This window comes from Macrobrachium rosenbergii, chromosome 52 (assembly GCF_040412425.1).
Source record: "Macrobrachium rosenbergii isolate ZJJX-2024 chromosome 52, ASM4041242v1, whole genome shotgun sequence".
NCBI classification, from domain to species: Eukaryota; Metazoa; Arthropoda; class Malacostraca; order Decapoda; family Palaemonidae; genus Macrobrachium; species Macrobrachium rosenbergii.
This window is the reverse complement of record NC_089792.1, coordinates 28,248,013-28,392,191: the sequence shown is the minus strand read 5'-3', so window position 1 is coordinate 28,392,191 and position 144,179 is coordinate 28,248,013. Positions and strand designations below refer to the sequence as shown.

The 144,179-nt window shown below is 38.5% G+C and overlaps 3 protein-coding genes across 3 annotated transcripts; all 3 read right to left on the bottom strand.

Moving 5' to 3' along the window:
- Positions 1-26,024: 26,024 nt before the first annotated feature.
- LOC136833778 (bridge-like lipid transfer protein family member 1) lies at positions 26,025-58,112 on the bottom strand. Its single transcript, XM_067096030.1, has 7 exons — positions 57,963-58,112; positions 57,516-57,696; positions 49,484-49,819; positions 48,547-48,676; positions 33,534-33,623; positions 29,454-29,767; positions 26,025-26,341 (listed from the first exon to the last, which is right to left on the bottom strand). Exons 3-7 carry the CDS (start codon positions 49,539-49,541, stop codon positions 26,040-26,042), a joined length of 894 nt encoding a protein of 297 aa, XP_066952131.1. The 5' UTR covers positions 49,542-49,819; positions 57,516-57,696; positions 57,963-58,112; the 3' UTR covers positions 26,025-26,039.
- LOC136833946 (bridge-like lipid transfer protein family member 1) lies at positions 58,021-124,338 on the bottom strand. Its single transcript, XM_067096227.1, has 19 exons — positions 124,328-124,338; positions 123,935-124,082; positions 123,546-123,782; positions 122,983-123,147; positions 120,880-121,032; positions 119,182-119,287; positions 112,448-112,575; positions 112,124-112,249; positions 105,921-106,073; positions 97,417-97,516; positions 88,107-88,291; positions 82,500-82,646; positions 75,870-76,131; positions 71,581-71,780; positions 70,919-71,292; positions 67,497-67,616; positions 62,484-62,642; positions 60,131-60,318; positions 58,021-58,112 (listed from the first exon to the last, which is right to left on the bottom strand). Exons 1-19 carry the CDS (start codon positions 124,336-124,338, stop codon positions 58,021-58,023), a joined length of 3,054 nt encoding a protein of 1,017 aa, XP_066952328.1.
- A 3,922-nt stretch (positions 124,339-128,260) lies between these two features.
- Positions 128,261-142,416, bottom strand: LOC136833914 (bridge-like lipid transfer protein family member 1). Its single transcript, XM_067096201.1, has 4 exons — positions 142,207-142,416; positions 140,133-140,370; positions 132,289-132,434; positions 128,261-128,403 (listed from the first exon to the last, which is right to left on the bottom strand). The coding sequence occupies exons 1-4, from the start codon at positions 142,214-142,216 to the stop codon at positions 128,261-128,263; spliced, it is 537 nt and encodes a 178-aa protein (XP_066952302.1). The 5' UTR covers positions 142,217-142,416.
- Between the last annotated feature and the right edge of the window lie 1,763 nt (positions 142,417-144,179).

Sequence of the window (144,179 nt, the reverse complement as noted above, 5' to 3'; positions counted from 1 at the left end):
TGCACGTCACGGAGAAAAAGCCCCAAAAATCTTAAAATTATTAAAAGCAAAGTGAAACATGAAAAGAAACAAAATAACTTTAAATATAACCTTAATACTATATACATAAACTTATTCTAAACACGAAAGAAAAAATTGTTGAGCATTAGATATATACACCATCTGGGGGGGTGGGAGCCAAATAAAACGGGTCCAGTACCCCACAAGAAAACAATCATGGCATGTCAGATTACACTTTTTCCATCAACAGGTACAAGAAACATCAATATGAGGGCCAGGCAGTGAGGTATAATCAACCAGGAGAATAAGCAGAAAAAGTAAATGAGGCAGGCGGAATGGGGGAAAGGAAGGACAAGGATATGATTAATTAAGGTGGGAGTGTTCCCACAGCTATGGTAGAAAATTTCAAGGGAGGGGCTGGATTTTAAACAGTGGCGTTTAAACACTAGATTGATTTCAATAAATTTAGATAACTCCTGAAAAGTCCATACTAAAGTAATTAATGAAGTAGCAAATGGACAGTAATATCATGAACCTTGGGGACTGAATCTGGGTTGGCCTGTTTAATGAAATATAGAATTTGTTGTCTTATAGCATTTAGTGAAGATGACCACCTTTCTCCTGATAAAAAGAGGACCCGAGTTACACTGTGGAGTTCTTAAAGCTGCAAAGATTTAAGTGTATAAACTGGACATAAAGACTGGTCTTGAGGAAGGGGCACCACCTTCCAAGGAGACCACCTGTCCTGTGGGTAGAGGGTTCTTAGCTAAAAATCTAGGGTCAGGGAAAGGAGGACCTCTCCAGACGGGAGGAAGTTCACATAATTATCATTCTAGAGAGCCGACAGCCTGAGATTCTAGCACCTAGTATACTAATCAAAAATAAAGTCTTCCTTAACAGATCCTGATAAGAGTAATGAAAGTTATCCATCTCTGATGCTAACTTGAGGATCGCCATTGAGAAACCACGTATATAGACTGTATATGATACTGGACTCAGTATAGCGCATGCTCTGGGGATAGATGAAAGGGAATCTGTAAGGTCGATTTCATTACTAAAGAAATACTTTCTTTAATGCTGACTTGATTGTGGAATAGTGGCCGGAGCAGGCCTTTCTCAAACAATGATCTAAAGAAGGAAACTGCTAAATTAGCTGTCATGATTTTGGCTTCGATGCTTTTAGGAAGGAGGCTAATTTTTTGACTGCTGAGTCATACTGTCTAATAGTAGAATCTTTTTATCTGATCTAAACAGAGTGTTGACGGGTCAATGTTCGCTCCTTTTGATATATTCAAATTTTATAAAGTCCATAAAACTAGGGCATTCTGAATTCTTTGAGGAAGCTGACACAGTCTTAGTTTGTACTGTCTGAGTCAGAATGGGCTTGGGAATACAAGACCCGTGAATCCCAGTTCCTGAAGAAGAGGGAACCAATTGCTCTTTTATAGCAGTTCTATTCTTTGAATGTCCTGAGTTTTGTAAAACTTTCAGCAATAAATTTATTGGGGGAAAAAGATAAATCTTCCCAATTGTTCCTCGTTGGACTGTCATAGAGTTCTATGGCTGGCACGCCTGAGGGTCCAGGTTGGGGGCCAATAACAGGGAGCTTAGAAGTTGCTCTCCGTATAACAGATCCGCTGGAGGCCCGGAACCGGCAAATCCATTTGAAAGCTTACGCCCGTTGACCACCCGTCTAACCAACGGAGTAGTCCTGGACAGGGAATCCGTCCACCACGGGCGCACCCTAGGTGGGTGGCTGACAGGTGCCAGCTCAGTGCTTGTTCGCCAGGGAGAAGATAGCAACCATTACTTGGTTTATCGGCCTGATTGGAGCCGATTTGATGCAATGAACTACCACTCATGCTGTCCAATACCAACCTGATATGAATATGGGGGGCGATTTTATTTATAGTTATAATATAAATAGTCCGCCATAGCTTAGGGCATTATATGGAACTGCTTGAAACATTGTGGACTGTATTCCTTGTACTTTTGTTTTGGTGAATTATCCCCCAGCCGCTTAGGGGAAGCGTCTGTGTATATATAGTATAGTGCCGGAAATTGAGCGGAACTGTGGATGGACAGGCCCTATGACCGAGGCCAAAGTCGCAATCTTGTCTTTAAGATTTGAGGAATGGAGGAGACCTTGTCTCTGAGCAGTTACATTGGCTCTCGACTTGACACACTGCTTTTATGTCTTTTAATTTCTATTAATAGCAGGTCTGTCACTGAGGCAAACAAGAGATCCAAGGACCTTACAATGGACCGGGATGCTGATGGAATTTTTGATGACGTCTCCTGGTGAGAGATGCTATCTCTTTCCTCTTCAAAGGCGGAAGGGACAGCGTGTGAGATGACAGATCCTGGAGACCCAACCACTGAAACGGGACTCGTGGAGTCAGACAAGGACTTCTCTCTGTTCAGTTGAAAACCGGACGACTCCAGGAAATTCCTGACTATAACCTTTCTGACACCGAACTGTTGGTGCCCAAATTATCAATCGCCCAAATATGCTGCTAGGGATATCCCTTGAGACCGGGTTGTTGTACTACAACGTATTCCGCCAGCTTTGGTGAATATCCTGGCGCAATGTTCAGACCAACGGGCATTGAATGAAGGAGTAGGCTTGATTAACAAATTGAAAAACGAGAACTGAGAGAAGTTCCATCTCAATGGGACGTGATAATAAGCGCCTGAAAGATCGATTAGAGGTGGTGACGGCTCCACGCGAATTAGAGTCCATTTGAGCTACTAATAAAGCATGCGTAAATTTGTCGATTTTTATGTAGAGATTTAGACGCGACAGATTGGGATCACTTTGCTGATCGGAGTCTTTTGGGAACAGTTGAATAACCTGCCTTGAAACTTTAGGTGCCTTACTTTATTATTGCTCGCTTGTTGAGCAATTCTGTCACGTAATTTTTGCGGATTGATGTGTGGCTTGCAAAACAGGGTTAGAGGAGGAGGTTTTTGATCCAGCTCCATCCTAGTCCTTTGGACACAATGCTGTGTGCCCAAGGGCTGAAGGTCCTTTCCCTGAATCAAAACAGGACTCGCCTACCTGTGTTCTCTCAGATGGGGAGGGAGCGGTTATTTCACCACGTCCAGGTCTTCCCCTTGGGGTGGTGTTGGGCTTCCCTCTATGAGGGGATTTGGTTTCCTCCCCTTGCAACCCCTATTAAGGCCGTGAAATAACCACGGCCCTTACATGTGGGTTTAGCGCCGTGTGGCAACAAAGGAGGGTGCAGCTGGTTGACCAGCACATACTGTTGGGGGTGAGACTACAAGTAGAAGGCTGGATCTGCTGTGACCGGGACGGCTTGGACTACCGCCCTGATGGTGGGGCCTCTAACAATGCCTCCTAAGCGTATGCCTCAAGGGGTGGGGCGGCCGATTCTGGGTCTTACGCATACATGAAATGCCCCAGCGTGAACGAAGACAATGGTTGGCCCGTGTAGCCTCGGCCATACATTTTCGGACCTCCTCTTCAGGGAAGAGGTTAGGTCCCCAGATCGAGCTTTTCACGAGCTTGTTAGGCTCGTGGCGGATAGTCTTCGGCAAAGATGAACTTCCTCCCTCCAGTCTGGCCATGATAAATTCAAATAAGTCAGACTGGAGCCTGCCAGCAAGGATTTTAGCCAAAACCAGTATGAAAGAAAGGTTCGTGAGCAGGGACGGCAGTGTAGCTTCAGTAGGAAATAGGAGTTGAACGAATGGCTAACTTAACCCGAGGATCAAACTTCACTTTCAAAGAGTTCCGGCAGCTTGGAGCTGCTCAGGAGACTGGCGTGGAAGCACAAAGGGGTCCAGCTTCCCGAATGTGAAAGTGGGACGGGGCTTCCAACCAGAACTCATTACTTCCTGGGAAATACCAGGAAGTAGGGTCTGTCTCCCTTCCAGCTGTGGTAACGGATTACCATTCAAATTCGCCGGGTCCGTAGCCAGAGCGACTTTGTCCAAGCAAGGGGTGGGTTGTCTCCCCAGGCAAACATAGTAAAGTTGCCCTTTGAAAGGAGTCGGTGATAAATCTGCCTGCCACTTATCAAGTGCGCAGAAGAGCGACAATGAGCTTGGTCCTTGAATGGCGACAGTCCCTGGCCCTTGTCACTGACCCAATCCAAGCTTCCTTCAAGCCTCACGAAGCCTGGGTAAGGGGTTCGGGGAGATGGATTAAAGGAAGAACCCAATTCCTCCAACCTCTCGTGCCAAGACCATCAAAGTGTCAGCTTGCCATCATGTTGATGGCCCGGAGTGCAAAACGCCAAGGGGTTACCGACATCGAATTGCGGTTAGGTCCGAAGTGTCGGGGATAACATACCATTTGGTTCGCTGTGGTGGGGTGAGCCATTCTGTTCAGTATGTTATTAGACTGGCCAATTTTAGTGAGATTTTGTTAAATCTCGAATCCAAGTCTGAGAAATCTTGGAAAGCTGATTTCTTAGCAAATTTTTTCAGGATATAGTTAGGTTGGCGGAGGGCTTGGTTTTGCAGCCCTCTTACTGAGCTTTGCTGGAGGAACCAGACTTTCCCCGGAGGCTGGGCAGGTCCTGAGACCTTAGCCTTGACTGGGAAGGGCGTGCCTTCTTGGACAGAGGACTCCTGCCCTTCTCCCATGAAGTCTTCCAACTCAACTTGGGAAATCGGAGCCTATCACCCAAGGAGGAAGACTTACAAACCCAAAAGAAGAAATGATGAAGCAGGGGAGTCAAATAAATGGGGTGCTTCTTCAACCTCACTTACCTCACCACTTACCACCTGGTCCTCTCCATAACTGGTTCCAGGTTACAGATCAATGGCGGCTACATCCTCCGAGACCTCAGCGAAGAGGATATGCTTGGGGTGGCTGGGTCTCATCGGATTTGCTGGATGATAGGTGGCACAGTCTTGAGGAAGAGGCACACCCAAACACTGGGTGTCCACAGAGCAAGTCCCTCAACCTCGGACCGAGGACAGGAGGGCTCCCGACCAACCCGAGCTCCTTCCAAACCCAGCCACCCAGGCCCAAAGGGAAACAAAGGCAGACTTGGAAGCTGTACTGCCCTCATTGACGACAATGATGGGAGCTAAGGAATTTAAAACCATTCTCGGGAACCTCATAAACAATATACTACTCCTTGTGTGCATAAAGCAGGAGTACATGTAAATCTTTCACTATACCCTCATCCTGGACAGTTGTGCAGAGAGCAAGCAAACCTCACAACCATCAGGGTGCCAAACCCCAGTCATCCAGGTTGAGACCAACACACCTTTCAAGCGTGGGTTTCCGGCATGGTTTACATTTGCAAAAACTGCTGTAAGGTTGTTGGAGGAGGCACTGCAATTTTCCTACAGTGAACAGTCTGTAAGTAGAACAATACATGAACCTCCCACCTAAACCAACATACTGTCGACGCAGGCCGGGAAACTGCCAGCTGCAACCGAATAGACCTTGGCGGAGAAGAAAGAGGATCAAGTAAACTGGGCCAATAAGCTCCTAAATTCATCAGAGTGGAAGGTAATTTTTTTTCTTAGAGCCCGGAGTGCCCGGGGAATGAAGGGAAGAGAGATTAGGAACTACAATTTGCAGGGCTGCCAGTAAAATAACTCAAGGAGCCCTGGTATAGGACCGACTCACTTATATCTTATATATAATGAATTAAAGGAGCGGTCACTCCTGTAGATAACAGACTTATCTAAACAAAACAGTAAAACAAAAACAGTAACAAAGTGATGGTAGACACCAAGAGGACGGAAGGATCCGCTCCTCATAAAATGAAAAACCTTCCGCCCAGGCTTTCTTGTGGAGGTAACAAGACAGGTAAAATGCTCGTATGTTATAAATAGGCTGAAGCAATATTTATGATCAGATCAACATGTGGGGACGGAGGATGGAGTGACTCGAACACGTTCGAGTAAAACAAAAACCACCAACCCCAATACAGCGATGCTAGGGACGATATGGGAGGAGCAAATCCCTCAACCAACAGGAGAAGTCCCGGAACTCGGAGAAAACGCCATCTAGCGTCACCACGAGTAGAGCAAGGCTGGAGGAGGAGGGGGGGAGGAAGGAGGAGTAGGCTACCAGGAAGGAACAGGAGACGGGAGAAGCTCACCCGCTCAACTGCACCATACCTCCCAGACCATGAATCTTGGAGGGTAATATGACTGGAAGCAACCAACCCAAAACCCGACTCTACCTAGGCAAAGCCCTAATATGGACCTAACCTAGTATAGGCTAGGAAAAAGGGAGGGCAAAGGGAGGAGAAGCAACAGGGAGAGAAATTTTGTGCCGAGAACCAGCCGGGATCGAGAATGGCGGGCAAGGGGGCGACTAGCCTAGAGGAAACACATCCTAAGAACTGATTCCAAAAATGGAGGAAGAGAACTAAGGGCTCACTCTGCCCACCGAAAAACGATCCCGGAAAACAGCAACAAAACTCCCTCAACCTGAACTCCCCACCCAGGGCAAGGGGATGGATGCAAAACAAGCCTACTCCACAAATAACCATCACATATAAAACTAAAATGTGCTCAACAGAGAGCGAGCCTACCCGGGAAGCGGTAAGATCTGAGGGCTGCCACAGCACCGAGTAAACCACCCAACAAAATAATAAAACAATAAAAACAAAAATAAAACAAAGAGAGCACCATCTTCAGCAAAAAATTAATTAGCCTAAGTAAGACCAAAAATAATAGGAACCCAACCTGGGGGGTACCTAGACGGGCATCACTCCACAAGGCCAGTAGGCCAATGATCGTAATTCATAAGGGGGAGCCACGCGCAAAGAACCACGGGGAAGGAACCAAGGGGCAAAATATATCTATAACGAGGAGACAACTCCAACTGAAAAAGAAGAAGGAGCCTGCATGATCGACATGGCTGGCGGGGACGCCGTGGACATAATAAGATCTCAATATTTATGAAAATACGAGACCATAACAGCCAAAAAATAGAACAAAAACCCACAAGAAGATGGTACTTAACTTGGAAATGGTAAAACATGTTCGACGCCATCGTCAGAAAAGAAAATCCAAAATAATGAAGATGAGCACACAAAGAAACAGAGATTTCACGTGCTAGAAAATGGAATGAGGTAGGTGGGCTGGTGTCGCCGTCCTGGTGGTGTTAGGTGTGGGGCTGTAACGGCTCACCGCTCTGTTCGGGATTTTGATAGGGAGAGATCTTTGAGTAGGTTTCCGTGGTAGTGGTAATTCACTCACCTTCTTATGCAGCCTTCCTGAAGGTCACTGGGGTAGTAACTCAGCTTTTTCCTGAAAGCTCTTTTTCTGGTATATCTAGCAAGGTTATACCTAGAAATTCGTGCTGTAATGGAGTTTCGTTGACACGTGGACTGACTCTGAAATACAGTAATTAGTGAATAAACAGTGCTGCTCTAAGAAAAAGTGAATTAGTGATAATTCTAATTGTTTTTGCCAATATACATATAAAGAAAATGGGACAACTTCAATACTATGAGAGAAAACAACTAAACTTGTATGCAGGGGTAACTTGAATAGTTGTCATTCGTTCTAGGACAAATTTATTTAATTTGTATTAAACATTTTATACATATTTTGCTGTGTTTACATTATTAATATTTTAAAATTAGTAAATCATTGTTATAAGCATTTTAGGGGGCATATATACACTTAAGAGTAACAATTGTAAAAGGGTACTAATCTAAGATGACTTAGGATGCTTTGGGATGATGGTTTGGGGTGTATTTTTGTTTTAAATAATATTAAATTGATTTAGTTTCAGGTATAGTTTTGTTTGAACCAGTGAACTTTTAAAATAGACAGTAATATGCATTTTAGTTTAAGGGGTACAGGGTATTTGGCAGTTATAAGCGTTTTCAGAGGAGATTTTGCATTTTCGCAGTGGGTTCTGGAACCTATCCCCATGAAAAAGAGGGGAGCACTATACTACAATTTTAAATTATTCAAGATATTTGAAAGCAATACTGTATATTTTTATCTAAATGGTATGTTATGATTACCCCAAGCAAAACATGTTAGACTCCTAGGATTGGCAATTGTAACAAACCAAACATCTGTGAGCCTAAAATCACCCTGTCATTCTCTCTGATGCTATATTTTAAATAAACTAAATATATTTTACAATGCTACTACAAATATATTCAAATACTAAGTATGGTACAGTATTAGGGTATGTTCACTTAAATGCAGACAACGAAAGCTAATTCTAAGTAGAAACAATGCCATGAATAATTGTTACTTTACATTTTACAAATGTTCAAGTTTTTTGCTTATTACATAGCACATATAAAGCCTAAATATAACATATAAAGCCCTTGTTGATTAAATATTTGTATGAAGCACAGATGACTAGTATGTTCTGTCACCCTCAGATAATATTTACAAATATTTGACCTAAAAAGATATATAAGAAAATGTAAAACTGTTCAACAAAAGTCAACTGGCCTTTAAGTGTGGAGGTAATCAAACCACAGTTCCCATACTGACTGGTATGTCGGATAGATTAACTCCTTAGATTTTGCACCAGGTACCTAGCAATGTTAGGTAAATAATTTTCACAGCAGACTAGATTTAAGACACCCAAGAGTGAAACTTGAAGCTCAGAAAGGAGGATGCATAGACGGCTTTCCCTCCTCCTGTCTGGTATAGAACAGTGGACAGTAATGGAATCTTTTTTCTCACCTGTTGTTGAAGCGAAAGGAACCAATGACATTTGGCCAATTTGGGGCCACTAGGTAAGCGGTTCCATTAAAAGCTAGTACTGTAGTTTGTTCAAAGCCTTCAAAATGTGGGACAATGGAGGAATGCATCTCTTGCTATTACCTGGATGACCAGGTTAGGGGAGACATACACTGGAGGTTGATAGTACTCACGTGTTAAACCAGTCCACTTCTGGATGTGGAAGTATGTTGGTAATTGCTGACAAGTACCACTTCCTTACTTGAGCAATCCATAAGATAGCATTACTGAACTGAGAGGGGCTGAGTGTGAGCCCAACCTCTTGATACAAGACACTGCAGTCATATTGTCTACGACCAATAAAATGTGGGTCCCTTTTGGAGGTTTCAGTTTTCTGAGATGGAAAGACAGCCAGCAGCTCCAGGAAGGTGATATGGTACTTCCTCAGAAAAGGTGATCATCTTCCCACTACCTGATGATCCTCCCAATGGTCTCCCCAACCTGTAAAGGAGGCATCCATGCGTATTATCACTCGTACGGACAGTTTTGCCCGAGACCCCTTCCAAGTCCATGGATGGACCAATCTCAGATAAAGGTGACTGCCCAGCCTTTTCCTGGCATGGAAAGCCAGACTCTGTTTTCATCCTATAGTCACAATCAGAGGATTTGTTCTACCACAGACAAAAACTGTAACAGGCCCAGATTTTGTTCCAACTGTCATCTGGAAAAGCTAGGCTGCGGAAGGAACCTTCTCAGGTCCTTTCTTATTCTGGTCTAAATGCTGATGGGAAGAAACAGCCAGCTGTGAAGAGTATCCCAACAAAGTCCTAGCCACAGAAAACATCTGCTGGGTGTAAGACAAGGCTTGTTTCTCCTTTCCTGAGCTCTCAGACAAATATTGCTGCTAATTTTGTGAAGATTCTTCAGGCAATGTTTAACCCAAAAGGCATGCCTTTGAATCTATACATTTCCTTCCCTATCTGAAACACTAGGAAGGGGCGGAAGGGAACTGCAATAGGGACTTGCCAGTAATTGTCTTTCAGATCCACAGAGACAGTCTAGGTCCCTTGCGGAATGGATGAACATAATTGGGCAACAGTAGTCATCTGAAACTTGTATAGACAATGTATTTGTTAAAACTTGACAAGTTGAAGATCACCCTTCATTCACAGGAATCCTTCTTGGGAGCACTGAAGAGATGTGCTTGGTGACAAATACGGACATCTTTCTCTATGGCTCCCTTGAAGAGAGGTCTGCTTTTTGGAAAAAAAAAAAAAAAAAACTCCTTTAGAAGAGGGGGAGCATAAGACCATCTCCACCCTAGCCAGCTGAAAATAATACTGTCTCCCCAAAGGAGAGGACTTCTGCTGCATGTGATGCTCTAGAAGATGACCTCAACCATGCAAGTTTTATTGGACTCTACCTCTTCCCTTGCCTTTAATTTGCAGTCCAGTAGTCGACTTTCCTTTTCCCTGGTAGGAGTGTCTTTGTCCACTTCAAAAAGGGTGCTGCTGCTTGTCCATTCTTCTGTTGTTGGAGGGATCCTCTAGTAGTGGATGGAGGCTTATAAGGCTCAGATTCATAAGGAGCTTAGGAAGAGGAAACTCTGGAGAATATTGTTTCCCAGATTTCTTTTTTTCAAGAACAACATATATTGTGCAATTCTGTTGCAGGGCTCGTTCAATGAATTGTGTAACCACAAACTCTTCAAAAAGGTCCTTACAGAAGGGACAAGAATATATTACAGAGGTTACATTGGGGAGCAACATGGAGCCTGCCAATGCTTCCTTTCGAGCCTTAATGCAACACCCCAGAAAGTCACAGAAACTTCCCATAGGATCAACATAAATGTTTTGGCTACTGCAGCAAACATTGTTTTGGAAGATTCGGAAGCTCTCCAACAGCTACTTCCAGCATAGTAGCAGGCTAGAAGTCCCGGATAAATCACTGTACTAGGTACAGACACTTCAGACAGGGTTGGGTGGACCCTATCAGAGTCCCCTTCGATATCTGATTCTTGCATGGGAGAGCCAACATTCTCATCTGAGGTATCTTGAAATTAGGGTTCTCAGGAAGAGGACCTAAGCCTTTGAGTTGTTAGATTAGTGGATGTCTAACACCCAGTCCACTGGGTTAAAATACAATGCAGCATGTTAGATTCATTGCATATATGGAAGTCAACGAGAACTGTGTCTGTTCAAGCAAAAAACCATGTCAGCCACATGTATGGTTTGACTTCTACGTTGGGTTTGTCACCACTTCTCAACTCCCCTTGCCAGAGAGTTAAGAAAGGACAGAAATTCATTTCGCTATAAGCAAAGATTTTTTATGTTGTATGGAACATAAATAAAAAATAGGAGGCTGTTAAAGCTCAGTGACATGGCTGCAACTTAACCTTGTCACCACTTCTCACTCCCCTTGCCAGAGAGAAGTAAAGGCTACGAAGCAAATTTTTATGTATTTGTATGGAACATAAAATGCTGCCTGCAGCCTGCATCAAGCCAGTTCCAGCGTTATGATGCGTATTATTATTCTTCAAAACTGCCCACAGGTAGAGATGAAAGAAAAATGGGAAAAAAGGGCCAGTCATCTCACTCATTCTCTCTTCACAATATCATCTTAGGGCAAGATACAAACAATCCCACCAGGGGCACTTGATGAGCTACACAACTTGTTGAGTAGCCACCAAGGTAAAAGTGAAAAAGGAAAGGCAATGTCCTTCAGGTAGAAGGAAGTGAAAGTGGTCTGGTGAAGCTTAAGAACCAGCATTCAAAATCCCATGAACAGATAAGTTCTTCTTAAATTCCAGAGAGGAACTTATTTCTCTGATATCATGTGCCTTAGCATGCATGGTATTGGAGACAGAACCTGATGATGAGGCATAGGTTTGCCTAATTACCTCACGTAGCCAAAACGAAATGGTTTCTTGGACACTTCTTTCTTGGCTTGGCCAGTGCTAACAAAAAGTCTATGGCACCCAGGTCTTAGGCGATGAGTCCTTTTCAGATAGCCATGCAATGCTCTGATGAGGCAAAGCAGTAACTCCTGAGGACCATTGTTAACAAAACTGCTGAGGGAAGGAATGGAAAACAGGCAAAGCTGTCATTGTGACCAGAGGGATTTTGAGTCTTGGCCACAAATTCCGGGACAAATTCGAAAGCCACAAACCCCCAACCCCTGGTGTGCTTAACATCATAATCTAGACCATGGAGCTCACTAATTCTCTTCAAGGAAGCCAAGGCCAGGAGAAAAATTGTTTTAAAAGTCAGATCCCTGTCTGACGATTGATGCAGTGGTTCGAATGGAGTTCGAGTGAGACTACCCAGCACCAGAGTTAGGTCCCATGTGGGAGGCTTGTGTTCCCTAGGAGATACAAGACTACTCAAAGCTCTTGAACACCACAGAGATTTCCCAGGAAGAAGAGATGTCCACGCCTTTCAGATGGAGAACTAATCCTAAAGCAGCCCTGTAGCCCTTGACAGCAGAAACAGACAGGCCCTTCTCTGTTCTGAGATAGATTAGGAAATCACTATCTGTTGAACAGAAGTTCCGAGTGGAGAGAAACCCCGTCGACGACAGCAATCACAGTAGACAGCCCACTTGCCTTGATACATGGCTGATGAAGATCTGAGGTAGCCGGACATCTGAGATGCTGCTCTGCAAGAAAAAACTCTTGCTCGTATGAGATACTGGATAACCTCCGGCCGTGAAGAGACAGGGACCCTATCGACTGGTGGTACCTCTCTACATGAGGTTGGCATAGAAGATTGTGCCAAGGGGGAATCTCTCTTAGCACTGCTGAGAGCAGAGACAGATGATCCAGACACCACTCTGCTTGGGGCCACAAAGAAGCTACTAGGGTCACCCTGAGATTCTTGGAACTCATCACTCTGTTCAGGACATGACGGATCAGGCAGAATGGAGGGAAGGCATAAACTTCCAGGTTGTCCCAAGGATGTTGAAGGGCGTCCTCCACCACAGCGAATGGATCCAGGACCACTGAACAATAGACCTCTAGCTTTCTGTTGAACCTTGTAGCAAAGAGGTCTAACATGGGTCTTCCCCACAGAGGAAACAGCCTGTCCACTATGTCCTGATGCAGAGACCACTCCATACCTAGAACTTGTCCCTGATGACTTAGCTTGTCGGCCACTAAATTCCTTTTGCCTGGAATATACCTGGCCATGAGCTCCACCGAGTTGTCGATCACTCACTGGTCCGATTCGACCATCAGTGAGTGTAGTTGATGTGACACCAAGTGCGGCCCACCCGGTTTGTTCACATATGCTACCATCGCAGTGTTGTCTGACATCAGAACAACAGAAGTGACCTACCACCCTCTCCCAAAACTCCTGGAGAGCCAGGAAGGCAGCTTTCAACTCCAACACGCTGATGTGGAGCTGCTTGTCATGAGAGCTCCACAACCCTGAAGTCAGGAGCTCTTCCAGATGAGCACCCCAACCTTCGGAGGATGCGTCCGAGAACAGAAGATCTGGAAGGGGCAAATGAGGAGGAATCCCCTCCGTCAGGTTCTGGTCATCCAACCACAACAGGAGGTCACTTCTCACCTCTGTTGACAGAGGGACCTGGAGCTGAGGGGTCTCCTGCTGGGGACCAAAACTCCTTTAGTCTCCATTGCAGAGATTGAATATGAAGACGCCCATGAGGGACCAGCTTCTCCAGAGAAGTCAAGAGGCCCAGAACTACTTGCCACTAGTGAACTGGTTGCTCCTCCTTCGAAAGGAAGGAGTGAGCTACTACCCTGAAACTCTCTATCCTCTGGTTCGACAGGAAAACTCTTGACAAGGCTGTGTCTATTACCATTCCCAGGTACAGAATCCTCTGGCTAGGAAGAAGATTGGACTTTTCCAGATTTATCACGATACCTAGGTTGTGACAAAATTGCAGAAGATGGTCCCTGTCCCTAATCAGCCCTTCCCGGGGAACTTGCTAAGACCAACCAATTGTTGAGATATCTTGACAGGCGAATCCCCTGAGCATGAACCCATGTCAACACTAGGGTAAAGACTCTTGTGAACACTTGTGGAGTTGTTGTCAGTCCAAAGCAAAGGACCTTGACCTGGAACACTTGCTCCCCAGGACAAGCAGAGGAACTTCCTGGACAAAGGGTAGATAGGAATCTGAAAGTAGGCATCCTGCAAGTCTACAGTCAACACGTAGTCGTCGTCCCTTATGGCTGCTAAGACTGTCTGGGACGTCTCCATTCTGAACTTCGTCTTCCTGATGAAAAGGTTCAGAGTTGAGAGATCTACCACTGGGTTCCAATCGCCAGTGGCTTTTGGTACCAGGAAAACTCAACTGTAGAACTCCAGAGAAGGATGAACTACCTTTTCCATTGCCCCTTTGTCCATCATCTTCCTCAATTCCTCTTGGAAAGATAAGTGCTTTGGAGAGCCTTGGGTGTAAGTCAGGTGTAGGAGAGGTCAATCAGAGAGAGGAAGAGGGAAGTCGAAAGGAAGTAGATACACTACTCAAAGGACATCTACTACCCACAGTTCCACTCCGTGCATCTGCAACATAGCCCAGTGGTTCGCCAGGCATCCCCCCACTGGTGGTAACGGGTGGGGAGTGGTGCCCTATCTATCAATGTCCTCCCCTTTCTTTGCCCCTACTCCCCCTCCCTGGTTTTGAAGGGCGAGATTGAAAGGGATGTTGCTGAGGCTGCTTCCTTGGTGCTGGAGTCGGCTGGGAAACCTAGTTGAAGCTGCAGATCTTGAAGACTTCCTGGGAGAAGACTGGCTATTCTGTCTTGGAGCGGAAGGGCGAGACTGGGATGAAGACTTTGCCACTGCCTGATGGACAAGGCGATCATCAGTGTCGGCCTGACGATTGCAGCTTCCAGCTGTTCCGTAGACAGGAGAAGCTGAGATCCTAACGACAATGGGCTAACTATCCTAAACACTTCACCTGAGGTGCCAAAAACCACCTGACACTTTTAGTGGTGGATGGGGATAATATCACCTGCAGTTCTTCTCTGGTGAAAAACTAAAACCAAACCTTATGCTGTTTAGTACTTTCAACAGAAAGACAACGCAACTGTCAGGGAAAATAATCTGCCAATGAAGCACAATAAAATATGAGTTATAATAACTTGATTAGGAAAATTACAATGAAGTAATTATCAAATGCATTTCATGGATGATGAAAAAAATTGTGTATGTGTGTGAGCACAGAAAAACAAAGCATGAGCCAGGTTGATTGATATGACCTATGATCTACCCAAGCATGTGGAGAGTCATTTTTTGCTTGTGATAAAACCAGCAGTTTTCTATTTCTATCTAATAATTGCACCCTAATATGCCCAAATAAGTGGTGAATATGGAATGTAGTGTCTAAGACTATGAATACCTGTATGTGCCATTAATGCAAATGATGAGTTTGTTGCACAAAAAATCAACAGAGGGCAATTAATACAGATGAAAATGATCAAAAACCAAGTATACATTAAGCATAACTGAACTGAAAGAGAAAGTGCATAAAACATAACAATGAACAATAATTTACCCAATATACTTACACTACATTTCCCATAACATTTCCCATGTTCATCTGTACATTCAAACGTGTAAAATTGACAGCAAAAAGCACCAATGTTTCCCAGGAGCCTGATTTGCTTGTTGCTTGTGTTATTCCTCCAGAATCTCCACCATCCTTTTTCCTCTTGGTTGAATTAATGTCAGATGACATACATGCTCCTGTACCTTCTATGTCTTCTTCACATAGCCCATCTGTCTTTCCTGGAAGTTACAAAAAATTATGTAAACAGGAAACTGTCAACATTCATTTAATAATTAATTTTATGACAAGCATACTCCATTATTTTCAATACCTTTTATCCTACTATAATATCAAAGAAATATTCTCAAGTACGTGCAGAACTCCATAGAATAAACCACAGAGATCCTTAACCTCTTATTTCTATGGAGATTGCTGTTCAGTGTTCTACCAGATATATACAGTAACCATTTACATGGTCCTTTACATAAAAACTGGCCTAACAATGGGAAACAAAAAGCAGTGGAATTTTTGGGCATAAAATCAATCATTCAGGAGAGAAAGCATTTACAGATAATCCAACTTTTTGGGTCATATCTGATACTTCGGGCCAGCCCCTAGGAGGCTGTTAATCAGCTCCACTAAGGTATACCTTTACTAACTACATCCGACCTTCCTCCTCTGATGCTTTAAGGACAAGAGGGCCATGGGAAGATCACAATGATTCAAAGAGTATGGACTAGTAGTGGCCCATGTAGGCTACGAGAAAAATTATGAAAACTGAGAGTCAAGGGAATCGGGTTAAGAAGGTCTCCCCTTGAAGCTTATTGTAAATTTCTTCTAAAAATACTTCACTGCTAAAAAGAGTCAAGTGCACCATAAAAGTACAGCGACATCTTGCTTTCTCTTCTGTCTTTGTCTGCACTGTGCAAAAGGGTATGCACTTTAAACATACAAATTATTTCAGTGTGTGATCAATCTGGTGAGGGGAGCAAATATCATTAACCATTGCTCAGCCATGTAAGTTGAGTACAGTATGTATGGGTCAGAATGCTTTGAACTGATCAGCTGAATTTAATACTGTATGCTGGTTGTGTACATGATGTCCAGGAGGTTGAGGGGAAGGAAAAGGGAGGATATTAACTCATGCTAACTTTGGTACTGAGGGAAGAGGTATGGTAAGTTGTTTAAAACATCATTGCAAGTATAGAAGAACATATATTTATTATATTCCTAGTTACAGTTAAATACTCAATTTGATATAGAGTTCAAAGTAGTGTCAATACACTATGCAGCATTTTTAAGTAATGAAGCAAATATGCCCAAAAGTTACCTCCAACACACCATCTGCCTCATAATCATAATCTATACTATTTCTATACAATCATACACAAATTTTTACAATCATTTCCTCATAATCATAATCTATACTATTTCTATACAATCATACACAAATTTTTACAATCATTTATTGAATTTTTTATCTTGACATATTTTAACAAAAACACAACCCTCATAAAAAATCTGAGCTCACATACGGTTACATGGACATAGGTGTCTCTAAGATTTACTTGTCTATTTCAAGGAGATACCTTAAAAAAAAAATCACAGGTGTGCCATTCATTTTGTCTAATTAATTCTTGAACTAGCCAGTGGTGGTACTACTGAATTCATGTCACCTGGTAGTCTTTCCAAAATAAGGCTATCTTACATGTCAAGTAATTCCACACACTGGCTGGTGTTGGACCTTTTAACTTCCATTTTCCATTTATTGGATCTAGATTGGTTACTAAAATGTTTCTATTATGACCTCTGTTCTAGGGTAAAAACTAAGGCATTCTTACCTATCAGGTATGCAAAATGTATAATTTGATTAAATTGCTTTAATTTTTATATGGTGTAGTGATCAGATTATACTGAACTCATTAACAGGATCTAAAGCCAGTTTATAAAACAGTCCTCATTCTTCAGTATATCATATTAGTATTGTCCCGTTATTGTATTTTCTCCTCCTTATTGTATTATGTCTCCTCTGGTATTAGTACTGTCTCCTCCTTTGGTAGTAAATCAACATTCCAGGTACCCTAGTATTTTCCATTCTTTCTTTCATTGTAAACAAACTTAGAACTTAATTTACTAGTGATAATGATTCCTACAGCTTTCTCTTATGAAACTCTGTCTCCTTGCCAAATGGGTTACGGTTAGCATTTTTCTTTTTATAACCTATGTGCATGATTTTAGGGTTCAACTGAATAACATCTGCCATTCTACTGCCTATTCACTTGCTTTCTAATTCCTTGCAAAGTTTTATTATTGTGTCCATTATCTCACACTGATCTATATTTTATAACAACATTAGCAATTTGCCAATTCAGCCTCCCAGGTTAACCCTGTGAAGGAAAGTTAGTTAAGAGAGATTGGCAGCGACTTTCTTACAGAGAGAAGAGAAGATGAGATTGAGAGAGAGAGAGAGAGAGAGAGACCTTGAGAGACAGAGAGAGAGAGAGAGAATCAGGGACTCATATACTAGATTACAAATATATACTTTTAACCAAGACATTTCAAAACATCACTTTAGTACTTTGATTCATAAAATAGGACAATTCACAAATCACTATCCAAAAACTATTGGCTAATGATGGCTGACAAGTTGTTAGAAGCCTTGTAAACTTCAATACCTCATTTTTATCTGTATTAATAGACCAGGACCAAGATGAGATAAAGGCCACTTTACTGCAGTTACCATACAAGCTGCCTTGAAAGGGTTCCCCTACCAACTCGTGACTCACCAAAAATAGTTCTGTGAGTCAACACAACTCCATTGAGTCTTGATCACTTAAAATTTAATCAGATGCATTGACCATGTTTTTTTACAGTAGATTTACTGTTTTATACATGAATGAAAATAAATTCTTTATAATTAGGATCATTATATAGCTTACTGAGGAGGATAATACTCCAGAATTATTTTCATTACCTGTTACTGTGAAATAGTAATTCACACCGATAAATTTTTTATTTTTAAGACAATCAACAATAACAAGTTGAGTTAGTGTTGTCACAATTAATTTTATAAAATACAAAGGAATATTTAGTAACTGTTGAACATACCAGTTTTTATAGGAATGTTAATTAATTACATACACAGACAACCATAAATTTAGTGGCATACTTTCATAACACTTTCCTCTGAAGATGAATAAAGATTTATTTTATTCTTATTTATGAAAGTCACCATTGAAAATTAGCAATTCTTTATGCTGTAGTCCAGTCACTTGTTTCGTCACCAAGGAGTTACCCTTCCATGGTGTGCCAGAGCTCCATGGTGACCAGACTAATATCAAAGCAGTATCTTTTAGCATGGTCAGAACGGGTATTGTGTTTATAAAATTATAAATAATTTTAAAACACGTGATGGAATATAATGGACTCAGAAAAATATTTCTTTCCTTATCATCAGACAAAGCTTGAACCCAGTTTTACAACATCAAAACCTGCCAAGAAGGAGAAGTGACTTCTTCAAGTAATGAAGTAAACTGTCTTAAATGAACTAGGCCAGTAAAAGACCTGCAGTCCAGGTTTCATCTTACTGAACACAAGTGCATACATTCCAGTGCAACTCATAAAATCAGGATATTTAAAAATTTTTTACATATCTATATTAAAACACAATCAATTCGTCATTGTTTTTAAGCTCCAGTTAAAACTGTTAGTTTAACCAATGGAACAGGTGTTTAGTCTTGTCAATAGCCAGACACCAGCCTTGTTTTGAAGCACATGGTCAGTGAATTTATAATCTCTGTTTGAATTTGTGAAAAGTGCAAAATTTAAAGAATTTCCATTCTATTTAGAAGTTTTAACTAAAGAAATGTAAGAAAAATTTATTATTAATTTAGATAATCCTTTCAGATAATGTCTGTATATGAGATGCAATTTTCTAACAAATTCACTGAGAATAAAAATTCTACCTAAGTAAATGTTGTCTGTAGCCTATAACCTAGTTACATAAAGTCAGGTGATTTAAATAACCTGAATTATGTAACCTAAATTAAGGTAAGTAAGAACTTCGTTTTAAGACAGGTATCATTTTATGGGTTTAAGCAGCCTCAGTTTATAACAAGGACCCATTAGATAAAAAGGCTGATTTTTTCCCATTATGGAAGCCTGTACTTTAAGCATGGTTAAACAGATCAGGGCTGGCAGCATTTATATCAACTTCAGTGAGGCACATGAATAAACATAAAATGGACTAAAGCTGGTTACAATAACAAACGGATCAGATGGTACTGAAAGGCTTACTAAGGATATTGTGTTTTAGTATCATAGCCTTTTCAGTGTCAATTAAATAATGGCTAGGCAGTATCCTGATTATTCAAATAGCCTCTATAAGATTCACATTAGTGGGTTACTGTTTTAAGTTAGACAGAAAGCCAAGGACTGGATATAAGTTACAACCTGGGTTAAACAAAATTTAGTAGCCTAATAAAAATTACATTTTCTCAAAGTTTCTGTTAGTATAGCATATACATTTCTCTAGTGATCATTATAATCTTGTTAACAAAATTAGTCTGTAACTAGGCTTTAGAACAAATACCCTAGGATTATATATAAACAGTATTTAGGCTCAATAAAAATAATCTAGCTTTTTATGACTTTACAGCCTTCACCTGTCAGGCTATATATTTAGGGTCTTAAGTAGCCTATATCACTGTAAAAGTTATATAAACTTAGAAAGGCAGTAGACTAACCAGATTAAGTGGGAATCATTTTAAAACAAATTGTCACCTGTCAGGTTAGTAACAGTATAGCTGTATCAGACAAAAGGGTAGTCAACTCCACATAAAACAGAAAACCAGATTATAATAGGATTATTTTCTGTTGTCTTATATTTATTTTTAAATAATTCTAGAATATTTTGCTTTGTGCAGAAAGTGTTCATCTAGAACCTCTAAGAAACCCTCTTTGCTTTTCTTATTACATTAGATTATACTAGAGAAGCATTCTAAGCCATATCTTTTAGTTAAACAAAATTGTCTAGGTGGTTTTCTGAATGACATGACAATTTATTTTCCTGAATTTTCTCCATGCTTTTTTGTATGGGGTATTATCTGATATGTACTTCCTCCATAAATGATTCTTTTAAATTACTTCTTTTTAAATTATGTACAGACATTTTGTTTATAAAAGGGTTTTAATTAACTCAATTTCTAAGTTTAATAATATAGTCAGTTTTGTAAATTTCCTGCCTAATATCGGTAATGTTTTATTCATTTGTTGAATTTTTTTATCTTTAACTTATCAGAGTCGTCCCCTTTCTCAGTGTTTTATATTTATTAATTCTGTTAACATCAGACGACCATGGAACTTTGTGTTTTGTTGGATGAAGTTTTTCTTTTTGGTATTACTTTATCTGCAGCATTTTTAATGAAATCAATAAGAAATTTATTAGTTTCGTTATAGTCTTTAAGATTTATTTAATGTTGGGATATTCTAGCTGTCATTCCCAAAGCTGAGACACCAATCTGCTTTATAAATGTTATAGTGAGGCTGACATGTTGTTAGGATTGTTCTGCAATGAAATTAATGCTGAAATGATCACTGGTGCCCAGGTTACAGATGTACTGCAAGGCCAAAATCAGTGTCACTATCACTTGATGTACCACAAATTTCCATGTGTTTTTGAATAAAACTAGTTTGTCATCATATATACAGCACAAGTCATTTGAATCCATCCAGATTCTTCTGACCATACTTCTTGCTCTATTTAGTTGGTACAATTATGGAAGTCCCATATTGGGTTATAATTAAAATCATCATTAATGTAGGTTCCTTGATGTTAAGTAATTCTTTAAGTTTACCAATAATAATTCTTATTAGGTTTTTTTATTTTTAAATTACATAATTTTTGTTTTCATCGGATTTTAAAACCTGATAATTTCATAAAGTCAGCAATGTTTACTGGTAATTTGTCTTTTATAAACCAATTTATGTACATATATGGCTGTACCTGATAATTTGGGCTCTTGTGATGTAGATGCAGGTTACTACTGTTGACACAGCTTGTTGGCGTGCTTAACCATAATATCATTGGTTCATATTCTTTTTAGTAATCGTTGTATTCACTAGGCATAATCTGGTCTTAAACTACCATTATCACGACGTTCCATTTTATAATACAGTACTGAGCTAAATAAAATGTTCTTTTCATAAATAATTTTGATTTCTTTTTTCCATTATCAAATGGATTTTTCTAATAATTTCCTCACGACGACATTCATTTGTTTTTTCTTTATAATATTTTAAGTGCTCAATGCACAAGCAACCTTTTTCATGTGCACTCAAATCTCTGCAGTTTCTTTATTTCTATATTTCATGAAATTTCTTAACAACTTAAACCATCTTTAATGTTTTAATATTACATATCACAATTAGTAAACAATCATTACATCCACATGTGTCTTCTGTACATTTTCTTGTTTCATTTTTCTTGTCTGTACCAGTTATTGGTGACACAGTAATCTTTTCCCCTTGTCAACATAATCATTCTTATTTATGGTATGGTTCTCTTCCACTTCTTAGTGTTTTGAATATCTGCCTTCAGAGTTTTACTATTATTTTAGGAGAAAAGGTATATTTTTAGCTTTGTTTTTGTTTTCTTCATATCCTTTATCTTAGTGCAATTTTTAACTATGTTTTCTAATAATAGTTGGTTTCTTTGTTTTGGGTAGTGTTCCCTCTCCAAAGGTCTTTTTATCTTTGTCATTCCAGTCCATTGTCGACCTTCCTCTGTTACTTCCAGTTGGTAGCATCCTCCTGTGTTCCTGGGTTTGCATTAATATTTCAGATAAATTGGATAAAATTTTATCCAACTCCATTTACAATACCTGTTTCTTTATTCTTTACCATTTTAATTTTTATTTCTAAAGCATTAATTTTTTCTTGAGATATATGTTGACATAAAAACCTATAGAATCTGCTACTCTTGGTTAAGCAGATTTTCGGCACCAATAAGTGGTTTATCAGCATTGGTAGGTGGTTAATCAGCATCAGTAAGCGATTTTTCAGTGTCAAAAAATGGCGGTTTATTGGCATCCGAAGGCTGTTTTTTGGCACTTACGATGTTGTAAACTCCATTTATTACCATAATTACTGTGATGTTTGGGTTATCAGTGCTCAGCCGAGAACAGAACCCCCACCATTACCAGGGGACTGCCTGTATACTGATTGACAGATATGTCCATCTTAATGGTGTAATGATTGCATAAGTGCCTTTTCAAGACCTTAGACTTTACACTGCTGGAACATCTATGAGTATCAGGTCTAATCTATTACCAGTAAGCTTTAGTCAGTTCCTCAATTAACTGACAAAATCGGAGTGATATACAAGAACTCAAAGCATGACCAGCCATGGTGATCTGTGGAATTTTCAAAACAAATATTGTCACTTGCTGTGCTTTTGCATTACAGTCTCCACAAATAATCCAACATTTGAATCCTGAGACTGGGCCATATATAATTCTTTCAAGTCAGTCATATATAGAATCATCTACAGTATTTTCTTTTTGTAGAAGCATCAAATACAAACACATGAGTAGAACTTACTTACAAATTTAACCCTTTCATATCTATTCTTATCCCATCACTGAGGGCATGGCTTGATGTGTAGGTGGTTTAACAGTGCGAAAAAATAATTATTTCGAAAATTTTAAAAATAGAATTTTTTATGCCAACAACGTTCATTTTACTTGTCCATGAAATTTTCTAAAATGTTTATATTTTATGGTGGAATAGTCAGAATAAGTCCCAGTGTCTCAAATACAAAAAATGTAGTTATTTCTAAAAAAAAAAATCTTTAATGTTTTATATTTTTTCGTTGTGTGGCTTAAAAAATATGAATGTCAGGCTAGATGAATGATTTTTATGGAGAATTAATAAAATTCTCTAAAATATCGACATATAAATGGAATGGAAAACGAATAAGTTTCCAGCTGGTGAAAAAATTGATCTGAAAAATTTTAAAAATCAACAGGCGCTCTGCCGTATGGTGAAATTATCGCTAGAAAGAGATTTTTTGGGATAGCCCTATCTCGGTTATTTTTTTTTCCCCAATCTGCTTTATAAATATACGAAAATGTAGGGAAATGTTGAAGAATAATTGTTCTGCAAGAAAAATGGCTTTGGTAATGCAACAGTTTCATTTTGACGTTATAAATTGATTGAAACTGAAAAAAAATGTTACCGTTGTCCAACATTATCGTTATTGTAGCTCAAATTAATATTATAACAGTTGGCGAATGGATTATTTTTACTGAAAGCCAACAAAATTCTCTAAATATTGATATATAAAACAATGAAAATTGAATAATGTCAGTTGGTGAAAAAATTTATAGAAAAGGGTAAACCAATCGATCTTGCACGTATGGTGAAATTATCTGCTAGAAAAAGTTTTTGAGAGCCCTATCTTGGTTATTTTCATAGAACTTACTTTTGTAAATATACTTAAAATGTAAGAGGAAAAGATGTAGAATAAAGTGAGAGTCATTGGTGAAAGTTGTCAACTGGTAACTCCAACAGTTTCATTTTGACGTTATAAATTGCAATGAAATTAAAAAAATGTTACCGTAGTCAGGTTATCAACTGTAGCTCAAAGCTATAACAGTTCGACTATGGATTATTTTTATGAAGAAAGCCAACAAAATTCTCTAAATATTGATTGGTAAAACAATGAAAAACTGAATAACTCCAGTTGGTGAAACAATTTACATAGAAAAGAGGGTAAGAATGTTCCATGTGTTTTTGTATATGTGCTGATTTTTATCGCTAGAAAAAGTTTTTGAAGAGCCCTATCTCCGGTTACTTCTTTTCATAGAGTTTTACTTTTAAATATACGAAAATGTGAGGAAAAGATGTAGAATAAAGTGAGAGTCAGAAAATGTAATTCTGGTACCGGCAACAGTTTCATTTTCGTTATAAATTGATTGAAACGTTAAAAAAAATGTTACGTTTCAACATTAGTTTAGCTAAAGCTATAACAGTAAGGCGAATGAATAATTTTTATGAAAACCAATAAAATTCCTAAATATTGACATATAAAAAATTTCGAGTTCTTCCAGTTGGTGAAAAATTGATAGAAAAGAGGGTGAAAACAGTTGCGCTCTTATTGATATGCTGTAAACATTATCATTAGCTGAAAATTTTTTTAGCCCTATCGGTTATTTTTTCATAAGTACTTTGTAAATATACGAAAAATTTAGGGAAAAGTTGAATAATACAGGAGGAGTCTAAATAAAATATTTGTTACGGCAGCAGTTTTTTTCTTTTGACGTTATAAATTGATTTTTCTAATAACGAAAAAAATTTACCGTTTTCAACATTATTAAATTAGCTCAAAAAAGCATAACTTTTTAGGCAATCTGAATTTTTTTTTGAAAAGCCAAGAAAATTCTTAAATATCGACATATAAAATCAATGTGTTTGTTAATCAGCCCAGTTGGTGAAAAATTGTACATCCAATGTGTCTTCATGAAACAGTTTCTTGTTGTACCAGTTGAAATTGGTGCTGGTAATCTCTTTTTTGAATAGCTCATTCTTATTTCCGGATTTTTCTTAGAAATCAGTGTTTTGTAAATCTACAAAAATGTAGAGGAAAGGTTGAGGAATAAAGAGTATATTTTTAGAAAAATGGTTTTGGTAAGAGCAACAGTTTCATTTTGACGTTATAAGCTGTTCGAAACGAAAAAAAATAGTTACCGTTTCTTATCGTTTTAGCTCAAGCTATAACAGTTTTTTTGAATCTTTATTTTTTATGAAAGCCTCCAAAATTCTCTAAGCATATCGATATATATGATAATGAAAAATGAGATTCAGAGCCCTGCCTAAAATCATTACGTCTCTTATACCTGATTACTAACAAATTTCCGCTAGTTTTATTTCAAAAAACTTTGCTTGAGAAGCATGTTGGAAACTGTTCTGCTATTGGATTAAAGTAGCTTTATAGTAAGCGCAATAAACGTGTTTGCAGCCTTGGTAGGTGGTTAATGGTCTCCTGACAGCGATTTTGCCTGCCAGGCCTGCGTGGGTCATCTGTTGATGTCATTGTGTTATAAACTTTTATTACCGCCACTGGATTTGCGGTTATCAATTGCTCAGAGAGAACAAAAATTTACCAGGAAACTGAGGATGCTGAAACAGTGTTTCCATCTTAATGTAATCAAGTACCTTTATAAAAAAATTAGATACGAGACTGGAAAAACGTGGGTAGGATCAGCTGATTTCATTGTGGAAATTTCAATTATGCCACAAAATCGGAGGATACACAAGAACTAGGGACTGACCCACCTGGCGATCTGATGCCTAAGTTACGGTCCAAGGTATGCTTTAGCCTATTAAAACCACCAACTGTACGAAATAAAAAAATTTACCCCTACCACACGTACGAAAAATGTCAAGAGTGTATAATTACCGTCAGTCAAGACAGGGATTTGGTTGGGGTTATTAGCAAATAAACGTCAGGTGGGCAGGAAAGGGTTAAAACAAAATTTCATGGAAAATACACTCCCAAATTACAGCCATATCTTGCGCATGTGGGATATTGCGACAGTAAGTAAAATCAGGGCCCTATGATTCAAAACTCAACCTCTGACTTGTTGCTACTTATGACAGTCTCAGGATAAAACCATCATATCATAGTTATAGGCAAACTCTTGAGATGAAGAAAATTTGACCTTAAGCCTTGAATATTTGAGTAAAGTACAGTACTTTGCAATTTTTCTTACTGTAATAAGTAACAGGCCCAGGGTCAAAATCAAGAATTTTACTATCTTCGTTAAAAAATATCTAAAAATGTATGGTTCTTGAAATTAATGCTAAGCTACACTGTGTAACACAATATTCTGTGTCCGAAGTCTACCTTGTAACATATGTACAGTAAAAAATAAATACCTTGATGACTGCCTTTTCAAAGGAGCACTATGGTTTGGTGGTGATTCACTTGCAGAAGGGGCAGGACTTGTTTCATCCCAATCACTGGCAACTGTTCCCCCTGTAAAGTCTCCCAAAAACAACCGTCTTACTATTGATCTTCTGTACCATGCTCGAGGAAAAGCTAAGATTTCTGTTAATCGCCGCATGTCATACTTGAAATGAGCAGCACCAACGTCAACTATGGCTGTAAATGGAATAAAAGGCTTTAAAAGAAATATTTCAATACTATTTCTTAACTTGTGAGTCTTCCAATTCAAAATGAAAAATAGAGTATTGATGCTATATTATTTATACTACTGCATTAATTCTAATTTGTAGTACTGTATACTCTCTGAATTACAACAAACTAAATGTAAAATAAAACAATGATTCTAAATAATTTATACTGCATTAATTTTAATTTGCAGCATTGTATATTCTTTGAATTATGCCAAATTGGTATGCACATGGTTAGTAATTCAGCAGCAAATGCATAATCACATGAATAAACACAGTACTGTACTTTGTTAAAGTACTCACTTTTCTACTGTCTAGTACCAAAAAAAAAAAAACAGTCATATTTTTCTTCTTGAGATGAGGATCTAACTGACACTTTCATAACAACATTGAGTTCCAGTTCATAACAACACTGAGTTCCAGTATCTCCTGCAGCTCTTGGCTCAGCAAGAGGGCTTTTGATGGCATGGATAATGAAGGGAAATTACTGAGTTCAGTATCTCCTGCAGCTCTTGGCTCAGCAAGAGGGCTTTTGATGGCATGGATAATGAAGGGAAATTACATTTAACCAACTTTGAGAGACTGGAATTCTCACTTACAACAAAAGTGGATGCAAGCAACTCTTCTTGTAAAAACTGGAGAGGGACCAGTCTTCAATTTCAGCAGTTACATTGGTGTTCTTGTCAATCATCCTGTCTGTTACAGCTTCTCCACATGGTGGGTCAACAAGACATACTTTTGTTCTTGTACACATTACCTGCATGTTTACCCTTTTTGGGTTAAGTGTATATCTTTCTGTATTTTACCATCAGGCATTTTATACTCATTATGTTTCATTGCAGTGCATCATCATCAACATTTGTAGATTGCATCATCATCAACATAAGTCAGGTTTTCCTTTTACTTGATTGGACTGTGAAGTGAATTTCTATGGACCTGACTATTTTTCCAGCTATTTTCATATGTGTTACTTATCTACATAGCTAATTTCTTCACATGCCTATGTCATCAAGTCTCTGGGGACCTTACCCCTAAGCAACTTTCTAGTTTGCAATATGATCTTCTCAGCATACTTCAGCTGTGAATTTTGGCATTTTGTAAACAAACTTCAACATTTATATTTTCTTTGTAAATATCAACTTGTCTGCTGCTTATAAAATTGCAAGCAATACATGCATCATAGATTTGTGTTCAATCTTCCCAATGTACAGACACTCCTCTATTTATGAACTTTCAGAGATATGAACATCTGTGCTCGTAAATTCAATTTTTGTTTGAAGCACACCAGACTGCAACCAGCAAGTGCAAATTCTGTTGTGAGGGCCTGCCTCAACTTAGTTACAACTTCTGCCGCTACCAACACTGAACAGCCATGTAGCTGATGCCACTAAGCATCCCAGATTCTTTGTACCTACGTTAGTGCTGGGACTTCATCTCCTGTGCAGCAATTCATTCGTCTGATTTTATTATTAAATGTTACACGCATCAGTGACTATCATGGCTAATGGCAAGTGCAAGGCCAGTGATGAAGGTGGCAGTGTTAAAGTGGCAAGTCATCATCCTGCTACTTCCACAAAACTTTTCTAACTGTTCCACATCCATTTTCAACACATGTCCAAACCACCTCCATCTTTGAAATATTAGTCTATTTTCCACACTCAGCACAAAACCTTTCTGAAATATCCTCATAAATAACACAATCTTCCTACCTCTCTATGGCAGAGAATCTTGCCATTATGTAGTCATACCTTTGCAAAATGTCTCCCATTTTCTTTGTCAGAACCTAAGCCACTGCTGCACGGAGTGCATGCATCAATTTTTGCTTTGTTTACTAATAAGATACTTTATTTACCAGAATCTAGCAATCTCTTTCCACATCCTCCATGCTGTTGTTACTTTTTTTATTGTCTTTTCATTACCTGGTCCACCATCCAGTGTGTCTCTACGATAAAGAGATGTTATATCCCTTCTAAGGCATGCCATTCCACCAAAATAAGCTGTCCAACCTCCCTTGCCATATCTCATGTCATACAAACTGAACACATAAAATGTCTTGTTTCATGTATATGTTGGACTCCTGAACATCACTTGTGAATCATATGTTGCAATTTAAACAACGTGCTAAGTTCATTCTCACACCTCTTTCACAGACCTAGATAGCCACTTTCCTGACAATACTTTTTAATTGACTTACTTTATAATTACCATAAACTTTGCTTCATTAAAAATACTTATATTTCTCTCCTCTCTATTCCACTCTTCCATTTTTTACGAACATTTTTACTGCATTTTCCTCAGTTTCAGTTATTAACAAAAGATTACCAGCACATCGTAACTCTTAACCTCCCTATCTACCCTCCTTTGCAGTTTCCTCAATTGCTATGATAAACAGCAATGGACTTAGGGCTAATCCTTGACAGACAAAAACATTATCTCAAATTCTTCTGATACATGCCATTGTGTTTATTGGTGTAAAGATACAGTAACATAACTGCTCTGTGAGTCTCCCCTGTATATTCTCATCATCTCACTGCTTGTCTTGGTATTTTGCCAAATTCCTCCTCAAGATCCAAAAGTACTCCGTGTAGGGTATTTTTCCTCAAGTTAAGTGATTATAAGAACTGTTCATTTTACTGGCAAGAAGCTGAACTGACAATTGTCAATTTTCAAAATTTTTCTCAGCCCTTCTCTATCGCCTGCAACAATTTCCTAGCATGCAAAAAAGTAATCTTATTCCTTTCTAGTTCCAAACTTTAATGCATCACTTTTTCCTTTACATATAATTAATAACATGCTTTTACCTACCTCTTCTAGTCCTATCCCTTCCTTTATCAGGTTTTCATATATTCTGGTTAGCTCATCAATGACTGGCTACCAACTGCATTTAGATCATTGCTTGTTGTCACTGATGCCTGGGAATTTTCTACATTTCATCTACTGAAGAACACTAATAACCTCTTCTAATGTTATAATAATGATAATACAACGACCTGAAGATATGCTTTTCCTAAATAAAAAATATTTAAACAATATGAAAACATCAAGAAGCAAATTTTAAAGCAAATGGTTAGGATACATACTTGAAAACCTAACATTAGCCTTTGCTGAGTCAGTGAAGCTGGCTGCCTTCATTTTGGTGCTGCTTTCAAAATTTATTTTGCGAGATCTAGAAATGTGGAATTTTACAAATTCCACCATGACACTGAGGGAATCTTTTCGTTCACTATCAGTTAGAGCTGATAAAGGAGATGCACCCAAGTAAGGTGCCCCTGAAGTTCCACGCTGTTTGCCACCATATGGATGGAAGACAAAAAGAGAAAAGTCCTCAAGAACACCTGTTACACTCAGTCCTCCAATGGTTTCTTGGATTTTACTGCTCAGCTCCGGAACTGTGCTGTTGACAGAAGAAGATACAGTAGCTATTAGTAACAACTTTGTATATACAATGAATTGTAATATTCTTTAAGTTTTTAACCCTCTCGCGCTTACAAAGGTTCCTATAGCGCTACCCAGTACACAACTTATGCCGTGGAGGGAAATGTGGGGCTTGCGCGGAAAAGTTTCTTTGTAAAAATAGATACATTCAAACTATAACTGATATACGCTTCTAGTTTGTTTTATGATGTCAGCAAATTGTTGAATTTTTTCCTAAAGCAATCAGAAAATCTTTGCAAGCTTAGAAATAATAAAAAAGACGTGATGAATGTGAAATTTTTATGGGAAATCGTAGATACTTTTTTGAAATAATCATGAAACATATAATAATTAGGTTTGGGGAGTTTATTTCATACATAAATTGTGTGGAAATGTTTGAACTTTCACTTGGAAGCAATCATTTTGCTATAAATGTGTTTGCTAATTAGCTGTTACCGATTAAAAAATGCTAATTTTTTGCGAAGTGCAATTTTCAGATTTTCCAACCTACTTATGTTGACGTTTCATATCATATCTAAGTAAGGAATAAAGATAGAAAAAAAATAAAGGTGGCATTAAAAGCTGAATAAATGTCCTATAAAATGCACAAAAGAAAAATATATGTATTGTTAGAATAAAATTGAGCAATTGTCGTTAGATTACGGACAATCTTTTTTTTTTCTAAGAAAATATACGGCAACGATCATTACTGTATATGGAAACATCGATATTTTTACATTTTGCTGTTCAGCACAATAAAGTACAAAGAATGGCCATTTGAATGATATATAATACATGCACATTGAAGTTATTTACAGATGCAAAAGCAGGCATACAAAAAATTATGTACGCATGCATAAATTCTGGCTGAACTACGGCGTTCAATGCATATATATATAAGCCGACATTTTTTGTAATTACTCAGTGATAAATAATGCTAGAAAAAAAAGTGAAAACTGCAATGGAAAGCTGAATAAATTTCCTATATACTGTACATATTACCTAAACTCAATAGGTGTTCCCAGTAAATAATTGAGCAATTGAAGCTCAAAGACGTAAGTTTTGTTTCTTTCTTGTAAAGTCAATTGTTCGCTAAAGATTTTTATAAAGAAACGTCGATATTTTTACATTTTGTCATTCAGCAAGATAAAGTACAAAGAATGGCTGTTCGAATGATATATAACATGCACATTGAAGTTATTTACAGATGCACAAACAGGTGTACTCGGTGTTACAATTTCCACCTTCTTGGGCATGGCTTTTTTCTGGTCAGCCATTGTTCTTCACTATTTATCTTATCGAAAAACACCTGAAATATTACTCAAAATACTCAACAATCACTTGCAATCACTATTATAACAATAACAAAAGCGAAAGCACTTCACAAACGCAGACAAATGATGACAAAACAAAAACGTGAGAGCGCTAAAAAGATGTGCTGAACTCGGTCAAAACAGGAGGTGAACTGCTTGAGTTGGGGGAGGACTGCGGCGCATGTGCAATACCTATCGGTTTCCTGTTTACGTTTTCTTGCATGGGCAGATCTGCCCGTGCAATGACGCAGTCCTCGTGCTCTTCGGATGACTGTTTTTCTGGTGAATTTCCCCCGAAAATAACTTATGGATGATCATCGGAGCACTTACAAGAAAAATTTATTGACACGGTTTCGCGTCATCGGATCACCAGAGGGTTAAACACAGTTTACAGATCACTGCATTACATCACAAGTGTGTATATTACTTGAAGATCAAAACTATACTATATTACCATTTACTGTAAACTTCCGATCATGATTATATTTAAAGTATGTAGGTGGATTATTTCTCACTTCTAACAATGGTACAGGATTAACAATTATACTGATGAACCATCCATTGCTCCTTACATAAATCACTAATAAGTAATAAGGAATCAGAAGTGATACCAAGAACATGGTTCAATACTACAGTCAGCTTCAACTCATCTGTCCAACCACAGGTGACAATGTGGCACATGTGCATGTCTAGCTCAGGAGTGCTCAAAAACCAAAGTTTCTGATATCGTTGGCTTATTATGAAAAATATTCCGACTATTTCTTCAGTAACATATTTGAAAGTTTATATTACAAGAACCCTCACAGCTTCTTATATAAATCATAAACATGCCAATTTGTATAGATAATACAGTATACCTATTCCAACACAAGAAAGATGAGCTTGCATCAAATAGCCTGCTCATATGAAACACAAATAAATGTTGGGCTTTCAATTATTATGTTTTATAGCCCAGGCTACAATTAGACCTATGCCCACAAGCTGTTCAGATCACAAGATTTCCCTATTCAACTTTATTCTATGTACAATTTCATTGTATGGATATAAAAATAAATTCATCATGATATCAAAGTTATATCCATTTCCATAAACTTAAGAAAATACCTTTAATGATGATGACTGTTACAACACAAAGCACTGACAAGCAAATGATAAGTCTTTGCTACTGAAATGCCAGATAGTTCATTTTACATGATTTCTTTTAAGCACAATTTCATTTCATATCAGTTAAAATTACTGTCTCATTGTAATCACTGTCCACTTATTCTCTCTAAGCATTGTTCCCATGCCTTACACAAAAACGTCTAAGCTGGCCTTTTATGCTTAACACACAAAGGATGATGGGAACTCAAAGAGACTTCAAACTTTTGCTTTATAAGTTATTTCACAAAATACTACTGAAATTGCCCAGCCACTGAGCTATTATAATGACTTGTATGATCAAGAAAAAATTATGTAAATATGCAAAGTATTCTAAAAAGAAACTGCAATACCATTGCAATGCACTAACTGAAACTTCCTGTATTCCAGCCATTGTTGCAGTGGCTGTTCCTTTCACTTAACCCACACAGCCTCATAGATAATATTTTATGCTATTTGCATATTACCCTACTCATGTAATTTACATGCAGGAAATGACTAGAATACCTTTTATTTGTACTTGCATAGTAAGATGTCTTGTTATTTACCTATAATGTGATATCAAGCACCATGTTTATGATCTATATAAGATGGTATGAAGGTTTTTGCTACAGGCAGTCTCTGGTCATCAGCGGGGTTTCCATTCCCGACAGCATGACAATAACTGAAAATCGCTGAATGGCAGCACCAATAAGCAGGAAACATCACCTCTGTTAGGTGGATATCGGCACCGATAAGCGGGTATCGGTGCATATCGGCACCGAAAATCCAGTTATTGTCGTTGCTAGATGACAATAACTGGATTTTTGGCACCAATATGTGCCGATCTCTGCTTATCGGAGCTGGTCCCCACTTAACAGCAGTGCCGGTATCCCGGTTATCGGCGCTGATAACTGGGAACTGCCTATATACAGTATAAGCATTCAGACATATCACTAAAGGAATACTTTCCATCTTCATCACAGTAAGCCTACAATCTAAGAAACATTAATTTCAGGCAATAACGATCTTTCTATGTGTATTGCCAAATCTACCTAAAACCTACATTTGTGAGTGGACAGATGGAATGAAATAGACTATGCATATTATATCAATAAGAGCAACCTACATCACTGCTGTAAAAATAAAAATAAATCCACCCAAAATAACCACAGTGACAGAGGCAGTTAAATTCATAAAAATGTGACAAAAGCATGACAATATTGCAAATAGAAAAGTGTACTAATTTCATCTTGAAAGAGTATACAGAAGCATATCAAGATTCAGTTCAATGATCAAACTAAAGCAAATTACCCATCTTGTGCTCTTTTTGATGAGAAGACTAAATTAAGGGATGGCAGCTGCAACAAACACTCAACTCGAGATACTGGCTGGCATGAAAACCTGAAAATAGAAAATACAAAATTATCTACACAAACACAAAAATAAATCTAAATATATAGTACAAGCCCAATTTCCCAGCATCTTTTAGTCCAAAAAACTTATTGATACAGCAGGCTGCAGTCTTGGTTCTTTCTGTCAAATTGCTGCATTCTAAAAATAGTTGAACTTGAGTTTTGCACTACCACATGGCATCATGACTAAAGCTTCCCACTCATTCAGTCAGTAAAAGGGACTTTGACAAGGAAAAATCTATTCTGAGGAAGGTCCCGTGTCACCCGGTGAAATTCCATTACAGCACGAATTTCTAGGTATAAAATGCTAGATATACCAGAAAAAGAGCTTTCAGGAAAGCTGGGGTTACTACCCAGTCGGCGTCTTCAGGAAGACGTCAAGGATAGGAAAATTGAGTGAAATACCACCACCACGAAACATACCGAAAGATCTCTCCTTATCAAAACCCCGAACAGAAATGGTGAGCCGGTGCAGCCCCCACACTCAACACCGCCAGGGCTTACACACCAGCGCCACCTACCTCATTCCATTTTCTACACGTGATAATTATCTTTCGTTTTTGTGTGCTCGTGCATTTTGTGGAATTTTCCCACTATTTTCATCATGTCATCTAGCAGCTTTACTATCTCCAAGTTAAGTACTATGTTATAGGGGTTTTTCGTTTGTTATTTGGCTGTTTGGTCTCATTTTATATATATATTTTGAGATCTTAATGATGGCCTTCTCACGAAGCGTCCCACGCCAACCATGTCGACCACAGGGCGGCCCATCAGTTTCTGCTGTTTGGGTTGTCTCATTGTCGTTATAGTTATATATTTTTTGCCCCTGGTTCTCCTCCTGGCGGGTTTCCTGCGGTGGCATCCCCTTTGGATAATTTACACTCTAAACATATAGGCAAAATATGTACCGTATTTTGCTCTATTCTCTTAATATACAAAATCACAGTATTATGCTAAAGAGTCTGAAAAATCTCAAATTATGCAGTGTCTGCCAACCTGCCTCTGAAAATGAGGCAAAAACTACGATAATGAAATACGTGAGATTCTATTGATAAAATTGGCCATCTGAAACTGCAGATAACACTGACTTTCAAATAAATACAGAGATGCATACAGGCATAATGAAAAAAACTATTTATGATGTGTATGTGCTGATTTTATCTAACCATATGCTATGTTTTAATATTGTACCGGTTATCCACCTACTCTACCCAGTCTTGTTCAAACAAAAGCGCATAGAGAGAAAAACAGACATTATTCATTCATTTCACTCTTCTGATGGTGATTCTATATAGTACTATGTTCGATAAGAAACAATCAATTTTACAAAAGTATTAATCATTTTACAGAAATCTTTATGCAAGTAGTGTGTGTGTGTGTGTGTGTGTATGTGCATCAGTATGTACACTTTGTAGCTGATAAGTGACTACGCTAGTAATTTTGATTAAAAAAAAATACTGCCCCTAATGGCAATTAAAAAAATACCTAAATGCAACAACACATACTGGCATAATGAAATGTGAAAATATTTACGAAGCATGTCGACACCTGTACAATTGTTTCTTTGTACATTATGTACTTCAAAAAAGTACACTATGGTCTGTTAACATCTGAGACAGGCACATGCTAAGAGCACTTAAGTATATGTTGATATACTCTGAATAGTAATGTACATACTGACTTGTATGGACATATCAAAAATTACTTAAGTATACACTATATCAAAACAATTTTTCATTCGCCCTCCAACATATTTCTCAGTCTCTCAAATTTTTTATTTCAAGTTCCGTTCAGTGCTAATATGCTAAGAAAAAAACAGAACTAAAACAAAATATTAGAACATACACTTGATGCATTACATTATGCATCAAATTCTGATTATGTGTGTAGCGAGCAAGATACAGTGCACGACAATGTTTCTTTTTGGTTAGTGGTGATTTTCAGTTATCATCACACCCTCAGAACGGAACCCCCACCAATAACGGGGACTGCCTGTATTAATACAGTATTAATGAAAGCATAGCAAAATATCAATAAAATGTATTTTTTTTATGCATATTAAATATTTAGGTACTGCACAATACTTCAACTTTCCAGTGTTTCCCCTATATACAGCAAAGAAAATGGACTGTTTCAGTACCTGAGAGAAAATGATGTTCCTGAATATTGGGGTATGTGAATAGCTTTCACACTTAGCTGTAAGCCATACATTTAAGGTAATATTTGCTGTAAGATAACTTTTTGAAAATGATATTAAAGTATTTTAAATGATAGTTCAAGGCATACAAGCAGGCAGTCCCCAGTTATTGGCGCGGGGGTTCCTGGCTCTGATGGCATGATGACAACTCAACATCCCCTTCGTACAGCAACCCTGTTTGAAATGTATTGAAGAAACCAAACATCGGCGCTGAGCAGAGAACTTGCAATTTTTCAGTCCAAAACCAAGAAGTCATCCTCCAAACAGGTTTCGTAAGTGAGGTTGTTGATAACCGGTGTCCCCGTAACCAGGGACTGCTCCAATTTTGGGTGATGATAGTTTGCACGTAGACATTTGGGTTTGAATGTCCTACAATAGGTTGTATAAACTTTAGAAGGGAAAAAAACTGTCTGAGACATTAAAATGAGTCAGTTAACAGCCTTTTTAGAAGGGGATGTTTTTTCCCGGATTTTAGCCAATGCTCAGGTGGTTGTGGTCCCTATCCCCAAGACGTAGGCACAGAGGGTTTAATACATACAGACATAAAATTTATGCATAATTTTGCAAGCTACTGACTAGCAGTGCATCAACATACAATGTCATTACTAGCATCAACTTGAATATGAGTCAACTTTGATAAAAAAAACCACTTCTCACCTGGGCACATTTGGTCAATCAGAATTAATGTTTAGCATGATGTGTCTCTGAGGCTCATTATCTAGCAGTGAAATAAAATTTCTCTGCTTTGTGTACATCAACTATGGAGTAACAAACTGACTAATCACTCTACAATAGAATCTTCACTTAGGTCAAGGCTATTTCCCTAGTCTCACATGTGTGTAGACTGAGTTCAAAAGCAACCAGTAGTGCAGAGCCTTTTTTTTACAGAATTTCTCACAATTTTTAATCCCTAACTTGAATTATGGCTTCAGCTTCTTAAGATTCTATCAGACCAATAAACAAGAAACACCTGACTGGCCATTGAAGAAGGTAAGAAATTTTATATGCTCGCCCAGCTTGCACAGCCAACAATTGACGAATATGCTAGCATTCCTCGTCCACGAGAAGTCCGCGTTTCTAGGAAGGTTACACTAAGAGTCCTGCAATTCTTCCTAAAGGCTACACAGCAGAAGGAGTCTCCAACACAGCAAGTCCAGAGAAAAACTGAAAAGGACAAGTTAGCTTGGCTAGATGAAGTTTTGTATAAGTGATCTCATATCCAGCAATCAAGAGATTCAGGGATGGTTTGATATTAGTAGTGAAAAACAACAGGGTGATTTGGATGCTCCAGGAGCATTTGGTTCAGTAGCATAAATTACACCCATGTTAGATTATACATATTTACAAAGCAGATGAGACTAGACTGTTTTACCAAAGGACGCAAAGAAAATCTCTGGCAGGAGCTGGTGAAAAGGCTCCATGAATGATTAAGTATAGAGAAACGGTGTCAATATGTCCAAATACCTCACAAAGCAAAAATTTAAGTTTTTCATGATAAACACATGTTCCATGGCCACTTATGAATGTGCATCTCTTGTCTCTTGCTTGTAACTTATGATGCCAATTGAAACTCACAGATGAATGTATACTGCTTTGTGTATTGGTTTCACCATCACTTTGATCTTTCAGCCAAGGAAAATTTGAGAAAGAAAGGTCTTCCTGAGAATTCCAGGATAATTTTTATCCTTGACAATTGTCAACCTCCAAGTAGCAGCAAAAGAATAGGTGAATGGCTTAAATTTTTGCAATGTATTTGCCTCTAATTCTGTCAATGGACCATGGAATATATCAAAATCTGAACACTAATTATTGTACATCCTTCACTAAGAAGCTATCAATCTTCAGTTGGCAAATAATAAATTTACAGAGGAAGTTGAACCTACAGGATGTTCAGTTTATGGCTACATCAGCATAGAAGGATATTTATATATCAAAGTTACAGAAAGTGTGGCATAAGATATGGCTAAGGGCTGTTTCAAGATGATAATGTAGAAGAATTCTTTTGGGTTTAATGATAAACACACAACAGAATATAAAAAAAAGTGATGTCACTGACTGAATGTTCACTCAAGTATAATCTATCTCATACACTAACTAAGAAAGAAGGGGATTAGTGAATGGATGCAGATAACTGTGTGTTCAGACCATAGAGGTCCTGATTTTCAATCAAGATATGTTTATCTAATTAAATCCCTAGACATCTGGAAGAAAAGCTTTACGAGGAAGTCAACCTAAATCTTAGAAATGTCCTCAATGGCTCTCTACCTTCCTTAATTTTATTTGAACTGATATTATTTAGGAAGTTCTAAACGCAGTATGCTTTAAAAACAGCTTCATCAAAGTGTGTTGCCTCAGTAAAACAATTTAGGCAATATAATTTATTTAAATGTGCATCTAAGTATACTTCAAAATCATTTGCAGTTCTACCAAGACACATCAAAGTAAGGTTCAGAGTCATCATCCATGACTTTGGATTGGAACCTAGGTTTACTGTATCAAGAGTTACGTTAGTGTGATTTTGCAGACATAGAGAGAAGTTTTACAGGTTCATTAAAAATTGTTGACTGAACTTTGAACCTCAGTAAAAAATTTTAGTTTTATTTTTAGAAAGAGGTTTTTTCTGAGTCAATGCGTATAACTTCAAGAAGACAGTCTCTTTTCAAGTAATACATTTTGTAATTAGAGTTACAATTTTCATCTGACTTTTTAATCACACTTATCAACAACATCCTCCAGTCTAACAAACACTGGACATTAAATCATTTGTTTTTCATATGTACTGTATATTTCAATTTCTGTTAAAAACTCATGTTAAACATTAAGGTCTTTTTTAGCTGGCATCCAATATTGGGATAAAATAAATACTCTGACTAATCCCCTTCTATCTGATTAACCTTGTTAAAGGATGCTGAGTTTTGGGATGTCTTACAAAGGAGTACCCAATTGTGGTCGTGGGTTTTTTAATGGTTGGGTGAAGGTTTTAATACTGTGTGGTAAAAAAATTTCTGATTGCAAAAAATCACTGCACCCAGTTTTAAGCATTTAGTTTTTTTGTCTTATCCTTCGGGTACTCATTGCCTGAAGTTTAGTATGGAACCATCAGAGACGACACTGGCTTTATTATCATGTCATAAATATTGAGATGATGACAACCAAGAGGCAAAATTTCATATGCAGCTACAACCAGGTAATGTTACAACAGGCATTACACTAATGAGTTATTTTTTCTTTGTATTGTACAAAGAGTGTTTTTTGGTATATAACAAATTGTAAAACGATCCCACAAAAATAGTGTCACAAAATGATGCATGAATTCAGTTACTTGGGCGTAAAAGTTTTCAAAATTCATTACACGCAGTCCCGGTTTCTGGCCAGTTAAACTGACGTTCGAAGTTCGGCGCTTTTAAATATATTCATCACTAAATTATTTCTGGCTCTCCCATGTTCCGGGGTTCATGGACATAGGGTACAAACAAATTGCCCTTCAACGGAAGAAATATGGCCCCAAAATTCAGAATTGGTAATTTGAAGAGTTTTTATGTAAAACTAAAATAATGCAGTTACATCGTTTTCAATTTAGAACTGCTGCATTAAAGTAAGGTTTTCTTAGTATTGGTAGCGATTTAAAACTTTGTTCATCAAAAAATTTCATTTCCAATACAAATTATACATGCTAGCCTTTTACTGTTTGACCCATCTTACTGTCAGACCCACAGTTTTGAGACTGTTATTATGCTAGACTTCAGAAGATTTGTTTTGAAAATGAAGATGGTGATTGAACAACTAAACGTTAAGTTTTATGGTTGATTGCGTTTTTGAAAGACCATTTAAGTTATCAAAGATTTTTATGAGTTGTGTTTGGCACATGCGTGATTATATATATATATATATCAATACTATATAAAGCTACAACCATGAGTTAAAGGATTTTGACAAGGAAAATCTATTTCTGGAGAGGCCCGTGTCACCGGGTGAAATAGTCCATTCAGCACTTATTTCTAGTATTCCGTTGCTAGATACCAGAGAAAGCTAAATGAAATGCTGGAGTTACTACCTCTAGAGCGAGCTCCACTAGATGGAGTCGTGTATGAAAAGGGTGAACTACAAAACACGGGAACCTTATCCTATAGAGATTCCTCTCTTAATGTCAAAAGGGTCCCACGAGAGGTGCCGACAAGCTCATGCACTACTCATGGATCTGTATACAAGGGCAACACTAGCGCATTCCATGTAGCACCCCTCACCAGAATGAAGTTTTATCAGGGGGAGATGAAAAAAACAGGGTGGGTCACCGGGTGAGATCAGGCCCCTTCTCCAGAAATAGATTTTTCCTTTGTCAAATCCTTTTTCTGGATCGGGTCCCTGTCACCCGTGAAATAGGGTAACAGAGAAATAAACATCCATTCTTATGCTATTAAAGACTTAAATAGAAACGTTGAAAACTAGGAGAATTCTACCTGAACATAAGTAAAGTCCTCTAAGTTCATGTAATGAAAATAATGTAAGTGGTCACCGTCTAAGATCATGAGCTTAGAATAGCACCTGAATAGCTTGTATTAAGAAAAATACTCCTGCCTAATAGTAGACCCAATGACAGTGCCCCCTTTTTTTAAAGGAGAGGACCTGACAAAATTGCTATGGTCCTGTCTAAAAGCCTGCAAAGAGAAAAACTGGACACAGAACAGACCTTGTAAAAGGGGGAGTACTTTCCAAGGTGACCACCGAAAATGAGGACCTTCAATGTAGATAGAAAGTTAGGTGAGGAATTCACAACACTACCTCCCTGAAGAGGGAAACCAAACTGATTGGTTCCTGAACAAACCAAACTGATTGATTTCCACCAGACAGGGCAGACAGTACAGGAAAACTAACACTAAATAAGCTGATTAAAAATTTTTGGGACTTCATAACAAGGAAAGATAAGAACAAGATGATTGTTGATTTAAAGCTAACTCCCGATACATTACTCAAAGACCAGGAAACCGAATGGACGGAGTGCTGTTCTTAGACGAACACACCTTAGGGATGAGCAGGCCTGTGAGTCTGTCTCCAACAAAACACTTTTCCTCGAGGCCACGTGGTCGCATCAGTACTGTAACCAAACTATGTGAAGAGTGCTAGTTACTTAACTGCAGAACCATACTGCAGTAAGTAGGATCCCTTTAACTGATTTCAGGAAAACAGAAATAACAGGACCAATATCGATTTCCTCTCAACTGTAAGATTCACAAAGACCACAAAGCCAGGACATCAGAGTTTGAGTGGGGCTGGCGCAGGCTGAGTTTATACCAGACGGGACAGCTTGATAGGTTGTGGCTGAATTGGGTTGCAAACAGACCTACTTCCAGGCTCCAGGAAAGGTCACAAGACTACTGAATGATGCTCCGCCTAAGGACTATTCCGACACCATGGGGAGGCCTGGATAGGGAAAAAGCAGTGACCTTTTGGACCCCTACGGAAGGGTGGTAGACAGAAACACCTCGTCTGGTTGGTTATGGAGAAGAATGAACCATAACCTGAATCGGAGCAAGTCAGTCCAAAACCACTTGTTTACGCACGCACTAATTGCTGTTTTGTTGGAGAACCAGCCTAAAGGAAACCTCTTGGGGGAGTTTCAAGGAACAGGAAGACTGTCACACGCCCTCCAGCGTTGATATGGAACTGTCGAACGTGACGACTAAGTACCATGTACTTCATTGGGCCAAAAAATATCCACCTCACCCGCCAGAGAGGTGACGGGTGTGAATACTGAGGCGGAGGGGAAAGCTGAGAGGAACTGACCGGTAAGCACTGGCGGTATGCGAGGCGAGGCCACTATTCCAAGTAGGGGAATCAAGGAGACACGTCCTGACTCCACCATACCCCAGTCATAAACTCCAGCTTTGACTTCCAGAAGGAGAACCGTCACTAAAGCAAACTGAGAAAACCAGGAACCTTTTCTTGCAACGGGAGAGGTATGCTTGAGATGATGAAATGATAAGATGCCCTTGTTATCTCTTTCCACTTCCACTGGATTCATAACTACGGAAGGTTACCTCCTGAATCAGGTGGGATTCCTTCCTGGTTACTTAGAAGCCCAAAGACTAGAAACCAGATTATAATGACCGGCGCCCTCAGGCAATTCCCCTGACGCTGGGTGCCCAAATGAGCCAGGCAACTAGATACAGCTAGCATAGCCTCCTAATACCGGAGCTGTTGAACTACGTATTGTTCAAACTGGCAAAGACTCTGGAGCCGTATTGAGGGCATGAACCTGAAGGGGCACGCCTGCTCCTCGAGTCTGAATCCCAAGAAGGATAGGACCTTTCTGCAACCAAGATGTGAAAGGAAGCATCGGAAAGGTCTATAGAGGTGAATTCGCCCACCGCGCAGTAGGATCCGAACCCACAAGACTGTAAGCAACCGAGACTTACCGCATGAATAAGGAAAACAAACGGGACACGCCCCGAAATTTACCAGTGGAAGGGAACTTCTTGGCAGACTGGGAAAAGCCTGACAGGCCATTCATAAAGACCCCAGAACTCTGGCCGGGGCTGATTGAACCTGGGATTGGGAGACAACAGTCAAGCTCCCCGGGCCTGATAATTATACTCTGGGCCCAGGAACCGAAGTTCCAGTGGCCTCGAAAATGGCACAGCCTCCCACCCATATGAGAAATACTACAGGAGGAGGCTTGATTGCTCCCGTGAAGCGAATGCCTTCCCAATTCTCGGAGAGGAGTAGGATGCATCCTGCTCCTATGATAACCCTGAGGGTCAGAGCCTCTGGCCAAAAGTCTAGTGGAAAATTTTTCCCTCAGGGTTTTCGCATGAAGCAAAGAAACCCCGAGCGGCATTGCTATCTCGTGGGAGGCAGAGACACACGGGGGGCGTTACAAGGCTGATGGTTGGCTGAACCAGACACATCGAGGTGGGAGGGCTGGAGTGAGAGCTGACGGCTGTCTAGGGGCAGAGACCTGAAGCGCCTGCACCACCGCCTGAGCAGGGGGCTCTTGAACTATGATGAACTTCTTGCGGACTTGGCAGGTCCCGGCAAGATCAGACCGTTTCTGCTCGTAGGGCAGACACCCATGAGAACGGAGGCTCTGGGTAACAATAGTAGCCCCAGATGGGCCGTAACAACGCCCACCTGGGAAAAAGATTACATTCTCAGGTGAAACTGTTCATAAGATTCTTCAGCTCAGGCGGAACAGGCAAGCCTGACTTACACCCTGTTTCCAGCTTTGGTGACTCGGAAGCTTAGGGCTGTACAGCTGAATACCAGAACGTAGTCAGGTTAGAAGATTCACTGTGAATGTGTCTGTGATATCTGTCTCCGGAAATGCCTCAGCGATACATTTTCAAAAACAAGCCTGTTGACAAGAGGGGCTGCATTCGGAGCACAAGGGGGTAAGAAACAGGGCTCCCAAGAGAGCATGGTAAGACCCCACAGCTGGCGTGAACTTCTTGGAATTTTCCCTGCCACCACTCCGTTAAGTCCTCAGGAGACGATGTGTCCAGCCCAGCTGAGGGCTCACTTATGGATCCTGCCAGACAGATGCTATGCTCGTTCTGGACAGTCTCAGCTAAAACCGGATAAGAGGATACCAGACCGGAAGGGAAGAAATGCCCTTCCACCAACCTCCGGTGCCTTACACCCCGACAGAGGGTGCCTTCATGCTGGGAAGCATAAAGGGAAGGCAACCAAGATCCCCAGACTGGAGGGAAAGAGGTGGAGATGTCGAACGACAGAATTCCAGAACGGAGCAGGACTTAACAGGTGATCCATTGACAATGAGTCTTGGAGATTGATCTCTTGGGATTTAAGCTCCTGGGAAAGGGGGAAGGCATGGACCATGACGTAGATAGTTAGTTTAATAGGTTGACAATGACCCTCATAATGAGCTCCTTATAAGGAGCACCCGAAAAAGTTTTTTCCAACAAAGGAAGGAGGGGGTAACCGCCTTGCTTTGCTTGGGCCGTGTCCCTTTCAGAAGACGAGGCCAAACTCGTAGATGGCACTGGATTAGAGATCCGAGACGATCTTGAGGGGCCCCTGAGCGGGTCTTCTTGGTTAAAAAGGGTGGTCTTTTTATTTTACTGACTTCACCTTAGGGACGCAGTAGACCAGGAACCGTCGAAAAGGATGAGAAGGTAACGAATCCCTAAAGGAAAAGTTTGCCTCACCTAATAATTCGAGCTAAGCGGAAAAGGCTTGTCTCAATTATTCCGCACCTACTTATCGCTCCGGGACGATGTTGGCAGGTCCGAGAACGGAGACAGAAGGCGCAACGTCTTCAGAAAACTCTCCGTAAACAATTAACTTGAGGCGGCGAAGTTCTGAGACTTGGTTGGCCTCCGGGGGAAATTAGGACCCTGGTGACACCGGAGGAACAACGCTATCAATAAGTTATATAAGACGGGTTTGGCGAAGGAAAACTGATAGGTGAGGCGAAACACCAATTTATCGAGAATCTGGCCGGAAACGGAGTTTGGCATGGAGGAAATCGATAGGCGTATATGAAACCTACCGAACCACCAAGAAGTCTTGCCGGAGAGCCCCAAACACAGAAAGATTAACTATTAAAAGTACAAGAGGCGGAGAACGATAGGTTTATATGAAACCTACCGAAGATTAAAATCCCGCCGGAGGCGGGTTGAAGGCGACTATTAATAAGCCACATAAGGTGGAGCTTGTGGAGTAAAACCAACAGGTGTATATGAAACCTCTGGATTCATCAGGTAGCCTGCTTTCGGGAAGCATGGCGTACCGCGCCACCTGCGGTGTAAGCGACTAATAATAAGCCAAGGAGCGTTTGGCGATAAAACCCTCTGATTCATCAAGTAGCCTTAACAAGAGCATAGCGTGTAACAGCCTTCAGTCAAGAATAAGTCACATGAGGCGGAGTTTGTACTTAAACTATAAATCCAAAACAGACTACGCGCGGAATGGCCAAACTATAAATCCAAAACAGACTGCGCACCGGAATGGGAGCGTGACCGCTGGTTTGTTTGCAGGATAGCGGAGCATTCCTGCACTTGACAAAACCAGCCGAAAACGTATGAGAAAAGGGCATGCTGGAACGGATGCGGAGCAGAGTACCCGTAGCAGCTATAGCCTAGTCAGACCAGGAAAACCCCGGAGAAAACCGGAGAGAAAACCGGGCTAACAGGACAAAACTCATAGACATAAAAACAGAGTCAACGGAACATTCCGAAGCGATCATGTTTGAACAAAATGTGGGAAGGTTATAAACTGTTCGGAAGTGGGCGCACTCCGAGCCAAGAGAGGAAAACCCCCGGAGGAGGATATCCTGAACGAAGTGATAGCGGTGGGGGGGGAATAAACGCCGACCGCTAAACACTAAAACCGCCGTAGCAGTAAGCAAGGAGAGCGCCCAACAAGATAACGAAACACCGAACAGGTAGTAGCAAAAAGGAGGGGGAACGCCGAAAGTAAATAAAGCAGAAGACAGTTAGGTGGAGAACGCTAACTGGCCTCGTATGAGATCCCAACAGTGAGGTGCGAACATGTAGGAAGCACCACGAAGGGAAATAGTCGACGTAAAAGGAAGGGGGAAGGATAGGCCAGGAGGTTGATAACCCAAAGCAGCGACCAGGGTGGGACAGCACTCCCGGGCGCCCAGAGATTCTCATAGATCCCCTCGCTATGTAAGCTGTGTTGCACGACAAGAGCGAGAGAAAAAAGAGAGGAAGGGCAAAAACCTCTGGCCAGGAGAGCAAAGAAAGATAAAAGGAGTGTGAACAGGAGTGGGGAGAGCACTCCTGGTCACCTCCAGGTCCAGGTGGAGTGCCAACTCAGACACACCGAAGGACAATCAATCAATGCAGAGGGGAGGGGATTTAGGCTACAACATAAAATAAGGATAATTGCTCTCAAGCCTTGGAAAGTTAACAAACTTTGAAAACAAACCAAGGGAGAGAGAGAGCAAAGGATAAAAGGGAGAGAAGGGGACTCTCGAAACCACAAAATAACATATATATAGTCGGTAAAAGAAGTGTGAACAGGAGTGGGGAGAGCACTCCCGGTCACCATTGGTAACAACCCAAAGAAGGATTGAACTAAGATAGGCTACGCAGGTAAACCCTCGCTATTCCAGCTTAACTTATTAGGAACATTAGCCTAAGTGAAAGCCCGAAACAGGAGAGAGGGTGGACGTAGGCAATATATCCAAGTCAAAACCAAACAAAGGAAGCACCAGACATAAAACACACATGTACAGAACGAGATCACCGACATGAAACTCATACGTACAGATCGAGATCGTCCCCTCCCTTAATTAATTTTTCCCCGAAGGGAAAAGTGTTACAGCCAACCCCTAGGCTAACCTAACTGAGGTGATGTAAAGGAAGGAAGCCTAGGAGAGGGTAAAAGGCTAACCAATAACTCAAAAAAAAAAAAAAAAATCATAATAAAACAAAAATTGTCTATAAGGTACATGTAGGAGGATAGGCAGGCCCAACACAACATGCACGTGAAGGGACATGACCGATCTCCAGTTAAATGAAAGTATCCAGCCAAAATTAACAAAATTCAAAAGCATCCAAGCACAAGGTCAAAAATTAAATGTAACAATGAAAATCATGTTCCCATACATTTTAGAGAAGTGAGTCTAAAACAAGACAAAATAAAGCCAAAATAAAAAGCGAATAGGCCCAGGGGAACCACGTAGCCTAAACAACAAGACAGCACTTGACCAGGAAGGGAACACAAAATTCACAAAATAAACAAAATTATAAAAACAAAGTAAAAAAAAACCATAACAGTACCAATGAAAATAAGATCCCCAAAGGCTAAAGAAGTGAGTGACAAAAATAAAGCATAATAAGGCCATGATAATAAGCGAATGGGCTCGAGGGGAAGCTCGTAGCCTAAGCGCTCAACAACATTTTTCGTAATGAAGCCCACGATAAAAAGCGAATGGGCCCGAGGGGGTAGCTCGTAGCCTAAACGCTAAACATCACTCCCGTAATGAAGCCATGATAAAAGGCGAATGGGCCCAAGTGGGTAGCTCGTAGCCTAAACGCTAAACATCACTTCCGTAATAAAAATCACTCTCGTAATGAAGCCAACATAAAAAGCGAATGGGCCCGGGGGTAGCTAAGTAACCTAAACGCTAAACAGCACTTCTCGTAGTAAATGGGTACAGAACAAACAAAAATTAATCAAACCCACTAAAGTTAGGGATCATTACTGGTAAAACATCCCAAATAAAAAGGGATACAAATAAAAAACACAAAACAAAAATGCCGATCCAAGACCAAGAGAGGTCAAGAGATGACGTGAGAGGAGATCGAGACGGGCGTTATAAATTCCTTTAATTATTAAACTAAAGGAAAATAAGAAGCCTCAATCGCCTAAAAAACAACAAAACACTGGTACTCAAGTAATTGAAGAAGAACCTTGCGAGGATGCCATAAAAAAAAAAAACCAAAATAGAGCACAAAATAAGGATCACAACGAAATTACGTGTGAACGAAAAAACGTGCTAAAATGGAATGAGGCTAGTGTTGCCTTGTATACAGTCCGCGAGTAGTGCATGGGCTTGTATCGGCACCTCTCTCGTTGGGACTTTTGACATTGGGAATCTCTATAGGATAAGGTTCCGTGTTTTTGTAGTTCACCCTTTTCCATACACGACTCCATCTAGTGGAGCTCGCTCTGGGGGTAGTAACTCCAGCATTTCATTTAGCTTTCTCTGGTATCTAGCAACGGAATTACCTAGAAATAAGTGCTGAATGGACTATTTCACCGGGTGACACGGGACCCCGATCCAGAAATTTTTTGTTGTATGAGTGTACATACATGAAATTGTGCACATTTTCATATATAAAACTTTATGTAACGACTAATATAAAATGGTGCAAACATTACGACAAAGTGATAAAAATTTCTGAGATTTTAATGGGTTGGAGTTACAATAAGCTGGACATAAGGAAAAGTTTTTTTTTAAAATTCACCATAAATCGATATTGTGCTAGAGACTTCCAATTTGTTGCAAAATGAAGCCAAAACTAAAATAAATGATTGAATATTACTAGAATGTAGGAGTTTTAGCTTACAATTGCGTTTTTTCAACCATTTCAGTCGAGTCAAAATTGAGTTCATTTTTGGCTCCTTTTTCCAGGTTGAAATTTTTTGCATTTATCAGAAATGATTTATATCATAAAATATTTCCAAAATGATAAAGCTACAGCCATGGGTTATTTTGTTGTATTTTACGTAAATTGCACATTTTCATACATAAAACTTTATATAACAGCTAATATAAAACGGTGCAAAATTGACAAAATGACGAAAGAATTTCTGAAATTTTGATCGAGGTTACGTGGCGTGGAAAAGTTTTTTTTTTTTCAAATTTTACCATAAATCGAAAGTATTGTGCTAGAGACTTCCAATTTGTTGCAAAATGAATTAAATAATGAATATTACTAGAATGTAAGAGTTGTACAATTGCGTTTTGACCATTTGGTTGATCAAAGTTGACGAAGGTTGAAATTTTTGTAGTCGATATCACGGTACATCCACTCAGCACCTGACAGACAATTTTAGTCAGCATACGTCGTCCACACTGCAATATATATGATGTTTGTCCATGTTCAAGTTCCATAGTGTTCCACTGCCCAAACTGTATGCCTCATATTCAGCAGTGCCTGTCTGACTGTGTATGTAATTGCTAGCACAAACATTAAATATTACTTATATGTTTACATACCTAATTGTTGATGGCTGCATGTGAAAGTATACAACAACATCAACAGGAAATGATGCATACACATAAGGCACTCCACCTCCACCTACTGCAGCAGCTGCATCAACTTCAACATTAAACATAGGTTCAGGTTCTGTAAATAGGCAAAAGATTATATGATAATTATGTGTGTTTTTGTCCAGTATGAATGTTGAGGATATCTGAAGTGAATGACCAATCAATTACTATATCTGTTATCAAATGTTTTCCAACACATGCCTTACTTCCATTTTGACTTGATTCTCTGTCACCCTGAAAACTAATTTGGTTCCATGACAACCCCATTAATTATAGTGGTCATTTGCTTAAAACAATACCCTCCCAGACAAAACTGCAAAGGTTCTGTCAAATCACACCATTCTTTGAATATCTGTTTGCAAGCACTTTACACCTTAGACCCAAGAGGTTTGCTTAATATTTTGCCTCATATCACCTTTGTTGCTGACTTATACAGTACTTTTCAATTCCTGCTTTTTTGTTGCTACTATAATTTTCATTGTTTGGTGAGTTTTTAAAAATTATATTACTGAGACTGAGATAATTTCAGTCAGTAATACTGTCATCTTTGGTTGGGGTCAATAGAACAACTTAACCTGTTAGGTGTCACCAACGGCATATCTCAGTCGCCCACATCTCATATCACACCGCCTCCAACTGTGTTATATGTTCTCCCTCTTTCAAGGCTGGTGCTGCATTGATCAAGCTCAGAATTACACCTTACTCATATACAAATTGTGGGAACATCATTTGATAACACCATGAGCTAAATTGGAGGTAAATGCATAACTACAGTATGGACTAATACATGGCATGACTACCTTAAAAAAAAATACCAATTAATTACATATTTTGTTTTGGTTAAAATACAAACAAAAATACAAATAATCATGATATACAGTACCTTGAGATACAGATGACTTCTGCTGTGGTTCAGGTAATGGTAGCGGTTCTAGTGCCATTTCTAAGAACTCTAAAATATTAGGAGTAACTGTTGTCTCTTTCTGAATACTCTGTAAGGTAAGCCAGGTAAACAGTGAAGCTCTCTTGATTCCACTACCAATGCCACCTTTACGAGAAGTGGCCCCTAACTTCCACTTCCACTTCCACCAGTTGCACCAGCCGGTGACCAACCTGCACTGTCAGACTGAGCACTACTTCCACCTCCACCAACCCCTCCAAACATTCCTCCACTTCCAACTGGAGTTTCTTCATGAATATTATGAGATTCATAATGAACCTGAAAAATTTATACACTTCTTATTACACAAAATCAAATCTAAATCTAAAGCATGATAAAACAGCTTACAGCTTTAAATTTATACATACATATTTATCCAAACGGCCAAAGGAAAAAAAAAAAGTTTCATAGAAAAAACATACCAAAATCAAAGTAATTTGTATTTTGTTCATATGAGCCTAAAACATAGATTGGGGCAAAGCACACTGCAGCTGTCTGCTGATTTAAATAAAAAATAAATGCCTAACAGGTAGACCTTGGAGTCACCTGTTATCTGACCTTGGTTAGCTTGTCCATTTTGTGAATCTGCCCTTTGTTTGGGCCATTTCAGCTAAACTCAGTGGCTGGAGGCACCATGAGGATAAAACCCTATGAAAGCATGGGTTCTCGTATCTAGAAAAAGGAAAATCACTTGAATTTGGTATTTGTTTCAATGGGAATAAAAACCTACGCTTTCATAGATAGAGCCTCACCAGTAGGTGGGAGGCCAATCTATCTGGAGTGGAAGGTGGGCATGGCCTGGATTGCCAGAACTGCTCTGCAGTATTCAGAAAGCTACTGTTCCAGGGTCAGGTCCTGAAGAAAAACCAAACTGGGGTAGTGCCTGTACTCAGTGCACGCCTTTTTGGCGGGCAGTGAGGATGGTGTAAACAAATTCTGTTTGGCGGAAACCTATCGCTGGGAGGTTTGCTGCCATATGACTCACCATGCTGCTGCCACCAATGGGCCCATTGTGAATTCAGGCAGTCCCCAGGTTACATCAGGTTCAGATGTACACTGATTTTCTGGACTTAGAAGCTTCTTCACCTGGTTTTAACCCCAATTTTTCAGTGGTGCAAGCAGATTTACAGCACCATTACCCACTTTATGGTGCTGTTAACCCAGACTTATGGCACTTTTTACCAGGGCTGTAAGTGCTTCTAAATGTGGTGACATTTAGAAGTTTGGTTTTATATGATGAGATTTGTTTTTTTTTCTTCGTATGCTTTGTTTGAAAATGCTTGAAGGGTTCAAGTTCATGTTGTTTTTTTCTTTATTTTTACTTGCAGTTTGCTGAGTGTGTCAGGATAGAGTGACTTGCTCCCCTTCAACCCAATGTGTAAGCAGCTTGAGAGGTTAGGATACTTCCTTAGCAGAAGTTGTTTAAGAGTAGTTATCTATTGATGGGAACTGTGGTGAAAAGGCTGTGTTGGAGTGTTGTTGGACCTACCTCGTGGCTGTAGCATCTGATGAAACAATAAAATGTGCAGAAATTAATAGATGATTTACTTCAGAGGACAAGGGATGAGATAATTATATAAGAGAGGACAATTATTGTAGAAAAACTGTTGCAAATAGAGGAAGGGATAAGGCAGAGAAGTGATAAAGAGCATAGAAGCTGCCAGATTGCAGAAAACAAAAACACTTGGTTAGGCTGCCCTTCTTCCCTTCTTCCATATACAACACTAAATCACAAAAGTTGCCAATCTCAACACACCTGCAGCAAATAAAGTTCAACAGCAGTTGGAAAGAAACAAAACTAGGTGCTGATCTCTCCAACAGGAAAAAGGATATTGGTGGATGTTGAGCCAGCAGACTTCTGAGCAATCTGACTTCCAATCTAAAGTCTCAAAGACCATAGTTTGGGGAAACCTGAAGTACAGTATACCTGCATATTCGAGGGGGATGCATATCTACCAAACCACCCGCCTCCCTGAATAGCTAAAACCCACAAATGCTTAGAACCCTTCCAAAAACACTTAGAACTGCCTATCTTGATGGTTCAAACCACAAAAAAAACTAAAAATGATTATACAGGTATTATCCTACTTACGTTGGTGTTTAGGGTTCCAAAAGACCCATCGTTTTGTTGGAAAAACTATCTTGAATATAGCCTAGCCTACAATAGGGTATTCCTTTCATGGTAGCCTAGCCTACTCTTTACATTCTATGCATCAATAGTATAGTAATTATTATAAGCTAATTCTGGGGTTCATACAGAGTGACTTATGATAATTCAATACAAAAGAAATTGAATATCAAACAAAACTACTTAGCTGTCACTATTGTAATCATATACATATTCAGCACTAGTCAGATTTTATTACTCAATATTTTCACATATATTATACAACATCAACATAACGAATATCGTCTTTCCTAAGTCTTTTAAAATGTTATTCCTTAATTCACTATATCAATAATATTGTGTATATATTCTTATATTGCTTTTGTATTATAAATGCGATCTTAGCAATCAATGTTTTAGTTTGGAAATCTTTTTGCTTGTTTATTTCACTGCATTTAACTCGGTTTTAGATAACTTTCTCTTGCTTCTAGTTATGTAAATCAATCTCTAGATACTTTATTTATAATGGGGGCAAGGTTATTTTCTGTTATATGAAGTGTTTTAAGTCGAAATATAACTTTAAATACGTCTTGCTGTGAAATTAATTTAGCTATTTTTTTGCTATTAATGATGTTCACCTTGGCGGGCATAAATTGCATTTTAAAAATCTTAAACTACAGATGAGATAGGTTTATGAACAAATTTGCCAGGCTAGTTTTACCTCCAGAATCTTATCTAATTGCATCTTATACATGAAATGCGGTCTGCTGCAATTTCTTTGTAACTGATTCAAAGGGAGAGACATGCTGATTGCTGACTTCTATGAATAAGCTAAATCTATAAATTCAGTTAAAACAACTTGGGAGAACACAGAGGAACTTTGTAATACGGCCACTAAATCCTGCACAGATGCTTTCTCAAGAGACTCAAAAGCCAAACTTGCAAAACTGTAGAATACTGTACAAGGGATATTCATTCTTGAAAAAATGTAATGGCACCCATCTCCAGTTCATTACAATGAAAAGGAACCCTAGTCTTATGGAGTAATGATGGAAGCTATAGGGAAAAGGATATTTTGGAAAAATTGAGACCGGTCAGGTTCCTTTACTGAGACACTATGATAAACTGCAAGAATCTAAAAACTTAGATCTGAGAAATTTAAAAATCAATTAGCTTGATTTTGGAAAAGAGAGAAGTCTTGACAAATGCAACTAATCTTTTTAAAAACAAAAACATTTATAAGCTGAATGGAAGCAAAAGAAAAGCGATCCATTGTGATAAATTTTTTTATGCCAAAAATCATCGAGATTTAGATGTACACTACAAACTCTTTAATTATTGGTTTAAAGATGTCCTGTAATTTGCTGGAAAATTATATATGAAACATTTTTTGATTAGTAAGTGAATTTATTAACAAGTGATATTTTTTTTCATTTCTGATGGAATAGGCTTCTTTTTCAATCTGACAAAAAAGGAGCCATTTTTGAGAACTCTTAACTCTTAAATACGTGCTGTGACTCTTTGGGAAAAGACTTTTAGTTAACTCTACACAGTGGCGGTAATTATACGTTTTGTACACTTTCGGCATTCGTTCGTTTAACCACAAAGTGAAAGAAAAGTTAATAACAGTCTGTCAATTATTAGCTGGATAAGTGGCCTAAAATGGAAATTACTGTTTCAGCCTGCCATAAACCTAAGACCTTGATGCAGTTTTCTCAGATTTTTTAATAAGGGATAAATATTTACCAGGACATTGATGAGACAGAAAAATAAGCTTCAAGAAGATATTTTTATATTGTCATATTTTTTAAATCTATATTTTGAAATGTAAAACACAGTATCTGCTGCAACAGTCAAATAAAGAGAGAATGGAGCTCTAATTTCACAAAGGTGTGCATGTACAGTCACCTTCATTTTCTATCAGGACAGAACAAGGATGTACCAGGAAGTCTCAGATAAGGTTCACCAAATGTTATTGGTCAGTTATTCATTAATAAAATGCAGTTGTGTTGGAACTGTCCTGTCTGTATGGATCAAAAGGTATGGGAAGAAAATTCTCTAGCTGGAACTATAGCAAATGGTGTGTGACCATTTCAATGGTATGCTCCCTGTGGGCTTTACCGAGGGGTTATTCATTTCAGTTATTTGACAACACTGTTCATCTCTTAGAATGCATTTATCAATAGCTGGTTATTTGCATTTAATAATAATAATGCCTCTTTTCTTCTTTTCTTGAAATGTTGCAGGAGACAATTACCATCCCAATGGAGGACATCTTTTCTGTGATGGTATAGATCATGTTCTCAACAGTTCCTCTACTCTCTCTAAGCCTCAGTAGTGCTTGCTCCCAGGAGATATGTCTTCAATATGAAAGCCAGGACAAATGAATTTAATTTACAGTATTTATGAAAGCCACCTCCAGGTATGTAAAGCATCCAGATTTTCCCACATCAATGGTCAGGGTGTTTTTATCTATAATTTTTATAGCCTCAATCATTTTTGCCACCTTCATTGGTGGAGTTTTCAATGGCCTGCCATCTATTTATTGTAGTTCTGGCTTGCTGTTCAACCATTTTGTTTAAGCAGCTGTTATTAATGAGCACCTGGAGTGCTTTTGTGTCAGTTCAGTTTACTTTTGTAACGTCCTTTGGAACCGTGATAATAATGAAGCACTTATAAAGATGAAAGGCAATGCAGGTCTTTAAATAATCAAATAAAATGTATTCAAAATCAGATACATTACAAAACTGTGATGATGGATTATTGCTGCACCCTTTTATGCATTTCCAAATGTTACTAATGGAGTAATTTCTTGGTCCAGTCAACCAAGTATGTTCTATACTAGTACATATCTAAGGTTTGGCAACATGTTGATGCACTGTCTCTGTCTCTTAATTCAACTTAAATGGTATAAATCATGGTTGAAGAATCCTGAAGAAGGGGTCCAGGTACATGGTGAATGGGTCCTTTTGAACCCTATAACCCTGATGGCAAATTCAAATTAATCAATAGCTACTTTTGTTAATGGGTTTCATATAAAAGTCTGTTTTAAAGGTTAGGGTTCTTCTTTACTTAAGTCCTTCTTATAACCAAGTAGCTTAGGCCTTGGTCCAAAGGATCTCAGGAGAGAGCTTAAAAAACTTACTAAATGTTTGGAGGACTTTTATATCTACGTGTTTTAACTCTTTTCTAGGAAATTGTTCAAGACTGTATCAAATGGGATTTGGGAGGCAGCCACTCCCTGGACAGAGTTACTCATCAGTGCCCATAGTCTTTCAAAAAATTTACTTGTGACCACTTTTCCTAGTAATGCTGCCATTCCCATTCAATCTCCTCAATTTTGGCGGCCTTTTTTTCACTAAATGTGTGTGAATGCTTCTAACAATATGTAAACTCTTCATAACATTTCTTTTGTGAATATTATGTTTAACTTCATCTAAAATTAATTCTGAAATTGGGGCTATGGCTGCAAGATCCCATAATCTCATTCATCAATCCATTGTATCTGGCTAATGGTTCACGTTCACAATTATCGTCTCCTCTGCATGGACTTCCATGGTTTCTGTGGTTTTGACAAAGTGTCTATGGCCATCTCTGCCCTCTAACTCGTAATTTTGCTCTAACTTTAAATTAAGAGTGTATGTCTTCAATACCCTTTTTGTGTCATTTGCATGTGTAACTCAGCATGGGGTTCAGTGCCCAGATACTAATGAGTCCCTCCTCCAGAACCTGTGAGGCAAACGTATCCTGAACTTTCAAAGCAAATTTTACACATCCCACAAACCTACAGTTATTACTATCAAGATTTGTTCAAACACTCCAGCTTGCGCCCTCGCTCAACTTCTGACATATCTAGTTGTCCTGCATCTTGCCCTTCAACCAGCCTCTCCTGCGTGATTGCATCAGCAGCCTACTGTCTTCTAACTTGCTTCTTAAAGTGATTCAATGCTTCGCCCTCAATATTACTAATGGTATTGATTGTCATGATCATCTGCTCACCTTTAATTATTTGCTAGCCCCTGCCCCCTAAGTTTCAGCTTTTGCTCTCTGAGCCCCAAGAGGGTTAGATTCAATTCTGCTCATGATTTTATTCTGCTGATCAAAGATGGGGACAGGGTGGATAATGCCACAGACCTTCCTGTCATTACATGTAGTACTCTGTCAAGAGTACCATGGGTGTGCAATATCTAGTTTTAATACTGAATAATTTACTAGACTACTGTGCTGCAAACAACAATGAGCTTTAAAGTTTAGTGGCTGCCCTCTGAAATGAAGAAATGGTGGATTTGGCACATGGTGCAATCAAACTCTCTTCTGACTCAGATCCATGGGCCAATCCATTACTGACATCATGCTGTGAGATGGTTCAAATTCCAGTCATGGTTACAGCCCATAAGCGTTGGCTAAGTAACCATATACAGGCAGTCCCAGTTCACACCCAGAGGGGTTCCGTTCCAAGAGCATGATGATAACCAGTCGAAATTGGCCGATAACCAAAATCAGCATAATACCGCCAATCCTGGTTATCAGCATTGGTATAAGGTTATGAAGCACCACCATAAAGATGGATCAGTGGCTGGCCAATAACGGGGAATCAGTGCGATAACTGGGAGATTGGTAATATTAGTGCCGAAATCCAGTTATCGTCAATCACCTCATTAAGCGCATTCGTTGGAACCGGAATACTAATAACCGAGGCTGCCGATAACTGGGGAGTCCTTGTACAGGCAGCTCCTAATTAACGGCGGGCTAACAAGACATTAACGGCAATCTGGTTTAGCGGAACTTGTACAGCAATGAGAAATCGCTAATTTTCAGCACCAGAATCACCGATTTCACTTCTATTACGCCGATAATTAGAGTACAGGCGCCAATTCATACTTAAAAGAGGCTCCTGATAACTGAAAATTGACACTTTTCAGAGCCAATAAGCCCTCAAAATTTATAAAGTGCAAAATAGTGAATTTTGGTTAGCCGTGGTTTTCGGTATCAAACATTTTTGGTTATCATCACACTCAGAATGGAACCCCGATATCCGAGTCTCTGCTGACCTCTTCTGAATCAGAAGTTCTGATGTTTTGACAAGACTGATGTCACTCTTGTCAGGATCACTTTGGTCCCTTTGTTGGTAATGAAATCAACTGAAACAAAGCAGTTCTTCACATCCAGCTCCCTCAGTATGGCCAGCTTCAGAAACAGACTCCTGCAAGCAGTTGTGTAGGGAAAGTCTTGCACTACTTTACTGGCTAGAGTGGGTCTTCATTGCTGTCTTTGGGGTCTCCTGCACAGATATGGTTAAGTGTTTGTTGCTCTTTCTTTCCTTTGGTTGTGCATCAGTGCTGAATGCACACCATGTATTGGCTGCTCACAAATGTCATGATGAAGTTAGGTGGTTGTGGCCTCATCTCTCCAAGTTGCTGTTCTTGAAAAAATTAAACTAGCAGCACGCCTCAGCTCCATGGTTCCCAACCTCTTTCCAGAGAAATTAGCCAAGGCATTGGGAAAATTGGTTGTTCAGTCTTCTTGTCGTTGCATTTTCCAAGTGCTTTCTCCTTAAAGACCAATTCAGAAAATATAAGACATTGGGGGAGAGATTGAACAACCCATTTTTTCCTTTCAGTGGCTATTATTTTCCTACAATAGAATATTCATTAAATTGCCATTCAACAGTCTAGTCTTACAATTATATCACTGGATAGTAGGCCCCAGCCTAATAAATTAGAGGCTAGCCTATCTTAAAGACCTTGTGCTTTTAACCCAACTGTTAAAGTAATAAATTTAGGCTTTATATTTTACCATTAATACATTAATATACCTTATTTTACTTAAAGCTTCAATGGAAGATAGGTGTTATATTCGTCATATTACCTTGACATCTAGACCTGGAATGTAAAACACAGTATCTGCTGAAACAGAAAGCGATGGAGGTGGTGGAGCTCTTAACTTTCCTGAAGATATGTTTGGCCGACCTTCATTTTTCTTACGGACAGATCCAGGACTACCAGGAGTATCAGATATGCCACCAGAGAAGCTCCTTTCCTTCTTCATCCTATTCATTAAAAATTGCAATTATCATTTTCAAAAACTGTTAATTCTATAAACAAAGATAAAATGTATTAAGAAGAAAATGTAACTCTTGGACAAGCTATAGCAAATCATAGTGTAATCATATCAATATATACAGTCTACTGATACTTCCTTTGCCTACAGCATTACTACTAATTTAACAACACTGAAAACAAGAATACTTAGAATGGCATCCCTATCAAAAAAGTGTGGAATACTACGAAATGCACTGTCACCTCTAAAACATACTTTTTCTTCATCTCAGTTGAAAATGCATATTAGTACAAATTACATTCCAGAATATGCATTAAATGACATCTAGTTCTAAATCTATGCTAGGATCATGTTGCTTAACAGTTCCTGAACTACTAGAACCTAATCCTCCTGGAGTAATGGCACCTGTGAAGAATGAATAATATTTAAGAGACTACATACAAATGAAACCATGGTTACAATAATCCAAGTGTACACCTTTGAGGACTCACAGCAACTACCATAAATAGATTTTTCCCGCATCAAAACCTGTTTTTATCTAAAATTTTAGAGCGCTGCTCTCTCAGCATCTTCGTAGGTTTGTTGAAGATAAGAACCGACTATTAACATTTCAATTTGGGTTTTGCAAAGGCCTTGGTACTTGTGACGTACTTCTGTCAATACCGACAGCCTTGCAGAGTGCTTTTGATAACAGTTCAGAAGCATGCATAGTCAGTTTAGATTTTAGTGCAGCCTTTGACTTTGTAAAATAATGAAGCACTTATCTAAAAGCTAAGATTATTAGGGATTTGCAGGTCTTTTATTAATATTTTAAATGAATTTTCAATAGGCAGAAACAAAAGAGTCTGTGATGATGGCCTGTAAAGTAGCTTTAGTAATGTCATTTCAGGTGTTTGCCATGGTAATGTTCTTGCATCCTGATTTACATATAAATAGTATGGTTTTAAATGTCAGTGGTTCTTCTAATATTTTAAGTGAACCTTCTGATAAGCAACTGACTTGAGAAGCAAATACATATTCTCTTGTTCTAGTCGAGGTCAATTGTTAGTATCTCGCCAAAACCATCTACTGAATGTTTCGTGATGAAGCTTTTTATGTCAATGTGTTTTAATTCTTCTTTCCCTTCCTTTGTTTACGATGTACTGTATTCTATGGTGGGGCCTTCCGTAGGTGCAATGACTCATCAAAAACTCTTGGACAGGAGTTATGTCATCAGTCAAGTTTATTTTGCCAACTCTTCAAGTTAACTTGTGGCACAGACATAAAGCAACTTATTTAAGTCTGCTGCATAAAATGTACTACAACAGCAAATATCCTCTGCACTCTTCTTTACCTAACTGAGCTGTTTCTGCTCGCAACACTTGGCAGGCAGCTGCTGCATAATCGTGTCATATTCTAGCATCAGGTTTAATACTACTCAGCTTGCATAAGCAACCAACTTGCTTTTTAAGTCAAAGCCCACATTGTGAGTATATAATGCAACAGTAGTGGATACAGTACACCACCAAGAGGAATGCCTGAGATTACATTACTTTAGCATCATAGTGCCCATCAACTAATGCTTCTCTACAATGTTAGTTAAAAACGCAGTTATAAAACTAATGCCCTCCGACCCATCTGTCTGAGTGAAGAAAACTTTCCCAAGTACAGGTATAACATGCACTAGTTATTAACTGATTTTGTGGTCCAAAACTGTCCCCATCTTTACTTTACTCCTACTTGTTTGATTATATTTAAAACCTGCTACAGTTGTTGTGGCTGCACTTGGTGGGAAGGTTAAGCATTCGGCAAATCTTATATACATTACCTGGTCTTAGTCAAGGCCTACTTCCATTCATAATTTTTTTAATGGAACCGCTTTCTTGTGTAAATTTTTACCTACGATAAGTCTGATTACTTTTAATTTATTTAACATTTTATATTTTATTTAACTTCTTTATAATTCTACTTTTTCTGTTCTTTGTATATTTCTAAAATATTCATATTTTTCTAAATAAGTTACACTAGACTACTTTTTGTCTGATGTGATTATCAATTTCGTATCTAGGCTATGTTATTCTAATAAACATTAAAAACTACCAAACATATAACAGTACAGGAAAGTGAGAGAAAAGCAGTCACAGGTTAATCACAAAGAAACATGAGACAAGGAAAAGGAAGAGGTCAAAAACAACTCAGAATGAAATTTATGTTGGTTAACACTATACAAAAGCTTAATATTGAATAAAGGTGAAGGAAATATTTCACGGTCTTGCCTCATCTGAGGAGATCTCCTAATACTAGAGGAACATGGCTATCTCCCTGGTAAATAATGAATTAGTTGCCCTCGTGTGAAAAATTGCTCCAGTAAAGCAATGGTTTGAACTCTATATGTATATGAATTCATATTTTGCCTATTATGATAACTAAAACTGTGAACGTACCTGAGCTGTGGCTACTTGAGTGCCCTGATAGTGGTCCTGTTGCTGTTCCTGGGGTGCTTCCATCATATCCCCCTTCATCCCTGCTACTAACAGCAGTGCGTCTGCAGTCACTCTCATTAACTGGTACAGAGCCACTAGAGTATTTATCACTACCACTTCTGCTGTCAACACCACCAACATTGTCACTGCTAAAAAAATTCTTTTTGTTAGTATACATGCAGAACTTTATAATTCTGTTTTTCTGAACTAAAACAAAAATTCCTTTGGAACTTGCTTTCATCTATTAAGTAAAATATTGACTGACAGTGCAATGAGTACCTCTATAATTTCAGGTCTGGCAACTCATGAACCATGACAAAAATACACTTCAGAATGGGTTCATAAAAAGAAAACTTAGCAACCTCTTTATTCTGAATGTTTACTAGACTCATTATACTTATTTTACAGAAAATATTAAGTTAAATGAAATGAATTGTTATTTCAAATTAGAATAGAACAAAAAAGACAATAGCAGGCAGTCCCTAGTTAATGGCGGGGGTTCCGTTCCCAGCCAAGCGCCAATAACCAAAAATCATCATTAACCAGACCATCATGATAATTACAGTAACAAATGGTGTTTACAATGCCATAAGCACCGATAAACCACTTAATGGGCCTGTTAACAGATTATCGGTGGTGATAAACAGCTTACAGACGCCGTTAAACTGCTTACCGATGCCAATAAACTGCTTACCAAAGACAATAAACCGCTTACTGACACCGATAAACTGCTTGCAAGTGCCGAAAATCTGGTTAACTGTGTTGTTAGCCAAGTGCCGTAAAACCGGAATTCTGTTAACTGATGCTCCAGGTAACATTTTAAAGCTCTGACCGAACAGAGAATTCTCTCCTGGTCTGTAGGTCCCAGGATATCTGTAAGGTTCTTGACAGAGGACGAATGCGGCCAAATTGACTGGGGTTTCATTCTTCACAAGAAACCCAAGGGGTAAATGCAGACTGTAATACCTTGTGAAAAGCCAACCTGGTTTGTCCAAGGCCTGTAATCCACTAACTCTTTTGGCTGTTGCTAGAGCTACCAAAAAGAGAGTATTCCTCATAAGTCTCTCAAGGAAGATGTATGAAGAGGCTCGAAGGGAGGCCCTGAGAGTCAACGAAGCATGACATCTAGGTTCCATGGAACAGACGGTGGTCTGTGTTCCCTTGAAGTATCGAAAGATTTAATCAAGTCACTAAGATCCTGACTTGTTGCAAGATCCAAACCTCTGTGCCTAAAGACAGAACTGAGCATGGTTCTGTAGCCTTTAATAGCCGAAATTGCTAGTCCCCAAGAAGACTTCAGAATGATTAAAAAATCGGCTATTTGAGATAAAGTGGTCTCAGAAGACGAGATACTGAGACTTCAATACCAGTCAAGAAAAAACTGACCACTTAGCCTGGTAGATGGGATGACGACATCACTACAGTTGGCAACATCCCAGCTGCTTTGAAAATCCTTTTTCGCCCTGACAGCTACTTGACAGTCTGAAGCCTGTCAGAGTGAGAGTGGACAACCCTTGATGATACGGAGAAATGAGGTTGTTTGAGAAGACTGACGCTATTAATAATACTTTGATAATTCCCTTTTATTTTTCAACTAGAAGATAGGATAAAGAGATGGAGGAAAAGAAGTTTGGTCTATTATGTTGGTCTTCATTGCCTGATTGCACGCTGCTGCTCGTGCCTGCTAAAATTTAAAAATGTTTTCTAAATATTGTTGTATTGGTATTAATTGCTTACCCAATTGCAAAATCGAATTATCGAAGGGGTGAATTATTGTAACTCGGAAATAATTACCTGGGTACCTGAGTATTTTAATACTTTATCACAAAAAGCGATTAGTCATGAAAATGATATGAAAACACAGTAATTAGTAAATATTTCTCAGTGAAAAATACCGTGAATGAGCGAATTTTCCGCGAATAATGTGTATAGAGAAATCTGCAAATAGGTGAGTCCACGAATCATGAGAACGCGAATACGGGGGGTTTTCTGTACTATGAACACTCAAATTTGACATATCCATTCACAATTAAGGAAACTGATTAGCGCTACCAAAAACTACAATGTGCGTCACCAAATTCGGCAATGCCCGCATACAACCGGTGAAAACAAAAGCTACCCAGCGACCAATGTTAAGGTTGACGAGCGGCAGGAACGAACTGAATACCTGTGGTGGGGTCTGTTACCTACACCAAAACAATGTGAGTGCTACCGCAAAATTTTTAAAACTTCAGCTGCTGTGAAAAGTAGAAACTAATAGCAATGAAATTACTCGGTAAGTTACTTATATAAAAATAAAATATTAAACACTTACCTCTGATTTGTTATAGTCATTGTTTCTGTTTCTGTATCTGATACATTAGTTGGCGTTGGCGTTCGGGGACGACCAGGGGAAGAGAGAAAAACATCACTGTTATCCGCATCATCTATTGGATACGAATCTGAGGAGCCACTGGTGTACGATAAGTGACGCCTTAAAGGAAAATTGTAATATATTAGAAATGCTCTTACACCAAGATGCTAAAGTAAGATTTTGTGTTTGAGAAAAGGTTACTTTTGGCAAGGTATAGGATATTCCTTATGGTAAAAAAAAAAATGTCAAGTCTTCTGATATATAGTATAATACTTTTTCCAATAAACTTCCATCAACAGCCTATCTTGATACAAAAGCATGTATGAATCTAGCCAACTGCACAATTCAGCTACACTACTTCATAATTTGTAACTACAGTACTATGTAGAGGTAATATGACGTCATAGTACCTAATGGACTCTCTGACAATTCACATTCCCAAGTTGATAAGCAAATCAACTAGCGCCCTAGATAAGGCAACAGTACAAAAAATAAATTTTAAGAATACCGTAAACGTCCAAATAAACGCGCCGTTCGTGGTACAAAATCTGCTTTCCAAGTCCGACAGTGACGACTGCCAGGACAGACAAGATGATGACTACGATAGTGGCAGCCATTAGATCTATGATGATCATTGCATGTATGCAGTGATGAAAAGATACCATTATCCTTTTATAACATTTTGCAAACATCATTATTTATAAAAAATAATCCAAACAAATACTGTAACATTTATACAAAAATATACTTCGGAGTTGAGCTGCTACAACACCAAAATAGACTTGCAAATACATAAACTACAATAGGAGACCTTAACAACTATGACATTTATCAAGTAAACTGTTTGTAAATAGAAATAATATTCCATAAAATTCAGATGACTATATTTACTGTATTAAGTTTACATGCTTTTCCCTCATCATCATGCTTGTGTGGTTTCACAATATATATATATATATATATATATATATATATACACATATATATAAAATATATATATATATATAATATATTTATATACATATTAATAAAACTTTGATAAATTTTGTATTTCCAATATATTTTCTCCGAGTTTATTTTGTGAATGAAAATGATAATCTACATGTAATTAACTCTCTGTCTGCACTTGCTGTTAACCAGTCCAGGGCCAGCCTCTCTCACCACTGGCTCCTTGCATTTCCCATGAGAATGAAACCGTGTCACATCATACTCAGGACTTCCACTGCTTAGACATCTGTTGGGTTCTACAAAACATCCACCTCCTGTTTTCTTTTCTTTCCATAACAGTGTCAGTGTAGTGGAAACTTATTTCTTCTAACTGGTATCTTATTTCTATCTATCTCTGTTGTAGAATATTTGTTTTGACTTGAACAATGTTTGAGAAATATAGTTTGGTTGAGAGCTGGAGAAAAACAAAGTGTTTTAAAATATACACCATTGTTATAGGTCTTGCTAATTTTATGACAGCTTTGGTTTGTTTAATACTGGTTCTGTGTTGATCTCTATCTTGTAGGGCAAGTATAAGCACCCTTGCCATCATTTTGTGCAAGTTGCATGCAGTCTAACCATGGTCATCTCTTGTTTTTGTTAAGCTGACTTATTACATCATCTACGTGTTACCTTCTGGTAAAACAACATTGGCGTTGTTAAAGTACTATGGTTTCAAAGTTATCTAAGGCACTCAGTTGGTGAGGTATGGTAAGCACATTCAGTGAGTCTCTTCACACCATTTATGCTTAATTTTTCATTTACATGCATCCTGGCAAATAAGAAGTTATTCCTCCACTGATGTAAACATTTTTGTGTGAACTGCACAGGTTGGTGAGTTCTCTTTTCATTTCTTTGAACTTTAGACTGATGGCAAAGCTTAAGTGCATTCAGGATCCTCAACTACAGTAAACCCCAAGCATTCGCCTAATGAAAACACAGCAAAATATCAATAAAATTTATTTTTTTTCAATGTATACTTAAATATTTCTTAACTCAGAGAGAGAGAGAGAGACTTAAGTAAATCAGTTTTTCCCCTTCCATATAGGAAGAAATTCCTTATATATAATGAACCCTCCCAGTTGCTACAGCTCCCTAAACTGGTTTTCTCACCTCGTACAGCTACGCCACTCAGAAATGATATTGAAATATTAAAATATTAAAGTGATATTGAACTGATATTAAAATGATATTAAAGTGATACTGAACTGATATTAAAATGATATTGCTGTAAAGTGTTTTAGGATGATAGTTCAAGGTATATTTGGTGTTTAAACTACTGTATTAAAATAGGCAGTCATAAGCATTTTTGGAGGGGGTCTTTGATGTTTGAACTATTAAAATAGGCAATTATAAGCATTTTTACAGGGGGTGTCAAGTACTCGCGGATTTTAGCTATTCGCAGGTGGCTGTTGTTCCTATCGCCCGTGAATACTGTAAAATTGTGATTTCGTCAGTACCGGGTGTTACTTTTGTCTATTCCAAAAAGATTTCATCATTAATTTTTTCTTAGCCAGAGCTTAAATTGAGTGCCATACTATCTTAAGACCTTCTCCACTGTGTGAAAGATTAATAAAAATCACTTTAATTTTAGTAATAGAAGTCACCACTGATAATTAGCAAATTTTTAATATGTCAGTGTGACACAACTTAATAAAAGTACTATGGTTACAGTAACTAACACCAGCACACATGCAATGTGACAGGCACAGTAAACCTAGCCTAGCATATTCTATCGAAAATGGAACTCACCCTGGAGCCATGATGTACTGTATGCACACAAATGCAAAAACCCACAAGAAAAGTTAGAATGGACTGAGATGAATTCTGCACTGATTGAAGGCTACTCTGTGACTAACGCTTAACTCTTCATCCGGTGTGAAAGAGGCAACATGCCACGGAATCTTGAGGCAAACATGTATAAGCTTGCACATCATGTGCCAGGAAAAGAACAAGCACCAAGACAATTTTTTCTCGTCAAAATGTGTCGAGTACCAAAGTCGACAAGTTCTGAAGCTGACGAGTACTGGGGTATCACTGTACATATACCATATATCTTTGGGGTTTTGGTCCCTGGTCCAGGAGTGTCAGATAATGTTGAGTTCTGAATAATGACAATCCAGACTGAAGGATTACTGTATGTATGTATGTATATGTATTTATATATATACAGGCAGTCCCCGGTTATCGGCGGGGTTCCGTTTCTAAGGGTGTGATGATAACTGAAATCGGCGATTTCAGTGCTTTTTGGGGGTTATCGGCGCCAAACAGCGTCCCGTTTATGAGGTTCGTTTTTCGGTTATCAGCACCGAAAATCTGTTGGTATGTATCAGCGCCAATACCCATTTATCGGTCAAAGATCCTAAGAAAATCTTACTTTTAATACTTTGCGTATTGAAAAAATTGCTGATCTTTTTGAGGCACTAGAAAAGCGCCATAAAACCAGACCATTTTGCCATATTTCCTCCATGAGATGAGCCGCGTTAACCCTGGGACATGCCTGGGAAACAGGTGGTATATTGGTTAAAGCATTGGCTCGGGTTTACAGGCAGTCCCCATTGTAAACTGGGGGCTGCCGGTTAACAGCGACACACACACGGTTTTATGGGCTCATCTATATATATATAAAATCGATATATATTTCTGCTATATCGGCGCCCGATAATTGGGTATTGGCGCTGATAATTCAAAAAAATCGCTGCAAACCAAGATTTGACGCCTATAACTTGAAGCCAAAAGTTAATCAAAGAAAGCGTTAATTGGCAATTTTAAGGGTTATCAACCTTAACAAAGAAACAGAATTTGATTTTGATAACCGGTTCTTCCAAACACTGCCTGTAAATATATATATATATATATATATATATATATATATATATATATATAATATATATATCTAGATATATATATATATACCCTACTGGTGGCTGAAGGAAGAAAATAAATACAAAAATTATATACTGAAAAGTACTATCAATATATAAGGCAAGTCGGACCGGTTTATGACGAGGAGGGTTCGTTTTACGCAGTCATCCCAAACCTAATTAAAAGTCATTGTAAACTGAAAATTGTTGAAAATCGTCAAAAATCCTAAGAAAACCTTGGTTTTTCATGCTTTGGGTGTATTGCCAAAATGATGTAAACTGCATTTTTATTGAGTTTTTCATCAATAAAGCCTCCAAATTTTGATTATTCTGCCATAACTTTTGAGCGAAACTTCTTCTGAGGAGGTCCCTAATGCCCTAGCATATTTTGTTTGTAACTTCGAACATGCATGGGGTTAAATGGGAAATGATTTCTGATGAATTTATTTGAAAAGCGCTTCAGAACAAAGAATTTCCCGTCTCATAGGCCAGACCCACTGTAAACTGGGGACTGCCTGTATACACACACACACAAACACATATATATATACACATACATACATACACAGGCAGTCCCCGCTTATCGGTGGCATTGGTTAATGGCGTTTTGGTTTTACAACACTTGGCTAACGACGTCATTAACCAGATTTTTGGTATACCAGCATCAGTAGGTGGTTTACCGGCACTGGTAGGCAGTTCATCAGTGTCAGTAAGCAATTTTCGGTGCCAATAAGCGGTTTATCAGCATTGGTAAGGAATTCATCTGCACCAATCAGTGCTTACAGCATTGTAAATGCCATTTATTACTGTATTATTGTGATGTTCCGGTTAACAACAATTTTCAGTTATCGATGCTTGGCAGGGAACGGAACTCCTTTGTTAACTGGGGACTGCCTGTGTATATATATAACAAGAGAATGTTCAGTATTTAAGAATGACACTTTTCACTGAATATGTCTTTGTATGAAATCTAATGAACTGTTCAGTGATCTCATTATAAGGAATCTATAAGAATAATAACGTAAACTTTGATGAATTTAAAAAGCAAAACAAAAATACTGAGTTTATGGTCTGCTTCATCATATACAGCTGGAAAAAAATGTTAGTTTAACTATTTTCATACCCTTGACTAGTTGCATCCACAAACTTCACTTTCTGTCCTGTAGGATCATTAGCTGTGTGGCATGGAGAGCTGTCTACACTAATGGATGCTTGATCAATGCTTCCATGACTGCCACGATTCCTGAAATAAAATTAGTATGGTCTATTCCTACATATACTAAATATCAAACCTATAAAAATTACAGATTAACTAAATTGGGGTTAATAAATTCATTAATAATTTTATAGTAACCATGGTACAAATGGTACAGATTAATTAAATTATGATTAGTAAATTCAGCAATAACAGTATGATAGCCATTGTGCACAAGGTACAGATTTAGTGGCTACAAGAGTATTGTCAACAGTACCAGAAAATGTTACACTTACTTATCAAATGGCCTTCACACTAAAGCAACCTTTGTTAAAAGAACAAGTCACTTCAATTGCAAAAAATCATTTTTATTCTAAGTAATCAATTAAACACTACCACCGGAAATAAGAAGAATGCTACAATAAAGAGTAACTGTAAGGGGAATACAATAATTCAATTATTATAATGACTTAAAATTTATGAAACATAAAATATGGCTTTTCATGAACTCTATTTTCAAAAAAATAATAAAGTATGGGGCAGATATTTCCTTAGAAAATCTTGCAAAAGACATGATATAATTTGGATATAATGTACCCTTAAAAGATGTGATTCTGATTTAAATTGTCAGTCACTACACCCACAAAAAAAATGTTAGATACATAATGAAGTCTTGCTTTAATAAAATTTTGATAGGAATATGAGTATCAACCTACGAATGCATAGCCTGATCTATTTTGCAAAATAAATATGCAAAATACTCTGTGATATATTTAAGGCTATTAAAATATGACAGTACAAATGAAGTTCTGTGTGTTACCATAAAGTCTGTTTTGCTGCTCTCAATGCATCACCTACTACAATACACTGATATTTTAATTTCTTACCTGTATTCCCAATAACACTTATGTCATCAATATACTCAGGGCTGCATACAAGTGTTGCTCCTAAAAATTATTAATATGAGTAGTGAATTCTCAACTTTATCGCATACTTACAAAGTGTAGTTGAAACTGGTCCAAAGTACCACAAAATAATATGCTTGTTATTTTCCACTTAAAAATTATCCAGACTGGGTGTTTTGCAAAAACAAGAATTATGAATAGCATTAGTATAAACTATACCTTCTGCCTAGCATATATATCATACAGATTTCTTCTACTGTACTTTAGAAAATTTAATAACTGACAAAACCAATCAGGACCATATCCTCTGTTTCATGTTTCCTGAAGATATTTTGCTCTTAAACCTCACATGTTCTGGTGAATTATATGTATATGTGCATAAATACTTACACCTATACATAAACACACAAACATATATATACTGTACTGTAACCCATCAAGACTCACAAATTTAATGCCTGCAACCTTTGCTCACTTGCAGCTTTTGTACAAATTTCAGGCAAAATTCAATGAAACATGCATGTAAACAAGCAATGCACAATACTTTGCATGGGTTGCAGCATCTCCATCTTGTGGATGCCTGCTCAGCATTAGTTTGGCATAGTAACTCACCAAGGTACTTTTAATCATCATCCTCTTCTTCACTCTGTCCTTACATACCTTGTAGTAAATATCATCATCCTCATTGTCACTGAATGTCATAGATCATCTTGGGTCACAGGTAAATATGATTTAATAATGAATTTGTGTTCATCTACATAAGGAATGATTCCTTTATTAGCAAGACATGCAGGAATTTACATAGATATGAGCAAAGGGTTAAGTATACCTTAGTTTTACCAGACCACTGAGCTGATTAACAGCTCTCCTAGGGCTGGCCCGAAGGATTAGACTTATTTTACGTGGCTAAGAACCAACTGGTTACTTAGCAACGGGACCTACAGCTTATTGTGGAATCTGAACCACATATAGCGAGAAATGAATTTCTATCACCAGAAATAAATAAAACAGCTGAGTTAGAATTACCATAATTTTGAACTATAGTTATGTAGTTATTATCTAACAATGAAAATTTTCTGCATTAAATGTTTGGTGTGTATCAATATAATATAAATATGAAATTTTTATATTTCATATATATACTCTTATATCCCACATCTTTCATGTATTACGGTACATGACATTATTAGTCAGATATTAAACCATCAAGTTATAAATCTTCTAAGTTTTTGGACAGTGTTACTTTACCTCAAGCTTCAGTAACTGAGACTGCCGGACATATGTCGCATACTTTACACATACTACTGGACTTGTGAGTAGCACAGGTAGAAGGTTGAGGAAATTTTAGTGGCTTACATGATTGTCATCGTGAACCCATGTGAGCATATGGTCAGCTTATTCTACACACACAAACACTCACAGGAACAGTAGTAGAAACTGGCTGATTGGGAATTAGAGCCAACAGTAAGTCTCTTTGTTAATTTAAAGTGAGAAAAAAGCTGCCCACAAAAGGCCAAAGAAATATTGCTATTTATATGGCATGGAATACAAAAATTTGAGACATCCTTCCACCACTCAGACATATCCCTTACTTGAGCTTTGGCAATGTATAACATAGGTTGCAACCTTTAAATATCTAATGCAATGTGCTTACTGATAAATACAATTACAGTATACTAATCACATTTTGTTAAGTGATTTTAACTTCATCAGAACTTTGAATACAATACTGTAACCATATACATCTAAGAGACAAAGAGAGGTAAACAGACAGACAGACAGACATGAGTACTTACAGAACCCGCAGTTTACCTGTACTGTACATCTCTCATACTGTGTACAATACCAACTGACAGGAAAGGTGGTCCTAATTCCAAGTGTTGTTACACATTTGTCATAAAGCGAAAGGGTATACATTTACCAAGTTTTTATACCTTAGTTGGAATTGGAATACAAAATTTAGGCCAAAGGCCAAGCGTTAGTGGACTTTTATAAAAGAAATAAAATATTGTAAAAAAAATGCAAATTACATCCAATAAAATAATTAAATAAACAATGTACTAGTACAAATTATGCAAGCTCATTTGGATGTTGGCAACAACTACAGCCACCTATGTCGACTGTCATGTAAACAAACTAACCAAATATGGTTATTTCAAGTTTGTTCCCTTAATTTTGTCCAGATTAAGTGATCTTGATCATCTATTTTTGGAAGATTTTTTGTGTATCTAGTTTATTTAAAAAAGCTTGGTAGTAAAAAATTTCACTGTAACTAGTTTTTCTTCATATTACAGTACATATATCTAACTGCTAAAATATGTGAAATGCCAATCATAACTTTATCCATGACAGTTAGTGCTTCTAACTGAAGTTATCAGACAGTTACAGCTGTAGAGATTTTAAGAAATTATATGAGAAAATACAGGTAAAATAATCTATACTTACACTGGAGGTTCTTTAACTTCAATTGTGGGTGAAGGAACTTTGAAGCTCTTTGATCTTAATTGAGTCTTAGGTCCCAAACCAAGACGATCTTTCATAGACGTTGCTTTGACACTTTGCCGTCTCAATTTTTTCATCACATCTCGTCTAAAGTCATGGAAAACTAATGCCTCTAGCTCCTGAAGTCGTCGCATTTCCTGTTCTATGGTTGATGCGGATGCACCAAGCATTTTCAGATCATTAACAGTTTTTGCTTGTTCATTCATCTCAATTTCAAGTAATTTGGCTCTCTGACGTGCATCCAGGTTAGGATCAAATATAAATGCTGGAAGACTCTCATTGAAGCTTGTCTGACGGCGTCCCATACCCGAGTCTTGCTGTTTTGCACAAATGAAAAAATTAGAAAACATGCCACATCTTTCTTTTCAGTTATACAATAAAGTATCCAACGCGGTGCATTATGATGAAATTACCTAATACTGTGCTGTATTTCTTCACATTTCTTCCAAAGCAGCAATTAATAACCAAATTTTATATTCACAGAAAAATGACAAATTTTGAAAGTAATTTATATTTTTCAAAAATCAAATACATAAAACATAATATAAAACTTACTCAAACTTCACTAAAATTTTGGATAAACAGTTTCTTAAAAATTCACTTGCCTGGGAGGTAGAATGGTCAGCCCGATCATCATCATCATCTGAATTGTAATTTGTTTGGGTTATGGCTGTGTCAGGTGCACCTGTCAACATTGTCAAGGTTCGTGCAAGAGCACTAAGGTGTTTCCCAATATTAACGTCTAAATGTAAGTCCACACCTTCCATCTGCCACTGCACATTCAGGAGCCATTTGGCATTTTCAGCTGTGTAAGACAATATGAAAAAATTTTTAAATCGTTCTAAATAACACAAAAATGTATGGCTTTGGCAGCATTTGCATATACCACAGGTATTTACAGTAAAAGACGTAATACTGACACTAGCATCAACAAAGATGATGATTATGATGATATCTAAAGAAATATTTCATCACCATTAATCAACACCTAGGAAACTTCTTTTTCTATGAATTAGTACAGTGCATGAAAAACTTCAAAATGTTCATGGCTCCACAATTTTCCCTGAAATTCCATAACTATAAAGGATATTACATGTAACATCAACGGATTTTGTACATTTTTACTATCTTTGCTCAAACCAATACTTAATGGCAACATTTTTTTGCTCTATTCATTATTTAATGACAAAATTAATTCCTTTGTTATAAAATAGTTGCAAATATGAAACCAAGCATCAGCATTTCAAAGTATTTAAACACTGTACCTTTCTCCATGAATACAAATTTATGCTAACCAAAGTACTTCATTTTCAGGTTATTACTTTTTCCTTTAACACCTTGTGGTTTGGGAGCCAAGGGCATGCAAAGAATATACTTTTAGTTCAAATATTTATTCTATTACTCTTGCAGATGCATTTCATGTAACAACAATCATCCCACATGCATCACTTTCATTACAGACATTTAAATATTACCTTCCTTTTACACAAACTTACTATGTAAATACAATACTGGTGAAGAGAGGTTGTGGTAACTGAAGATGAAAGGTTTGTTAAATGGCATAAGTTATGTGCACAACATGAGTATTAATGACTGATGGAGCCAGAGTAGTAGTAATAGCTGTATACAAGAAAAGATCATTGCCTAACTTATGATTTGGTGTGAAGTGGTCCCTAAAACAAGGTGTGAATGCCACTATTTTTACTCCCTCTTTCGTTACTTCCCTTTAAAACTGACTAAGTACATGCATATAACCTCATTCTCTGTCAGTCACTAATATTTTTTTCTGGATTGTCTGCCACCTTCCTCAAGTGTGGACATTTTCAACACTGATGGTCCTGTCACAGCAGTAAAATTTGAAAAATATGATGCCCATTTTGGGAACAGGGGAAATAGCTACAAGGTTCGGGCCATAAAAAGGAATTATTTGAGCAAAGAATTTTTTATCACAATGACAGAATATAAAGGACTCAACAAGAGGGCTCTATCTCTTTTGTCTACAGTGACTTTCTTCATCCTTCACAGATCAAAGTGGCAACAGCACATATATGGGCCATTTTCCCCATTAATTTCTTGGTCTCTGCAGAGTGAACAACCTCAAGGGCTTTGCTCCCAAATTACTTTCCCCGAGATCTTATTTCAGTCACCATGGAAGGACTAAACTAAGAAGCAAGTTAGGTGCATAGGTTTAAGTCCCAGTGAAAAGTTTTAGATCATTAAAACTGATAGGTTTATATTTGTTGAAGTTGGGAGCTGGTGGGTCTCCCACAAGGTTAGGAGTTAGGATTGGATTGCTAGGCTACGCTATAGTACCGTACTTTTTTTTTTATCCAACAAAGCAATATTTAACAATAATGCAATAATATTAAGCATTTTGGTTACTGAAACTCATTAGTTAATGACTTTTTAACATTGGTAGATAATTTTAGGCTACCCAAAAATAGGAATCATGGTAGCCAAACTTCTTATTTACAAAAGGTAGCCATGATAGTAGTTCCAAATCGCGCTTGACTCCCAAGCCTTGTTGTATAGTAAAAGCTGGTTTTTCATTTACAGCGTAGTATTTATTTATCAAACAAAATGGATTTTATAATATAGAAAGTTCCCCATTTACCCTTAATATCATGGAAATTTTATCAAGTGTAAATGGAAATTCATTTTGCGGATCTACTGTTGCAGTTCTTATAACAGATATTACGCCACAGTAATGTCACATTCAGATAATTCCCGTGATGGTTGCTTTTTTGAACGAGAATATTAAAATGACAAATTTTGAATCAATTTGTATTTTTCATAACTGACAAACCTGTGGTCTTAACATAAGGAAAATACTCTAGTGCCTGCTGGAGTCCAGTTAAAAAAAGTTACAAGGAATTGGTGGTACACTTTCATAACTGAGCTTTGGCAAGTGAAATCAAGTCTTATATATACCTAGTTTATATAAAATTTGGCACAATAATTCCAATAACTAATACTGTACTTCAAATGTGTAGCCTATAGGATTTGCCTGCTGCTTGGGAATAAACCAGGTAAATTAAATTATAAAAATTTACAGAAATAGGATTTATGATACCCAGTTAGTTTTGCCTTAACTGAATTAAGTAACATTTGCGAGAAAATACTTGTCAGGCAAGGTTATAGTAGTTATTGTCAATTATTATTTTAATGTACATTACTACTGTCTTGTGGATATAACCAACCGATTATGATGCCTAACAGTATACTATGGCTACATATTTGTGACCAAGTAAGCCTGTTTTATGTTGTGTGCTGACTATAAATATAGTGATTATAGGCAGTCAGCACTAGGTAGTTTCTAATGAACACTTGTTCCTTTTATTACTACAGGGCTGCTATTATGCAGGACACACAGATCACATGCACCACAACCAACACAGTACTTGCAGGAATAAAAGAGAATCTGCACATGTTAGACGATGTAGTGGAATGCAACTTGCTCCTGGTAGCAAGCTTAAATGCTGAAAGAGCTTACTTTAAGCTGTCTCTATGGGTCAGAGGTTTCAGATAGGGGCAGAGAAGGAGGAAACTAGATCTTTCCGATGGAACTCCGGCAGTGTGTGTTTCCTTTGCTCTCCAAGCAGAATCCATGTTTGGCCCAATACTCCAAAGCATTGGTTCCTAGAACCACCCATGTCTACTCCTCTGATGGAGATGAAGTGTCCTTCCTTGGGAGAGATGTCACTAATAACGGAGAGGAAGTGGGCTTAGCCAATGAAACTGCCCTTCTGAATCCGGAATGTCCAGACACAGTCTTCTGCTTTACATGAGAGGATCTTCCCTCTCCCATGCAGCAATTAGATATTGAAGGGGATCCTGACAGGGTCCACCCAGCCCCATCTGAAGTGTCTGTATCTTCTAGGGGGTATAGTGGTTTAACCAGGACTTCTATCCTGCCAGGCAGCAGTGATACGACTACCTTGGCTCAATCAGTTCATGCAGGAAATTCCACTTGTAGTACTTTCAGAATTTTCGAAAGAAATCTTGAACAGTATCAAGGATGCACTTGCTGCTGAGCCTCAGTATATCAGAGATGCTACGCATGATTCCCAAGAGAATATCAAGTTAGTCCCATCATTCTTGCAACCTGTCAGTTGTGCTTACACAAATTCTCGAAAAGCATTATATTTGTTTGTTAGGTAAAGTTGCCATGTAGAACATACTAAGCACATGTAGGTTAGATTGCTTAGGTTAACTATGAGACTAGGTTAGTTAGACTTCACTGTGATCCATGCCCCCCCTCACTCTTGGTGAATACTTAACATAAGAATCTTGAGCAACCTATTTTAAAATTCTTTCTGCATTCTTTTTATTATTAGATAAAAAGTGTAAAAAAAAGACTGTGTCCTTTCTCCCTTAAGCTTGAGTGAACAAGAGAAAGGGTACACAAATTTTCTATCATAATGTGAGACTGAGAATCTTGTGGTGTACAAGGTAGGTTAAACCAATCTTCCAAATTGTCAACCTCACCCTTTTAGAGCATTTCCTGTGTATCAAATCAAGGCTTAAAAAGGATCTCAGAATTGTATATGTTATTATATGTAAAGATCTAGGTACAGTAAGCATATAAACTTAATCATACTCTTTCTTCCTTCTGTCTTCTGTTTCCTTTCAATTCTCAGTTCCTTTTCCTAATAGTTGGCATCACAAAGAATCTTTCTAGACATATTTCTCTGATGCTGCACTTGTGAAAGGTTAACCAGAACTGAAAAGCTACAAATTTAGAAGGATAAGAGGATGCTTTACTTTACTGTGAATTTCCTTCGTTCAGTAAAACTATCAAACAACACTTTTATTTATGAACAATCACTGCAAAAGAAAGAGTATGCTTATACTGCAATAAGATGAGCAAGTAACTGTAAAAAAAGTACCATACCTTTGTCTGAGTGACCAGCAACCGTACGGCTGCAAACCTCATAAGTTCCTTCTGACACAGTACACAAATTGATAGTAGCATCCTTGAAATCTGGCTTCCAGTCATCTAAACTAGTTTCAAATTCAGGGGCAAAGCGCATGCAGAATCCCTTGAATCTGGCCTTGCATACAAGTGATCCAGAATTGCAAGCCGATATGATGGTGCTTTCTAGGGTAACTACCAAGGCATCTCGAGTTTCAGTAGAATCAACTTGATGACTTACCTGAAAAGCAAATTTAGGTCAATTCTCTTCCATGAATTTACACCTCTCATCTTACCTTCAGTACCCGAGAAAAAACTGCAGGGGTGAATGCTGAATTCCAGCTACCCAACATATGAAATTGAGTCTATGTCTAAGCTGATACATCTCTCACCATTACTCAGCCTTGTCTCACCTGTAGCCTATATTATCATTTGCTGAATCACTGAGGTTGTGTGGCAAACTGAAAATATATCAATAGCTCACGGACAGATTTCCATATTTTTTATAGAACAAAGAAATATTCTCAATTTTTTAAGGGACAAGACAAGAAACATACTCCTTACTTTTATCAAATTGTTACTCTGGATGCAGGACATGATTGCTCTTTTTCAGCTCAATTTAATTCAACTGGACATCACTAGCCTTGATAATGTGTTTCCAAAAACTGTAGGTATAGCACTCTCAAATGAACTCATCTTGATTTGGTGTTGTAAACCTATATTGTATTTTTGTAAAATGGTGTTCTTATGTTACCTATTAATAAAATTCTTCTGTATAAACTATATAGACCACTAATTAGCAAAATTTAATAATAAATGTAATAAAAACATTGGTGGGAAATGATGAGGCTAGTTAATTATGTGCCTGCATGCAACAATTATAAATTATAACTTGTGCACCTTATACATAAGCTACATATAAGAAATATTTCTTGTACAATGAAGCTATTAGTTCTGTATATCACTGCTGCTATTACCCAGAACAAGCACAAAGGAATAGCTTATAAAATGGAAGAAAAAAAAAAAAGGATGATTTAACAGAAAGAAAGGTTATAAGAATCAAGGAGAACATGGAAAACATTCCTACCTCCTCTGTGAGTAAAGGAAAGAAAGAGTTAGCAAATCCAGTAATCCAGATATAACAGAACTCCCCTACAATGAATGTGCAATGCAAAGCAGCATTGGAAAAAAAATTATTCCTTCAACTAAACACAAAAATGGCCAAAGAATTTATGAGTATATCTTGTGAAGGATTTGACAAAGGAAAATCTATTTCTGGAGAGGCCCGTGGTTACCCGGTGAAATAGTCCATTCAGCACTCCTATTTCTAGGTAAATTCTGCCGTTGATACCAGAGAAAGCTTAAATGAAATGCTGGAGTTATTACTCCTGCAGAGCGAGCCTCCACTAGATGGAGTCGTAAAGTGGAAAAGGTGAACTACAAAACACGGAACCTTATCTATAGAGATTCCCAATGTCAAAAGTCCCAACAAGAGAGGTGCGATACAAGCCCATGCACTACTCATGGACTGTATACAAGGCAACACTAGCCGCATTCCATGTTAGCACCCACCTCACTAGAATGAAGTTTATCAAGGGAGGAGAGAATGAAAAAAACAGGGGTGGGTCACCGGGTGACACGGGCCCCTCTCCAGAAATAGATTTTCCTTTGTCAAAATCCTTTTTCTGGATCGGAGTCCCCTGTCACCCAGTGAAATAATAACAGAGAAATAAACATCATTCTAATGCTATTAAAGACTTAAATAGAAACGTTGAAAACTAGGAGAATTCTACCTGAACATTAGTAAGGTCCTCTAAGTTCATGTAATGAAAATAATGTAAGTGGTCACCGTCTAAGATCATGAGCTTAGAATAGCACCTGAATAGGCTTGTATTTTAAGAAAATACTTTAGGTGAGGCAAACTTTTCCTTTAGGGGATTCGTTAGCTTCTCATCCCTTTTCGACAGTTCCTGGTCTACCGTCCCTAAGGTGAAGTCAGTAAAATAAAAAAAAAAAAAGACAAAAAAGAAGACCCTTTTTTAAACCAAGAAGACCCGCTCCGGGGCCCCCTCGAGGACGTCTCGGATCTCTAATCCGGTGCCATCTACGAGTTTGGCCTCGTCTTCTGGAAAGGGACATTTCCGCCCAAGCAAAGCAAGGTGGTTACCCCCTCCTTCCTTTGTTGAAAACTCTTTACGGGTCTCCTTATAAGGAGCTCGATTTGAGGGTCATTGTCAACCTATTAAACTAACTATCTACCTCATGGTCCATGCCTTCCCTTTCCCAGGAGCTTAAATCCCAAGAGATTAATCTCAAGACTCATTGTCAATGGATCACCTGTTAAGTCCTGCTCCGTTTCGAATTCTATCGTTCCAGACACCTCCACCTCTTTTCCCCTCCAGTCTGGGGAATCTTGGCGCCTTCCCTTTATGCTTCCCAGCATGAAGGCACCCTCCTGTCGGGGTGTGGGAACACGGAGGTTGGTGGAAGGGCATTTCTTCCCTTCCGGTCTGGTATCCTCTTATCCGGGTTTTACCAGACTGTCAGAAACGAGCATGGCATCTGTATGGCAGGATCCATAAGTGAGCCTTCAGCTAGGGGCTGGACACATCGTCTCCCTGAGAACTCTAATGGAGTGGCAGGCGGAGAATTCCAAGTTCACGCCAGCTGTGGGGTCTTACCGTGCTCTCTTTGAGAGCCCTGTTTCTTACCCCTTGTGCTCCGAATGTAGCCCCTCTTATCAACAGGCTTGTTTTGAAAATGTATCGCTGAGGCTTTTCCGTGAGACAGATATCACAGATACATTCACAGTGAATCTTCTAACCCCGGACTACGCTTCTAATTTATTCAGCGTACAGCTCCTAAAGCTTCTGAGTCAATTTTCGGAAGCTGAAACAGGGTGTAAGTCAGGCTTGCCCGTTCCGCCTTGAGCTGAAAAAATCTTATGAACAGTTTCACCTGGAGAATTAATCTTTTCCCAGGTGGCGTTGTTACGGCCCGTCTGGGGCTACTAATGTTACCCAGAGCCTCCGTTCTCATGGGTGTCTACCCCACGAGCAGAAACGGTCTGATCTTGCTGGGACCTGTCCCAAGTCTGGCAAGAAGTTCATGTAGTTCAAGAGCCCCCCTGCTCAGGCAGTGGTGCAGGCTCTTCAGGTCTCTGCCCTAGACAGCCGTCAGCTCTCACTCCCAGCCTCCACCTCGATGTGTGCGGGTTCAGCCAACACATCAGCCCCTTGTAACACCCCGTGTGTCTCTGCCTCCCACGTGCCTCCGCCGGAGTTTTCTTTGCTTCATCACGAAAAACCTAAGGAAAGAATTTTCACTAGACATTTGGCCAGAGGCTCTGACCCTCGGGGTTATCATAGAGCACGGAAGCATCCTACTCCTCTCCGAGAAATTGGGAAGGCATTCGCTTATCTGGGGGCAATCAAGCCTCCTCCCCTGTAGTATTTCTCATATGGGTGGGAGGCTGTACCATTTTCGGGGCCACTGGAACTTCAGTTCCTGGGCCCAGAGTATAGTTATCAGGGCCCGGGGTGGAGCTGGACCATTGTTCCCCCAATTAGGTTCAATCAGCCTCCGGCCAGAGTTCTGGGGTCTTTGTGAATGGCCTGTCAGGCTTTTTCAGTCTGCCAGGAAGTTCCCTTCCACTGGAAAAATTTTCCGGCGTGTCCCGTTTGTTTTCCTTATTAATCGGCAAGTCTCGGTTGCTTACAGTCTTGTGGGTTCGGATCCTACTGCGCATTCGTGGAGCCGTAACCACCTCTATAGACCTTTCCGTCGCTTCCTTTCACATCTTGGTTGCAGAAAGGTCCTATCCCTTCTTGGGATTCAGACTCGGGAGCAGGCGTGTACCCCTTCAGGTTCATGCCCTCCTCAATGCGGCTCCAGAGTCTTTGCCAGTTTGAACAATACCGTAGTTCAACAGCTCCGATATTAAGAGGCTATGCTAGCTGCATATCTAGTTGCCTGGCTCATTTGGGCACCCAGCGTCGGGAATTGCCTGAGGGCGCCGGTCATTATAATCGGTTTCTAGAGTCTTTGGGCTTCTAAGTAACCAGGAAGGAATCCCACCTGCTTCAGGAGGGTAGCCTTCCGTAGTTGTGAATCCAGTGGAAGTCGAAAGAGATAGCAAGGACGTCCTATCATTTCATCAACTCAAGCATACCTCTGCCCGTGCCCAAGAAAAGGTCTTGGGTTTTCTCCAGTTTGCTTCAGTGACGGTTCTCCTTTTGAAGTCAAAGCTGGAGTTTATGACCGGGTATGGCGGAGTCAGGACGTGTCTCCCTGATTCCTCCTGCTTGAATAGTGGCCTCCGGCCTTGCACAACTATCAGTGCTTACGAAGTCAGTTCCTCTCCAGCTTTCCCCTCCGGCCTCAGTATTCCACACCGTCACCTCTCTGGGCGGGTGAGGTGGATATTTTTGGCCCAATGAAGTACATGGTACTTAGTCGGTCACGTTCGGCAGTTCCATATCAACGCTTTGGAGGGCGGTGACAGTCTTCCTGTCCTTGGGAAACTTCTTCCCCCAAGAGGTTTCCTTTTAGGCTGGTTCTGAACAAAACAGCAATAGTGCGCTGCGTAAACAAGTGGTTTTGGACTCGAATTTGCTGCCGTTCAGGTTATGGTTCATTCTTCTCCATAACCAACAGACACAGGCGCCTCTGTCTACCACCCTTCTCGTAGGGGTCCAAAAGGTCACTGCTTTTTCCCTATCCAGGGCCTCCCCTGGTGTCGGAATGGTCCTTAGGCGGAGCGTCATTCAGGTAGTCTTGTGACCTTTTCCTGGGCCTGGAAGTAGGTCTGTTTGCAACCCAATTCAGCCACAAACTATCAAGCTGTCCCGTCTGGTATAAACTCAGCCTCGTCAGCCCCCTCAAACTCTGATGTCCTGGCTTTGTGGTCTTTGTGAATCTTACAGTTTAGGAGGAAACTGATATTGGTCCTGTTATTACTGTTTTCCTGAAATCAGTTAAGGGATCCTACTCTACTGCAGTATGGTTCTGCAGTTAAGTAACTAGCACTCTTCACATAGTTTTGAAGCTACAGTACTGATGCGCCGCATTGGCCTCGAGGAAAGTGTTTTGTTGTAACCAGACTCACAGGCTCTTAACTTTCATCCCTAAGGTCTGTGTTCGTCTAAGAACAGTACTCCGTCCACATTCGGTTTCCTGGTCTTTGAGTAATGTATCGGAGTTAGCTTCAGTAACCAGCAATCATCTTGTTCTTACCTTTCCTTGTTAAGGAAGTCCCATAAATTTTTAATCAGCTTAGCCTCTAGTGTTAGTTTTCCTGTACTGTCTGCCCTGTCTGGTAGAACCAATCATTTTGGTTTCCCCTCATCAGGGGGTAGTGTTGTGAATTCCTCACCTAACTTTCTATCTACAACAATTGCAGGTCCTCATTTTCGGTGGTCACCTTGGAAAGTACTCCCCTTTACAAGGTCTGTTTCTGTGTCCAGTTTCTCCTTGCAGGCTTTTGTGACAGGACTGCAATTTTGTTTCAGGTCCTCTTAAAAAAGGGGGTACTGTCATTGACTGCTATTAGCAGGAAGTATTTTCACTACTGCCTATTCAGGTGCCATTCTAAGCTCAAGATCTTAGACGGTGACACTTATATTATTTTCTATTATATGAACTTAGAGGACCTACAATGCCTGTGTAGAATTCTCCTAGTTTCAATGTGTTTATTTAAGTCTTTAATAGCATTGAATGATGTTTATTTCTCTCAAAGAGTTATTATCTTCGGGTGACATTGGACCCGATCCAGAAAGGATTTATCAAATGAAAATCTATTTTCTGGAGAGGGGCCTGTGGCCACCCGGGGTGACCCACCCTGTTTTTCATTCTCTCCCTCCTTTGATAAACTTCATTCTAGTGAGGTGGGTGCTAACATGGAATGCGGCTAGTGTTGTTTTTGTATACAGTTTTGAGCAGTGTATGGGCTTGCATCGCACCTCTCGGTTGGGACTTTTGACATTGGGAATCTTCTATAGGATAAGGTTCCGTTTTTGTAGTTCACCCTTCCACACGACTCCATCTAGTGGAGCCACTTGGGGGTAGTAACTCCAGCATTTCATTTAGCTTTCTGCATCTAGCAACGGGAATTACCTAGAAATAAGTGATGAATGGACTATTTCATTACAGCAAGCAAAAATGAACAAAGGAAGCAGCAATTCAATTATGAGAATAACTGTTCAAGATGGAGAGGATGAAAACAATAAAAAGCTTTAAAAAAAGGACAAGTTTTAGAACTCTCAAAACCACATGAAAACTATCATATACAGTATCCAAGTAATCCAATGTCTTCCAAGTTGAAAGAGGAGCAAATCTGGATTTCACAAAACTAACTATAAAACTTGCATGTACTTTAAAGACACCATACACACTATAAGTAGTTAATGCAACAGCTGCAGAAATCAGCACAGTAAAAATCCTACAAAATAAAATAACAAATACAAAACCATATACTTCAAACTGATAAATTGCAAAGTAATTTGGAATGAAATACAAACTGTAAAATCATACTTATTCTTTCATTATACTATTTCCTAAAACAAAGGCAGGTGTCTAGAAATTGTAAAATAACATCATTTGAACACTTACTGTACGGCATGGATTCAGGGGCAGACATATGCCAATGTCATCAACTGTGAGCTGCAGGTAAACATTGCTCTTGATATGCGCAGCTGAAGATAATGAAGAAAACTGAGGAACCTTTTCAAACACTTGCTGTGTTGCTGTTAGGACTTCCTGAAAATATATTTGAGATATAAAAATGTTTCCTTTTAGGACTTCCTGAAAATATATTTGAGATAAAAAAATGTTTCCTGTTAGGACTTCCTGAAAATATATTTGAGATATAAAAATGTTTCCTAAACACAAAACAACATAACCAAACCTTATACAAAGTTACCTTGTAAATTACCAGAGATTCATTACCATTTGTCACAATGTAGATAAGATAAATGAAATCATGATTTTAAAATAAAACAAGTTTTTGTATAAATCATAAAATAGCCTTTCACTATATGAAACATATTTGAGTGTACCATGCAAATTGATCAAGTAGTGAAACAAAAGCCACTGCACTTGTTCAGCCATTTGCCCCATCTCAACAGGAAGCTATCATTCTCCCATTCAGGAGTTCCAGACTCCAACAGAGAAAGGGGGGAAGGGAGGGCACTAGTGTTATTGATGACTGGGTTTGTACAAAAGCTTGTGTTATTGTAAAAACAGTTAGTTAACTCAACCATTCCACCATAAAATAGCCAAAATCACTATTTAGAAAAGAGGATGAAGCACATGGTCTAGGAAGGTGAGCTGCTAGAATCAAACCCAGGGAGTAGATACAGTTACCAAAGGAGAGTTTCCATGAAGAGAGGTCATAATGGAAGGGTCTCTAGCCAGTGGATGCTTTCATAAGTTATGGGTCTCTCATGGAAACAAACCTCCAATGACAGGCATTCAACGAACACCAAAGAGAAAGATATGGTTACTCAGGGTAAAATACTTCTACATATGCAAGACAATGAAATTATGAGGGTGATAATAAATGATACAACTCTTTACCCAGAAAAAATAGTCTGTTAACACAACCCTTTCACCATAAAATAGCCTAAAAAGTATTATAAAAGGAAGATAATGCAAATGGTCGAAGAGGGTCAGGTGCCAAATTCCAACCCATGGAATAGGTACAGTTATGTCCAAAGGAGAGTTTCCATGAAAAGAAGTCATAATGGAAAAATATCAAGCCAATCGGTGCTTCCAGTAGTAATGAGTCGTCATTATTATTATTATTATTATTATTATTATTATTATTATTTAGGAGATAAACCCTATTCATGTGGAACATGCTTACAGGAACCATTGACTTGAAATTCCAGCTTCCAAAGAATATGGTGTTCATTTAAAATAAATTCTACAAGATAACAGGAAATACAGAAAGAAGAGATTAAATATAACAAATAAAGATAAATGAATAAATTAAAAAATAAATAGGTGAAAATATAAATAAATGATTAAAGTACAAGGTTGATTGTTGTAGGGTAGTAATGCATTGCATCTTTGCTTGAAATATGACATTTTCATAATAAAATTATGTTTTATATATACTTACCAAGTAATTACTTAGCTAACGATTATGCTTGCATGGCATCGTAAATTCAAAATTCGCGGTAACGCATCAGTTGTAGAAGGGGGGGGGGACAGGTCCCTCCCACTGCAACAGCATTTTACTGCCGCACGGTCGATGAAAAAAGGGGAGGAGGGAGGGCTCTATCTCAGTAATTACTTGGTAAATATATATAAAATTTAATTTTATTATAAAAATGTAATTTTTATATAAGTAACTTACCAAGTAATTACTTAGCTGAATCCCACATTGCAAGGGAAGTGGGATGAATGGACTGATCATTAGAAACACAATAAAGAAATAATGACTTGAACTAGAAAAGAATGGCTGAAACAATCCTTGTCACTTCCTTACCTGGTAAGAAAACTGCAACAGAAGAATACTGCCTCTGGTTGGTGTTCATCTTAACCTGTAGTGGCACGGCTAGAAGCCAAGAGTTGCTTCTACATCAGTGGCAGTCTTGCAACGGAGGATGTGCCTTACAGCTGACAAGATGTATGGAGGAAAAAAGTTGCCCTTGCCCTGGGCGCAGTACCACAAGTCAACAACCAGAATTCACTGTCACCCACCCTGACACAAACCACTGGTGGGTATTCCAGGTACAAAGTACCCCCAGGCACCCCAAAAAACTCGACACCCTATATCAAGGCGAAGAGTCAGAAGTTAGACAGGATCTCTCCTATGCTTCTTCTTCCAACATCATGCCAGCCACTGCTAAAGGTCCAAGGCTATTGCAATTTTCAAAAACTGTCTCCACTTCTTTCAAATAATGAGATGTGAAGATAGACTTGCACCTCCAAAAGGTTGACAGAAGAATAGACGAGAGGGATAAATTGTGCTTGAAGGCTGAGAGAGGTAGCCACGCTCTAACTTCATGAGCTTTAACTTTAATCAAGGGAAAAGTCTTCCTGAATCTGGGAATGTGCTTTGGAGATCAGGTCTCTAATAAAGAACGAAAGAGCATTCTTTGAAAGGGGACGAGAAGGGTTCTTCACAGAACACCACAGGTTGCTAGTAGGTCCTCTGATCTTATCAGTCCTATGCAGATAGTACCTCAGGGCTATGACTGGGCAAAGAACCCTCTCTTCTTCATCCGGGCCTGGGATATCCATTAAATTTGATCGTGTGCAGCTCACTAACAAGTTTGGCCGTATCCAGGGCTACTAACAAGAGGGTCTTCTGCATAAGGTTCTTGAGGGAAGCAGAACTGAGTGGCTTGAAAGGGGGGCTTGTAAGCCACTTAAGGACAACATCCAAGTCCCAAGAACTAAATCAGACTTCTTCTGCTTGAAAGTGTCAAAAGACTTAATGAGGTCATTAAGATCTTGGTTAGAGGAAAGATCCATACCTCTGTGTTTAAACACCAAGGTAAGCATTGCTCAGTATCCTTTGATGGTGGCCAAGGAAAGACTTCTAGAGGTCCTCAGGTAAAGGAGAAAGTCTGCAAATTGGGTTAAAGATTTCTCAGAAGATGAAATGTGATGCCTGTTGCACCATTGATGAAACACTGTCCACTCTGACTGGTAGATGTTGCAAGTAGATTGTCGTCTACACTTTGCAATAGCTTCCGCAGCTGCTCTTGAAAAACCTTTTGTTCTGACGAGTTTCCTGACAGTCTGAAGCCTGTCAGAGCACGAGTGGACAACCCTTGGGGTATCTCTTGAAGTGAGGTTGTTTCAGCCATGGTCTTTGGAGAAGCAGCCTCGGGAAGTCTACCAGAAGATGTAGAAGGTCCGGGAACCACTCCTTCATGGGCCAGAATGGTGCTACGAGTCACAGAAGCATTGCGATGTGACACGAACTTGTTGAGGACTTCCCTCACCAAGCTGAAGGGTGGGAAGGCGTAAAGATCCAGACCCAACCAGTTTATGAGCATGGCATCCATTGCCCATGCCATGGGATCTGGGGCTGGAGAACAGAAGAGAGGAAGGCGATTGTTTCTTGAAGTAGCAAACAGGTCTATGGACTGTTTGCCCAACAATCTTCAAGACAGATCCTGTGATTCAGGATCCACTCGGTAGGGAGGACCTGTTTCCGATGGCTCAACTCATTTGCCAGGACGTTTAGTTTTCCCTGAATGAAAAGAGTGACTAGCGTCACTTGATTCTGGTGCGCCCATAGTAGAAGGTCCTTTGCAGTCTGACAGAGGGAAAAAGAAGTGCCTCCCTGTTCTTGATATGTGACAAAGCAGTGGTGTTGTCCGTGTGAACAACCAGTCTTATTGCAAATTGAAGTTGCAAAATGATGGAGACCTAGATGAATGGCCTTCAGCTCTGTGCTGATATGAAGACTGATTTCCTCCGGGCACCACGTCCCAGAAACTTCTTGACTTCCTAGAAGGGCTCCCCAGCCTCGATCTGAAGCGTCTGAGTAGAAGTCTAGGTCAGGGCTCGGAGGGTGGAGAGATTTTCCCTGCGCAAGTCTTCCTCTGGACAGCCACCATTGGAGGTCAAATTTTATCTCCTGAGTGATGGGAAAGACGACAGAGTCCGGTTGAGTTTTCCTGTCCCAGTTGGCTTTGAGGTAGAACTGGAGAACTCCCGTGTGCAATCTGCCTAACTTGACGAAAGTCTCGATAGACGACAGAGTCCCTAGAAGACTCATCCACTGATGGACTGAACATGACGATAGGGCAAGGAAACTGTGAATGGTCTTGAGGCAGTTTGCGATTCTCTTGGGGATGGAAAAACCTGAAAAGCCCAAGAGCTGAGAATCGTCCCCAAATAAAGAATCTCCTGTGCAGGGGCTTTGTAGCTTTTTTTAACAATAAGACCATGCTACCAGCATTACAGTTTGGATTTTGTTAAAGGCCATGGCTCTTAGGATGGACTCTTGTCAACATATACCATCTTGCAAAGTGCTCTTGATGAGGGTGCAGAGGCAGGCATGGTTGGTTTAGATTTTAGTGCAGTCTTTGACTGTGTGAATCACAAAGTACTTATCTACAGGCTAAGATTACTGGGAATTGGTAGATATTTTCTTAATATTTAAATGAGTTTTTACTATACTGTATCTGGAATAATAAATTTAATAAAACTCAACTTGCCATCTAGCACTTTAAGATGTGAGTCAGCTGCTGAAGACCAAACCTGGAAACAATACTCAAAACATGGTAGAATAAAAGAAGAAAAGTATTTTCTCAGGATGGACAGGACTCCAAAAATCCCCAAAGACTCTTTTAGTAAAGTAATTGTTCATGCTTTGGAAGAAGAGATGGACCAAATATGTTTCTCAAAAGTGAATTGCAATAAAGAATGAAACCCACAATTTTAAGAGTTGAATGTTGTCAAAGAACCACTGTAAATCAAAAGATCTGGGTAAGGGAGAGCCAGTACTTATGAGTTTTATTGGGGTTTAACTTCATTCACCATACTTGGCTCCAAGCAATGATTTTTGCTAAATCTCTGTCAAGAGAATCGGCAGCCACAGGCCTACAATCTGATGAGAACAATGCAAACAGAGTAGCATCATTTGCAAATGGTAAAACTTGTTTTCTAGGCCAAACCACATATTGTACTGATATTATATAAACAGGATAGGCCAAGAACATTGCCATTAGGAACACCAAAGATTACATTCCCATCTTCACTACAGTGCCTATCAACATCTATTCTGCAATCTGTACCTTAAAATTTTGATTAATAGATGCCCTCCAAACTTGCATTTCAGTTTGAAAAATGAGGACTCATCATTAACAAAAGTCAATATCGGTACATAAGGCAAAATAAATCATGCACTACAGTATGGATTCTGTAGAATATTGGAATCTGAAGAAGAGTATCGCAAAAACCAAGGCACTTGCGAGTGGTTAACTGTAGACTAAGGAATAGATGATCATATTTGATAATAGCATCCAGTCATTTTGCCAGTGGTATGCCCAAAACCTTTAAACAATATTGAACTTTTATAAAATGGTTGATAATCTGTATAGCATGGGATACCACTGGCTGCCACCTACTGGCATCAGAAGCATTATCATAATTAGAACATCATAATCAGAAGTAAAAAATAATAAAACATTATCATTAGATCTTGTAAATAATACATTAAAAAATAATTGCATCACAAGCCGTTACTACCTTATTGAGTGAAGCTCGTTGCTCAGTCCAATATTCATATGCATTTTTGTAGTTTAACCAAACCAGCACAGCTCGATCTACAGCAACAGGCTGAACACAGACTAATGGCCTTGTTAAAGTAATAAGTACCACTTCTCCATCATCTCCAACAGTCATCATCTCATTGTATAAAGCATTTCGAAGACCTGCAAAATGAATGAAGAAATAAAAATATGAGCAAAACATTCTGAAAATGCAGCAATCTAAAAATGACTAAACATTCTTAAAAATCACCACAAAACTAAATGATGAAATGTGATCATTACTTTCAACTAGTAATCCTTCAATTATCCGGATGAATAGAGCCAAGGGTACATCAGATAATGGTAAAATCCAGATAAAGGTAAGTAAAATAATCTATGGGTGTTCAAGGGAAACTACATACCAATCCTAACCTAACCTAGCCAATGCCACATAACTGTATACATTCCATATGCTTATAAACTACAACCATCAAAATTTATGCAAAATGCAATCATCTACCTTTTTCCCCATATTTATAACAAAATATCTTGCATAAATACACTTTGAAAAAATGTAACCCCTTCTTTTACTCTCTTGTTAATAACACAATTCAGTAGGCAGGTAGCTTATGTGTTTTTACCCACAGCCTACCTTGGTTTTATGTCCATTAATGTACTTTCATACATCAACATTCTTTTCAGTTGTTACCCTATTATATTACCATACATGATACAAAATGTGTATGTTTGAACTTTTGACCTGGCTAGGTATTATACTCACAGTATCCATTTGCATAAGTCAAATAGGATATTACAGCTGTATTCAAGATAAAGGTAATGGTACTTTACTGAATAAATACACTTTGAAAAAAATACAAACCTCTTTTCCTCTCTCTCTAGTAAATGACATGGTTCAATAGGCAGGTAGCATACCTGTCTTTACCTACCCACGGCCTACCATGGTTTTATCACCATTACTGTATTTTTATACAGCAACTTCCTTATCAGTTGTTAATATATTGTACTGCCATGCATGAGATAAAAATGTGTATGTGTGAACTTTTGACCTGGCTTGGTACTATACTCACAGTATCCATTTGCTTAAGTCAAATACAATATTACAGCTGTATTTAAGATAAAGTAATGGTAATGAAACTGATATTTTGCTTACAGAATCCATTTATACTGTATCTTTATAGTGATGTATCATCATCATAATATGTATAAAAAAAATCATCCAGCCATTTGTAATGTTTACATTCTCAGAATCAACTGATTGAGCCTACTACTGAAAGAATTAGGGAAATAATTTTTTACTTACTAAAAGAAACAAATGTATTAATGGAATTATTTTTATTTTTGTACATAAATGTAAAATGGGTATAAAAAGGTAAACTAACACACTTTATGTTAAAGTAAAATCCCTCCAAATCGCAAAACAGCCTCTCTCTCTCTCTCTCTCTCTCTCTCCTCTCTCTCCTCTCTCTCTCTCTCTCTCTCTCCTCTCTCTCTCTCTCTCTCTCTCTCTCTCTCTCTCTCTCTCTCTCTCTCTCTCTCTCTCTCTCTCTCTCTCTCCAAGACAGCAAAAAATTTGATCCCCTGTTGGTATTTCATCTTTATTCACCATAAAAATATTAAAACATAAATTTCATATGTAAGCAAGACAAAACCATAAAGGCTGTACCAAGTTCACTGTCAGCATGGAATGAGTGTGTGCATACGTACATATCTTACACACACAATTGCGTTTATCTTTAGGTTTGTAAAAAAAAAAAATAAAAAAAGTTTTTATAATAAAATTAATTACTGTTAAAGTTAGCTTATATCTTTGCAACATTAGGTGTGATCAGCACTCAAAATAAAACAAAATAATGCTTGGTTAACCCACTATGACTGTCGCTGTAATCACCTGTTTCCCACAAGGTGGCATTGGAATGTTTACGTTGTCAGAATTCTTTATGACCACCCACTATGATGTGGGGAAGCTGGGTGGGTTTCCACTTTAACGACAGGCAATCATCCAAATAATTTTATCATAAAAATTTTCATTATTTGGAATTGATCTTACCTACTGTTAAAGTTACCTTACTACACATTAAATAAGAATGGTGGGTTAGTGCAGCCAAAAACCAACTTCAGCCAAGCGAACTAAAAACTTTAATGAGGGGAAAAAAGCTTCTCAACATTGCTGCCTGTTGTGTGATCCTTAATGGCAAGTACTGTCTCTAGATGTTGAACCACAACAGGGTGTAAGGCCCTCGTAGTGAGACTTGTCAGAGGATCCATACAAGGAAAAAGGCTTCTCTCTTGTGGAGTACTGGTGATTCCTGTGCCTCAGTCGAAAGCCCAAAACTGACAGTCCAAAACTAAAGACAACTACTGTACCACCTTCATATACAAAGGTGTGCTCCTATACATCAATATGCACCTTCATGCTCCCAAAATTCAATAGCGGAAGTTCCTAATAACTAATGATAAGATAGAAAGTTAGGTTACTAACTAAGGGCTTTACACCTCATACTTAATTTGAACATTTTGCAAATAATGAGGCAAAAGTTACATCTCCCCTGAGCTGCAAGAAAACCTTCTCTAGTGAAAGGTTTTAATGGAAATAAAGATGAGCTAAAGGTACGAAAGCCATGAATATTATTTTCACAAATGGTAAAAGGTCATGAATCAACTGTGTGTGTGTGTGCACTGACTTAAGCATTCTTGGACATAGGAATGTTCGGCCTCCTAATACCACAGATAAATTCTTAACTCCTCCTCTTAAAGGCTTATGTCTGTCCAGTAAACCCTTAAGAGATCTAACTGGACATAAGAAAGCCACTCCTTTATTGTCTACCAAACCAGTTACATTAGGAGCTGTCATAAATCTGGGAAGGGTTTTCAATTCTACATCTTTCCTCTAAGCAATGAAAGTAAAGAGAGAGGTTGCCACTAGAACAAAGCCCACATACAAGAAAGGGCTTGAAGCTCACTAATAAACTTTGCTGCATCATGAGCTAAACGAAAGGTGTCTTCAAAGTTCTTAAGCGATGCTTTATCAAAAGGCTCAAACTGAGGTTAGGTTGAAATCTTACAGACTATGTCTAAATTTCAATGTAAACCAGCAGAAAAGATTGAAAACCTCTTCAAATTTAAATTGTGAATGATATTTCAGTCTGCATGATGCAGAACTTTGATTGCTGTGACATGAAACTGCTTTGCGTACCTGAGATACTGGCAGAACTTAAATCAGGATATCTAGTGGAACAGGTGCTGGATATCACTCTGGATAAGCACCAAGATCAATAAACTGACCACTGTTACTGATACAATATGTGGTCACATCCAGCATGTGGAGGTTTGATGGAATCTTCTCAAATAAGACTGTCTGAAAAGATCTTTCCTGAACAGAAGGAGGCAAGGAACATCTACCACCATGAAAGGAAGTTAGGGAAACCATTCCCTTTGGGGCCACCAACGAGCTATTAAAATCAGCCTTGTGTTCTGCAAAGCTCGTAACTTGAGTATTTCCTCAAAACAGCAAACAGAGAAAAATCATAAAGGTCTAGAGTCGATCATACATGAAGGAAGGCATCAACTGTCCATGCCTGAGGATCCTGGCATGGAGGACAGTAGACTGGGAGTGCAGTGTTTTGGGCAGCTGCAAAAGATTGGTATTTGGGTCTCTCCAACTGTTCCACAATTTCTGGCAAGCCTGAGGAAGAGGAGACTATCTGACCAAAGACCTTGCCCTTTTCTGCTGAGTTGGTCTTCAATAAAAATGTTTCTCCGTAAGACAAAATGAGGTAAAGGAATGATGTTGCTGGACTCTGTCTACAGAAGGAATTTCCTTTGCTAGCCTGAACAAATCTCTTGATCTGTGTCTCTTTGTCATCTTATGTACGAATCGAGAGGTTGAATTGTCAGAAAAGACTGCAATCAGATTTTCTCTGGCTAGATGTTCTGCTTATGTAAAACCATTCTAACTGCCAAAAGCGGCAGGTTGTTTACCTTCCAACTCCCTGTCATCAAATCTGCCCCCGAGACATCTGAGGACAGTGCAAAGGTTCTTGAGGTCTGCAGGCCAACCCAATAAAGTTCTCAACAGTGGTAGAAAATTGTCTGTCCATCCTTCTGTCAGTAAACCCCAAAAACAGAGAGCTGATCTTCAAACCCAGATAAACAATTGACTGAATCAGAAAAGCATAGATTAGTCAACATTAAACGAAATGCCCATCCCTGAGGCTAGACATAAAATGTAATTCTTCACCTTCAATGTTGTCAGAAACAAATTGATGAGAACAAATCAGTCGTCCAAATATGAGAGCACTCTGATACCAAGCAGATGAATCCATCCTGCTAAAAACTCTTACACACAGGAATATCTTCCCTTAGATGAAAAAGCATCGATACCTCCTTGACTGAAGGTGTACCGGGATGTGGAAGTGCGTGTCCTACATGTCAACAGAAAACATCCTTTACCCTTCCAAAAGGCTGCCAGGACCAAACTGAATAACTCATCCAAAAGGGAGTGATACGAATAAACATGCTGAGACTGGAAATGTCCAAAACTGGCCTCCAGCTCCCTCCCTGAGGCCTTGGGAACAAGAACAAACAATGGTAAAACCTTGGTGCCTCGAATAACAATGGTTTGATGGCCTCACTGCATAACAACTGTCCAATCTACCCCACCCAACTCAGAACTTCTGTGTGTGAAGAGAGTGGAGAGAAGGATATCAGGAAGTTCATAAGGGTAAAAATATAACAAAAAGTACAAAGTATTCTTCCCTGACAACCATCACTAACAAAGGTTATTCTTGAAGCTTTACCAGACACTTCAGAAACTCTGTATGTGGCCTTTTGAGGATCCACACACCCTACTTGAATGTAACCTAGATCACTACTGAAGCAGAACTTGAGAGTGGTTTGGGAAATTCTACGACACTTACATGCAAAAATGGTTGTACAGTATGGGCAAGATCCTACAGGGAAGACTTCAAAGGTAGTTCTAAGAATTTTCTAATCTGATTCAAGACATCTTAGATGATTGCCTTAAACCTTTAGGGGTTAAGGAGATAATGATGGGAGGCTGTCAAAAATAGCTACTAATGGTTGAGCAGGGTACTTTATAAGATATGTACTCAACTCTTTCCATTACTTTACAACTGAATTGTAAAAGGCATAAGACATTCCTCCCATTAGCCTCAGAAGTACATCTATCTAGGAGAGGTTAAAGCTCTGACGCCTTATCAAGAAACGCTGCCCCATCAGGACTAATGTTTATAACTATTATTATCATCAATAGCTCTTATATGTATCTACATATGTACATACATAGTATACATACATATCTACATATGCATGCATAAACATTACATGTATATTTATACATATATATATATATATATATATATATATATATATATATACATATACATCACACATATATATTAGTCTTCCAGTAATCGAGCTGTCATGTTAAAAATGAAATGCCAATTCAAAGGTACTTCTGCCTCATAATTAAGCCAAAGTGCCTTATCAATTAGAGGAGTTTCTGCTTCTTTGGTCAAAGAACTTGAAACCTGCATGTTAAACAGAGGAAGGTGAAAAACTGATATTGTATCTAAGTCCTAACCCAGCTCTAAGTAGCTTCAAAAACAGGAAATAGATGTAATGGCATTCCGAGATCCAGCATTAAAGGATACACTTCCAATATCGCCTCTACTGTTTTAGATTAAGCCACCAACATGCCGGCACATTAACTAGGTTGGTTTGTTCCTAGGAGCTCACTTTACAAACACAGTTACGAGTGTACTACATCGTTTATGTTAGGTCCAGAGCTATATAACACTACTATAAACAGTTTCCTAGCTTTCTTTTTCAACTGTTCATCCATTTCCCAAAAGCTCTACTTCCTTGATAATGCACCTTACCATAATTAGAGTTTACTACTTACTCATTTTAACAGGAGCTGGGGGAGTGAAAGCGGAACAATGCGAGCTATGCACAGCTTAAATACTAAAGGAAAATCAACCAAATCACGGTTGAAACCTCTCAAGTCTAAAGGAAAAGCTGAGACGGAAGAAAACCGCAATCTAAGGACGATGGAGGCTAAACGAAAAACTCCAGAGAAGGTGACATACCAGGGAACATCAGAAATAATGTTACAGAATGCTGATATGCAGTACCAGATGGCTGGGAGAGAGACGGTTGGGTGGAACCATGGAACCATGACAACAGCCAGAGCCATCTGCACAACACTTAAAAGGTGATTGCCGAGAAGCTCCCTCTAGTTAAATGAGCAGCAGAAGAGGAAGAGCCGGTATTACAAATAGGAACAATTGTCACAATATGAATACGATATAATAAGAAGGGAAAACTGTGTAAGAAGGGGAGGGTTGTTGTCTGTTTGGAGGACGATACAGGGTGAATGAATGATAACAGAAGCATTAACATGCAGCTCAGAAACTACTAAAGTTAACAGTAATGTCTGTGAAACTACTGAAGTAAAGGTAATACAATAAATCCCTCATATTCGTGTTCTCACTATTCACGGACTCAAGTATTCGCGGATTTCTCTGTGGAATGTATCTACCCATTATTTGCAGAAAAATTGGCCCATTCACGGTATTTTTCACTGAGAAATATTCACTAATTACTGTACTTTCATATCATTTTCATGACTAAATGCACTTTTTGTGATAAAACTATTAAAATACTCAGGTATATGCATTTTTTGAGGGTTTTTGTGTTTAAACTATCAAAATAGGCAGTTCTAAGTGTATTTAGAAGGGTTTAAGTATTCGTGATTTTAGCTATTCACTGGGGGTACGATCCTCGTGAATATTCGCGATGCGCCCCAGATGCCCCCATTTAACAGTTAAAACTACGAATTTTTAGAAACCCCGTATAAAAACGTTTATAACTAAAAAATCCGCAAATGGGTGAGTTCTCCCATGAGTAATTTATTGATGGGTTCCACAGAAAATTCCGTGAATCTCTGAGTCCACGAACTGCCGAGTCTGTGAAATGTGAGAACGCAAATCCAGGGGTTTTACTGTACAAACAACACAAGATGCACAGTGAAAGGGACACTCAGGAGGCATAACAAAAAAACCACAGTTTACTATGAAAAAACAGGAATATTAACCCTTAAAACGCCTACTGATGTATCATACGTCACTAAAATTGTCTGTTATGCCAAGTGGACGCACTGCATCGGACTACAAAACTTCAACCTTCGGTCAACTTTGACTCGACCGAAATGGTCGAAAACGCAATTGTAAGCTACAAAACTCTTATATTCTAGTAATATTCAATCATGTACCTTTCATTTTGAAACAAATTGGAAATCTCTAGCACAATATTTCGATTTACGGTGAATTTTTGAAAAACTTTTTCTATGCACGGCGTAACTCAGCCTAAAATTTCATAAATTCTTTTTTCGCTATTTTGTCGTAATTTTGCACTGTTCTATATTAGCCGTTACATAAAGTTTTATATATGAAAATGTGCACAATTTCATGTACAATACAGCAAAATACAACCCATGGTTGTAGCTTTATCAGTTTGGAAATATTTTCATATAAACCACAATAACTGCTAAAATTTCAACCTTCGGTCAACTTTGACTCGATCGTAAATGGTAAAAACACAATTATAAGCTAAAACTCTTACATTCTAGTAATATTCAATCATTTACCTTCATTTTGCAACCAATTGGAAGTCTCTAGCACAATATTTCGATTTATGGTGAATTTTTTTGAAAAAACTTTTCCTTACGCCCACGCCCAGAAATTCTTTCACACGCTTGTCGTAATGTTTGCACTGTTTATATTAGTCGTTACACAAAGTTTATATATGGAAATGCACAATTCTCATGTAGAATACAACAGAAAATAACTCATGGTTGTAGTTTTTATCAGTTTTGAAATATTTTACATAAATCATGATAACTGCCAAAATTTCAAGCTTCGTCAACTTTAACTCAACTGAAATGGTCAAAAACGCAATTGTAAGCTAAAACCTTACATTCTAGTATTATTCAATCATGTCCCTTCATTTGCAACAAACTCAAGTCTCTAGTACAACATTTCGATTTATGGTGAATTTCTGAAAAAAAATTTTTTCCCTTACGCTCATGCCTGTAACTTTAATCACCGAAATGGTCGAAAACTGCAATTGTAAGCTAAAACACTTACAGTCTAGTAATATTCAATCAATTAGCTTTCATTTTTCAACAAACGGGAAGTCTCTAGCACAATATTTCGATTTATGGTGAATTTTTTGAAAAAACATTTTTTTACATCCGAGCTGTTATTTTAATTCATGCATCATTTTGTGATAATATTTTCTCTGTGTTCCTTTGATCGTTTTAAAATTTGTTATATACCAAAATCATCAATTTAGCGTAAAATACAGCTAAAAAAAAAAATTTAACTCATTAGCTTTAACTGTTTTGCTTACAGCGATTTGTATACAATTATATATTGAGTTTTTTTTTTGCTGTCATATATTCCAATATTTATATATGATAATGATATTTTTTCATTTCTGATGGTTGCATACTAAACCTCAGGCAATGACAAAAAAATGAGCCAAAATGAACTCTTAATCTTAAAACTAAGCTGCATGTGATTTTTAAAAACTTTTTCCGCTTCGCGCTTAACTCACTGAACGCCTGCATACGGGAGACGTTTTTGTAAATAGGGCTTCGGCGTTAAAGGGTTAATAAGAAATACCATTCTGTAGGAAACGTTAAAACTATGTACTTCACTTTCCTCAGCTGATAGTTGCAACATCTTGGTGATAAAGCACTGTACAATGAAAAAATACTCAAGAAAACTGTGATACACAGACCATGACGACAAAGAAGGGCAATGGTGTTATGGGTTTGACCTTCCCCTGCCATCATAGGAACATGGGCAGAGGAGCGGGTGAATGGTGATCATCTGGGAATAGCTACTGCAGATGGGATGAAGAACCTTCCTGCCTTGAATCCATTCATTATACCAACAATGGCACTATACCACCCTAGACCATCTATGAGAGAATTCTTGATATTTACTGGTTTGTCTTACAGAGCCCTGTTGGGCCCATAGAGCTAATTCCTTTGAGAATGAGCAGCAGCTACACTATCAAAACAAGGTCTTTACTGCTGATTGTATAAGATGTTCCACCCAAAGAGCATTAAAATAATTTCCAACACACATATGATGATGAAAACTTACATCTTTTTAAACAAAACAATATCCATATAAAACAGGCACATCTCATAAACAGACAAATATGGTAATTATTATAGGTTTACAGTACCTTACATATTCTAGTTCGGAAGAAAGCAAGTTGCTGAAACTCTGGTTTTGCTTCCACAAAAACATCATTTCTCAAAAGCTGACCTAGGTCCAGGTTAATATCCACCTACATTGAAAATGAGAAAAAGTTTAACTTTAGACCAATTTTATAATAAAATAAGGCTACTGTCTTACTTGTAACTGTAAATCAAACTATTTAACTTGATGACTCAAGTAATAATTCTTTTTCTCTTTTACACTTGAGGAAATTTATATGCCCCAATGATAATACCTTTTCCATGATGTACCTTTCATAATGCACTCTGACTTACACACCTTGGCAAATCTTACATATTAATTGTACTTTTTTTCTAAAAAATTATTAATATGATCATATATTCATATTGTATTGTTTATCAAAACAATAACCAAATTTATAATTTTCTATAAAAACTACCTGCCCCATAAAAAAAATTTCTTTTGGTCTGTTACTGTATAGTGAAATACATATAAAATTGTTATTCTGAGTCCAGTCCTGTGTCAGCCGGGTGAAATCCATTACAGCACGAATTCTAGGGGTATAACCTTTGCTAGATATACTAGAGAAAAAGAGCTTCAGGAAAGCTGGGTTACTTACCTCAGCGAGCGCCTTCTAGGAAGGCGTCTGCATAAGAAGGGTGAGTGAATTACCACTACCACGGAAACCTACTGAAAGATCTCCTTTCAAAATCCCCTGAACAGAGCGTGTTTTTACAGCCCCTACACCAAACACTGGGCCAGGACGGCGCGACACCAGCGCCATTTTACCTCATTCCATTTTCTAGCACGTGAATCTACGGATTATTTTGTGTGCTCTTCCCATCATTTTGGATTTTTTCTGCTTTATTTACGGCACTGAGCAGCTTTACCATTTGTTAAGTACCATCTTCTTGTGGGTTTCACCAATTTTTGGCTGTTATAGTCTCGTATTTTCATAAATATCGAGATCTTATTATGTTGCCACGCAAGGCCCCCAGCCATTATAAATGATCATGAGGCCTCTTCTGTTATTTTCAGTTGAGTCGTCTCCTCGTCGTGGCAGATATTTTGCCCTGGTTCCCTTCCTGGTGGTTCCCGCGGTGGCTCCCCAGAATTACATCATTGGCCTACTGGCCTTGTGAGTGATGCCCTGCCTAGGTACTTCAGGTTGGGTTCCTATTGTTTTGGTCTTTACTAGGCTAATTAATTTTGATTGAAGATGGTGCTCTCTTTGTAGTTTTATTTTTATTTTTATTGTTTTATTATTTTATTGGAGTGGTTTACTCGGGTGTTGGCGGTAGCCTTCAGATCTAACCGCTTCGTGGTAGGCTACGCTCTGTTGAGCATTTTAGTTTTTATGAGTGTTGGTTATCTTGTGGAGTAGGCTTGTTAGCTTCCCTTCCTTTGCTCCCTGGGTGGGGAGTTCAGGGTTGAGGGAGTTTTGTTGCTGTTTTCTCCGATCGTTTTTCTGGCGGGCAGAGTGAGCCCTTGGTTCTCTCTTCCCTCCAATTGGGGGGAATCGAGTTCCTAGGATGTGTGTTCCTCAGGCTAGTCGCCCCCTTGCCTGCCATTCTCGATCCCTTTGCTGGTTCTCGGCTCAAAATTTCTCTCCAGTTGCTCCTTCCTTTACACTCCTCGTCCTAGCCTATACTTAGGTTAGGTCTCATATTAGCTTCGCCTAAGTAGGAGTCGGGCTTCGGTTGGTTGTTTAGTCATTTTGGTTCTCCAAGATTCATGGTCTGGGAGGTATGGTGCAGTTGAGTGGTGAGCTTCTCCCCTCTCCTGTTCCTTTCAGCCTACCCTCCTCCTTACCTCCCCCTCCCCCCTCCTCCTCCTTTCCAGCCTTGCTCTACTGCAAGGGGGTGACGCTAGATGGCGTTTTCTCCAGTTCCGGGACTTTTGTTGGTTGAGGGATTCGCCCTCTCCCATATTGTCCCTAGCATCGCTTGCATTGGGGTTGGTGGAGTTTGTTTACTTAACGCGCTCGAAGTCACTGGTCCGCCTCCCCGCCGGTTTACGCTGATACGTATATTAATTAATTGCTTCACCCTATGTTATGAACATATGAGCATTTTTTTTACCCGCCTCGCCTCCGGCGGGAAGTAAGAAGGAAGGTTTTTCATTATAGGGGAACGGATCCTCCGCCCTCTTGAGTTCTTACCATCACTTGTTACTGTTTTTATTTTTAGATAAGTCTGTTATCTACAGGAGTACTCTCCTTCTTTTTATTCATTATATATAAATACGTGAGTCCGTCCTATACCAGGGTCTCCGCTATTTTACTGGCAGCCCTTATGGTTGGTTCCTGGTCTCTCTCCCATTCATTCCCTCGGAGTACCGTCTGAAATCCTACCTTCCACTCTCTGTAATTTAGAGCTTATTGGCCCAGTTTATGATAGGAGTTCTTTCTCCGCTGGATATTCCGGTTGCAGTTGAATTTCCCCGGCCCTCGCCAGCTTTAGTTTGCTTAGTGGGAGGTTCATGTACTTTTCTACTTACAGACTGTTCTGTGAGGAGCCGGGTGCACCGCCTCTCCAACAACCCCACGGTCACGAGTTTGTCGGACCCACGCTGGTTGTGCGGCCGTCCGCCTGGATGACCTGATTGTTTGGCACCCTGATGGTTGTGAGGTTTGCTTTGCTCTCTGCACAACTGTCCAGGATGAGTTGGTAAGTGACAGTCTCTACATTATTCTTGCTTTATGCCTTAATATTGTATATTATACATTGTTTATGAGGTTCCCTGAATGGTTTTTTCGTCCTTGAATAATTGTTGGTTTTCTTACAGGCGGATAAACTTCCAAGAAGTCTGCCTTGGAATCCCTCCGGCCTGGGTGGCTGGGTTTGGAAGGAACGCCCGCTGGGAAGCCCTACGCCCCGACGCTTAGGGTTGAGGGATTCCTTTACCTCGCGCACGGGTGGCGTCGCAGTGCCTGGAAGATCTGGCCACCCCTATCATCCAGCAGATCCGGGATGAGCACCCAGCCACCCCAAGCAGATATCCCCTACGCTGGAGGTGTCTCGGAGGATGTTGCCGCTATTAACTTCGACCTGAACCGATGAATGTAGAGCAGGACCAGGTGGTAAGTGGTGAGGTAGGGTGAGGTTGTTGGGGGGCCTTCATTATTTGACTCCCCTGCTTCATCTGTTTCTTCTTTTTCAGGCTTTGTGAAGTCTTTCCTCCTTGGGTGATAGAGCTCCATCTGCTATCCTGGGGTTGAAGTTGAAGACTTGGGCGAAGAAGCAGGCTTCAAGTCCTCGCTCTAAGAAGGCATTGCCCTTCTCTCGCCGGCTGCCAAGGTCCAGGACCTGTAGCTCCGGGAGCAAGTCTGGTTCTCCAGCAAAGGCGCGAGTAAGAGGGCTGCAAAACCAAGCCCTCCTCGCCAACCTGCAAGCTGGCGCAGAGGCCTTTGCCAACCAGCTTTATAAGCCGCGACGGAGGACCTGATCTGAGATTTAGCAAAATCTCCGGAGAAGCTGGGCCAGTCATGATAACATACTGGCGGGAATGGCTCACCCACCCCAGCCGAACCACAGCATGTTATCCCCACACTGCGGACCTCCCGCCGCTTGATGTCGGTAACTTTGGCGGTTCGGCTTCCTCCGGGGCCATCCAACATGATGGCAAGCTGACTTGATGGTCTGGCACGAGACGGTTGGAGGGAATGGAGTTCTTTCCCCGATCTCCTGCTCCCTTACCCAGGCCGTGAGGCTCACGGAGGAAGCCTGGATTCGGTCGTGACAAGGTTCCTAGGGGAGACTGTCATCCCTCAGGACCAAGCTCAGTCAGGCTCTCCCGCGCACTCTGACGGAGTGGCAGGCAGATAACACGGTTGACTCCTTTCAAGGGAACTTACCATGTTCGCTCTGGGAGACAACCTTCCCAATTTCTTGCTTGACAAAGTCGCCTGGCTACGGCCCGAGCGTGCTTTGAGGGTATTCCGCACCAGCTAAGGAGATAGACCCTACTTCCCGGTATTCCCAGGAAGTAATGAGTTTCGACAGACGCCCGCCCACTTTCACGGTCGAAGCTTGACCCTTCGCGCTTCCACGCATTCTAGCTGGCAGCTCCCTGCCGCCGGAAGCTCTTTGAAAGCCGGAGTTTGATGCTCGTTGTTAGCCCGTCGCTGAACTCGTATGCCTTACTGAAGTTACTGTCGCCTCCTGCTCGGACGAGCCCTTCTTTCCAGGCCGGCAGTCCTTGTTGGCAGGTTTCAGTCTGACTTATCTGAGTTTATCTTGGCCAGACTGAAATGTAGGAAGTTCATTCGCCGATGTAATTATCCATCACGCAGCCTAACAAGCTCGTGAAAAGCTCGATTTGGGGACCTAACCTCTTCCTGAAGAGGAGGTCACAAGTGTTGGTGGCTGAGGCCACGGGCTAAACCAAAGTCTTCGCTCGCTGGGGTATTTCAGCCATGTTTAAGACCCCAGAATCGGCCGCCCTCAATCGAGAGAGGAGGTAAACGCCCAGGAGGCATAAGAGGCCTCACCACCAGGCGCAGTCCAAGCCGGCCCCGGTCTCGGCAGTGGCACAGCCTTCCACTTCTAAGGCTCACCCTAACAGTACGTGCTGGTCCAACCAGCTGCACCCTCATATGTGGCTCACCGGCATACAAATCTCACACATGAAGCTGCCGTGGTTATTTTCACGGCCTTAATAGGGCTGCAAGGGGAGGAAGAGGCAACCCCTCAGAGAGCTCCAACACACCCCAAGGGGAAGACTCTGATGGGTAGGGGAATAAACAAGCCCCTCCCACTGAGAGAACACAGTAGCGGTCGCCTGTTTTGGTTCAGGGACCAATGGACCTTCAGCCCTTGGGCACACAGCATTGTGTCCAAAGGCCTAGGATGGAGCGGGACTGCAAACCTCCTCCTCTAACCAGGTTTTACCAGCCATCACAGCAATCCTAAAGGATTATGACAGAATTGCTCAACAAACGAGCAATAAAGAAAGTAAGGCACCTAAAGTTTCAAGGCAGGTTATTCACTGTTCCCAAAAAAGACCATCAGCAAAGAGTGATCCTGATCTGTCGCTTTTAAATCGCCATAAAATGCGCAAACCCCCATGCTTACGGTAGCCTTGTGCGGACTCTACTTCCGCGTGGAGCCGCCACCACTTCTATCATCTTTCAGACGCTTATTATCACGCCCCTGGCTAAAGCGAACTTCTCTCAGTTCCTCGGTTTCAGACTCCGAATCGCCTACTCTTCAGGGTCATGCTCTTCGGGTCTGAACATTGCGCCCCAGGATATTCACCAGCTGGCGGACACGTAGTACAGCAACTCCGGGTTCAAGGGATATCCTAGCAGCATATTTGGACGATTGATAATTTGGGCACCAACAGTCTGGAGTGTCAGAAAGCCACGCCCATAGTCATAGCTCTGAGTCGCAGGGTTTCCAACTGAACAGAGAAAGTCCCGCCTGACCTCGGAGTCCCGGGTTTTCAGTGGTTGGGTCTCCAACGGGATCTAATCATCTCACACGCTGTCCTTCCGCTCCAAGAGGAAAGAGATAGCATCTCTCACCAGGAGATTCTCAAAAATCCATCAGCATCCTGCCGGTCCTATGAGAGTGTCCTTTGGTCTCTTTCCAGTTTGCCTCCAGTGACAAAACTGCTATTAAAAGTGAAGTTAAAAGACATAAACAGAGTGTGGCGGAGTCGAGCTAATGTCAAGCCTGCAGAGACAAGGTCTCTCTATCCTCAAATCTTAAAGACAAGGCATCGCGGCAACAGGGCCTCGGTCAAAGGCTTGTCCAATACAGTTCCGCTTCAATTTCTTCTCCGCACTAGTAGTTCACACAGACGCCTTGCCGGCTGGGGGATATTCAACAAACAAAAAGTACAAGGAACGTGGTCCACAATGTTTCAGCAGTTCCATATAAACACCCTGGAAGCTATGGCGTATTTCTAACTCTGAAGAAAATCCGCCCCAACCGGATTCATATCAGGCTGGTGGGCTTGACAGCGCAGTGGTAGTTCATTGCATCAACAGGGGCGTGCCCAAATCAGGCCGAGTAAAACCAAGTAATGGTTGCTATCTTCTCCCTAGCTTAACAAGCACGGTTGGCACCTGTCAGCCACCCACCAGCGGGGGCACGGAACGTGGTGGCGGATTCCCCTGTCCAGGAATGCCCGCTGGAGACGGAGGGTCCCTGACGCGGAATCTTCAGTGGATTTGCCGGCGGGTTCCGGCCCCGTGGATCTTGTTCGCAACGGAGAGCAACTTCCAAGCTCCCCTGTTATGTGTGGCCCCCAACCTGACCCTCAGGATGCTCGCCAGACGCAATGACAGTAGATTGAAACAGTTGGGAGAAGATTTATCTTTTCCCCAATAAACTTACTGCTGAAAGTTTTACACAAACTCGTGACATTCAAAGGTCAATTAGCCCTAGTAGCTCCTTTATTGGCCGAAGAGCAATTGGTTCCTCTTCAGGAACTGGGATTACGGAGTCTTCGATCCTCCCTGCTCTTCTGACTCAGACAGTACAAACTAAGACTGTGCCAGCTTCTCAAGAATCTCAGAATGCCCAGTTTTATGGACTTTATAAAACGAGTTCAAAAGGAGTTTAACATTGACCCTTGTCACTCTGTTTTTAGAATCAGATAAAAGAGATTCTACTATTAGACAGTATGACCCAGCAGTCAAAAATTAGCCTCCTTCCTAAAAGCATCTGAAGCCAAAATCATGACAGCTAATTTAGGAGTTCTTCTTAGATCATTGTTTGGAGAAAGGCCTAGCTCCGGCCACCATTACCACAATCAAGTCAGCATTAAAGAAAGTATTTCTTTACAGCTTTAAAATCGACCTCACAGATTCCTACTTTTCATCTATCCCCAGAGCATGCGCCTGCCCACCAGTATCACGCCCACAGTCTGTTACGTGTTTCAATGACGTCCTTAAGTTAGCATCAGAGATGGATAACTTTATTGCTCTTATCAGGATCTAAGAAGACTTTATTTTTGATTAGCTTGGCTTCAGGTGTGAATCTCAGAGCTGTCGGCTCACTAGAGGTATAATTATGTGAACTTCCTCCCGCCTGGAGGTCCTTTCCCTGACCCCTAGATTTTTAGCTAAGAACGAAGACCCACAGGACAGGTGGTCTCCTTGGAAGGTGGTGCCCTTCCTCAAGACCAGTCTTTATGTCCAGTTTATACACTTAAATCTTTACCTTTTAAGAACTCCACAGAGTAAGTCGGGTCCTCTTTATCAGGGAGAAAGGTACTCTTCACTAAATGCTATAAGACAACAAATTTTTATATTTCATTAAACAGGCCAACCGCAGATTCAATCCCCAAGGTTCATGATATTCGAGCAGCTGCTACTTCCATTAATTACTTACAATATGGACTTTTCGAGTTATCTAAACCACGGGTTGGAAATCACTTAGTGTTTAAACGCCACTATTTAAAACGCCAAGCCCTGAAATTTTCTTAACAACATAGCTGTGGGAAGTGTCATCTCCCACCTTAATTAATCATATCCTTGTCCTTTCCTTTTCCGCCCGCCCGCCTGCCTCATTTATTTTTCTGCTTATTCTCCTGCTGATTATACCACTGCCTGGCTCTCATATTGTTGTTTCTTGTACCTGTTGATGGAAAAAGCGAATTTGGAAATGCTATGATTGTTTTCTTGTGGGGTACTGGACAGTTTTTATTTGGCCTCCATGTACCCAGATGAATGTATATATTAATGTTAATTGATTTTGTCTCTTACGTGTTTAGCCTAAGTTTATTTGTATAGTATTAAGGTTATATTTGCAGTTATTTTGTGCGCTTTTCATGTTTCACCTTGCTTTAAGTAATTTTATAGGTTTTTGGGTTTTTTCCGTCGTGCTGGGACCTGCCCATGTTTCATAGTGCATGTTTTTTAATGTGCCTTTAGATTTAATATGCCTTAGTCTTAGTGTTCTTGCTACACGGAAGAGATTGCTTAATTAAAATTATTTTGCAAACTTTTGCCTTTCTTCAGATTACCCCTCCATTTCTTTTTCCTGTGGTAGTTGCAGCCTTGGCATGATTCTTATCACGCATTTCACCGGCTGACATCGGGACTGACTCAGAAAAGGGATTTTGACAGAGGAAAAATCTATTTCTGAGGAAGGTCCCGTCACCCGGTGACCTCCCTGAATCACCTAGTACTCTCCCTCTTGCACATGCCAAGTCTGGGGTTAGTGCTAGCATGGAATGAGGTAGGTGGCGCTTGGTGTCGCTGGTCCTGGCGGGTGTTTGGGTAGGGGCTGTAACGGCTCACCGCTCTGTTCCGGGGATTTTGATATGAGAGATCTTTCGAGCAGGTTCGTGGTAGTGGTAATTCATCACCCCTTCTTATACCGACGCTTCCTAGAAGCGCCACTGGGGTAGTAACCCCAGCTTTCCTGAAAGCTCTTTTCTCTGGTATATTCAGCAAGGTTATAATGAAATTGTGCTGTAATGGAATTTCACCGGTGACACGGACCTTCTCAGAAATAGATTTTTCCTCTGTCAAAATCCCTTTTTCACAATATTCTCACTTGTGCTTTTCCAAATATCTTCATGGGTAAAGCTGAATCACCATCACTTGGACGGCTAATGTTCTCCACTCGGTTGCTGAGCTGCAATTCGACAACACCAGTTTCCAAACGTACTGCTGACTGAGTGGGGGTGGTGGCTGTGATTATGATGCCCTGAAATTGAAGATAACTTATTTTAAATTGCATATAAACAAGAATACTTCAAAAACTGAATTTCTATACAAGAAAATTAGTTTTTTAATATAAACTCATCACTCATATACACCTACATTCATGGCCTTTGAATGTCCTCTGATATCAGAAGAACTACAGTGAATGCAAAACCTAGATCTTTGGTATGCATAAATCACCTACTCCACTTTTCCTGTGGTCTAAATATGAGGTTGTGAAAGCAAATGGACCTGATGAGGGAACTTATTACAGATATGGAAGATGAATTTCAAGAAATATTACCACTTTAAAAACAATTAAGTTTGCTTCATCACAATCCACTCATAACTGTCCACATCACAATTTAGATGGGAGGCCTGGGCTGCTGAATCCCTTTGTTTATAATCACAAAAAGTAAAACACTTATATATGTGTGAGAAGTTTATAACTAAAGGATGCCCAAAAGTTAATTGATTTGAAAATATTGGATTTAGAAGATGATGAAGGTAATTTCCACAAAATCTTCAACAAGGGTAAAAATAACTCCCTGCTACTGCTGTTCCCAGAGAATATGTATTCATCCACTTTAGTATTCAAATCCCAGGAGTAGGTGGAATATTAAATTTCAAATAAAAACAAAATAAAGTCTTCAAAAAGTGAAGAGAGCTGTAAATAATACTATTCTTTTTTCTTTCTAATATTGTGCTCTGAGTGGCCAAATGTTCTATTAAATCCAAAATTAGTAAACTGCTTTGTTTTCTTACTGTCATACCTCCATCAGTAGTACTATGCAACACCTCCTCCTCCTCCATTTTTGGTGGCAATCAGCCTCCCGCTCTTTCCCGTCTCCGGATGGGTGGGGGTTGTGCCCTCTGAGGTGGAAGGGGGTAGGGGTGAGCTACTCAGGCACAGTTGTCGCTCTCTACCCACCTCCGGATGGGTTGAAGGTGGGGGTTGCTTCCCTCTGGGGTCTACTATTCCGATAAGCACCGAATATCACAGATTTTCGGTTATCAATGATTTTCGCTTATCATCATGCCATGGGAATGGATCCCCCACCAATAACCGGGGACTGCCTGTACTTAGCTTTAAAAGTACTGTGTGATAAGGTCAGTGGTGCCGTCAATGACAGCGCGCTCGACATGCTCCTTGGACTGGTCAACATAACTACCTGTACATCATTATAACAGTAGACATAAAAAGCTCAACAGTCATAACAAAATTTTCAAAATAGGAATATGAATTACAATTTTCCTTGAATGTTGAAGTTTTAGGCTATGTTCAAACTGCTTGTATGTTGCAAAATGATTTACAGGCAATCCACGGTTATCTTGCAACGAAAATCAGCAATTTTGGGTGCTGATATGCGCTGATTTCCACTTATCAGCACTGATAATCGCGTATTGGAGCGATATACATACCTAACAGAGGCGCCGATAACTGATATCATTATTGGCACCAGCACCAAAAATTGCCAAAAACAAAAATTGTTGATTTTTGGTTATTGGCAATTTTCATTTGTCGTTTAGCTGTCGGAATGGAGCCTCCTTCGACAACCAGGGACTGCCTGTAGAGGCCTAATAAAATAATCTAAGCCTTTTGAGATGTAACCTCTGTTACTAAAGAATTTATTTGTAGACATTACCTGTTCTTTGAGGAATAAAAGATAATGATGATTTAAATTATATGGAGAACTATTATCTATTAGTACTTAATATCAAAGCATATGGAACACTTGTTTTTAACTGGCTGAAAATATTATTTTCTTAAAAGTCCTTCTGCTCGCTTTTTGGTGCATAATTTATTCTTTTATGTGGTAACCTGAAATACTTTAAGAATGTGTAGATAATTTCACATGCTCTCTGGCCAGATGTGAATGCTAAGTATAATGTATTTATAGTAAGTAAAGAAATCTAACACACCCAGGCCTTGGAACAAAATCTTGGCTTAAACAAAAGAATAACTGCATAGGTGAATATTTGCTAGTAAGCCATAATTTTTGAAATGGTTAAGAAATATAACAAAAAATAATTTTATTTTTAAGAAAATCCAAATATTCCTCTAACAAATATAAAATACAGACAGTCCCCAATTTACAACGGGTCCGGCTTATGACGTTCCGAGGTTACAACACTTTTCAAATATATTCATCATAAATTATTTCCCGGTTTACGAAACATGTTCCAAGGTTACGACACGTTGTACGCTCATCCAACGAAAGAAATATGGCTCCAAAACAGCAGAATAATCAAAATTTGGAGGCTTTTTTTATGAAAAACTCAATAAAAATGCAGTTTACATCGTTGTCAATACACTCAAAGCATTCAAAGTAAGGTTTTCTTAGGATTTTTGACAATTTTCGATGATTTTTCAGTTTATGACGCGGCGTAAAAACAGAACCCCCATTGTAAGTTTACGATGGGTCCGGCTTACAACGTTCCAAAGTTCCGACGCTTTTCAAATAAATTCATAAAAAATTATTTCCTGGTGTAACGACCCGAGTGGGCCGTTATGCAGGTTCTTTAACATACTCAGGACGGGGCTGTCATGACTGACGGCAGATGCAACAAACAAAGGAGGGGAAAACAACAAAAACAATATAATGAGCTTAAAATTAATTTATTTACAAGATTTACAAGTGAGTCAGGTCTGGTAAAATGATAAACCATAAATACAAAAAAAATAAGCCAAAAGGCAGCACTAAACAAAAGCAAGTTAAATAAACAAAAGTAGCATTAAACAAAAAAAAGGCAAAAATAAACAACAGCAGGCAGAAAAAAAAACAAACATACGTCCTCCATCAGGGCACCAAGACAGCCCTCAGCTGTACAACAGGGACAAAAACCCACAAACCAGAATACCCCGATGGAGACGTCAGGACAGCCTCACGCTGTCATCAAAGATGAGCAGCTCGTGGTCACACGACTACTCATGGTCACACTCCACCTCTACGACGTGCTCCACTTCGTAGGCGTGCTCCAATTTGCTGCTCAAAAACTCGACCAACGTCGACTCCAAAAACTGCCTGCTGCTGCTGCCACTGCCGCTACTTTTGCTGCCCTACCAGACCCGACTGAAGAAAGAAAAACGGCAGCTCACCGACGAGAACATCAAAACAAAAAAAACTTGAAGGTAAGGAGGCAGCAATCCACAAAAGGGAACGAGCGGGGAACCAGCAGTTCCCGCAAAACCATCACTTAACGTGACACCTGGTTTACGACGCATGTTACTTCCCGGCTTACAACGCACGTTCCGGGGTTACGATGTGCCGTACGCCAATCCGATGTAAGAAATATGGCTTCAAAATGGCAGAATAATCAAATTTTGGAGGCTTTTTTTATGAAAAACTCAATAAAAATGCAGTTTACATCGTTTTCAATACACCCAAAGCATTAAAAGTAAGGTTTTCTTAGGATTTTTATGATTTTCCGACAATTTTTCGGTTTACAATGATTTTCAGTTTACAACGATTTTCGGTTTAGGACGTGGTGTAAAAACGGAACCCTCGTCGTAAACCAGGGGACTGCCTGTATTTCATAACAAGAGCCAACTCTCATGCAATGCCTGTTTTAACATGGGAGAGGACAAAGTCCCTCCTACATAAAATCAAGCTGGCCCAAAAATTTTGTGATTTGATGGCCTATGAATGTGAGGGCCTTGACATCTGAAACTACCAGCCTCCTCACCAAGGGCCCCAGCTCTTTCATCAAGGTACTGACAGCAAACTGCCACAGGTGCAGCCATGAGGTGGCATAGACTGCAGACATTATCACAGATTCCAAGTTGTTTCCCTAAATGAAGTTAAAGGAGAGCCCCTGTTGATGAAGTCTATCAAGGTGTTCTGATCAAGTCAAAGTGGAGTATATGCACCTCCAGGGATGTAATATTTCTTCTGCCTGATCAGCAGTGGTAGAGAGAAGTTTGGCCAATCTGCTAGCTGTGAGGGAACTGCCTGACCCACATACCAGGAAATCCACCGTAACCAACCAAGGTCGTTGGGGAGAGGTCTGACTTTTGCTCCCAGTCCTACATCTGCTCCTGTTGATGGGTAGAGAGAGGATATTGGAGTTTAGCCTGGGTGAGCCCCTTCTACAGGGTCCATGGTGGGACCAAAGTGGGGGCAGGGTGAAGAGCAGTAAGAGCACTACAGTCAGCCTTCTCCCACAGTTGAGGCTTACATGATTCCAGTAAAAGAGAGGGGGCAGGAGACCTCTCCCAGGGATAGAAACAGGCCCACTTCACAGATGAGGAGAGGGCAAACACCTTGAATGTGGCAAAGAATGGGCTCTCTTATGAGAACCCAAAGAAGAGCAACAAGGAGAGTTCCAACTGCTCCTGTATTGCCACTGGCACAGGGACAGTGTGCTGTGTGTATTGCCTCTGAGAATGCTCGTGAAGCTAGATTGAGAGTGACTATCATGTGAAGAGATTCTGTTCTGTTCTGGGTAAGGCACCAGGAGTGGGGAGGCTGGGGGCATGTAGTACCACACTGGTGTGACCCCAAAGGTGCACAGTGGGAAGAGAAGAGAGCATGGTTCTCTCTAAGCAAAGGTATGAAGAAGCACTGTCCATTGATCACTCAAGGAAGACCTAGCACCCTGGAAGTGACAGTGTGATAACCAGCGAGACCTCTTCCTCAAGAGTCTTGGACTCTTCTTCCTATGAAAACAATCTGAGGAGGATGACAATGACGATGAGGGGGAGGAAGAGAACAAAGAGTAGCGCAGTGTTTTCTTTGAACTCAAGACCTCTCTGCCACCCGAGACAATCTACACCCCAGGAAGGGCAGCAGGGCAGGGTGGGTTGAAGTCAACACTTCCACATTTTCAGTAAAGGGAGGGACCTCAGGGAAATGTTGAGCCAACGCTTGTAAAGCGATCATGACTTGTTGGCCCTGTCCCTCCTGGCCAAGAGAGGGGTACCACCAATCTTCAAAGAAAGCCAAACTTTCAGTAACTGTATGAGAGGCAATCTGCATAGTCTCTTCATCATCTGAGCTGAGATGAAGGGTTTGGTAGATGGCAACTTGCCTTTCCCAGAAGTGGAAATGCTAGGAGGAGAGAAGGGATGGTCACTGGGGGGATGGAAGGTTCTTGAAGGACTAGGTATTACTACCAGCATCAGTCCATGATCTACGGAAGCTCGGGAATATTCCTAAGTTTTCTACACCTCCAACCATAGTGCTCCCACTAGGGAGAAGGCCAGGCAGCATATTCAGGATAAATTAAGAGTACACAAAAATCCTCATAGCAGTGCTGGTCCTGTGTATTCTTCATGTGGGAGAATTAACAGGACCAAACACAAAAAAATACAACATAAACACCAAAAATACATAAAATGACACAGACACACACAGTGTAATGCACGAAAAAACACAATGGATTAGGATAAGGGTATTCAACTAGTCCACACAAGAAGAGGGAAGATAGCAATGCACAGCTTCTAAATCATAACATGGCTGAAAAAGCAATAGAAGATGTTGGGCGGAGTGTGGGAGTAACCACCTGTCTCCCCCATGTCTTCAGCAGGTTACCCACCTTGTTAGTCAGTTCACAGCCAGTCCAGTGCATGTACTGTGAGATACTTCATATGTTAAAGGCATAGTATTTGTATCCCCATAGGAACATATTATAATCATGAAAATATAAAGAAACATGTAAGCAATAACAGAAAAAAATTATCCAAAAAACTACACAATAAATTTAATAATAATGTTAACAATAATGAGATATGTGCAATGCTATGCAAAACATCTATCCATAACAGTGAGGATATGTGCAAATGACAAGGAATACTGTAAAACAATGCAACAAAGGTCTCCAGCAATAAGTCTCTAGAAATACACCCTGAAACATTTTTAGCAACACTCAAGGAAAAATTGTTATCACTATTGATATGTGGATGTAAGAGTATATGATACAAAATGTAGAATACTTTCTTTTAATGGAGATAAAGAACAATTACAAAGAAAAAAATAGAGACAGCTACAATAAAATGTATATTCATAATGTCCTGTGATACTATGAACAAAAATGTTATAAATTACCAAATACCTTAAGACGAAGTTGAAGAGTAAATAACAGCCTTCGAGGATGTGATACATGACTTGTACCTTCTTCTGTCCATAAAGGAACTGGTTTATCTCCACCAGCCATTTTCTGTACAACTTCATTAACTTCCTTTAAAGAAATTAAAAACACATGATTTCAGAACATTATATTACCTGTTAGTAATAAGACATATGCAAAAGAATAAAAACAAATCAGATATAATATGGATGAGCTAATAAAATAATTTTAACAATTTTAAAAAATAGAGCACACTCTTTAATTAAGGCATACTTTTCTAAGTGAAATTTCAAATTAAAGATGACTAACCTTCATGAAAACTTTTTGAACAAAGACTAAGTGATTTAGGAGATCAGTTGTCAGGCTGTGCTCCAGAGCACCAATTTCAGCAACAGCACTCATATAACTTCCTTCTCTTAAAACCATTCCATCAGCAGCTGAAATATTTTTTCATATTAAACATAATATAGTAATGCAGTTAAAAAAATTCCCTTTAATAATTTTTATGAAACTACATTTGGAAATATTACATCACTAGAAATGTAACATTTCAACCTCATAATAACAGTTTGAAAAATAGGCCAATTTTACACAAATGACAAAAATACAAAAATGTTAAAAAATGTGCACATAAAATGAAATTAATGAAAATGATGGCACATGGTGAGAAATACAAAAGGCATAACCCTGAAGGCAAGGCAGAAATGATGCTAATGTTATGCAGTCACATGAAAGAATGTGTGGCTGTGCCACATGCATGCATGCCTGGTGTATGGTGGTGGCCTCTTGATTTTGAACAGTAGTCTATTAATTTTTAAGGGTAAATGTTTGGGTGACTGAATCCACTGCACAGAAGTAAAGTAATTTGGGTGACTGAATCTTGTGCACAGAAGTAAATTAATTTATGATGAACTGGTTTGTACTGAAATTATGTTTTGTGTATAAAAGATTTTGCATTGCCTAAACTACAATTCAAATGATTATTTCACTAAAATAATACCTGAGAATATGAAATTGCAGCTTTTATGAAATAAAACAAAAGAATAAATAGAAAATCAGCCACTAAAAGGATATGCATAGACACCTTTCACCCATCAACAGGCAGAATCAGCCTGCCTCAATTCTTTCACAGGTAACTTGTCCAACAGCAGAAAGAGGGGCTGGGAGGATGGCAATTCACTACGACTGATGGGTTTGTATGGGAATTTCTTCTTTATTTTATGCATATGCAATCTTTTCATACAAAATCATCAATCATAATTTGAATCACTATTTAGGTGGGAGATCTGAGAAAATTACCTCAGCTACAGCAAGATTGTTTATTGCACCTTCACAATTATGCTGTTAATTATTATATGTACTGGCAATACCCCACACCTGATACCAAAAATATGACCTGATTCTCGGCCATTTATAGGTTCTACCAGTACAACTGAAATGCGTAAGATACAATTAACACGTGTATTTTCCTTGATAGTTACATGGCCCTGTTGCTAACATTACACTACTTGCACATGCAATTATATTCGGATGGTACTCTGGGGTGACATGTGCCCATACTATCTTCAGGCCAGCTTTCACAACCCATCAGCCACTCAAAACCTTAACCTGATCTTTAACTTTTCAAACTGAACTTGCTTAGGTCATAGACCTCAGCTGATTGGTCTCTTAATAATCGAAAGGAACCAATAAGGGTTTTCAGTGTATGGCACTCATTTGAATTACTAAACCCAAACCCCAACAATCGTGTGGTGTTTCACGAATCAGGATTATCTGTTCGTTACTCTCTGATCACAAAGGTATACAAACAATTAGCAGATTTTCTGTTACATCTCCAGACACGAATTTCTACATAAATCAGTTCACCAACAGGCTTTTTATTTTGTATTTCATTTGTTAATTTGTGCAACTCTTTTAATGCACGTTGGATATTCGTTGACAGCTCTTTCGCACTGTCCTCTTCCTTGGCACTGTTATTGTTAACATTGATACTGCTAGTACTGGCACTCCTACCATCACGTGCTGATTTTCTTCGGGTTTGCATTGTTTATTTCACCTTCACAATTACGCTGTTAATTATTATATGTACTGGCAATACCCCACACCTGATACCAAAAATATGACCTGATTCTCGGTCATATATAGGTTCTACCAGCACAAATGAGACGCGTAAGATACAATTAACACGTGTATTTTCCTTAATAGTTACATGGGACCCTGTTGCTAATATTATGCTAATTAATTATGCAATTATAGTTGGAAGGTACTCTGAGGTGACATGTGCCCATACTGTCTTTCAGATGCGCTTCCTAACCCGTCGACTACTAAACCTCACTGATCTTTAACTTTCAAACTGAACTTTTGAATATGAGCCTCAGTTGATTGGTCTTCTCACAATGAAAGGGACCAATAAGGTCTTCGATGTATGGCACTCATTTGAATTACCAACCCAAACCCCAACGATCGTATGGCGTGTGACGAATCAGCAGTATCTGTTCGTTACTCTCTGATCACAAAGGCATACAAACAACTAGCAGATTTTCTGTTATGTCGCCAAACACGAATTTCTATATAAATCAGTTCACCGTTAATAACTAAAATTCGATAATTCCTCAAAATTCGGTATTTGGCGCTCCCCTTAAATACTGCAGCCCTCTTCCTCATTACCAAAGGTTACAAAAACCTATATATGTGTAAACCAAACTAACAAATCATCCTCTTGGCCTTTGCCGCTGTAGTTAAAGAGCTGGTATCCTAGCAATACTTTCAGTTGCAGAGAAAACAAGGTGAGTCTTGATAAGGCAACCTTGAATTTTATAAATATAAGTCAATCATCCAGAGATTGAGGTTAAAAGAGTGGGGCTGCCACTGGATGATCATAATGTCTTCAAGTCCTTCATTATTCTTAATTTAAAGTCAGTTAAGATGTCCTTTCTTAAGTTGTTGGGGCACTAAAGCTTGAATGTCTCACAGACCAGTCCATCACTTCTAAGCATGTAACTACACTTCAGAGATCATACAACTTCTTCCCCATCTTTGTCCAAAAATTCTACTAAATGAATAAGATCTTCAGCTGCATCGAACTGCTCTTTCTCCAGGGTAAATGACACTTTAGAACTTGCAGAACTCTTGTAAGAGGAAAACCTAGAACATCTTGACTACCTGTCTGGTGTCATAAAGGCCAAGGAGACTGACAAAATGGGATAGCATTTCTATTTGGAATGGACAACCAGAGATCCTCTAACAGATGCTTTTGCTTTATTTGAACAATACAACCTAGAAAGCAAGGAAGAAATGCTAATGAAAGCCCCTTCTGTGGCATGCAGGTGCAATCCAGAAATAGGCTACCAGGAGATAATTTACTACAAGCTCAAATGCAAATGTGATCTAGCTGCACTGTCCAAACTTTAATCCCTGTAATGGTCCAGAGATCTCAAGGAAAGGCACCTGCTCAAAACCGGTAAGACTGAACAGTTGGATGAAAGGGCCTAACAATGACCCTTAACATTATTCAACCAAGTGATGAATTGATAGCAAGCACCAAGTGTATTACCAAAAAAATGATGGCAAAATGTTGAATTACAGAACACCATAAGTAAGAAAGGTATTAGTTTGCAGACCACTGAGCTGATTAACAGCTCTCCTAGGGCTGGGTCCGGCGATAGACTTATTTTATGTGGCTAGAACCAATTGCTACTTAGCAACGGACCTACAGCTTATTGTGGAATCGAACCACATTATAGCGTAGAAATTAATTTCTATGCAAATAAATTTTAACTTGCATCAGCCGTGGCGGAATCGAACTCCGGCCCCATCGAGCGGCGGTCTGAAGCTCAACCAACTACGAAACAGGGCTTAGAGAACACCACATCAGAACATGAAGTGGCAGGAGGTGGGACTGAATACAAAATCCAAATGGCAGCAGATTTAGCAGGAACATGAGCTAGACCCTTGGATAGCAGCAAAGTCAGCACTACCATGGATGTAACAAATGTAGTCGATGTCACTGAAGAAAATGTAGATGGCAATGCAAGAACAAATGAACCAGGTAATGGTGACCGCAGTAATCAAGGCCAAGAAAACTGCAGGCACAGTGATAGTCACAGTAACCAAGGCAGAAGCAGAGTGTCAAGAGGGAGCGGCAGTAAAATACATCAGCATCAAAATCATTGGAACCAATGAGGCTGAAGTCATTATAGGCAAGGTAGGAGATGTAGAGATAATCACTAAAGCAGCAGGCAAAATCAACTAACCCAAAGCCATGAATGCTAAATATGAAGCAGGGCATAACAGAACAGAGGTCTAATAACCTAACACCAAAAGAGCAACCTGCTGCTGAAACTTTTCCAGCAAACACTTGCCAATGAATTGCACACACACTTATGAAAGCAAGATAAATCCAGAAAAGGAGATGGAGGTACCTGAACCAACTACAATGGTACTGTAAGGTACAGCATCAAAACAGCAAGATTGGTAAAAGTAAGCACTTTAGGAGCCTTCCTTAAGAGACCATGGAGTCTATATGGAGATCTGTTTGTAGATGGAATTTCATTGCTTCCACAGGCCTAAGGGATGCATACTGCCAAATCCCATTCATTCGCTTTCCAGGAGGTATCCTAATTTTGTTTGGTGGGTCTGCTTGTTCTTTGCCTTAGTCTGTGTACTGTGCTTCAGGTCTTCACCACAATTCTTGCCCCAGTTACCTCCTGGGGCACTGTCAGGATTTGTGTCTTCGTCACTACAGTACCAGGAGGATCAGCTGGTTCTGGCTTCTTCGTGGAGGAGTTGTGGGGACATTTCTTCAAGACTGGTATTGGTCTTTAGGTCTTCAGGTCAACTTGGAGAAGTTAGACCTGTTGCCATCCACCCAAGAGGTTTAATGAAGAATGTTTTTGACAACAATGTTAGTCTATCCTTGGAGGACAATATATCACCTCCATAAGACCATCAAGTTCCTATTTCTTCCTTGTCCCACAACCAAACTTGGCAGGTGCTGATTGGCCTCCTGGTCTCTCTGGAGAAGTTGGTTCCTTACACTCACTTCTGTATTCATTCTCGACAACTCCAGCTGGCTTCCATTCATTCTCGACAACTCCAGCTGGCTTCCTGTTGGAAGGTACCCTCAATATCTCCAGCTTTTGTTGGTGGAGAGATTGCCATAACATGGTGAAAGCAGTTCCTCTAGTACCTCATGGTCCAGATCTCCTCACGTTTTCAGACCCCTAGATCTTGGGATAGGTGCCCATCTATTGGAGTCTTGGGTTCAGGGTGCCCCATCCAAGGAGGAGTCAATTGTGCATCAATTTCTTAGGGCTTTTTACAGTCTTCCTAGGCCTCCAGACATCCGCAACCAACTTGTTCTATTGCTGCAGAATACCACAACCATTCCTTACCTACAGAATCAAAGGGAAACAAGGCCATAGTAGTTTTATCTGCCAGCCATAAAATCTTTGCTTGGGCAGAAAGGGACAATGTCATTATCATGCCATGGTTTGTTCTGGGAGTGCAAAATATAGAAAAACCTACTCTTAGCATGGCATACCAAGTTCTTCCTTTGGAGTTGTCTCTTCACTCAGATGTCTGCTGGGTCCTGTGGCAGATAGGAAACCCTTATTGGATCTATTTGTCCTTGTCATTGGTCCCAGACTCTCCTCTCTGCCATCTTTAAGGTAAGCACCTAGCAGTCAGAGACCTTTACCAGATTTTATCTTCTTGATATCACTCATAACGCTCTTGATTCATATTCGTTGGGACCCATCATCACAATGGGCCACTTACTTTCAGTAAGGAGGGATTTGAACCAAGCATCCTCTTCCTCTTCATGGTTCACCCCTCAGTTATTTGCCACAGCCATTTTTATTCTTACATTGAACAAGTTTTTATGCAAACTTATTAATCATAATTTCTAAGAGGAGTTGGCTGGGTATGATGCATTCGGATCTTCAACAAAACATTTTGCTTTGTGACTGAATGTGTTCTACAAAGTTAGGGATGTTTTGTATAATTTTTCATGCGCATCTGCTGCCGTATGAACTGAGCTCAGGGTTTTGTTGTAACTTGGGAGCAGAAATGTAGTGAAGGGGGAAAAATGCTACGGGTATATTGGGCTAGCATCTTAGCCCAGTAATCCTCTCACTGCCTGATGATTCCCCAGGTTACCCCTAGCCTTTTTCTCCTTGTCTCACTACACTTCTGTCCCCAATTTACAACATAAATCCTGCACCAATGTCATTTAAAGGTAAATGGGCACATGAAAATTATACCAAAACGACCATGGTGAAGAGTTAAAAATTACTAGTAAGAATTATTATACGTTTTCCAGTAATTTAAACTTTGACATAAGACCTACTACTTGAAGAAAATAAATAATGAGAAAAATAGAAGTCAAATATAAAGTTGAATGCAGTTGTGACAAAAATAGTAATAAACTGTATTGCAACAAATTAGATGAAATTACTACTTGCTTTCTATAAACAAAACTCTTAGAATGCATCTAGTTGTCTATTTCCATATTACTTACTGCCTGCAGTAGTAATCTAAATTTAAGATTAGTATTGCAACACTTAAATTTAAATCTCATATGTTGTAAAAATATGTAATATTCGAAGCTCACTAACATTCAAGCTGAAATTATAGTTGAATTTAAATAAGTATTATTGTCAAGTACATTAACAGGATCACTGATTCACAATGCTGGACTCACTGGATTGTGCAGAAGGATCTCTCTTAAATGAAAAACAGAACTGAAAATAAATACTGTATGGTGAAAGTTAGATGGCTAAGTAAGAACATGCCATAAGGAATGGATGAAAAATAAAAGGCAGAAAGCAATACCACATGGGCCAAAGGGGTGCTGCAAAGATCTTTCAGTACCACCTACAGTATGCTACACAAGCCACACTTGATGCAGTGGCCCCCTACAAGGAACTACATGAGAATTAATAGGCAGGATACAACTAGTAAATACACTCATATTTCCAAAACACACATCTTCACCACTGACTCTACAAAGAATTGTCACAGAAATAATCTAGGATTCTTACCAGTGTGTTGGTCAGGATTAGTTGTATCATCTTGAATCAACTCAGCTTCTACATGCACTTGTGGAAGCTGGATACTTGCTGAAGATGGTAAGTGTGTTTCACTTGGCTGAAATCAGGGAAAATAAAACTTATAAGATCAATATAAATTTTTAAAAATTAAATGATTTTATTATCATTATAAATCAAAGCACTGTGACACTGACTGGTGTATCGTGAGTTATTGTAAAGAAATCTTCTAAATCATACCGCAAAGATATCTTAAATTCTGCCAAAGGCCCCTAGCTAATACTTATGATTAATATGACCACTGATTATTAATACTATATATCAAAATTTCATAAGACCACTGTTACATTTTTAGGCTTGCACAAAAGAAGTGTCCATGAGTGAGAGGGGAAAATTGGAACAAGGTAAAGTTGAAGACATTAGATTGCTAAGTAGGAACAGACAGAAATTTTTTCATAACCAGTACATATTCCAGCTACGCAGGAGATTTTCCCCAATGTAAAGGCCGGAGGTTTGTATTTGTATGGGAACAAACAAGCACTAAGATCAGGGGAAAAATTCCAAAGAAAATGTATGACACGCAGCAGTAGTAGCAAGTATCAGGTGAAAAGCAGAAGACTGGTGTGCATAGTAGAGGATATTAGATATTTAAGTTTTTGCTGAAGTCTTCACAGTGTCATAAGAGAAGTTACAATAGCTAAGATAATGAGATGAAGCAAGATGTGAAATTTCAATGAGCAAAGGAGGGAGGTGAGAGGGATAGTGATGGGGAAGATCTGAGGAGAGAGGGCTCTGCCATGCACATCCCCTTGCATTTTCCCTGTTTTACATGTCATGTAAACATAACATAAATCTATGCTTTCAAAATGCATCCACTTAGTTTGACAATGACAGACAAACATAACACTTGAAAATTACAGAACTATAAACATATCTATAGTTCATACTGCATACCTGTTATTTTCCTAAAATTTGCTTTATATTACATATAAAGAACAAAACTTCAAGGATTACTACATTTATGAAATGTGATACCTCTCAATCTATTTCATTCAACATGGGCAGAAATATTGAAGAACACAGATATAACTAATGGTAACAGAGGCATAAAGCACTGCACATTACATGCAAACTGGGCCTCACTGACAATTTCCAAGTAGTATACCCCAAGAACACTATAGGGAAAAAGGGAAAGTTTAACACAATAAATGAATGATCATGAAAGAATCAAAGAGAAATATGAAATTCACTGGAAACTGGAAAAGCATTAGCACTGCTAAATCATTAACCCACTGTTACTCTGAAATAACTTTTTTCTTCTTCTACCTCTTATTATCATTACATAATTTATTGACACCAGTGAATATTTACAGATTAATGGCATTCGGCGAAAGGATTTTTTTTTTCACATGAAAAGTAGCTGAACAGCCAAGTAAGAAGAATCAAAAGGAGATTGGACAGAAGGTGAAGCCCTTGAAGACCAAATAGGCAATGCAAAGAACCTCTCTTTAGCAGTGTCTATGTGGGCCCCACAAAATCACAATAACCTATGTGCTTCCCTTTTACCTACTGAAGGATTAAATTCAAGTACTGTATGACAGTGGTCTGTGCTCTTACTCAAACTAGAACTTCTTTAATGGTGCAATACTCACAAAAACCATAAGAATTTTTAATTTTAAATCATTCACTTACCAATCCTTGTAGTCTTGTAGAAAAGGACAAATGATGTGTTGGCAAGTGCACGGTAAACTTTGCCTTGGCTCCAGTAATGCCCAAACTTGAAACTTGCTCCATGCGGTACTGCGCTTGAAGTGATGGCAACAGGGCTGCCTGGATGCTTAAACTCTGGGAACAACAAAATTATGTTTAGGATTTTATGGAAAGAATCAATATAAACATGGCTTCATGCTTTATGAAACAAAGAATATTATGGTATTCACTTACTTCTATTTATATGAAACAAAAAAGAATCTTATGGTATTCCCTCTTACTCTAAGTCAAAGATCTTTAGGATAATTCTTCCTAACCTGGGCTCATAAAAATGAATAAAGACGCTCCTTCACTTAAACTTTCAGTGATACAAACAACTGTGACTGCAAATTCAAATTGTATTCAGAGTGCTACGTTTGCCACCTGCAAGTTCAAATCTTATTGCGCACCTCTGCTTAGTTAAAATTTTTGCCACTACCCACGCCAAACAGCAATACACTGCCCCGACTCTCGAACCTATGCAAGTGGTAAGACATCATCTGTTGTGCTCTGATTTATTCATGAGATTTTATCATGAAACTGAGCCCATCCTTTTTTTTTATCATGGCTAATGGCAAGTGTAAGGCAAGTGAAGATAGTGGCAGTGGTAAAAAGTGGCTATCTCAATGGAAACAAAAGTGGCAATTATAAAGAAATCAGAAAGTGGTGGAAAAATGGTTGAGGTAGCACGCCATTGTAATATGGATCGCTCAACTATTGGCACAATCTTTAAAAACAAAGAGTGAACAATGGAACACACAAAAAGTGCTGTGCCAATGCAGTCAACAATTATAAGCAAGAGAAGGAGGAGGGCAGTACAAGATATAGAAAAACTTCAGGGCATTTGGATGGAACACTAGACACAAAGGTCTGTACCGCTTAGCCTCATGCTGATTCAGGAAAAGGCTAAAAGCCTCTTCAATGACTTGAAGGCTATGGCTGGTGAAAGCCCTGCAGATGAAACATTTGCTGCAAGTCACGGATGGTTTCATCACTTCAAAAAATGTGCTAACTTGCATCATGTGTCCATTACTAGTGAGGTAGCAAGTGCCAACAAAGCAGCATTCAAAAAATTTCCACCCTTCAGAAAGTTTTTAATTTTTTGAAATTTATATATATATATATATATATATATATATATATATATATATATATATAATATAATATATATATATATATATATATATATATATTGTATGTATATCTTTGGTCCCAGGGTCCAGTTGATGTTGAGTTCTAGCTAATGTGAATTTGGATAATGCAGGGATTATTGTATTAGCTAGCAAGTGCAGCCAGTTCAGAGCCATGAAATACAAAAACTACTGTAATTACTTCATGGAATCAAATAAGAAAGAAAACATAAAAAAAATCATATAAAATATTACATAAAAAGACTGCAACTGACTCTTAATTGCTGAATGTAAAGACACACACAAATAGGGGGAAGACCAAAATATACTTGAACAGCTAGCAAATACGATCACTGCAAAATTGTAACCAGACAATAAAACTCAAATAAATTGAAGAGCTCAGAGCTGGTAAATGAAATTATTAAATAATTTACAGTACTTATAGAAACTTCTGAAACTATCTCTGGTATGATGAAGAAAACTGCTTATGCTTTACATAAAACTTGGAGAGGCTAACTAAAAATTCACTGGTGTAATACTAATGTTATCCTCAATACTACTGACAAATGATTCAATAAAAAGAAAGTAAAAAATAAAAATGCTGAAAGACCACATGGTAATTATCAATGGTTCTTTAAGCCCTGTATCTCCATGACTTGTTAATCCATTTCACAGGAGGATTCAATTAACCACCAGAGACCTAGGGGATTACATGGCATGTGTTAAACCTACTTGAGTTACCAGAGTTTTTTTTGTTTTTTTTTTTTTTTGCCTACAAGAGAACTGATGATTCTGGATTCAGACTGGGCTTGTGATGAAACCAAATCATAAGCATTACAATTTACTGCAAAATGAAACAACACCTGTGGACTTACAAAATATTAATTGAAATGTTTTAAATACATATTCAAAATACCTGGAGTAATATGGAGAACTGTATAACTAAAGGATGTAATAAAGAATCTGAAGGAGTGGGTTCTTGTGGACCAGGTGGTTCCTGAGGAGGTCGAGGAGAGGCTGCTACATCTGGTTCATCTACAGTAGCACCACGCCTTACACCTGGGCGTGGCACTCTTAGTTCCTAAGTTATGGAAAAGAAATACACCTTTTAGGCACTGGACTAAACTTTGCACTCATTCAAAGGCTTACTTAACAAAAAAAATTTTGTACATAAAAATGATAACGGAACACTGGAAATGTAACAGGAAAAGTCTAAAAAGTGCACAGGTAAAATCAAAGTTCCAGGGATCTGGTTTTTGTTACATGGACAGAAACACTGTTACAGTATCTATAAAAATTTGATCATGGCTTTTAAAAGGTTCTTATAATTCAAATAGTGTAACTTTTGATGTACAGTATACAAGAATTAACTTAAATTTTTTCTAAGTTGTTACCAAAAATGGAATACTGCAATGCTAAACATCACAGCATGCAAAAATAACAATTACCCAAACATCAGTATCCAAAAATGAGACTTACCATTAGTGTGGTGGACAGCTGCTTTGTTCCTCTAGTCATCATGTCATGCAAGATCACAGGATGCTGTGGGATATCTATGTGAACATCTCCAATATTTATGAGGGCTGAATTCTTATCCTTGGTTTTACGGGAGAGGCTAGAATAAAGTCCCTGGCTTTTCCCAATGGTAACTTTGACGACAGTTCTGCAAAAAATAATCTGTGTTTTGAAGGTGGTAACATACCCTTTTTGGTGTCCCTTAAAGTAAATAGAAACACAATTTGAAATATATTCACCTTCATAAACATTAATCATAACTATTTTATTGAGCTAGCGGGCCTGTTGCTATTAAATTATTTATAAACTTGAAGGAAAAATTTGAACCAACCTCAGACACCAATCCTCCTTACCCATTTGTCTCTGAAAATACTTGCAGTGATACAAAAGTCATGATCATATGTTACATCTACTCTCATTTTCAGAAGAGCAAACTGAAAGAGTGCCTGCTGACTTGTCCAAATGACCAACTTACTCCTGAAATCCAAAGGCTGATCTACACTGGTAAAAAACAGAAGACTTCTAAGTATCAAACTCACACTTGCTTAAGGGAGCATGGCTTGAAAAGATTTCAGAAGTGAAAAGAGATTTCTGACAAGAAGAGAACAGGAAGAAAATTGTAGGAACTAAATTTAGTTAGAAAACAGTGAATTCCATGACGACCCAAATTTTGTGTTTAACAAGCACGCAAACATTTGCCTGCAATATAGCAAAATCCACAGGTCTTTACAGCTAAGCCCACCCACAGCACAACCATGATTGGCTAGCTCTTAAAAGGGGAATGACATCACTAATTAACAGTGCATATGGATTTGACTCCAGTAATGCTGAGCTCCATGCATGAATGATGACACCAGAGATATGAGTTTCTGGAGTTGTGAAGTCTGCAGTTGTTATCTCCGATAAAAGATATATTAAGTTATATATCATTATGAAGATCTTGGATCATTCAGTCTTTGTATTTTTTTATATGTGCAGACCTAAATATACAAGCATCTTGCTTTTTTTTTTTAATTGGTGTTGGCCTATATAAGCAATCCTGCATCAAATGTTAATAGCATTGTGAGACTAGGCCTACATATCAAACTCTTATATTTTGAGGCAATGACAGGGCATAGGCCTACACATCAAATTCTTATATTTTGAGACAATGATAGTGCATCGGCCTACAAGTCAATTTCTAGTTTTCTACTTGTATTTGTTGGAAATGTGCTTTTTTAATTAACAGCTGCATACAGTGAAATGTACATGCCATATACTGTACACATACATGTGTATGTGCATCAATGGCCATAGTAAGTGTAACACCAATTACACCACAGAGAATAAAAGTAAAATTTTTGGGCACATGGCTGATGGTGCACACAGACCAATCATAGGGCTGTCTCAGCTTTACACACAACTATCGAACTGTTATCAGTGAATTATATTGAAAATATATATTTACAAAATGGATAACAAATTCTACTACTGTAATGAGTAAATATAAGGCTGCTGTAGCATTTCTATGAAAATGAAGGCTATGGTAGGAAGGCATCAAGATACATAACGTAATAAGAAAAAAATAAATGATAGCTGAAAAAGTTATGTATGCGATGATCCAAACCAGTCTGTGAGTAGCCCATGAATCATTTGAATTTGGGGACATTCTTGTAGGTTACCCAGTTGGACAAACGGATGCATATGAGTCAGTAAATTTTCTCTCTCTCTCTTTCTCTCTCTTTGTTGTTAGGAGAATATTCTACTGTAGACTATATTCATAAAGATCTTAATTACTTTGTATTACAACAAATGACTAAATTTCAATTAACAATGGTAGGCAGATAATTCTTTACACTAGTATTTTATGAATAGGTCTATATTTATTCTGCAATGTTAACAACATGAAAAATTTTTGAAGTAACTACAAGCACCATGACAGCAGCAACAAAAACAAGAATAATCACATCAAGAACCTCAATAAAACAGCTGAATATAAGATAGGCCTATAATCCAAACGTCATAAGCTGTGTAAACTGACAAAAAGACATAGGACATTATAGGTCTATATAATTTTTTATGATCCTGTTATTCTGAAAGGAGATAATGTTCTTAAGAAAGTTCTCCGCAAATTATATCCAGTATGACTCATATAGCCTATCATACTGTAACTTTAAGCTTAAGCATAGGCATATTCTAGTTTTGTAGAATGCAGTCACTCCTTATCATACCACCGAATGTGTAAACGATTGCAATGAAATTTCTATGACTATTAAAATGTAGTAAAACTTTCTAAAATCAATATGAAATACCAGTCTACTTAGCTCTGAGAAAGTCTTAGTAAATAAATTTAGAATGGTGAACACACCTGACAATGTCAGATGGTAATTGTCACTGTCCTGTAATTCAAAGTGCACGATTCAAGCATAGACATTCCTGTGTCACCTTGGTATTCAGGTGAACCTCATTTATGAAAAACAACATTGCAGCATCGTTGCTAGTAACTCCAAGATTAAGACTTACATTCATATTTTCCTATCTTTTTTTACATTTTTGACTTGTAATCTAATGATTTTTATTTCAGGAGATCTAATATAATCTTTTCCTTTTGATCAGTAGCAATTAAAAATCACAAGATTAATAACTTTTGAAACCATTACATATGATCAATCAGCTTCAGGTATAGTTTTTAATGTAAGCAATGGGCTATGATTTTAACAGCTAAAGAACATGGATTTTGAACATCACAATGTCAATTGAGCCCAAGATCAAGATTTATACTGGACAAACAGTATATGTTCTACAATACCTTGAAGATATCTGTCCACATTTTAAACAAAATTTGTTATGAAAAACTGAATTCATAATTTCTTTGTCCATTTATTAAAAGTGGTCTCTCAATACAGCAAAATCTTTACAACCCAAAAATCCCAATCAACGCTTGCAAAGCATTATTACAAGTAAATAGAGTTCTACAAAGCAATAACATGTATGATGAACACAACACATACACAGGATACGAAGTGCCTATAATAACTGTTTATTATTTAATATAAGACTAAATGTACTAATTAATGTTTAACAGCTAGACTTAAATAAATACTCACTAAATCATAAACACCACCATAAAGAATGGAGCCCAAGATCAAGCATGGTTTATGAAATGTTAAGGTATACAGTATATGTCTACAATGCTCCTGAGTTCTTGAGAACCTTTATCTGTTAGAAAAATGTAGATCTGAAAGGTTGAGTATCCTCTCTCCTGTTATGAAAAATTCCTTCCTATTCATAATTTCTTTGTCCATCATTTGATAATGTATATATAAGAAGTAGAACCCTAGTCCTCAACCTATTAGCAATGTCTTTTACAGTGAAATTTAGTAAATTTTCATCAAGCTCAAACAACAAACCAGAATCTGGCCTGATTCATATCATGTTTGTAACAAAAGTGTTTCTCACTTGTCAGCAGTCTGGTGTTGTTGGTGGGATATTTAAAATTCACGTCCACACATATGCTCCAGTTCCAAGATGGTACCCCTTACAAGTATTTAAACAACACTTTCTGCACCCCATTTTGATTAAATCATGAGTCCCAAGGCGTGCGTGTGAGTTTCTTACAGCAATGTTTATGTGTGCTGTTCAGTATAAAAAGCCTTGTTGGCGAAACATAGAAAGGGGTTACCCTGGGGTTAACCTAATTTTTATTTGTAACTACATTAAAAATAAAATTAAGAATATTCTTTCATGTGTTGATTTGGTGCCAATTCCCTCAAGCAAAAAAATGTTGTGCTACCAATATGGCATTTATTGAAGATGTTTTAAAGTGATTTCTGGGTAGCTCAGTGGACTCTGTGTTCTTGTACCATAAGTTTTGCTGAAAAACAACGTTTAAATTAGTACCACTGCCACCAGGAGTGGTTTGTTTACATCTGCTCATGCCACAAGCTGCCTATATACATAATAGGCAATTTTCTTAAGTTTATGATAAATATAATTTGGCTTATTTTTATTATTTTATTAATTTATATAATAATAGCTATATTTCCAATATGTTATACACCAGTTTTGTGTCTACCTGTTACAGTACATCCTGGTAGTTTCTAAAGGGGTTCTGTTCTATGGCACGCCGTCTACCATCGGTAATATGGTTGCACTGGTGCAAACCAGTGAAAAATCGAATTTAAAAGTCGGCATCCTAAGAAAAGATTTACTTTTAATGGTTTGGTAATGTTTTGTGAAAACAATGGGGTAAACTGCATTGTGTCCATTTTCAGTTATTTCTTATGGGAAAAAATTCCAAACTAAATTTTGGTTTCTTCTGAACAGTTTTGGGCCATAGCTCTTCGCCGGATATTGTGTATAATTTATATATATACACACACACACGTCGTAATCCTGGATATATGCGCCGTAAATATATATAATATATATATATATATATATATTCAAACTGCATCTGGTTTGAAAGTATAGGTTATACTAATCATAAACAAAACATTCATATTCAATGACAGACTCTGGTATAATTATTCTCCAACAACTTGAACCTCATCTTGGTGGAATGGTAGTCACATTTTATATACCACAAACAAAACAGTCTGAATATGCAGCCACATTCAAACATTAAGGCTATTCTTTTTATCTTGCAAATACATTGCCAGGAGAACTATGTTTCAAGTGATTTCGGAAAAAACTGATAATTACCGGAATGTTAGTGAAGAATGAACAGCATTCATCTCAGCTTCAAGTTTGAGTCCACTAAGAGTTGCCAGAAGTTTTGTTCGCTGGATCTTGGCCAGGCCAAATACCACAAGAGGTGTCCGTTCTCCAGACACTATTCCAACTTTGGGGTAAAATTGATTAATTATGTACAATGAAAACTTACATGAAGGATAACAAAGTGGGTCATGTGAGAGAGAAGAATTATTAATTGCATTGATAAAGGAACATTTGATACTATCATACAAATTTTTCATCAACTATCATGAAAGTACTTGATATGAATTTTCAGTTCATATGGTCTACCTGCAAAGACTGTTGTTATACTACCTTCATCTCTATAAAGGTTTCCTCTCAGTAGAAATCTCTCATTTAGTAAAGTAGTGAAAATCTCTCAATTAGTAAAATCTCTTTCATTCAGCAAACACTCAATGTAAACTGGAAACTTTTAGGAAACAATTTCAATTTCCAAATAGATATAAATTTTACAACGTGTTCTCAGTGATGATTTCACACCCAAATTAAATAAAATATAACTGACAAGAGTTAACATCCATTACAGCCTACAAAAAGCTTAACTGGGCGTTCATGTTTATCCCCACATAATTATTATTATTAAGATAGTTTAACCAGACCACTGAGCTGACTATCACCTCTCATAAGGTTGGCCCAAAGGATTAGGATGAAATACCAGGTCTAGGCCATAGACCTAGAACTGGGACCAAATAGGTCATTCATGATAATGAATAAATGAAAATGAAGTTTAAAAGAAAAAACTGTACAATGAACATACTTTTATACTGAGACACATCTATATGATAAATACATTTGCTCGTTTTTCCATACATACAAAAAAATTGAAGATTAAAGAATAAAATAAAATTTAAAAAAAATTAAAATTCAAATTACATTTTTTTTATTCATTAAAATGCCCTATGGGCTTCTGTATTTCATTATTTACTTGGTTTTATATTTTATCTATTAAGTTACAACTTCATGTTAAAATGGTATATGAAAATGTTTTATATTTTGGGATGACTTGAAAATGTATGGGATGAGAAAATGTACGAATTCACAGTAATTTTCCCTATCAATTATTTCCAAGGTTGATACTCGCTGTTGATTATACTTTGGACAGTCACACAACACATGTTTGATTGTTATCAACACTTTGCAATCTGGGCATTCAGGAGGAGGGCCATGTGGGCTGTTCATCAAGTGTCCATGTGTCAAATGAGTATGGCATATTCACAGACATATCAGAATTACTTGTGTGCATCTCTCTGACATGATGAGCTCCATTTTCCACACTGGATTTTATGTTTCAATTTATTATTTATAGGTTCCTCGTTCCATATTTTTTGCCATTTTATTTTGATGGTTGTTTTTATATCTCTTATGTAATCACTAATTGGGATTTTACATTTGCTCTTGCCATGTGGACTGCTTCTTTAGCTGCTTTATCAGCTTCTTCATTTCCCTTTAATCCCTACATGGGCAGGATCCAACACATTCAATATTTTTCCATTTAGATTTGTGGAGTTCATATTTAATTTCCTATAAGCTTCGCTTCTTGAGTGCTAAAAATGCAAAGGTATTGAATGATATTTGCTTTATAATTTTAGTGGCTACTGCATTACACACAACTCTGCTGTGAAGACTGAGGCATTATTAGGCAAAGATAGCAGTATGACTTGTTCTGGGATATAGCTGATTATCTTACTCCATGTTGTGATTTAGACCCATCTGTATAAATCGCCTAATGTGATCGATTTTTGTCATATATGATCTGGTTTCTGTCTATGGTGTTCTGGGGTATGAGGAACTTTTTGATAAATATTTCACTGTGTGCAAGTCATACTTTATTCATGGTCCAATGGGGTGGTAAGCCACTGTTGAAGGTACTTGTATATCTATGTTCAGTGACTCAAACAATCTATTAGCTCTAATTGGGAAAGGAGATGGATGACTGTTTATAAATATGCCCTTAGATCAAAACAGATTTTGTTGGTGAATCACTTGCCTTGATTCTTAATGCACTTTCATTGCTTATGAACTCTCTATGGAGGAACAGTGGCAGTTCACTACATTCAACTTGTACTGAGAGACTGGTGAGGATCAGGACTCAGTCCTTCTGCAATACATGAAATACAGCCCCCAAGGTCAAACTCTTCATGTAAAATGTTGCTAGGAAAACATCTTTTGGTGAAATTAGTGTAGAATGTCACATTTTAGGACTCTCTGATTATTCTAAATAAATGCCTATCTGTTTTGTTTTTATTTTTTTCTCTGTGAAGGAGCTCTCCCATAAGGTTATACAAAAAATGAGTTAGGGCTCGCTTATGGGAAAATCTGTTTAAGTGAAACACCTCTCAATCTGCTTTAATGGGCATTACCTCCCAAATTTTGCAAACAGCACTATAATCTAAGTCAGTGCTGAAAGGCATTATAAAAGGCTTACCTTTACTCAGTAAATTGCAATATTTTTTTTACCTAAAAAAATAACTATGTAGTTGGTTACTATGAGATGATAGTAAATTGCTTATGAAAGATGGATATCCAAATATGGCAAGAGCTAGAAGGAAATTTGTACTTCCCCATCTGAATTCAGAAGGGGGCAAATGATTAAGAAAAGGTAAATCACACCACTAGATATCAAAACACCTTTTATGTCTTCAGTCAGGCTGAATAGTCTTCATGTTAGGCCCTGTTCACAAGAGGTGGTGACTGAAACATCAATTGCTCAGTTTGCAGAAAGTGGTGACCCTACACACTATGGTGGTTAGCTGTGCATTTCATTCAGTATCAATATGAGAATTAAATAAATAATATTCATTTGGCTTCTCTGTCACTGGTGGCAGAAGTGAAAGAAAAGACAATGATGATATTGGATCCACCCTATTTTAAGGGACTGATATACGCATGCTACATTCATAACTGTGTATCCAAAACTGAGGGAATATGAGCATAAATTCTTCAATTATTTCAGACTGTCCATAAAATCATCTGACATGTTCATATGTGCACTTGTCCATGCTCATATGTGAACTTGGATATGTCTGTGCAGTTAAAGCTGTTTTGAGATACATTTGCCAACAATCGCACAATCAAATTTAAACTAAATATTTGTGAAAAAAATGTTTCTGGTGAACTTCAGCTAGTCTATGGTAAATAAAAAGACACCATAAATAAGTCCAACAAATTAAGAGTGTACAGGTTTGGTTATTCCCTAAGCCACCAAACATCAATGCTGTCAGTACCATAACAGTTAAATTATTTAAAATGGCCAGTTTCTATACTTCTCCAAAGATTATCCACATGTAAAATACAAAATTGGGATTTTGTTCTAGAACACATATTTTGCTCAGTTTTTGATGTCTGCATTCCCTCTTCATGAAGCTATAACAACACTGTATTGTAGAAGACTACACAGAGAGTTTTACCACCCTTAATGTAATGATGCATATTACTGTACCATATTTTCTCAATTCAATTTGTGCAGCAACTGAATCCCAAAAGCTAAAATTTCCTCAGCTGAAAATACCATACTAGTAAAAAAAAGTCTTGACCTAGTCAGGACCAACTGGGCATCAAAGCCATTATTGACTCACATCCCTTAGTTAGCTACTGCTATGAGTTACCTTACCATGCTCTTGCACAATTTCAGTGATTTTGTTACTTGTAACACCTACCTAGCCCTTGAACTCTTTATGCATTGGTCTCTATTCTTTAACTCATCAGTGCCACTTTGACAATTCCTCTGGTCACCTTACACTATAATACGATGGAACACTAATGCAACTATAAAATCATCTTTAATCCAGCTTACAAGCTATCAGACTTACTGTTAAGAAATACATTATCATTTCATCATTAAAAATTAATGTTCCTGATCCATGACCTGGCATCTATTCAACATAGAGGAAAAATATACTGTCAATATAAGCATTCACACATAGCACACAGTAAAGACTCTACTACAAACTTCAACCAAAATTAAAACAATTACCTAATTCCTTGGTTTTATCAGCAACCACTGATGGAGGAATATGTGCCTGCATCCCTGTTTCAATGTCCGAAGCTTTGCTCTCTTTCAAAATATCATATTTGCGACTTCCCTTGTGTCCATCTGCAGCATCACCAGCAATTGAGGTTCTGAAAAAAAAAAAAGAATTTAACAAGATACATATTTGATATGTATTTTAAAAATTAAACAAAATTATTTACTTTTTCCTCACAATAATTATATTACCTATAATGCTACGTCATGTACAGTGCAACAGTTTAAATACAGATTCAAGTGTTAGCGATAACTGATTATCACCATTAAGGGTTTAAATCATGAACAGTTACAGTACTGTAAAAGTAATTAATGTAATGAGATCTTAAAGCTGTTTGTATATCTATTTATGGACAGCTACTGATCTTGAAAGCAAAAGGTCATGAATTTACCAGCACAATCTTCACCAATATAGAATACTTATAAGTGGAAAATAATGAGCAGAAAGGAAAAAAGATAGGGTGTAAACAAGAATAGAGTACTCATGCCTACATCTGAGGCAATGTGTTCCAAGACCCAACTGACCCCCTGGGAAATATCTATAACTACAGATAATAGCCAACACCTTAAGGCCTTCTGCCGTAAAATGCTTCCATCAAAGAGAACTTTTATTTTCACTGCCTTCTATTCACAAGTTTAAAACTTTTTTTTTTGGTTTACTACAACACTTAATCACCCACAGATGCAGTACCCATGCTTTCATGTTAGCTTTTCCTACCAATACTTTCATGTAAACTTTTCCGGTGTTTAAAAATTTTCTGAACTGATGCTTCGCTCTTGCCACATTTCCTAGTAAACTCTGCAAATGATTTTTTCTCTTATGATCATATTTAGAATACTTGCCTTTTCCAACACAGGAAGCATATCATCGGCCCTCTTGAAACTTTTCACACTATCACTTTTGCCCCTTACACACTTTGGACTGGCTACATGGGTTTACTAAAGGTTCATACAAACAAAAAATGGATATGTCGTGTTACAAGACTATGCTCATACTGAGGTGAAACAGTGGTGTATTGTTGGAGGGACAAGGTGATGATAGAGAGAATATACAATTTAGGCTGAAGGCCAAGCCCTGGGACCTATAAGGTCATTCAGTGCTGAAGGGAAAATTAAGTGTAAAAGGTTTAAAAGGTGTTAGATGTTATGATGCACACAGTTTAAGTCATTTCAAATTTCTTTTTACCCTCCGTTGCTTACAGCAGGTAAGTGGATCAGAGATAAGGAAACTTCACTATTTATTTATACAGTATATATAAATATAAATATACAGGCAGTTCTTGGGTTAAGACATGTCTGGCTTACGATGTTCCGAGGTTAAGAAGCTTTTCAAATATATTCATCAGAAATTATTTCCCAGTTTACGATGCATATTCCAGGGTTATGATGTTTACGACGCCGATCCAACAGAAGAAATATGGCTCCAAAATGGCAAAATAATCAAAATTTGGAGGTTTTTGATGAAAAATTCAATAAAAATGTATTTTACATTAGTTCAATACACCAAAAAGCATTAAGTCGGTTTTGTTGTGATTTCGATTATTTTTGGCTTACAAGCAAAAGCGTGAGCGGTCCCGGTTTATGACGGGCGCCATTCCATTTATCACTTATAATTAACCCCTTGGTGGCAATTCCCAATCGGGGAAATTCCCAAAGTAGCATGAATTGGATATTAAACGACATTTGTAACTTCTTGATCGTATATAAATCACGGTGTGATAAAAATTTAATAATAAGAACTGCGTGTTCAAACGAACCAATGAGCTATCATGGTGGAGGTGGTTAATGCTTTGAAGCTAGTATAATTCCCCCCTCCCAACGGGTGAACAGAAGTAAAACGCCTCTCTTTGGCTCAGAGGGTAGACCATTGACTGGAGTTGTTGGAAGGTAACTGTGCGAGGATCAAGACCCAGCAGTACTGATCCATTTTATCACTTATATAATGCCCCTTTGGTGATATATATATATATATATATACATATATATACAGGCAGTCGGTTCTGACGGTTCCGACTTCTGACGTTCGAGTTCTGACGCTTTTCAAATATATTCATCAGAAAGTATTTCACAATACGGCGCATGTTCGGGTTGACGCGTCGTCACGCTCGATCGGCTTGGAAGAAATATGGCCCAAAATGGCAGAATAATGTAATTTAGAGTTCTTTTGATGTAAAAACTCAATAATAATGCAGTTTACATCGTTTTCAATGCGCAAGCATTAAAAGTAAGGTTTTCTTATGATTTTTGACGATTTTTCGACGATGTTCCGGCTTACGACGATTTTCGGTTACGACGGCGCAAGAACGGAACCCCTGTCAGAAACTGGGACCGCCTGTATATATATATATATATATATATATATATATATATATATATATACAGTATATTTATACATAATCACGAAGCTACAAATGTCTTTTAATATCCAATTCACGCTACTTCAGGAATATCCTCTGATGGGGAATTATCATCGAAGGAGCATTATAAGTGATAAATGGATCAGTGCTGCTGGGTCTCGATCCCTCGACACAATTATCTTCCGACGACTCCAGTCGGCGGTCTACCCCACTGAGCCATCAAGAGAGGTATAAGTTGATACCAAGTCTGCTCTACTTGTATGCCCGTCGAGAAAGGGGAAATTATAATTAGCATTGGCATTAACCCACTTTCATCATGATAGCTCATTGTTATGTTTAGAACACGCAGCTCTTATTATGAAATTTTTGTCACACCATGATTTATATGCAATCATGAAGCTACCAATGTCATTTAATATCCAATTCATGCTGCTTTGGGAATATCCCGAATGGGGAATTATAAGTGATAAATGGATTGGTACTGCCAGGTCTTGATCCCTCGACACAGTTACCTTCCAACAACTCCAGTCAACAGTCTACCCACTGAGCCAGAAAGAGAGGTATAAGTTAATGCCGAATCTGCTCTACTTGTTTACCTGTCGAGAGGGGGGGAAATTATACTTAGCTTCGGCATTAACCCACCTCCTGCGATAGCTCATTTAGTGCGTTTGGAGCAGCTATTATCATAAATTTTATCACACAATGTGAAGCTACAAACATTCCTTTGATATCCAATTCACACTGCTTTGGAATATCCCTGATGAAGATTATCATCAGAGGGGAATTATAAGTGATAAATGGATCAGTACTGCGGTTTGATCCCTCCAGCACAGTTACCTTCAAACGCCTCCAGTCAATGGTCTGCCTCTGAGCCATCAGAGTGCAGTTAATGCCCATTTGCTCTACTTGTTCACCCGTTGAGAGGAAATTATGCCAACCCATTAACCACTCCACTATGATGACTCACTGGATTCGTTTGGAACCTTACGCGAAGCTTTTATTATTAATTTTTATCACACCGTGATTTATATACCATCAAGAAGTTACAAATGTCATTTAATATTCAATTCACGCTACTTTGGGAACTTCCCTGATAGGGAATTACCACCGAAGGGGAATTATAAGTGATAAATGGATCGGTACTGCCGGGTCTCGATCCTTCGACAGTTACCTTCCAACAACTCCAGTTGATGGTCTACCCACTGAGCCATCATGAGAGGTATAAGTTAATACCGAATATGTTCTACTTGTTTATCCAATGAGAGAGGGGGAAATTGTACTTTACTTTGGTATTAACCCACCTCCACCATGATAGCTCATTGGTATGTTTGCAAATACTTTTTATTTTGGCAAATTGTTTCAGAGGAAATTTCAACATTTTCTCTTGGCTACCTTCCACATATTTCAATTACATTTATTTTCATTGCTTATGCTTTTGTGTTATTATATAGATCAATCATTCAGCTGCAAAATGAATCAAGAGTGAGTAGTTTACCCTGAAAAATGTTGGCGCTCTATGTATCTGAACATAAATAGGCATAAACATTTTTATGCCCATTGCCAGAGTTACTGCCAATGACAACAGACATCATTGTCTATTAGGCTCATAAGTCAAAGGGTTAACATGACTAAAAGAGTCGCATGTTCACAATTTTCTACATTTGAAAATATTTGTATTTGTGTTTGGTGAAGACTACCTTTAAATGTCAACTTTTTGTTATTAAATGACTGAGAATAACTTCCCAATATAATTGATTAATAAATGTTTATACAGCACCGAATATATTTGAATTTAAGAGGTCTCATACCATCCATATAAACACTTTCAATAGTAAGTTACATTCTTTGATAAAGTTTTGTGATATCTAAAGGTCTGTTATTCCACCTCTCTCAAGTGGTTTGCACATATGTAAGTATGAATATTTATAACTATAATCTGTAGCCTGATACCCACAATACAGTACTTGATATGACTGTAGTAATTACAGTATATACATTATTCAAATAAAAACTTAGTTCTTAGTGTATATATTTTGAATTACAAATATAAAAGTTTTATGTTTATGTAATAATTTAAGCTAAAATACTCATTATGGATCCCTTGTTTAACATAATAATGCTACTGCACCATCTTCTTAACAAACTAATTCTGTAAATAAGTTAGAAAACCAGGCAAATTAAAAGCTTAAGCTAATTAACCTTAAAACGCCTGTTGGATGTTTTAACGCGTCGTCCAAAATTGTCGTCGAATGCCGAGTGGACGTTGCAAACGCCGACTGAAAATGTTTTTTTAAATATTCGCGAAAACTAATTGTAGGCCTAGTTTGCGGAAGATTTCAAATCCGCGCTCGGTGGATGCTGGGAGTTCACGGATCCAGCTGTTGTTTTGTTTCTGAGCGTCACCCAGACGTGCGCCAATTTCCCCATCTCGCATCAGAGCATCAGAGCAGCACCTTGCGGGAGCCGATATTTTGGCGCCAGACGTGTTTGTTGAACTTTTTTTGTGAGTGTTAGCGTATTCGTGCTGCAACAGAACGCTTGCAGAGATGTCACAAAGCGCCAGGGACGCGGAAAGGCGATACGCCCGTCGGAAGTGAGCGTGTGAGGAGAGTTTTTAGACTGGGATGCTGAGAAGGACCCAGCATCCAAAGTGAATTTTAACATTCGGTCAACTTTGACTCGACTGAAATGATCTAAAAACGCATCCGTAAGCCATAATTATTACATTCGAGTAGTAACAATCAATCATTTACCTTCATTTTGCAACAAACGGAAAGTCTCTAGCACAATATTTAGAATTTTGGTGAATTTTTGAAAAAAATTTTCCTCCACTCCGCACCTAACTCCGCTTGAAAATCCTAGCATTTCTTGCGGCCAGCTTACGTAATTTTTCGCCATTTCATATTATTCATTACATAAAGTGTTATACATCAAAATGTGCGCAATTTCATGTAGAATACAACAAAAAATATATTATTCCTTTAGCTCTTCACAGTTTTTAATATTTACATCGAAATCACGATAACTGACAAAATTTTAAAATTCCTCAACTTTGACTCAACCAAATGATCGAAAACGCATCCGTAGCCATAATTATTACATTCGAAAGTAACAATCAATCATTTACTTTCATTTTGCAACAAACGGAAAGTCTCTAGCACAACATTTACAATTTTGGTGAATTTTTGAAAAAATTTTCTCCGCTCGCGTGCGAACTCCTGAAAATCCTAGCATTTCTTGCGCCAGCTTGCCGTAATTTTTCGTTGTTTCATATTATTCGTTACATAAAGTGTTATACATCAAAATGTGCGCAATTTCATGTAGAATACAACAAAAATATATCATTCTTTTAGCTCTTCACAGTTTTAATATTTACATCGAAATCACGATAACTGACAAAATTTAACATTCGGTCAACTTTGATTCGACCAAATGATCGAAAAACGCATCCGAAGCCATAATTATTACATTCGAGTAACAATCAATCATTTACCTTCATTTTGCAACAAACGGAAAGTTTTACACATTATTTAGATTTTTGGTGAATTTTTGAAAAAAAAAAAAAAAAATTTCCCTTCGCCAGCACAAGCATCGCACTGAAAATCCTAGCATTTCTTGCGTCAGCTTGCCGTAATTTTTTCGCCCGTTTCATTATTCGTTACATAAAGTGTTATACATCAAAATGTGCGCAATTTCATGTAGAATACAACAAAAATATATCATTCCTTTAGCTCTTCACAGTTTTTTAATATTTTCGCCGAAATCATGATAACTGACAAATTTTTAACATTCGGTCAACTTTGACCGACTGAAATGATCGAAAAACGCATCCGTAGTTTATAATTATTTCATTCGAGTAACAATCAATCATTTACCTTCATTTTGCAACAAACAGAAAGTCTCTAGCACATTATTTAGATTTTGGTGAATTTTAAAAAAAAATTTTCCTTTTCTCGGCGTCGCAGCGTACTCCACTGAAAATCCTAGCATTTCTTGCATCAGCCATAATTTTTTCGCTGTTTCATATTATTCGTTACATAAAGTGTTATACATCAAAATGTGCGCAATTTCATGTAGAATACAACAAAAATATGTAATTCCTTTAGCTCTTCATACAGTTTTTAATATTTTCGCCGAAATCACGATAACTGACAAAATTTTAACATTCGGTCAACTTTTTCGACCGAAATGATCGAAAAACGCATCCGTAGCCATAATTATTACATTCGAGTACCAATCAATCATTTACCTTCATTTTGCAACAAACGGAAAGTCTCTAGCACAATATGTAGATTTCTGGTGAATTTTTGAAAAAAAATTTCCTTCACTCCCATCGCGGACTCCGCTGAAAATCCTAGCATTTTTGCTGCGTCAGCTTGTCGTAATTTTTTGCCATTTCATATTATTCGTTACATAGAGTGTTATACATCAAAATGTGCGCAATTTCATGTAGAATACAACAAAAATATATCATTCCTTTAGCTCTTCACAGTTTTATATGTACATCGAAATAACGATAAATAGAAAAATCAACCTTCGGTCAACTTTTAACTCGATCGAAATGGTTCAAAAATGCAATTGTAAAGCTAAAAACTTGCAGCCTAGTAATATTCAATCAATTTCCTTCATTTTGGCACAATTGGAAAGTCTCTACCACAATATTTTGATTTTTTGGTGAATTTTTTGAAAACTTTTTTTACGTCCGCCAGCATTTCTAATTCATGCATCATTTTGTGATAATTTTTCTCTGTGTTGCTTTAATCATTTTACAATCTGTTATATACCAAAATCATCGCAATTTAGTGTACAATACAACTAAAAAAGTTAACTCATTAGCTTGAACCGTTTTCCCTTACAGCGCGATTTGTATACAATTTATACAAGTTTTTTTTTAGCTGTCATATATTCCAATATTTATATATGATAATGATATTTTTTTTATTTCTGATGGTTGCATACTAAACTTCAGGCAATGAGAAAAAGAGCCAAAAATGAACTTAATCTTGAAAACTAAGCGTGCTGTGATTTTTTGAAAAAATTTTTTCTGCTTCGCGCTACCTCTTGAGGCCCGCATACGGAGACGTTTTTGAAAATAGGGCTTCAGCGTTAAAGGGTTAAACTTGGGTAAAAAAAGACTGTACTGGAAAGCAAGACCTCCTGAACACTGAATATTTTCTATATAAAAAACTGCAGATTATGTAGAACAGCTTTGTGGTAGTTTACATATAAAAAGTTTTCATCTTTACAAAAATAGGAAATTTTAATGAAGAGCTTTATCTTAGCACAATAACATGAGCCCCTTGTATGACAATGCATCTCATGCATTGTCATAAAAAACTGTCCTTGTCAAATTAAAAGAAAATAATATTAATATACTAACATGTATTAAATAATTAATTTACCATATATGCAAGTAAATTCATGCATTTTCCTTACCTCTGCTGAACAGTTTTGGTTTCAGGTGTGGTGGTGTATAAATCCAAAAGATAATAAATATTGCGCCAGCATTTTGGGGTTGCTGTAACAGGTGTCTGTGGTTCTGGAGCTTCTGCTGGACCCAGAAGTGGTGATTTGTCTGAAGAGCATATAGTTGCTCCTTCAAGTCCTGAGCCACTTACACTAATACTAAACAAGGGGCTGCCAGTTCCCCGCTCTGCACCAAGATTTGTGTATCCTACAAAAAAAAAAAAATGCATTACAGTATTAAAATATTCATTACAGTACTGTGTTAACATATTTTTAAGACAATTAAAACTGGAACTTTCAGTCCTTAAAAAAAATATAGTGTTTTGATACAAAGATCACACACTACACATTATGAGAGCATAAATCATCATATCTGTCTACAGAGAAAACCTTTTCATACTAATGACTATAACCAGAAATGACAGATCAGTAACAATTGTCTTTGAATTTCTGAGTTTTATTCATCAAAATAATAATACATTATTCTCTGCAACTTCATTTCCAATGTTTACCTTTGTTAACGCATTAGCTTATAAATCTAACACCCTTCACTTATACCTTGATTGCTTAATTAAGCCCCTGCCAGCATGTTCAGATACATATTATGACCATAGACACTAGATGAAAAAGTGCCCAAGTCAAGGCTAGCCTACCTAGACATGACTTTACACTTTCACTCTATCTCTAGACTTCAAGTTATACAGACAGCTTACAACTAATATACACGTAATGAAGCCAAGCTATTATATTAAACAAAAGGAACAGTTAGCTGCATTAATCTCACCAAAGCCTCATCAATGGTCTTACAACATGGGCAGTGATATTCCCTCAAAATTGCTCAATAACCCCTTACACAGTAGCCATGCAAAAGTTTAAAAAGTAAAACACCGACAAAAATTACAACATAAACCATTAGACATTATGATTCAAGCAAGGATATCATACACATTTATATAGTAAAGTCAGCGATGAAACCTGGCAGGCAAGCACTGTAAGAGCTCAGAATTTTTATCAGCAGTTTGAAAAAATACCTTACAATTATCAGTATATACCAAATGCACCTCTTGAATGTTTGAATATCTAAGTCTGACTGAACATTTATTCAGTTTTGCAAGGTACGGAAACTACATGATAACAGACCATTTCTTTTGCATAAACCTTTACAAATATTGCATAAAACTGAAGGACAATCCCAACATCATTTTCAAAGTTAAATGACAAATTTCAAAGCTGAACTCTGTTTTAAATCAGTACTTGGACACTGTTATATAAGATTCTTCATTTCAAATCAGTATCTAATGCTGTAATGTTTTCAACAGATTATTATATTATTTTCTTCTTAGTTTACCTACAATTATTTACTGCAGTTTTAACTGTCTTTAACTACTATCCTTTGTGATGTAATACATTTATCTTTTGTTTTTGTGCTTATTTACTGGTCATTTGATTGCCTCCCTGAGGAGGCAATTAGTTGGTGGCTCACAAACCCATTGAAAAGATTTCATTATTTCTATAATGTGGGTTTATTTAAAAACTGACCTCTCTTATACTGTAAGCTATACGTTACATGTGCAAAATATGACAGCTGTAATAGTGCTTGAGATATGTTAGCAACCTCCATTGATACAGTCAGACTACACTCAAAATTATGTAATTATGATGATATCACTTTACAGTACTCTGTTTATTGATGCAAAGATGAAGAAAAAAATTATTTGCAATTTAGGCTAACCATCCACTTGTTTTACATGCTAAGCCAAGATTAGCTGAGTGACACAACAGATACAAGAACTTCTCCTATTCATAGGCAAATACTCACACATGAGGTAGGCTCAAGAATGATTTTCTTTATTAAAGAAACCTGGCTAAACTGAATGTATAAAGTTTAAGAGTAGGTATAACAAGAGGTTTGTCCATGTACAGTATTTTCAGGCAATCTTACATAATAGATGATTAAAATAGTACATACAGTATATGCATTTCATTAACATAAACACTTAATGTCTCTGAACTTTCAAAGGAAACATATCCACAAACAAAGTACCTTTATTCATTTTTGTTGAAGACCGCAGACGCTGGGCAAAACTCTGAGGCCGTGTGGTGCGGGAGGATGGTGGTGGCGGTGATATTCGAGCTGAGAGAGATGACACTACTGAGCCTCGGGGACCTTTTATTCCAGCCAAAGAAGAAACAGTTGCTTGCTCTTCACTGATGCTGATACTGTATTCTGCACCCTTATATTCCCCTTCATGTAGCTCTGCAATATAAATTAAATATAATGGGTAATCGTCAACAAACAGAAATCCAGTATCAGCACTACCATGAAATTATGATCAGATACTAGTTCTCAGCACAGCAAATGTTTCTAAAATATTTTTCTGGATTATGGAGAAGTAGCATTTTATAAGGGCATGTAATAAATAAAAAAATTTAATTCTGGAAACATTCTTTCACAATTATGCTTGGAACTTAAATGGAATCTAAGTAGAATTCATCCTGGCATACTAAAGAGGTGGTGATGTTTCATGTAAAATTATTTTTGATATGTTTAAAAATGAGAAGCAAGAGAAACTACCATCATCATACACTACAAATATTACATACAATAGTAAAGCAACTGAGAGCACCAACACAGCACAGTTTCTAATAGGCCCAAGATTGCCAGAAGGTTAACAGATAAGAGTTGAAAACATAAATCAAATAACATTCTACATAATGTCCATATTACTTACATATCTCATTAACTATTAAGCATATAAGCTGCACTGTAAGTACTGAACTTGAAATGGGATGGAATATAAACTTTAAGCCAAAGGCCAACCACTGGGACCTATGAGGTCAGTCAGCACTGAAAGGGAATGTGATAGCAAAAAGGTTTTAAAAGTGAAACAAGAGGAAAACCCCAGTGTTGCACTATGCAACAAATGTTAGAAGAGTGGAAATAAGATGGAAACAAGAGACTATGAAAGGTCAGGTAAAAGGAATGAAAAGGATTGCAGGTAGGGGCCAAAGGGACACTGCAAAGAACCACAAGTAAGCACTGATGGCACTGCCTCCCTAAGGGGGGTACTGAACTTGGTGCTGCATCTAAAGACCAATCTTTAAAATTTTCAGAATGTGAAAAATGAGTACAGTAATAGTATGCAAGTACTGTACATAAAAAAAAATAATTCAGTGTTTTAACAAATCAAAACATGTTTTTCACACAAATACATATATCACAAATAGCCTTACTGCATGCAAAAGCTTTTTAGCTGGATCAACTTGTTAAATCCTGAAATTTAAAGCCCCCACTGGGCATACCCAAGCCATGCTTCATTATCTAATAAAGCCTAATTCTTTTGTACAAAAAAGTTGTGGGAAGGATGAGGAACTACATAGTAATTGCTATGATTCAACACTGACAAAATGCTCACTTGATACAAGACATTTCATTATAAAGCATTAATTAAATTCCTTGAATCACAATTTTGGAATAGTTTTGCTGACCAAGTTGGTAGCTATTCTTCAGCATTCTGACTAGGCAGTTCAAATCTCAGCTTTTCAATGAAGAATTAGAAGAATTTATTTATAGCGATAGAAATTCATTTCATCGCTATAATGTGGTTTCGATTCCACCAGGTCCCCAGTTGAGGTCCCTGTTGTCTAGGTAACCAATTGGTTCTTCCAGTAAAATAAGTCTAATCCTTCGGGCCAATCCTGGGAGAGCTGTTAATCAGCTCCAGATATTTGTCTGGTTAAACTAAACACATACTAACTTTAACTTAACAATTCAGAAGGAGGACAAAGATAATAAAGAGTGAAAAGACACAACTGCTGGGCAAAGTGCTATCCTCTGTCCTGATGGTTTGGTTGAAGGCTTTCCTGGTATCATCTATGGCAGAATGGGAACTTCTGTTGAGAAATAGGGTGTACATACGTCTGGAAATCCAAATGCAAGCCACTCACCAATCACAAGAGGTGTAAAGATTGATACTCTACAAAAACACACCTTCAGTGTGTGCCAGAAACATGAAA

Bases quoted from the DNA above. Each gene is read 5' to 3' on its own strand.
- LOC136833778 (XM_067096030.1), bottom strand. From the start codon at position 49,541: ATGGCACTAGAACCGCTACCATTACCTGAACCACAGCAGAAGTCATCT. The intron at 48,677-49,483 runs GTACTGTATATC...GCCTATTTACAG, and splicing joins GAAGTCATCTGTATCTCAAG to AACCTGAACCTATGTTTAAT. The intron at 26,342-29,453 runs GTATGTATCCTA...TTCCATTTACAG, and splicing joins GGCTAATGTTAGGTTTTCAA to CCATAGTTGACGTTGGTGCT.
- LOC136833946 (XM_067096227.1), bottom strand. The intron at 97,517-105,920 runs GTGAGAATATTG...TTTTCAATGTAG, and splicing joins AGATATTTGGAAAAGCACAA to GTGGATATTAACCTGGACCT. The intron at 88,292-97,416 runs GTAAGGTACTGT...TTCATTTTGCAG, and splicing joins TTTCTTCCGAACTAGAATAT to GTCTTCGAAATGCTTTATAC.
- LOC136833914 (XM_067096201.1), bottom strand. The intron at 132,435-140,132 runs GTAAGGAAAATG...TTTTTTTTTCAG, and splicing joins ACCAAAACTGTTCAGCAGAG to AACCTCAATTGCTGGTGATG. The intron at 128,404-132,288 runs GTAATTGTTTTA...TTTACCCCAAAG, and splicing joins TGATAAAACCAAGGAATTAG to TTGGAATAGTGTCTGGAGAA.